At 43.3% G+C, this 144,179-nt stretch overlaps 1 long non-coding RNA gene across 2 annotated transcripts; it reads left to right on the top strand.

The window, feature by feature from the left end:
• Window positions 1–31,785: 31,785 nt before the first annotated feature.
• Window positions 31,786–106,109, top strand: LOC138434047 (uncharacterized). Of its 2 annotated transcripts, XR_011254620.1 has the most exons (5): window positions 31,816–32,083; window positions 89,326–89,537; window positions 96,180–96,235; window positions 104,847–105,044; window positions 105,690–106,109. It is a non-coding gene; the product is annotated as an uncharacterized lncRNA (long non-coding RNA). The 2 variants fall into 2 exon arrangements; XR_011254619.1 differs by lacking the exons at window positions 89,326–89,537; window positions 96,180–96,235 and having other exon boundaries at window positions 31,786–32,083.
• The last annotated feature ends 38,070 nt before the right edge of the window (window positions 106,110–144,179 follow it).

The following is a 144,179-nucleotide window of genomic DNA, read 5'->3' as shown; positions in this document are numbered from 1 at the left end:
GGCACATAATTGTTTATTGTCGTATTCTCAGTCTTCCTCATGTATTCCCTTAAATGTCAGCCTTCAAGAATCCATTGAGAAAGCAGTATAAAGGACACCTAAACCTGAAGACTACCCCTGTGTGGTGCCTTTGTCTTGTCAGAGATTTTCTCATAAAAGCTTCAAATGTAGCCACTTTACAGATGAGGAAACTGAATTCTAGTTTTAACAATGAATTAATAGCAGACTTGGGCCTCAGAAAAATGCTCTGGCTCTGATCCCTCTGACTTCACAAAATTTGTGTTTAACAGGTGCCTAGTAGATACTAGCTGAATGACTGTGGCAATTCCAAACAGTGATTCTTAACATGTTATCACTGGACCAAAGACATTGGCATCCCCCAGGAATCAGTTTAAAGTGCAGTCTCTTGGGTCCCATCCCAAACCTAGTCGATCAGAAACTCTAGGGGTTGGGCCCAGCCATAAGTATTCTTAAAAGTCAGTAACAGAGGAATAATAAAGAAGATGTACATATATACAATAGAATGTTTCTCAGCCATAAAATGAATGAAACAAATAGGACCTAATTAAACTTAAAAGTTTTTACACAACAAAGAAAATCATAAACAAGATGAAAAGGACAACCCCCAGAATGGAAGAAATATTTACAAACAAAGCAGCTGACAAAAGATTGAGCTCCAAAATATATAAGCAGCTCATGCAGCTCAATATTTTAAAAAAATGAAAAAATGAGTAGAAGACCTAAACAGACATTTCTTTAAAGAAGATATACAGATGGCCAACAAACACATGGAAAATGCTCATATTGCTCATTATCAGAGGAATGCAAATCAAAACTAAAATGAAGTGTCAACTCATACCGGTCAGAATGGCCATAATCAAAAAAATCTACAAATAAATTCTGGAGAGGATGTGGAGAGAAGAGAACCTTCTTGCACTGTTGGTGGGACTATAAATTGATACAATTGATACAAAGAACAGTATGGAGTTTCTTGAAAAACTAAAAATAAAACTACCATATGACCCAGAAATCCCACTACTGGGTATATGCCCTGAGAAAACCATAATTCAAAAGGACACATGTGCTCCAATGTTCACTGCAGCACTATTTACAATAGTCTGGACATGGAAGCAACCTAGATGTCCATCAACAGATGAATGGATAAAGAAGATGTGGTATATGTATAAAATGGAATATTACTCAGCCATATAAAGGAATGAAATTGGGTCATTTGTAGTGGTGTGGACGAACCTAGAGTCTGTCATACAAAGTGAAGCAAGTCAAGAAGAGAAAAACAAATATTGCATATTAACGAATATATATGGAATCTAGAAAAATGGTACTGATGAACCTATTTGTAGGGCAGGAATAGAGATGCAGATGTAGAGACCCAACTCGTGGATGTGGGGGGTGGAGGAGGAAGGAGATGGTGGGATGAATTGAAAGAGTGTCAGTGACATATATACACTGCCTTGTGTAAAATAGATAGCAAGTGGAAATCTGCTGTAGAGCACAGGGAGCTCACTGCAGTGCTCTGTGGTGACCTAAAGAAGCCGAATGGGGGAATGGGGGGAAGCTCTAGAGGAAGGGAATATATGTATACATATATACATATACTTAAACTGAGTTACAAACTGGAATCAAGATTGCTGGGAGAAATATCAATGACCTCAGATATGCAGATGATACCATTCTAATGGAGAAAGCAAAGAGGAACTAAAGAGCCTCTGATGATGATGAAAGAGGAGAGTGAAAAAGCTGGCTTAAAAATCAACATTCAAAAACTAAGATCATGGCATCCAGTCCCATCACTTCATGGCAAATAGAAGGAGAAAAAGTGGAATCAGTGACAGATTTTCTATTTGGGGGCTCCAAAATCACTGCAGATGGTGACTGCAGCCATGAAATTAGACTTGCTTCTTGGAAGGAAGGCCACAACAAACCTAGACAGCATATAAAAAACAGAGACATCACTTTGCTGACAAAGGTCCATATAGTCAGAGCTATGGTTTTTCCAGTAGTTATGTACAGATGTGGGAGTTGGACCATAAAAGAAGGCTGAGTACCGAAGAATGGATGCTTTCAGATTGTGATGCTGGAGAAGACTCTTGAGAGTACCTTGGACAGCAAAGAGATCAAACCAGTTAGTCCTAAGGGAGATCAATCCTGAAAACTCATTGGAAGGACTGATGCTGAAACTGAAGCTCCAATACTTTGGCCACCTGATGTGAAGAGTTCATTGGACTCATTGGAAAAGACCCTGATGTTAGGAAAGATTGAAGGCAGAAGGAAAAGACAGCAGAGGATGAGATGGCTGGACAGCATCACCAGTTAAATGAACTTGGGTGAACTCCAGGAAACAGTGAGGGACAGACAGGCCTGGCCTGCTGCAATCCATGAGGTCACAAACAGTCAGACATGACTTAGTGCCTGAACAACAGCAACATAACTGATTCACGCTGTAGTACAGCAGAAATCAATACAACATTGTAAAGATATTATACTCCAACTAAAAAAAAGATATCACAATTAGGGGTGAGGGTTAGACAAAAGTAGTCAAAAAGTACAAACTTCCAGTTACAAAATAAAAGTGTACTAGCAACTGTCTTTCTCTTTTTGACTTAGTTCACATAGTATAATAATCTCTAGATGTATCTGTGTCACAGCAAATGGCATTATTTCATTTTTTATGACCAAGTAGTATTCCATTGTATATATGTACCATGTCTTCTTTATTCATTCATCAGTCAATGAATGTTTAGATTGTTTACATGTCTTGGTTATTGTGAATAGTGGTGCTATGAACATAGGGATGGGGTGCATGTATTTTTCTCTGGATGTATGTCCAGGAGTAAGATTGCTAGAACATATGGAAGCTACAGTTTTGGTTTTTGAAGGAACCTCCATACTGTTTTCCATAGTGGCTGTACCAATTTACATTCCCACCAACAGTGTAGGAGGGTTCCTTTTCTCTACACCCTCTTCAGCATTTGTTATTTGTAGACTGAAAAATTATTGTAATAAATGATTTATCCAGGAGTCTGTGCTTAATCACAGGGCTTCAGTGCCCATGGCCCTGCTGTAAAATCTCTGTGCAAGCTCTGCCGGTGATGGTGAGGGACAGGCTGGACACACCGAGTGGTGCCTGCCTCTTGCTGGGGAAAGAATAGCCTGAGCTGGGGGTGACACACATGTGATGTTCCTGGATGTTCTTGGTCCAGCAGGGGACATCGAGCACAGCAGGACAGCCCCAGCAAGACCTCCTGCCCTTGGCCCTGGGATGGGTGCCTTGGTTGGCCAGTTGGCTGCCTCACCTTGCCCTGTAGGAGAATCTTCCTTGTCTGTTTCTGCAGACACCTAGGGCTGTTGCAACAAAGTTACCATGAAGTGGGAGGCTTAAAAGGACGGGAATCTAGTCTTTCACAGTATGGGAGCCTGAAGTCCAAACTCAAGGTGTGGGAGGGCCTCACTCCCTCTGGAGGTGCTGGAGCAGAAGGCTTCCCTGCCTCCTCTAGCTCCTGGTGCTGTCAGTATTTCTCAGCTTCCTTGGCTGGAGGCCATATCACGCCAGTCTCTGCCTCACTCCTCCTGTTGCTTTCTCCTCTGTGTCTGTCTCCTCTTCTCTCTCTCTCTCTCTCTCTCTCTCTCTCTCTCATGTGTCTCATTAGGATGCTTGTCACTGGATTTAGGGTCTTCCAAAATAATCTAGGATGTCTCCTTATCTTAAGATCCTTACCTTAACTTCATGTGCAAAGGCCTTTTCTCCAAATAAGGTAACCCTTGAAGGAAATGGCAACCCACTCCAGTACTCGGCTGGAAAATCCCATGGACGGAGGAGCCTGGTAGGCTACAGTCCATGGGGTCACAAAGAGTCAGACATGACTGAGCGACTTCTCTTTCTGGAGCTAGGCCATGGACATATCATTTGGGGGGCCACCGTTCAGCCCATTGGTGGGGGACTAGGGGAGGACTTCCCTGTTGAGTGCTGCATTGCTCTAGCCCGCTGACTCTGACTGGTGTGTGTTACACAACCTCCAGTTTGCTCTAAGGCTTGAGCAATCAGAGCCTACTATTTGCAAGAACTGGAGTCTCCTTGGCAACATGATTCCCTTATATGACTTTGATTGAAGGCAAATCTATTACAATTATTAAGCACAGTGGCCTGGTAATCAACACAGAGAAACTTGTTGCCATGGTCCTTTAACCTGGATTCAGCCTTAGTACTTTTATCTTGATCCCCAAATTATTTCTTCTATCTTGACAGTGTTGTGCTGGATAGACCCACTTCTGGATCCTCTGGCTGGTTCTCTACAAAGGGATCAATAAAAATGGTGAGTATAGTCTGAGGAATGGTTAAAAAAGATATGGTACATATATACAGTGGAATATAACTCAGCCATAAAAGAACAAGATAAAGCCATTTGCAGCAATATAGATAGATCTGGAGATTGTCATACTGAGTGAAGTAAGTCAGACACAGAAAGACAAGTATCATGATATCACTTATCTGTAGAATCTAAAAAAAGGGTACAAATGAACTTATTTACAAAACAGGAGTCGTCATGGGTGTGGAAAACAAACTTATGGTTACCAGGTGATAAAACAGGGATATATTGAGAGACTGGGATTTATGTATACACACTACACTACTATACATAAAATAGGTAACTTATAAGCACCTACTGTATAGCACAAAGAACTCTCTCAGTACTCCATAATGGTCTATATGGGAAAAGAATCTTAAAAACAAAAGAGTGAATGTATGTATATGTATAACTGATTCACTTTGCTGTAGACCTGAAACTAACACAAAATTTTAAATCAATTATACTCCAATAAAATCTTTTGGAAAATGGTAGGATGGGAGGTGGGAAGAGACTCAAGTGAGTGCGAGAGACCCAGAAGTCAGCCTTATCCCAGTCCTCTGGCTTCTCCTGGGTCTCAACCAGACTTGTCACTAAATCTTTTCTATCCTCTGTCTTTGGTGTTTCTAACATTGATTTAGAGATGGAGAATCTGGCTTTTGCAAACTTGCCAGCAACATGATTACCTGATTCTCAGCCATCTGGGATTGTTGGCTGTGAGCACAAAGGACTTCTCAGTAAGCTATCTGATGTATTCTTTCTGCTCTTAAATGGACCATCTGGACCAAAGCTTGTGTGTGAAGGGTTGGGGAGGACAGGGGAGGTAGTACACTGAAGGCAGTGAGCAATATACCAACATTCTGGTATTTTGGAATCAGGTGCCCTAAAGTTCCATTCCTGGTAGACTAGTGATCTAAGTCCTAAGATATATTCAGCAACAGTTTAATCATTTGCTTTGCAACAACATAAGGAAAACTGCCAACTTCCTATGTGGACAAGAAAGAATCCTCACTGTCACTCACCTCATTTAGACTCGTCTCATCCCACATTTTTAGGGTTTGTCTCGTAGCACCTCACTTACAGAAACCCATTTCTATGCTAGAATCCTTGATTGTAGGGACAGAACTTTAATACTAAGTAGCTTAAGAAGGCAGTTTATTGGTGATGTCTAGAGGCAGTATTAATTTCAGGCATGGCTGGATCCAGGGACTCTTATATTCTAGTCTTAAATATTATGCTCCAGATAAAATGACTGCTTGTTGAGCATAAATATGATAAAGTCCCATTTTACTTTTTAAATTGAGATAAAATTTATATCCTGAAAACTACACAAGTCATAATTGTGTAATCCACTGTGTCGTGACTAATGCCTCTACTTGAAGACATAAAAAATTCCATCATTCCAGAAAGTTCCCTCATGTCCCTTTCTAATCAATCTTCACCTGCTGTAGGCAATCCCTCTTCCAACTTCTACTGCCATAGATCAGCTTTGCTTTTTCTTGGACTTCATGTAAATGGAAGCTTACAGTATGCATTCTCTTGTGCCTAGCTTCTTTCATTAAATAAAATGTTTTTGAGATTCTTCCTCACTGTTTCATCTATGAATATACCACACTTTAAAAAAAATTTCCCATTGATTAGCAAATCTGAGTTATTTTAAGTTTTTGTATATTTTGATTAAAATTTCAAGAAAAATATTTTACAAAGCTTTTGGTGAATACTTAGGAGGAGAATTATAGTGTCATACAAATGCAGGTATAGAAAAAAATTCCAGAGTAATCTACAAAGTGGTTTTTACTACTGTGTAGTCCCACCTACAACATGTGAAAGTTTCAGTTGTCCACATGCTCACCAACCTGTGGTGTTGTCAGTCCTTCACTTTTAGCCACTGTAATGGGTATAGAGTAGTGTCTCATGGTTTTAATTTCCACTCCCTTGAATAAATGATCTTTAATATTTTTATGTATTTATTTACATCTGAATATCTTCTTCTGTGAACTATCTGCTCAAGGCTTTTAGCTATTTTTTAGTTATCTTTTTGTATTGATTTGTAGAGCTCTAAAAATGCATTCTGGATATAAATCCTTTCTTATATATCTGTCTTGTGAGTATTTCCCCCAGTCTATGGCTTGCTTTTTCATTTTCTGAATGGTTTCTTTGGGTTAACAAATATTTAAAAATTTCAAATGAAGTCTCAATTCATTTTCTTTCCTTTTTGTTTAATAAATTTTGCATCTTTTCTAAGAAATGTTTGTATATCCCAAAGCTGAGAACATATTTTCCTAAAAATTTTAAATTTAAACTATTTTTTAAGTTTGTAATCCATCTCAATGTGTGTGTGTTGTGTGTGTGTGTGTACATGTTGTGTGAAGTAGCGATTGAGATTTTTTTTCCATATATTGATCCAGTTCCAGCACTAATTTTTGAAGAGAATTTCCATTAAGCTCATCTGGCATCTTTGTCAAAAATCAATTGACTATGATTGTGTGATTCTATACTGCCTATTCTGTTCCACTGAGCTATCTTTGCATAAATATATGCTACAATGTCTTATTTACTGTGTGTGCATGCATGCTAAGTCTCTTCAGTTGTATTCGACTCTGTGCAACCCTATGTACTGTTGCCAGTGCCAGGCTCTTTGTCAGTGGGATTCTCCAAGAAAGATACTGGGGTGGGTTGCCATTCCTTCCTCCAGCTTAATTACTGTAGCTTTATAATAAATCTTGAAATCAGATGATGTGAGTCACCCAATCTTTGTCATTTGTTTCAAGACTGTTTTGGTTCCTCCAGGTTCTTTTCATTTCCAAATAAATTTTTTTGAAAAGATGTCAATTTCTACCAAAAACGTTTAAATTTTTATTTAAATTGCATTGAATCTATTGATTGATTTAGTGAATTGACATTTTAACAATACAGACTCTATCAAATCATGGCATAGTATATTTTTGCTGTTTATTTAGTCTTCAGTTTTTCCCAGCGATGTTTTATAGTTTTATTGTAGAGGTTTGGGGCGTTCATTGTTATATTTATACTTCTTTTAACTTTTTTGATTTTTTTTGTAAATGGCATGTTTCTCAAACTAAATTTTCAATTTTCTTCTGCCAATATATAGAAATGCAACTGATTTTGACTTTGTACCTTGTGATTGATAAGTTTAGGTGTTCAAGTATTTTGTAGGTTGCTTAGGATTTCCTTCTAATAATCACAAAACACTGAAAATACAGTTCTGCTTCTTGTTTCCAATTTTTATGGTATTTCTCTTTCTTGTGTAATGATTGCATTAGAAAAATCATCATAAAATTATATGGATTTAGAATTATCTTTTGGGGGTGTTTTTTATTATAAGTTAAATTTTTAAAATAAATACAGGTGTGATTATCAGCAGGAGAAAGAAATGGCAGCCCACTCCAGTATTCTTGCCTGGAGAATCCCAGGGACAGAGGAGCCTGGTGGGCTGCCAGGGGTTGCACAGAGTCAGACACGACTGAAGCAGCAGCAGCGGTTATCAGCCTCCAAGATGGCCACCGGTGACCTTCACCTCCTGGTGTTCACAGCTCTGTTTACTCCCCTCCAGTATTTTACTGTGGTGGGTCTGTGTGACTAATTGCATATGGCAGATTTGATGGTATGTCCACTTAGGAAGAGATGATAAAGCACAGTAGTTTCTATCTATCATTTGCCCTGGGGAAAGCCAGGAGCGATGTTGTAAGGACACTCAAGCAGTTGTAGAGATGCCCATGTGACAAAGAATAGAGACTTCCTGCCCACAGTCAGTGAGCAGCTGAGGCCGGCCAACAGTCATATGAATAGTCAAGTTTTGAAATGCCTGCAGCCCTGACTGACAACTTGACTGAAACCTTGTGAGAGGTCCTGAATGAGAACCACCTGGACCTGAGTGAGGCTACACCTGAGCCCTTCACCCTCAGAAATTTCTGAGATACATTCTTTTTTTTTTTTTGCCTAATCTTCTAACTTTTGGGATAACTTTTATTATGCAGAAATAAATAACAAAATAGAGCTATTCAGATTTTCTTTTTTTTTTTTTACTTTTTATTTTTTTCATTTTTTTTTATTTTTTTATTTTTTTATTTTTTTATTTTTTATTTTTTATTTTTTATTTTTTAATTTTTAGTTTTTTATTTTTTAAATTTTAAAATCTTTAATTCTTACATGCATTCCCAAACATGAACCCCCCTCCCACCTCCCTCCCCAGAACATCTTTCTGGGTCATCCCCATGCACCAGCCCCAAGCATGCTGCATCCTGCGTCAGACATAGACTGGCGATTCAATTCACATGATAGTATACATGTTAGAATGTCATTCTCCCAAATCATCCCACCCTCTCCCTCTCCCTCTGAGTCCAAAAGTCCATTATACACATCTGTGTCTCTTTCCCTGTCTTGCATACAGGGTCATCATTGCCATCTTTCTAAATTCCATATATATGTGTTAGTATACTGTATTGGTGTTTTTCTTTCTGGCTTACTTCACTCTGTATAATCGGCTCCAGTTTCATCCATCTCATCAGAACTGATTCAAATGAATTCTTTTTAACGGCTGAGTAATACTCCATTGTGTATATGTACCACAGCTTTCTTATCCATTCATCTGCTGATGGACATCTAGGTTGTTTCCATGTCCTGGCTATTATAAACAGTGCTGCGATGAACATTGGGGTACATGTGTCTCTTTCAATTCTGGTTTCCTCGGTGTGTATGCCCAGAAGTGGGATTGCTGGGTCATAAGGTAGTTCTATTTGCAATTTTTTAAGGAATCTCCACACTGTTCTCCATAGTGGCTGTACTAGTTTGCATTCCCACCAACAGTGTAGGAGGGTTCCCTTTTCTCCACACCCTCTCCAGCATTTATTGCTTGCAGATTTTTGGATCACAGCCATTCTGACTGGTGTGAAGTGGTACCTCATTGTGGTTTTGATTTGCATTTCTCTAATAATGAGTGATGTTGAGCATCTTTTCATGTGTTTGTTAGCCATCCGTATGTCTTCTTTGGAGAAATGTCTATTTAGTTCTTTGGCCCATTTTTTGATTGGGTCGTTTATTTTTTTGGAGTTGAGCTGCAGAAGTTGCTTGTATATTTTTGAGATTAGTTGTTTGTCAGTTGCTTCATTTGCTATTATTTTCTCCCATTCAGATGGCTGTCTTTTCACCTTGCTTATATTTTCCTTTGTTGTGCAGAAGCTTTTAATTTTAATTAGATCCCATTTGTTTATTTTTGCTTTTATTTCCAGAATTCTGGGAGGTGGATCATAGAGGATCCTGCTGTGATTTATGTCTGAGAGTGTTTTGCCTATGTTCTCCTCTAGGAGTTTTATAGTTTCTGATCTTACATTTAGATCTTTAATCCATTTTGAGTTTATTTTTGTGTGCGGTGTTAGAAAGTGATCTAGTTTCATTCTTTTACAAGTGGTTGACCAGTTTTCCCAGCACCACTTGTTAAAGAGATTGTCTTTACTCCATTGTATATTCTTGCCTCCTTTGTCAAAGATAAGGTGTCCATATGTGTGTGGATTTATCTCTGGGCTTTCTATTTTGTTCCATTGATCTATATGTCTGTCTTTGTGCCAGTACCATACTGTCTTGATGACTGTGGCTTTGTAGTAGAGCCTGAAGTCAGGCAAGTTGATTCCTCCAGCTCCAGTCTTCTTTCTCAAGATTGCTTTGGCTATTCGAGGTTTTTTGTATTTCCATACAAAGCTTGAAATTATTTGTTCTAGTTCTGTGAAAAATGTGGCTGGTAGCTTGATAGGGATTGCATTGAATTTGTAAATTGCTTTGGGTAGTATACTCATTTTCACTATATTGATTCTTCCAATCCATGAACATGGTATATTTCTCCATCTCTTAGTGTCCTCTTTGATTTCTTTCATCAGTGTTTTATAGTTTTCTATATATAGGTCTTTAGTTTCTTTAGGTAGATATATTCCTAAGTATTTTATTCTTTTCGTTGCAATGGTGAATGGAATTGTTTCCTTAATTTCTTTTTCTACTTTCTCATTATTCGTGTATAGGAATGCAAGGGATTTCTGTGTGTTGATTTTATATCCTGCAACTTTACTATATTCATTGATGAGCTCTAGTAATTTTCTGGTGGAGTCTTTAGGGTTTTCCATGTAGAGGATCATGTCATCTGCAAACAGTGAGAGTTTTACTTCTTCTTTTCCAATTTGGATTCCTTTTATTTCTTTTTCTGCTCTGATTGCTGTGGCCAAAACTTCCAGAACTATGTTGAATAGTAGCGGTGAAAGTGGACACAAGGAACAATCCAAGAAGAAGATATAACAATTATAAATATATATGCACCCAATATAGGAGCACCGCAATATGTAAGACAAATGCTAACAAGTATGAAAGGGGAAATCAACAATAACACAATAATAGTGGGAGACTTTAATACCCCACTCACACCTATGGACAGATCAACTAAACAGAAAATTAACAAAGAAACGCAAACTTTAAATGATACATTAGATCAGTTAGACCTAATTGATATCTATAGGACATTTCACCCCAAAACAACGAATTTCACCTTTTTTTCAAGTGCTCATGGAACCTTCTCCAGGATAGATCACATCCTGGGCCATAAATCTAAACTTGATAAATTCAAAAAAATCGAAATCATTCCAAGCATCTTTTCTGACCATAATGCATTAAGATTAGATCTCAATTACAGGAGAAAAACTATTAAAAATTCTAACATATGGAGGTTGAACAACACACTTCTGAATAACCAACAAATCACAGAAGAAATCCAAAAAGAAATCAAAATATGCATAGAAACTAATGAAAATGAAAACACAACAACCCAAAACCTGTGGGACACTATAAAAGCAGTGCTAAGAGGAAAGTTCATAGCAATACAGGCATACCTCAAGAAACAAGAAAAAAGTCAAATAAATAACCTAACTCTACAACTAAAGCAACTAGAAAAGGAAGAGTTGGAGAACCCCAGAGTTAGTAGAAGGAAAGAAATCTTAAAAATTAGGGCAGAAATAAATGCAAAAGAAACAAAAGAGACCATAGCAAAAATCAACAAAGCCAAAAGCTGGTTCTTTGAAAGGATAAATAAAATTGACAAACCATTAGCCAGACTCATCAAGAAGCAAAGAGAGAAAAATCAAATCAATAAAATTAGAAATGAAAATGGAGAGATCACAACAGACAACACAGAAATACAAAGGATCATAAGAGACTACTATCAGCAGTTGTATGCCAATAAAATGGACAACGTGGAAGAAATGGACAAATTCTTAGAAAAGTACAATTTTCCAAAACTGAACCAGGAAGAAATAGAAAATCTTAACAGACCCATCACAAGCACGGAAATTGATACTGTAATCAGAAATCTTCCAGCAAACAAAAGCCCAGGTCCAGATGGCTTCACAGCTGAATTCTACCAAAAATTTCGAGAAGAGCTAACACCTATCCTACTCAAACTCTTCCAGAAAATTGCAGAGGAAGGTAAACTTCCAAACTCATTCTATGAGGCCACCATCACCCTAATACCAAAACCTGACAAAGATGTCACAAAAAAAGAAAACTACAGGCCAATATCTCTGATGAACATAGATGCAAAAATCCTCAACAAAATTCTAGCAATCAGAATACAACAACACATTAAAAAGATCATACATCATGACCAAGTGGGCTTTATCCCAGGGATGCAAGGATTCTTCAATATCCGCAAATCAATCAATGTAATTCACCACATTAACAAATTGAAAAATAAAAACCATATGATTATCTCAATAGATGCAGAGAAGGCCTTTGACAAAATTCAACATCCATTTATGATAAAAACTCTCCAGAAAGCAGGAATAGAAGGAACATATCTCAACATAATAAAAGCTATCTATGACAAACCCACAGCAAACATTATCCTCAATGGTGAAAAATTGAAAGCATTTCCCCTAAAGTCAGGAACAGATTTTCATTTTTTTCTTGTGTCAGTTTTGATTTTTTTCAAGGAATTTGCTTATTTCATCAAAGCTGTCAAATTTGGCAAAAAATTGTTCATAGTATTTTGTTGGTTTCTTTTAATGTCTGTAGGATCTGTACTGGTATTCCTTCTTTCATTTTTTGACATTTAAAAAGTTGCATCTTCTTTTTTTCCAATAGAGTTATAGACTTTTAATCTTTTAAAGACTATCTCTTGGTTTCATTATAATTTTTCTGTTTTGTCTATTTTCAATTTTATTGATTTCTGTTTATAACCTCCTTTATCTATTCACTCTGTTTTTACTTTGCTTCTTTTTTTTGAGTTTAAGGTGGAAACTTAGAACACTGAAATAATACTTTTCTTCTTTTCTAATATAAGCAATTACAACTATAAATTTGTTTCTAAGCATCGCTTTAGCTATCTGTGTTCCACAAATACTATTTGATATGTTGTGTTTTTATCATTATTTAATTAAATTTCACTCATGATTTTTTTTAACACATGAACTACTTAGTAATATATTGTTTATTTTCGAAATCTTTGGAATTTGTAGATTTTTTGCTATTAATTTCTGAATTAATCATGTTATGGATGCAAGACACATTCTGTAAGATTTTAATATTTTGACATTTATCAAGATATGTTTACATTTTTAGTCTCTGAGATGTGGTCCATTTTGAAGAACATTCCTTGTGTCCTGAAAAGTAATGTGTAATCTTTAGTCTTCAAATGCAGTTAGGTCAAGTTGATTGAGAGAGTTGTTTAAAATTTTTGTATCCTTATAATTTTATTTTATTTTTAAGTCAACTGTGCTGTGCTTAGTCACTCAGTTGTATCTGACTCTTCGAGACCTCATAGACTGTAGTCCATCAGGCTCCTCTGTCCGTGGGGATTCTCCAGGCAGGAATATTGGAGTGGATTGCCATGCCCTCATCCAGAAGATATTCCCAAGACAAGGATAGAACCCAGGTCTCTAGCATTGCAAGTGAATTCTTTACTATCTGAGCCACCATGGAAGCCCTAAAGTCAGTTACTGAAAAGCGATATTACGGCCTCAACTATGAGTGTAAATTTATTTATTTCTATACTAATTCTGTCAGATTTTAGCTTATACATATTGAAGCTCCATTATTAGGAAATTATAACATTAACAATTTTCTTGTCTCCCTAATGAACTGCCTAATTAACTTCTTAATGAACTCACAGAAAGTCACTATTTATCTTTGGCAATGATTCCTGTCTTGAGGTCTATTTTGTATGATATTAGTATAGCCTTACCAGTTTCCTTACACTTATTGTTTGCTCAGTCTATTTTTCCATCATATTACTTTAACTTGCTTCCTTGCGGTATACTATAGTGGTTGTGTTTCAGCCTTCTCTTTTTCTATTTGTTTTTCATTTCTTTCTTCCTTACCTCTTATTCCCCTTTTAACTTTTTGAAGATTAATTGTATGTAACATGGATTTTATCTTCCCTGGTAGCTTTTTAAGATTCTCTCCTAATTCTTAATTTTTGATGGTTTGCCTCTCATGTATCTAGGTAAAATTTCCTTTGTCTTCATCCTTCTCAGGATTCACTAAACTTCTTGGACATCCAGATTGATGTTCAAATTCTTCTTTCCTGTCCCATCTTTCTCTCTCCTTTTGAGACTAAATATATATATGTTAAGCTGCTTGATATTTTCCCATAGGTCATCAAGGATGTGTTTATTACTACTTTTCGATGTTTTCTCCGTTATTAAAGTTGGACTTTTATTGATCTGTTTTCAAGTTCACTTCTCCCTTCATTGACAGTTTCCAATCAGCTGTTAAATCCATCCAATAATCTTTGCATTTTTAGAGATTATACGTTTTGTTTCAAGGTTTCCGTTTGTTTCCTTTTTACAGTCTTCACTTCTCTGCTGAGGTTCCCAATTTGTTCACTCATATGTCAATATTTTCCTCTGTGTTCTTAAGTATACTACTATTAGTTGTTTTAAACTCTGCTAAGTCCATCATCTGGGTCATTTTAGGATCTGTTTCTATTGGCTTATTTTTCGTTGATTATGGCTTACTTTTCCCTAATTCCTCACATGTTTAGTAATTTCTATTGAAAACTAGACACTGGGATGCTATAGGTATCTGAATTATATTTTATTCTATAGTCAAAGAGTATAAAGTAATTTTGATTATTGCTGTCCATGATATTTTTCTAGAGGGACCTAGGAATAGGAAATAAGGAATAGGAATAATATGATCAGGTAAAGTTTTTATGAATTGATACTTAACCAAAGACCTGGAGGATGAGAAGTAAATATGCAAGAATAAAAAATATAATCTTTATGAAGGGATTATATAAGAGATTGATAGCCAGGATTTTTTTTCAGTTTCAGTAGCTGTTCTCTGAAATGTTATTCAGTTGCATCAAACTATTTTACAGAGTGAAAAACTTATTTAATTATTTATGGTACATCCTTCAACTAATTTGTTCCTTGAAATTCATTAAGAAGCAATGTCACTCAACTTTACAAATTTTATAACTTTATTTGAAATGTTATCAAAGCTTGAATGTGTGATTATAAACTACTTCAAAGAACTTTGAGGTGAACATCCTTATGACCTTACTCTTCAGCAGTGTTTTTCAAACTGTGGTTCATAAATAGTGGGCACTAAAGTCGATGTGGTGGACTGTGACTAAAAAGGTGATATAGTTCAGTTCAGTTCAGTCACTCAGTCGTGTCCGACTCTTTGCAACCCCATGAATCGCATAGAAAATAAGAGAAGCCGGTGGCTCAGAGGTAAAGATTGCGCCTGCAGTGCAGGAGATGCAAGAGATGCTGGCTAGATCCCTGGGTGGAAGATCCCCTGGAGAAGGAAATGGCAACCCACCCCAGTATTCTTGCTTGGAAAATCCCACAGATGGAGGAGCCTGGCAGGCTACAGTCCATAGGGTCACAAAGAGTCAGTCAGACACAACTGAATGACTAAACACAGAAACACACAGAATAGAAAATACTAGATACATTTCATGTGATAAGATGAATATTGTTTTGTGATACTTTGTTTTGTAGTGTGTGTATGCCTGTGTGTTTTGAACTATGATCTAAAATGTATTTCTTAGATTGATTACTAAAGTTCTGAAAAATAATGCACCATGTTATAGAACTATGCAGCTTTCTATGTCATGGGATAATCAGGAACAAACCAAGATAACAGGGTACTAAAATCTATTCATTCATATTGTAATCTAGAGGTGATCTCAGAAGGGAGGGAGGGGTGTGGAGAGGATGGGCATTTAGTAAGCTATTTATTCATTCTCTTATCCCTCCATCTACTTATTCATTTGATAAGCTCTTATTGAGTTCTATCACTGATCAATCATAGTGCTAACATTAAAGGATATAAGAAAGAAAGAAAAAGATCGAAGAAAGAAATGATAGTTTCTCTAAGGACTTTCATAGTTTAGATGGCAGAGAGCAAAGTAGACAGATATTATGATTATAGTGTGATTAATCCTATGGAACAGACATTGTAGAAATGCCTATGTGTTCCTGGATGGGAGTCTTGAAGGACTTCCAGGCAGAGTTGATGCCTATGGTAACTACTAAAGTTTAAATAGGTATGTCTTAGTCAATTCAGGCTACTATAACAAGATATGGTAGACTGGTGGTTTAAGCAACAGAAATTTATTTCTCATGGTTCTGGAGGCTTGGAAGTCTGAGATCAGGGTACCAGCAGATCCTATGTCTGGTTGTGACCCTCTTCTCTGTTTGTTGTATGCTCGTATGATAAGGATCAGTCAGTTCAGTTCAGTTCAGTCGCTCGGTCGTGTCCGACTCTTTACAACCCCGTGAATCGCAGCACACCAGGCCTCCCTGTCCATCACAACTCCCAGAGTTCTCTCAAACTCACGTGCATCGAGTCAGTGATGCCATCCAGCCATCTCATCCTCTGTTGTCCCCTTCTCCTCCTGCTCCCAATCCCTCCCAGCATCAGAGTCTTTTCCAATGAGTCAACTCTTCGCGTGAGGTGTCCAAAGTATTGGAGTTTCAGCTTTAGCATCATTCCTTCCAAAGAACACCCAGGGCTGATCTACTTTAGAATGGACTGGTTGGATCTCCTTGCAGTCCAAGGGACTCTCAAGAGTCTTCTCCAACACCACAGTTCAAAAGCATCAATTCTTCAGTGCTCAGCCTTCTTCACAGTCCAACTCTCACATCCATACATGACTACTGGGAAAACCATAGCCTTGACTAGACAGACATTTGTTGGCAAAGTAATGTCTCTGCTTTTGAATATGCTATCTAGTTTGGTCATAACTTTCCTTCCAAGGAGTAAGTGTCTTTTAATTTCATGGCTGCAGTCACCATCTGCAGTGATTTTGGAGCCCCTCAAAATTAAGTCTGATACTGTTTCCACTGTTTCCCCATCTATTTCCCATGAAGTGATGGGACCAGATGCCGTGATCTTCATTTTCTGAATGTCGAGCTTTAAGCCAACTTTTTCACTCTCCTCTTTCGCTTTCATCAAGAGTCTCTTTAGTTCCTCTTCACTTTCTGCCATAAGGGTGGTGTCACCTGCATATCTGAGGTTATTGATATTTCTCCTGGCAATCTTGATTCCAGCTTGTGCTTCTTCCAGGCCAGTGTTTCTCATGATGTGCTCTGCATATAAGTTAAATAAGCAGGGTGACAATATACAGCCTTGACGTACTCCTTTTCCTATTTGGATGGTGAGCTCTAATCTCTTTCTATTCTTTTTTTTTTTTTCTTCTGCACTATGCAGCATGTGGGATCTTAGTTCCTGGAGCAGAGATCTAATTCCAGCCCCCTGCAGTGAAAGCAGGGAGTCTTAACCACTGGACTGCCAGGGAACATTCCATCATGGGGGCTCTACCTTCATGACCTCATCTAAACCTAATTACATATCAAATGTCCCACTTCCTAAGGGAATTGGTTTTTGACATATGAATTTTGAGAGGACACAAACATGCAGTTCATACCAAGAAATTTTCAGGCAAAGAAGATGGGGAAGTATGTTCTACAAAGATGGAGTGATACCTGCATAGCACAGAAGCAAGAGGGAGAAAAGAGTTTAGGGGGCCAGGCACAAATGTGAGTGGAGAATGTGGGACATCTGAGACTAAAAAAAGTGATGGAGAAACTTGACCTTTATAGTAGATTGTGATTTTAAAAAATCAGAGTAGAAATAATAGAAACAATTGGTGGTGGCCAGCCTAGAAGCATGGAAGTTGGTGCAGAGGATACCGGAGGGGACTCTAGTCCTAGGCTGGAAAGAAGGATGTATTTGAGGGAATCTGAGCAAGTGTAATTTAAGAATCACATGACTGATAGGATGAGTACAAGGGTGCATGAGAACAAGATGCCTAAGAGGACTTCTCGACCACTATGTGTGGTCTCAGGGGATGTTAGTGCCATTCTCTGAGAACACATATAGGAGAAGTAAGAAGTTTAGGAGGAAATGTCATCTGTTGAACTGGGTGCTGGCACCCAACCAGTTGAAGAAGCCCAGAGGACAGATGGACTCCCAGGCATGAATGGATTTCAGAGGCATGAATTTTGGAATTCACATCAAACAGTTAGAGTTTGGAGTATCAACATGGCTAGCCCTGTCCAGACTTCAGGAGTCAGTCAGCTGGAGAAAATGGGGAAGCCCATAAATCATCATAGATAAAAGAACAATTTTTCAGGCCCTTATTTACAGTGGTTTTCGTGTGCTACATTTCTAGGGAAATATATGTTCTTGTCACCCAACTGCAAGAGAAGTAAATGAGCTTGAATCACACGAGTAAGTTTAAATGCCAGCCTGAAATTTAGTAAGCTACTTTGCACCTTCCTCATCCCCGTCTTCTTCCTCATTAAAAGGGTGCCATTTTCCCTGTGTTTTGGGGTATAGATTAAAACAAGGCTGGTTGTGAATTAAGAAAAAAGAATGACACAGTCAAAGAAAAGAGACATTCTTATTATGAGAGTGGATATTCGGTGATCCTTGCTAAATATCACATCCTGTTGGAAACCTGGAGAAAAGCCAGGTGATGGAGAATTTGGGTCTCCACTTATCCTCAGTTAGCCCCTGACCTGGAGAAGGCAATGGCAACTCACTCCAGTACTCTTGCCTGGAAAATCCCATGGACAGAGGAGCCTGGTAGGCTGCGGTCCATGGGGTCGCTAAGGTCTGACACAACTGAGTGACTTCACTTTCACTGTTCACTTTCATGCATTGGAGAAGAAAATGGCAACCCACTCCAGTGTTCTTGCCTGGAGAATCCAGGGAAGGGGGAGCCTGTTGGGCTGCCATCTATGGGGTCGCACAGAGTCGGACACGACTGAAGCGACTTAGCAGCAGCAGCAGCCTCTGACCTAGAAATTGCTAGGATTTTAGGGGCTACAATTACATGAGACTCTTGTATGTTAGCTACTTTGGGGCAGGGTTTTGTCTTTCTTATTTACCACTGTATTCCCAAGCCTGAGTGCCATGCCTGTGGCATAATAAGTGAATGAGCTGGACACCATTCTATAGTGATTAGCAATCTGGTTTGAGTCTTGACCTTAGATTCCTTCTCTAAAAACAGAGCTGCTGTGAGGATTAAATGAGATAGAATGCAATGTGCTTGGTAATGGGCTTGGCATAGGGTAACCATACAATAATTCAAGATGTTGCTGTCATTATTGTTGTTGTTTTTATTGTTATTGTCTGTTCTTTGTAGGTCTCCACAATAAGCTGGTTGATCAATCAGGTGAAACGCTCTACATTTCAGCTTCTTCCTTTGTGAAATGGCAATTGTTATTGTTGGCTTGCCTATCTCTGGGTTGGTTATTGATTATAAAATGATAGATGAATGGACAGAGATTGGATCTTACTGTCTTACTCTTGAGAGAATGGTGATTCAGAGGGATCAAGGAACTTAGAGTGAGTGGCACAGCCAAATGAGATATGAATGAGAAAATATTCTGGAAGGTAAAATTCATAAGCGAAATATACTAGTAACTAATAAAATATTAACATGGTGTCGTGGAGTCCAAAGGGTTTAGACTCATGCTGGCTTCATTGACAATTCCAACTTCTCCTGTGCTGGGTACATGAGCGTAGGCTTCTCATGGATGTTTCCTGGACCGCACATGAAAACAAGAGTGTGAGGCTGAGTCACTGGCGGCTGTGAAGATAAAAGAGAGGAGGGTGTGTGGAAAGGCCAAGTGAAACCCCTCACACAGCAGGTGTTCGTCTGTACTGTTGCTGGTTTATGATACAACTAACAAGGGAGCAGACTGGGCTATGAATATGGGTCTACTGGCAGCAATTTTAAGTCTCTCTTTCATTGAGAAAAATTGTGTGTCACATGGAGAAACCTGGGGTGCCTTTAGCACAGGGGGATCAATGTCAGAATTGTGGGCCAAGGATGCAGGGATGCTGTCGTCCCCTAAAACCACCTCACCTCCAGCAGAGGGGCTTTGGCAAAAGCCACTGTGCAGGAAGGACCCTTAAGAACATCTGTATTAAGTATCCGCACCCTCCACATCTGACCCATCTCAAAGCTGCTGTGCAGTCAGTTTTTTAATGCCTAAGGGCACCCAGATGTCAGCCAAATACCAGACTGGACTCTGAGTCATTCCACTTGGATTCGTATCCCAGCTCTGCAGCTTCATAGCTGCACCTCAGTTTCCTCATCTGTAATGTGGGTTCAGCAATAGAACATATCTCATGGGTTAATGTTTCAAAACATGTGACCTGGGAATCAATATGCAAATGTTTGGTATTTATGGGGGCTTCCCAGGTGACTCAGTGGTAAAGAATCTGCGTACCAGTGCAGGAGACACAGGAGATGTGGGTTCGATCCCTGGGTTGCAAAGATCCCCTGAAGGAGGAAATGACAACCCACTCCAGTATCCTTGCCTAAAAAATCCCATGGACAGAGGAGCCTGGTGAGTTACAGTCTGTGGGGTCGCAAATAGTTGAACATGACTGAGCTGCTAAGCTTGCACAGTATTTATGACTGTTGCTGTCAAAAGGTGGTTAGAAGAACAGCATTCCTAGTGTAAAGAGACTTTCAGCCGCATCATTCTGTGATAGGGCCTGCCACTTCTCCATCCACCTGGATGTTTGTTAATAGTGGCATCAGAAGGGCACAAAGGTTCTCAGTGCCCAAGGCAACTGGCTGATAAGTGATAAACCAGGACTCTCCCTGAGGTCTGCTCTTTTGGAAATTCAGTCTACTTGTGACATCTTAATATTCTGTGTAACCCACAGTCAGGAGGATGACTGTCACCCCCAAAGTTTGTCTCTGCAGACAGAGCCCAGAGGAAGTGGTGCCCTGTCTGATCCTCACCCTGAAGGTTTTGCGCCTCCGTTTAGTGAGAACCTCAGGTGGCTGCATTCATGGAGGCTGGCCCCCAGTTGCCAATCTTTTTGGTTTGTCGATGTCAGTGAGTTGCCAACTCTCCAGTGAAGAATACCATCATCTCCAATGCCCTCACACTGGCAACATCAGCAAGAGGTGGGCTGGAGGGTTGGGATGGATGGTTGTGAATAACCCCCTGGGCTGGAGTGGGTCTGAATCCAGCTGGGGCCCAGAGCATCTGAGTTCAGTAAACCTTTGCTGCATGGGGACAGGCCGGTGGTGTGGCCTTCCCAGCAGCACATCTGGCCATGACCCAGCTCACCTTGAGATGGGCCTGGCAGGCGGAGGAAAACACGTGCTATGTGCTGGGCATCTCATGCTTCCCTCCTGGAGGGAAACTCAGAAATCTCTTTCTTGTCCTCCCTACTTCACAGGCTCTGTAGGGGTCCTAGTGTCTCTGCTGACATCTGAGTGACAGCTCAGGTACCATTCCTTACCCTCACCTCCAGAGTGGGCAGTTTGGGGGGTGAAGTTTGCTCTTTGAGTTTCTCTCCATATTCCAAGTAAGGTCCTGCAAGGTCTGTGGGGCTCCTGTTCCCACTGCGGTGAGGAGCTTTCGAGAGCTCACCATCCATACCTTCACGATGAACCAGAGGCCCCAGATCAAAGAAGAACTGCCTATGAGAACACCCCAGAACCAGCATCAATCTGCAAATAGGGCCCCTCCGCAGGATAGGAGCTGCTGAGCTCCAGGCAGCAATTCAGAGACCTCAGAGTCAGGAAGCAGTTAATTTGCAATGTGATAAGGAATAAAAGAACTATTAATAATGTGCTTTGCCAACTTGATTCTGGCCCCATTAAACTTTTCCTTACCTTATTTCACACTCCATTTCCAAAGCACCCTCTTTTTCTCTCTCCCCACCTTTAATGGTTCTAGCAAAACTAGGCCCAAATGAAGTCTGGCAGCATAAATTTAAGACAGTGTCTGGCTGACGTGAACAGAAGCTCTCATGTTCAGGAGAATTCTTGGGGTGGCTGGAGACATAAATCTAGCTTCCAGACTGTCCAGTGGATTCTGCAGGCAGGCAGGGGGAGCTGAGAGTGCCTTGCTGTGACAGTCATGAGCAATGGCACCTCAGCAGTTCCCAGGCTACTCAAGTGTGAAACAGCTCATCCCAAGGGCAGGTCATGCATTTCTTCCCTTGTTTTTTCATTCACATCATCCACTGGCCCTGGACCTACTGTATGTTTCATATTCCTTATAGGTGGGTGTCCCCTCCCTTCATCCTTCATTGCAGATGAAGACGCTGAATGAAGCTCGTTGGGTATCAGTGACTCACTTGAGCTCACCTAACCTGACGGAGCAGTAAAGGAATAAGAAGAAATCCGTTCTATTCCTCCCCAAGACCATCTTTAATTGTTTTTGGTGAAATTTCCCTCCTTTGCAACATCATGAACTCAATGAATTGTCTTTAGTTGGTAAGACACATGCTCGCTCTACCCTGGAATTCACTTCCTGGTCTGTCCCCAGGCACTTCCTGGTTGTGTGTATAGAGCTGTTCTTCACCTGTCCCACCTGTGATTTTTGTCCACCATGGTGTTGAATCAAATCTGGGTCCCCCTGGCTTCATTGTGAAGTCATATAGCTAGGACCTGAGGCTCTAGAGTCCCTGTTTGGGGCTCAGAGTGACATGAGGCAGGTATGGGGCCCAATCAATTTGGTTTCAAACCTGCCGAGCTAAGCTGGGCCTGGGGTGGGTAGATTCAGGCATGGGGCAAAGATGGGGAAAATAATAGGAGAGCAAAAAGAGGCCTGTGTGGGAAGGAGTGAGTGGAGTGGAAAGAAAGCTCAGATTCTCTATGTACAACTCCAGGGCTTCCTGCGGCCCTTCCTGGTCAAAGGTAACTGCTTGGTCATTCCTGGGTCTGACCTCTACTTGGACTAAATTCGGACACTCTAAACTCTGAGGCCTCAGTTTGATGCTGGGATTTTTTTTTTGTTATCAATGCTCTTCCTTTTGTCTTATTTGCTCATTCTCCTCTCACCTTTCAATATCCTGTTAGGTTTCCTTTCCCTTGACATTACCCTTCAAAGTGGTGTGGCTGTTTGAGGCGAATCTTGGTGCTTCTAATGCTAGTGATGATATTACTATTGATTTTTGTGTCACTGTTGGTAGTGGTGATGGAGGGGATAGCAGTGTTATTTTTGGTGCAGGTGTTGGTGGTATTCTTGTGGGTGGGGTGTGTGTTGGTTTGGTGTTGGTGGTAGAGGTAACAGTGGTAATGGTGTTGCTAGTGGTGATTGTGGTAGTGTTAATGGTGTTGGTGGTAATGGTGATGGTGATATTACTGTTGGTGGCTATGGTGGTGGTATGGTTATAATGCTGCTGGTGGTGGTGGTATTGTTGGCAATAGTGACAAGGTGGGTAGTGGTGATGGTTATGATGATGGTGGTCATTGTAGTGATGAGTGCTGAGCCTCTGAAAGCATAGGGGCTGTGGAATCAGATAGACATGTGGGCCAATACTGACTGCTGTGAATTATTTAGTGTCTCTGAACCTCTGTTTCTGCATCTATAAAGTGAGGATAATAATGAGATGGGCTGAGACTTGAGACCCTGCTTCAGTGCTTACATCAGGGCACACCTCTCCACCAGCAACAAAATACAACAAAACTAAATGGGACTAAAAATAACTGTGCTGTGAGGCAAATTCTCAACAAAAGATACAAAGACACCAAAAAAACACAACTGCCACTTTCAAAGAGCCTGGAGCAAAAACAGGGTGTCAGGAACAAAAACAGAGTGTTAAGAGCAAAAACAGGGTACTGTGCATGCCCCTTGCATACAACACCACATGGACCTAAGCCACCCCTCCAGCCTGACACTTGGACACATCTCAAACTCACCCAACATTGGGGATAAGTGAGGGAACCTGTTTATTCTTGCTACAATCTGCTGCAGCAGGGGCCCCAGTAAAGCCTTGCCTGAATTTCTTGTCTGGCCTCTCAGTTCAGTTCAGTTGCTCAGTAGTGTCTGATTGTTTGTTGACCCCATGGACTGCAGCATGGCAGGCCTCCCTGTCCATTGCCAACTCCTGGAGGATGGACTTTAGGATGGGCTGGTTGAATCTCCTTCCAGTCCAAGGGACTCCCAAGAGTCTTCTCCAACACCACAGTTCAAAAGCATCAATTCTTTGGAGCTCAGCTTTGTTTATAGTCCAACTCTTACACCCATACTTGACTACTGGAAAAACCATAGCTTTGACTAGATGGACCTTTGTCAGCAAAGTAATGTCTCTGCTTTTTAATATGCTGTCTAGGTTGCTCATAACTTTTCTTCCCAGGAGCAAGTGTCTTTTAATTTCGTGGTTGCAGTCTGCAGTCACCATCTGCAGTGATTTTGGAGCCCCCCAAAATAAAGTCTCTCACTGTTTCCACTGTTTCCCCATATATTTGTCATGAAGTGATGGGACCAGATGCCATGATCTTAGTTTTCTGAATGTTGAGTTTTAAGCCAACTTTTTCACCCTCTTCTTTCACTTTCATCAGGAGGCTGTTTAGTTCTTCTTTGCTTTCTGCCATAAGGGTGGCGTCATCTGCATATCTGAGGTTATTGATATTCTCCTGGCAATCATGATTCCAGCTAGTGCTTCATTCAGCCCAACGTTTCTCATGATGTACTCTGCATATAAGTTAAATAAACAGTGACAATATACAGCCTTGACATACTATTTTCCCTGTTTGGAACCAGTTTGTTGTTCCATGTCCAGTTCTAACTGTTGCTTCCTGACCTGTATACAGATTTCTCAAGAGGCAGGTCAGGTGGTCTGGTATTCCCATCTCTTTCAGAATTTTCCAGTTTGTTATGGTCCACACAGTCAAAGCCTTTGGCATAGTCAATAAAGCAGAAAGTAGATATTTTTCTGGAACTCTCTTTCTTTTTCAATGATCCAGTGGATGTTGGCAATTTGATCTCTGGTTCCTCTACCTTTTCTAAATGCAGCTTGAACATCTGAAAGTTCATGTACTGTTGAAGCCTGGCTTGGAGGATTTTGAGCATTACTTTACTAGTGTGTGAGATGAGTGCAATTATGCAGTAGTTTGAGCATTCTTTGTCATTGCCTTTCTTTGGGGTTGAAATGAAAATTGATCTTTTCCAGTCCTGTGGCCAGTGCTGAGTTTTCCAAGTTTGTTGGCATATTGAGTGCAGCACTTTCACAGCATCATCTTTTAGGATTTGAAATAGCTCCACTGGAATTCCATCACCTCCACTAGCTTTGTTTGTAGTGATGCTTCCTAAGGCCTCCTTGACTTCACATTCCAGAATGTCTGGCTCTAGGTCTGGCCTCTAGTCATTTTCTAATGTTTGGGAAAGGTCAAGAACCCTGGTCAGCATCAATAATATGTGATGTCATGAGAATTAAGGATAGTGTGTATGTTCCACCCACTCCCCCAAAAGTCTGAGGACTCCTTGTCCTTCTCCCTGGGTATGAGGGCCTGGGCAATGTCAGTATCCTTCAGGCAAGAGATGACCTCAAGATTAATAAGAAGCCATTGAGCCTCTTTGGCCAGGGGTTTGGCAATCATGTTCTAGTGTGACCTTGACTACTCTCATTCCCACAAAAGACCATCTTAAGATGTGAATCAGTTCAGTTCAGTTTGGTCGCTCAGTCGTGTCCGAGTCTTTACAACTCTGTTTGAGAGCAAGGTCCAGTTTTTCTACCACTCATATTACCCTACAGTGAATGGTGCAATGTCATGTCTAGCCCAGAAGTCAACCATGTTGCTCCACAACCTTGAGATCAAATAGACTTGTCTCATTCTCTCAACCCCATGACTTGGGGTGACTCTCCAGGACTTTTGGATTTCCCTGCATCTTACTCTGTCTTGGGCCCCTGGTCTTTATAGTCCATCTCTGCATGATAATGTCAGGTAAGGAAACTGCCCCTCCAAGTGCCACAGAGGATCCACTCCCACAATATGTTTGGGAACAAAGTAGACCTCATGGCTGGTAGCCCTCAGTGAATTACCTAAACATCCTTACTGGTCATTTCTGTTCCTCAATACAACACCCTCTTGGCTGCCTCCATCCATCTCTCACCATAGGGCCTTCTCCCACTGACACATTGCCCTGCAGAATCTGGCATCTCCTGCTTGTTCCCTTTCCTCCATCATGCGGACTACCAGTTCCGTTCCTCCATCTTCAACTGATCAAGGCCCATCTGTATGGAACACAGCTAGTTTTATCAGTGACAGAAGACCCTTCCCTTATTGATTATACCTAGATGGCTAGGAGTTAAACTGAAGCCTCTCTCTTAGAGGACAAGGATTCTGTCCATCCCTGCCCTTTCCTCTCAGGTTCTGCCAACACCCCAGGACTCACTGAGCTGGCTACTTCCTAGGACTTCCTCCAACCAGGACTCTTTCCATCCTGAAGACTTTTGTCTTTAAGGAGAGTAAGAAGCTGGCTCAGGTGTGACGTGGAGTCAAGGCTATTAGTCCCCGAATCCCCTGCATCAGACCCTTCTTGGTTGCTCAGTCCCACTGCTGTGGTTATCCCCCAGCCCATTCAGTAAACACACATGACAGGGCCCTGCACTACTCCTCTGGAAGCCTTGTGTGCCAGAGGAAGGCACCTCCGGCCAACACAGAAGTATTTACATCTAGCCCATTATTGACTCTCTGCTTAATCAGGCCTTTAGGGTGGCCGTTTCTGAAGCCAACAGAGCTGCATCTCTCAATGACTTTACTTCCCTAGAAACCTCAGACACCTCTCTGTGCATTTCCCAACCCTAGCTGGTCCTCTCTTTAGAAGAGGTGGTAATGATGGTGATAGTGATGATGAAAGAGAAAGTGAAAGTTGCTCAGTCGAGTTCAACTCTTTGTGACCCCATGGACTGTACAGTCCATGGACTTCTCCAGGCCAGAATACTGGAGTGGGTAGCTGTTCCCTTCTCTGGGGCATCTTCCAAACCCAGGGATCAAACCCAGGCCTCCCCAATTGCAGGCAGATTCTTTACCAGCTGAGCTACCAGGGAAGCCCCAATGATGATGACCACTATTTAATCATCACCTGCTCATCCTAGCATTTTATTTAATCCTCACAGCAACTTTGCTGCCCTGGTAGTGGCACTTTACAAGTAGGAAACTGAAGCCCAGAGAGGTGCAGGGTGTTGCCTTAGTCTTGGAGTTGAAAACTGGTAGAGTCAGGCATCCAAACCAGGTCCTTTTGAGTCTGGAACCCTGCTGGCTCTTCACTTTCACAGACCACAGCAGACTGAGCCTCTCCAAGTTCATGGGTCAGGGGATCAGGATTGCTTAAAGCAATCTGTGGTTTACTAACCCTAATCCCTTTAAGATTTCCTGGATTCAAAACAAAATTAAAATGATATATGGAATATTTTGCTCCTTTCTAAAGTATATAAACCCAGAGTGGAAGTGTTGGGGGATTTTTTCTGCAGGTTTGAGGGAAGGGACCAACATTTACTCAGAGTCCACGTTTTGACATATGCTTTTTGGGTATTGCAACATGTCATCCTTGCATTGGGCCTAAAGTCTAGTTTTTTGTCCCTGTCTTACAAATGAGCCAACTGAGCTTCAGGAAGCAGTATCTTTCATGTCGGTGCTGTGACTCCAGAGTCTGTGTGTTCATCATTGCCTTGCTGTGCTGCACCTTCTAAAGTGGATGTAAGAACTCCTGCACTGAGGACTGAGAGGATGGGTACTCCCACTGATGCCTGTGCCGGATTTCCCGGAATGGGGGCACAGCGATGGCACCATTGCTGCTGTTTGGAAGGAGGACACCTGCTCAGAGATTCAAGGCATCGGCTGTAGTCCACTCTGGGGGGCTCAGTCTTTGAACCCTGTGTCCTTTCCTCTGTCTGTTTTCCTTTCTTTGGGGCTTTTCTTTGTCTCTCAGTCTCATGGCAAACAGACAAATGACAAAGACGCTGACTCTCCTCTGTGGCTTCTCATATCAGGTCTCAGGAACATGCTTCAGTAGCCAAGTGGTCTCTCACACTTTCCCTATACCTGCTCCTGATTCCTCCTCCTCTTGTCCAGCCACCTGGTTACACAGTAGAGCCAGGCGGGAAACAAGATAGGCGATGTGCATATAGTCCCACTTCCCAAGAAGGGGAGGGGGAGTCACCATCTCTCCATCAGCTGCTTAGGGAACACTCCATGTTCCAATGACCTACTGTTGCAACAGAAACTACCCAAGACTAGGGGCTTAAAGCAGCACTTGTTTTACTCTGCTCATGATCTGAGGGTCAGCAGTTTGGTTCTGCTCCATGAGGCCATGACTGGTGGGATTCAGCTGGCAGCTGAAGGTCCCAGGAAGGTTTTACTTACATGGCTGGTGCCTGGCAGAGTGTGGGGTATGAGGTGTAGTGTAGGGGACTGTCTGGGCTTAGCTAGGCCCCTTCTCTTCTCTGTGGAGTTACAGGGCCTCTCCAAGTGGTGCCCCTATCCAGGTAGCAGGATTTCTTACATGCAGACTCAGGGCTCCAGTGAGTGTCCCAAGAGATGAGATATTGAGGTTGCCAGTCTCAAATCCTAGGCCTGGAAACTGACACAGCATCACTTTGACACATTTAACTGATGAAGGCATTCACAGAACCCATCAATTCCAGGGGGACAAACAAAGTCACACCTCATGAAAGAAGAAACATAGAATTTGTGGGCATTTTAATCCACCACAACACTGAAAAATATATCAGGTGCTCACATGCCTCTCAGGGTCTTGCTTTTCATATGTTCCCTTATCCTGACACCAGCCAAGCGTCTCCTTGTACTTGTGAGATGGGAGTGTCCTTATTGATAGTATGAGGAATAAGATAGTCAAAACTGCTTTCGCATGCAGATTCACAACTCAGAAATCTGTTTGCCCTTAATGGGGTGTGCAGAGGTAGCATGGACGAATAATTTAAATTTCTCACTATGGTTGTTTAGGACGTTGTACTTGATATTTCAAATTCAACTCAAAAAAAAAAAAGTGACTGGAAATATTGAGGACTAAAAATCCATTGATTTTTTTCTTTTGAGAATGACTTCCATCCTTCCTTTCTGTCTTCCTTTATTGTTTTCTATTGAAGTATAGTTGGCATAATATTATGTTAGATTCAGGAGTCCATTCTCTTCTTTTTATAAAAAATTATTTTATTGCAGTATATTGATTTGCAGTATTTTGTTAATTTCTTCTGCATTCAGTCACTTCTTAATAATCTCCTTTGAATCCACCATTTCTGTAAGTATTCAAATCTTCAAAGATTTCTATTACTTTATTGCCATTCTCTCTGTTTGCCACTTTCATAGGCAAAAGCTATATCATCATTTCATTTCATTCCAAACCATTCCGTCCAAATTAGCCCATTCCATCTCTGCTTTTCCAGCCAGCCAAGTTCAACAAACCCCATTCCAGTTATTCCACACCATCCACCTCTAGAGGTTCCATTGGACCTAGGTTTCTCTGTTTGTGGGGTGGTGATGTGACTTGGAGACTTCTTATTGTACCACATCAGCTGGCATATGCTGTCTTGTTGTTTTCTTTCCTGCTGGTGGATTTGTGTTATCAGCCTGAACCATCTTTACAATGTTCCTTATCACACTTTATCTTATGATTTCAGCATCCATTCATAGCCATTACCTAGATTCACTATTTCATTAGGAGTTGCAAAATGGTGCTCTTAAAATTCCCTCAAACCTGTTGCACTTACTAGCAGGCATTCTTTAATAAAGAGCGATTTATGAATATTTGTTACTTTATGAAATATTCATTACTCTAAACTTCAGTTTACACAGGAAGGATAGAAAAATGCTTGGTTCTTGGCTTTTACCATTTTTTAGAAAAATGACTTCATTTCCTTGCAACCTCCTACAGGGATCAATGAGGTTTTTTGTTTGTTTTTGTAAAATGATGAACTCAGATTTTAAAAAAATCTTAATCGACAACCAAAATTCACTAATTATTGGAAAGAGGATACAAGAAAACAGTAGGCACAGGGCCAGTACTACAACATTGGTCTCTTGCATTGATTTGCATCATCAAATGCAGTTTCAAAAAAACAAGTCCCTTTTTCTGAACTGGGTCATGTTTCAGAGTGACAGATAAGATATAATGATGTGTGAAGTACAAGTCAGTGCAAAGAAAGCCACTTATATTTTGTACTTGGTATTTATATTTCATGATTCACTTAGGTTAAGAGCTTACATGACTATATCTTATTCTTTGGCCTGCTCTATCCCATGAATCCATAATCCCATATTTATTTATAATAAGCAACATAGATAGCTCAAATATATACTGCTAAAAAATTCTTTTATTGTGACTTTCTTATTGTTCTACTGAGAAATCCTATCAAAGCGCATATGGGGATGGTTAGACAAAGTCAAAGGAGAGTAGCAAGTTTGGGAGTTGCTGTTGACACCATTCTTTTTATATCACAAGGAGTTAGGTCAGATTTTTTGGATTCAAATTCAATCTCCACTGCCTGTGAGCTGTGTGACTTTGCATAAGTTGTAGAACTCCGAAAAGCCTTCATGACTCATCTGAGGAGTGGGATAAAATCTAGTTCATGGAGTTCATGATAATCAAATAAGACAGTCTTGTAAGATCACTCATCACAGTGACTTCTATAGATGCATAAAAAACACGGGTACCAGCCTTGAGGGTAAACGCTTGGTAATACACAGCCATACTGGTTCAGCAACATACTAAATAAATTTATAGGTACAACAGAAGGTTAGTTCTGTCTGTTTCGTTTTCACAGATGTATTCCATCCCCTGGGATAGTGACCAAGTACAGAGCAGAGATTCGATAAGCATTTCTTGCATGTATGAGTCAATGAATGAATACATATAACTTTGTAACAGAAAGTAGGGTATGGCTGCTTGCCACTCAAAAGTCAATAAAGCAGGAAGTCTGGTAGAAGGAAAGTTTGCTTTATTTTGGATGAGAGCAACCAGTAGGGTAGGTGGACCCCTGTCAAAAGGCCAACTCTCCACAATCAGTGGGCATGAGCTTTTATAGGCTGAGGAAAGGGGCTACATGTAGGAACAGCACAGTCATCCCTGACAGTCATCTTAAAATTAGACATAGGCGGTCTCATCAGTGTCATCTTGATTATTTTAAGTACAGTTAGTCTTCAGTTCCATGATCATTATTTTTTCATTTCCTTGAGGCCATTTCTCAGAATTGTGGCAGCTTACGTCCTGGTTACAGTCTGGTCATCATGTAGTTAACTTCTTCCACTTGATAAAGTTTTCAGCATCTATAAGACTGTTAATAGGACATAGCTGAGAGTATTATCTCTAGGCCTTCAGCAGGAACTAAATGTCCTTGACTATGCTTAATGACTACATTATTATTCTGTGGTTTCCTTTGACTGTTTTCCTTTGTTTCTGCATTTTCTCCTTCTTTGGTTAAACTTATTTTTTGGCTAAAGTTTTTCCAGAGATGAAAGGCAGGCAGAAGACATGAAGAGCAAGGACCATAGGCTCCTGCTCCATTTCAACTTGGGTACAATGTGAAGTGAAATGAAAGTCGCTCAGTTGTGTCCAACTGTCCGTGACCCCATGTATACAGTCTATGGAATTCTCCAGGCCAGAACACTGGAGTGGGTGGCCTTTCCCTTCTTCAGGGGATCTCTCCCAATGCAGGGATTGAACCCAGGTCTCCCACATTGCAGGTGGATTCTTTACCAGCTGAGCCACAAGAGAAGCTCTTGGGTACAATGGCTTCATCCAATTGTCTGTATTCCTTTCCAGAATACCTATCACCTTGAAATTAAATGACTACTTGATTTTTACACAGGTTTTTACATTTTGCCATGTATGGATGCATTCAGACTTTTTTTTCTTTCTTCACTATGGTAAATACACATAACATAAAGTTCCCCATTTTAAAGTGTACACTTCAGTGATATTTAGCACATTCATAATGTTGTGAAACCATCATCACTATTCAGTTTCAGAGCCTCCTTACTGTCATCAGTGGAAACCCCCTGCTCATTAAACCATGACTCCTTACTTCCCCTGCCTCCTGTCAGCCCCCAAGCAACCACAGCTCTGCTTTCTGTCTGTGTGATTTGCTTACTGTGGGCCTTTTCCATTACAGAATCAGACCAGCCAGTCCTAAAGGAAATCAACCCTGAATACTCATTGGAAGGACTGTTGTCGAAGCTGAAGCTCCAATACTTTGGCCACTTGATGCGAAGAGCCAACTCACTGGAAAAGACCCTGATGCTGGGCAAGATTGAAGGCAGGAGGAGAAGCGGGCAGGAGAGAATGAGATGGTTGGATGGCATCACCGATTCAATGGACATGAACTTGGACAGACTCCTGGAGATCATAAGGACAGGAAGGCCTGATGTGTTCCAGTCCATGGGGTCACAGAGTCAGACACGACTTGGCAACTGAACAACAACAGTATGTGAACTTTCATGTTTGACTTCTTATTAGTAAGTAATTTGAGAATAGTTTTAGATTTACAAAAAAGTTGAAGAGACATACAGAGAATTCTCATATACCCTGCATTCTGTGATGGATGTTTTGTAACATGTATTTCATGTATTCAATTCATTCCAGAGTTTATTCCTCTTTGAGGCTTGGATTGCCCCCATCTTTGGCTAGTAGGAACCCTCATAAGTTGACTTCTTGTCTTTTTCTGATGACATGTTTATGAACTTAAATGTAATGTCTTTTATGATAACATCTAGAAGCCAACTGTGAATTGGAAACTGTGGTTTGGGTGGGGAAGGAGAGTTGACTGGAGGGATAAACTTTAGATAAGTTAAAAAAAAAAAAAAGGATGCTAATTCAATTTCTAGGGAAAATAGCATTTTATGCTCCAGAGTTTTGAACTCTGACAGGTTGGCTCCCACTGGGCCTGAGATTTCATCCTTATTAACAAACCTAGGCTGGCTTCCCTCCTCCCCTGTTCTGTGCCCATATGAGGAGCCAGACCCTGTTGGATTTTCTCTGCCCATGATAAGTGTTGCCTTTTCTCAGAGCTCATCAGCCTCAGGCCCTTGGGCTTATAAGAAAGAACTGCAGGGCGCCAGGTTTCTCTGCTTCATTGGGAAGAACTGCTGCAGTTTCCCACGTGCAGCATTGGGGAAAGCAGATCCAAACTAATCTGTCTGGTGAGCATTGCCCAGCCCTGTCTGTGGAGTGAAGACGAGCCAGAGGAGGAGGATGCCAACACAGGAGGATGATGCCAACAGAGGAGGATGATGCCAACAGAAGAGGATGATGCCAACAGAGGAGGTGCCTGTGCAGGAATGTGCTTTGTGTTGCAATTTTGCAGTTACTTCCTCCTTTTATCCCCACTATAAGAACTTTTAAGTGTCTTTGAATAGCGAAAGATAGGCAGTGTAGGGTAAGAGGTGAGGATGGCCCAGTCTTTGTCTGCAAGGAGTTTGCAAGGAAAGGGTTAAGCAGCACTGCCAAGCCATCTAATAGTGGTTGATGGAGGACAAGATCCATATTGTGGGTTGGGCTATATGGGAGGAGGTCAGAGAGGGAGGCTGCATCACTATTGTAATCAGTATCCCCAGGAGCAAGACTCTGCTAGGCTGTGGTGTGCATCCACACATTGATGCCTGGGGAAGCATTTCTAGGTCCCTGGTGTGCATATACGACCGTTGATCTCTACCCAGAACAATCAGCAATGATGTTAGCAGAGACATCATGGATTAAAGAGAGCACCTGTATATTCATGGGGACAGTGAGTAAGCAGGAAGGTGCAATGGTCAGCATGGGCTTTGGGGCCCAATCATGACCCTAGACAGCCCTCCAAGTAGTCCCAGTCAAAGGGAAACTCCTCTTCTCTCTCCGATTGTTTTGAGAATGCAGTGAGAACATGAATGAGCCTGGCTCCAGGCAGGTGCTCCATAATGCTGGTGGCTATCAGTAGAAGTTTGTTGAATACACCTAAGAGTAATGATGTGGCACAGCCGGTTCCCTTCAAGTGAAGCATCTTGGGTGAGATATCCATGGTCACTGTGACAAGAGAGATGCACAGTGCATCTAAACATGCAGCTCAAGACCACGAAAGACGCAGGGGAAGAGGAGAAGGTCTGCACACAGTGCTAGGTCCCTAGACTCTGCTGCAGGCTCTGCTCTCCAGCTTTGGGGTTCCAGTGGTATGGGGGCTATGTGCCCACGGATTTCTGGGAACTGTGGACCTTGTGCCCCCACCTGGTGATGGTGAAGCCAAAACGAAGAGAAATCTTTGGTTGGCCTTCCCTGGAAGGCAGAAGCTCACCCAGCACCTAATGCTGATCCACCAATGACCTGATAGACCCACATATGGAGGCCTGTGCAAGAAGCTCTCCCATCATTCCAGTGAAGCAGGAAACAGCCATGTGAAGGTGATTCATGTAAGATGATATATAACTAGGGTTTCTTAGAAGAGGGAGTCCTGAGCTGTGTAGGATTTGTATGGAGTCAGCAGAGAGGAAAGACATTCTAGGTATATGACATGAAAATGCACTGGACTTGGATCAGGAGACCTGGCTTGTATCTTGGCTGCACAACTTACTAGCTGTGTGACCTTGCTTGAGTCACTTAACCTCACTGAGCCTTGGTTTCTTCATCTGTACTATGGACATGATAATTCATTCTGATAATGGTTGTCTTCAGGATTAAATGAGATTGGCTTTAAAGAGCATCCTGGTCAGTGCCTGGGACCTAGAAAGCACCCAGGAAATGGCAACTCTGTGGGAAACAAAGCACAGGGAGAAAGCAGGGTGCCACTCAGGGACCTTGGGCAGGACCTACTAGTGGGCTTCTGAAACTACATTTAAAAGTTTGTGTATCAGTTCTCCTTTTCTGGAGTGAAGATATCATAGATTTTTTAAAAAGTAATAATTAAAAACATGTTTATTTTTGGCTGTGCTAAGTCTTTGTTGCTGTGCGAGGGCTTTCTCTAGTTGTGGTGAGCGGGGGTTACTCTCTAGTTGCAGTGCTCAGACTTCTTACTGCTGTAACTTCTCTTGCTGCAGAGCATGCGATCCAGGGCGTGCAGGCTTCAGTAGGTGTGGTATGCAGGCTCTAGAGCAGTGGTCCCCAACCTTTTTGGCACCAGGGACTGTGCCAAAAGACTATGGGTGGTGGGGGGAGGATGGTTCAGGCAGTGCAACTGATGGGGAGCAGTAGATGACACTTCCACTCACCTCCTGCTGACCCGGTTCATAACAGGCACAGACAGGTACCATGGGTGGCACACAGGCTCAGTGGTTGCAACTCATGGGATCTAGAGCGTGGGTTCAATAGTTGTGGCACATGGACTTAGTTGCCTCACAGCATGTCAAGTCTCCCGAATCAGGGATCAACCCAGGTCCCCTGCATTGGCAGGCAGATTCTTAACCAGTGGACTGTCTGGGAAATGATGATTTCATAGATTTATCAGATTCTCAAGAGTCTGTAACCAGAAAAGATATAGAACCATCAATGTAGAGCTTTAGACTTTCCAAGGTATAACTTCCCATTAACTCATTTGAACACACATGAGTCCCATGTGATAAGTTGAGCAGTTATTACTATTATTTATGTTTGATGGTTGAAATAATGGTCTTAGGGTCCCAGGACCATGGCAGTCACTGAACTCTTGTGGGTAGCGTCTTCACCATCTTTCCCTTTTCCCCTTCTCAAGAGTTTCAGATTCCCATTGGAGTTTCATGTGCTTTCATAAAAGCAGGCTATTTCCCAAGACTGAGTGAGTTCAGGGCCCAGGAATGTTGAACAGCACATTCAACCTCAGTGGCTGCTGATTGGTCTAAGCATGAACATGAGACCCAGTGGTCCAACTAGAGTGAATCCTCCAATTGTAACCATAAATTCTTGGACATGTATTTTATCTTTCTTTGGACTATATGTAGGTACGACAGTCAGTTCAGTCACTCAGTCATGTCCTGCTCTTTGCAACGCCATGGACTGCAGAACACCAGGCTTCCCTGTGCATCACCAGCTCCCGGAGTTTACTCAGACTCATACCCATCGAGTTGGTGATGCCATCCAACCATCTCATCCTCTGTCATCCCCTTCTCCTCCTGCCCTCAGTCTTTCCCAGCATCAGGGTCTCTTACAATGAGTCAGCTCTTCACATCAGGTGGCCAAATTATTGGAGTTTCAGCTTCAGCATCAGTCCTTCCAATGAATATTCAGGACTGATTTCCTTTAGGATGGACTCGTTGGATCTCCTTGCTGTCCAAGGGACTCTCAAGAGTCTTCTCCAACACCACAGTTCAAAAGCATCACTTCTTTGGTGCTTAGCTTTCTTTATAGCCCAACTCTCACATCCATATGTGATTATTGGAAAAACCATATCTTTGACTAGATGGACCTTTGTTGGCAAATAATGTCTCTGCTTTTTAATATGCTTTCAAGGTTGGTCATAACTTTTCTTCCAAGGAGCAAGCATCTTTTAATTTCATGGCTGCAGTCACCATCTGCAGTGATTTTGGAGCCCAAAAAAATAAAGTCTGACACTGTTTCCACTGTTTCCCCATCTATTTCCCATGAAGTGATGGGACCAGATGCCATGATTTTAGTTTTCTGAATGTTGAATTTTAAGCCAACTTTTTCACTCTCCTCTTTCACTTTCATCAAGAAGCTCTTTAGTTCTTTGCTTTCTGCCATAAGGGTGGTGTTATCTGTATATCTGAGGTTATTGATATTTCTCCTGGAAATCTTGATTCCAGCTTGTGCTTCATCCACCCCAGCTTGTGCTTTCTCATGATGTGCTCTGCATATAAGTTAAATAAGCAGGGTGACAATATACAGCCTTGATGTACTCCTTTCCCAATTTGGAACCAGTCTGTTCCATGTCCAGTTCTAACTGTTGCTTCCTGACCTGAATACAGATTTCTCAGGAGGCAGGTAAGGTGGTCTGGTATTCCCATATTTTGAAGAATTTTCCACAGTTAGTTTTTATCTACACAGTTAAAGGCTTATTCAATAAAGCAGAAGTAGATGTTTTTCTGGAAGTCTCTTGCTTCTTCGAAGATCCAACAGCCATTGGCAATTTGATCTCTGGTTCCTCTGCCTTTTCTAAATCCAATTTGAACATCTGGAAGTTCTTGGTTCACATACTATTGAAGCCTGGCTTGGAAAATTCTGAGCATTATGTTGCTAGCATGTGAGATAAGTGCAACTGTGTGGTAGTTTGAGCATTCTTTGGCATTGCTTTTCTTTGGGATTGGAATGAAAACTGACCTTTTCCAGTCCTGTGGCCACTGCTGAGTTTTCCAAATTTGCTGACATATTGAGTGCAACACTCTCACAGCATCATCTTTTAGGATTTGAAATAGCTCAACTGGAATTCCATCACCTCCACTAGCTTTGTTTGTAGTGATGCTTCCTAAGGCCCACTTGACTTTGCACTCCAGGATGTCTGGCTCTAGGTGAGTGATGATACCATCTTGCTTGTCTGGGTCATGAAGCTCTATTTTGTATAGTTCTGTGTATTCCATATGTAGGTAAAGGGGTTGCTATAGTCACTTTATTCCCATGAGCAAAGGGCTCTTGGGAGGCAAGTTGGCCCAGAGGAAGTAGAGAATCACAGAGAACAGTTTGTCTGAATTAACTCTGGGCTTCTTCATATATCATGAATTATACATTTTCTATTATTTGCAACCCAAACCTTCCAGTCAATATAGGTGCCTCAACCAAGGTCATTCAAGGCATTGTTGACAAAACTAGGTCAAGAATCCCACATTTTCTGGTTCTCATTAACAACCATTTAGCTCAACCCTTCACCAGTTGGCCATGACCTTCCCCAGATTTGTTGACATCTTTACTTGCCTCAGCTCTTGAGAGAGAAGTTCCTATGAATTTTCTTCTTGATGGGAAAACAACTTCTTTCAAATTTAGGTTCTAAAATCCTACATGGCTTCTCCTACAAATTCCAAGAAAGAACTTACATAACTAAGATTTGGAGAACTCATCTACCCCTTCCAGCAACTCCTGACCTTTCCAAGTTTAGACAGAAGGGATTAGCAGAGTTACTATTCTGCCCACACTCTGCTCTCTCCTCCATTAAATGCACAACTAGTGCCCTCTGTGCGCAAGTCCCATGCTGGTTGTGGACTGCAGAAAGCATATACAGTGCTTCCACCAATGAAAGACTTCCTACAGTTGGTAAGCACATAGAATGCTTAGTGAATGCAAGTGTGAGAAGGTAGAAACTGCTCATTCAGACGGATGAGGTGTGTCCTCAGGGATCTGCCAGCACCTGGTTAGCACCTGGCCCTGCTGGCGAGCCAAAGTCCACACACAGCTGTGGAAAAGCCCTTGCATATCTGCACCATGTGCTGTAATGGACTGATGTAGCTTCAACTTGGGCAGGACTTTGGCTGGAGCGATGGAACCTTGGGCAAGTGCATGAAGTGCTCAGAACCTTAGTTTTCCATATAATAAATATATACACTCCCTTCATATTGCTCTTGTGTTTACTAAGATAATGTCAGTGAATGCATGTTTTACTAGCAGCCAGGAAATGCTTTATAGATATAAATAACATTTTCTGTGTTACCCTTATAGCACTATGCCCCCATCCAAATTCATAAAAAAAAGAATATCTTCCCCTTAAAACTGTAGACTGAACATTATTAGGAAAGAAAATCATCATTTCTTACATCACCCCTCCCCTAAATCACAAAGTTTAACCCCAGGGATATATTAGCATGCTGTGTGTCTTTAGGATCATACTGTCTGCCATTTCTGCAGTTGATATGGGGCCAGCTGAGGGGAGGAATGAGCTGACTTGCCCTAAACCTGGCTCTGTGTTTATCAGTTGCTGTGTGACCCTGGGCAATACACTTTACCACTCTGAGCCTTGGTTTCCTCTTCCATAAAATGGAGATAATTTTTACTTATTGCTATGATTTTGGCAAAGGTTTTGCTAGAGTTGGGTAGAGGTCAGCTTTTTCCAAAGCAGCAATCTCGCTGGGTCAGATGTATGTTTCTTTGTTTGTGTTGTCTGTTCTCTTAGATGTGAATGCATATTCTACCCATTGGGGCACTTTGGGATTGATTAGGAGCAAAGGAACATGAAAAAAAAGAGCTCAAACAAATAGTAGCACCAGGCCCCAGGAGAAGTCCAGCCACATTGGTGACTCTCAGGCGGCCAGCATGGCTTCGAGAGTTATGAGCCCTTCACCTGCCAGGTATTAATAAGAGCATGGCTTCCCCCAGGACTGGCTGCTTTTCCAGGGCCTGTGGGCAGCAGCAGGCTCAAGTAGGACATGGGGCCTGAAAAGAAGAGATATCCTCCCAGGCATTGCCAATAGTGTGGTGTTAGCTAAGGCCCCGGGGGAGTGATGGGCAGGGAAACAGACTGAGATGGAGGTCTCTGTGTAGGTAGTGCTCTCGAGCAGAGGAGAGTGTGGTCAGATATAGGGGAGAGCTCAGCTGAGTACAGCCCCAACAGAGGCCTGAACAGATCCATGGAGATACTCTGAGGCTGGGCTGGCCCTTCAGAAATGCCCCTAATTGAGGAAAGGGGGCCTTTGTACCCCAAGTTGTTGGACGCGATATGGACTTTCTCCAGGGAGGGAATCATCTTGGGGGAGACAGAACCTTCTGGCAATACTCCAAGAGGATCTTGGCTGTGAACCCCATTAAGTGAAGACATTGGTCAGCATTCAGGATCTGGGGGTGCTCTCACTGCCTACTGCTGTGACATGGAGCCTGAACTGAATCTGGCAGAGCTGTCGTTCAGGGTCCCTGAGTGCCTGTGTCTTCTTAACTCTCACAGGAGATGGGGCAGAGGATGGAAGGCACATGCCACTCTGATCCCCAGTGAGGTTATCCCTTTAACTTTGTAAATATCCAGTGAAAGGATAAGCCTGTCATAAAGAAAAGAAACTGCAGTGAATGTTCTGGGAAACTAGCCAAGGAGGAAACTGCTGGAAGAAAACTTGCTGGTGTCCAGGGATTGCCATATTGGGGCTTACCCCAGATGGCCAGGCATGGGGACCCACACATGAACCCTTCCCTTTACCTCTTGTTACTCATAAGATAGATAGTAACCTGTGCTTGGCAGACCCAGCCATTGAGTTTCTTCTGATGTTAGTTTCCATTGCTTAACCCCACTCTTCTTTATTTAATTTATCTAGTATTTGTTTATATCTCACTGTGGAAGGTAAGCTTTTAGTACAGAAACATTAGGCTCTGTGTCTATCTCCCCTCTCCTACCATCTCAATAAAGTTAAATTATAATTTCAAGTTAAATCAATATTCCCTTGTTTGATACTATGATTATGTAAATATTGTTCATAACTGATGTTAGTTAGGTTGCATAATTACATTTCATTTCTCGTGCAGTGTTTAACTTTTCTGAGAGCTAATTACTGACTTAAAAATGGATTAGTTTTATATGTATTTGTGACTCCCTCTTCCCATACCTGTGGGCTATCTGCAAGCCTCTCTCAATATGGTCTGGCAATTAGGTACTCTGTTAGTTTTTGGCAACTTCCCTCTTGGAGCCCTCCATCCTCAAACATCCATCTGGACAGGTTGTTACAGGCCACCTACACAGCTGTTTCTCAGAGACTCCTCTTCACTATCCTTATCTGAGCTTTACAAAGGTCTGAGAAAGTGTTTGAGATGTGAGAAAAAAAAAATTATTGGCTCCTAAAATAAAATTGCAAATTAGAAATAAACAAACATTTAATTAAATTGCATGCTATCGTGTCAACTAGTCAATTGCAACTCAACTCAGCTCATTCCTCTAAGCAGCACTCTGATCCAAGCTGCACACATGGCTGGATCCTGAGAGGTCCCTGAAGATACCCATAATGCAGTTCTCCATTTCCTTCTTGGGGATGGAGCTTCTGTAGCAAACAAAATGGTTTGCATGGCACTGATTCAAACCAATGGTTGCAGAAAAGTTTAAACTAAAGAGAAGCCCAGACTTTTGGGAATTATCTTCTTGCTATTCTCATATCTAACTCCTTGGTTCATTTTCTCACCTGCCAGTGTAACCACTCTTAGTTCTCTGGTGTGATCCACCATGCAGTTTCTAAGATGACTGACTATTTTCTAGCTCCATCCTTTATCTTTCCTCCTTGGACAAGGGATTCTATAGATGATCTCATAGGTGTCATCTTTGTTGACTGAAGTGGTCTCCAGTTCCTCCTAGGTTTAGCTCCTCCTTCAGCCCCAAGGTAGATCAAGAAGGCAATTTTTCCTGTTTTTCATTCCAATAAGGGTATATTGTCACATGGTTCTGGTCATCTTCCCTTCACTCTCCAGATTCATTTTCTACCCTTCTTTACAATGCTTTCAGTCATAGGAAGCTGGCCTGTACCAACTGCCCAATCCCGTCTCTCCTGCCCTCTGCTTCCAGTTGGATTTGGCTAATGGGGGCTCTGCAGGAGATCTGCAGGCAGGATCAGAGTGAGGGCAGAGCTGCTGCTGTCAAGCTGACCTCTCAAACAGATCTTTGGCTCTCGAAGTTTCTCCCTCCTCTTGCCAGCTAACCATGTAGCTTTTCTAATGTGAAAAAAAGACACAGGCATGAGTCTTTCTGACTATGTAGAGGCTAAACCTCAGGAAAGAGAAATGTCATATTCTTTCCGTAACTTAATTTTTATTTTATGTCTCCATTTTGCTGAGAATATACATATATGATTTAAGTCAAATTGGTCTTCCTTTACTTTCCTTGGGTTTGGACCTAATTTGGGGTGTTATAAGTTTGGTAGTTAAAAGATCTCAGTGTTATTTGCTCATAGCAGACTTTATTGAGATGCATGTAGTCCTAGCCTTCGTGGTCAGTCTACTTTGACTAGTCACTGGCTAGTGACTCAGTACTGAGTCACACCATGTTGTCTAGGTTATTTCAGGCCTCCTTTGCTACCCTAAACATAACATATTATGTTGAATTTACCTTGGGGCTGTGCCTAGGAAAGGGGACAGATTGTCTGCTCAGTTCTTGACTATCTCATCCCTAGTTGAGGGTTTTGTTATTTTTCACCCAGAAAGGAGCTTTATTTCTAAGGGACTTCAGAAATGTCAACTCTCAACCTTTCCCCCTATACTGTGAAACTCTTCACTAGTTTGAGAAGTAGAGAATGGGAAACCCTGATTCATGTCTTCCTGGATGTTCCTACTGTATATGCCCTGAGCTCTTTCTCTTCTGGGTGGGACTGTAGATTTTGGAAAGTCAAAATCCAGATATGAGCTGAATTCTTCAGGAGAAAAGTTGGAGGGATTAGGAAGACCAAGAAACATACTCAAGGGAAAAATAAATTATTCTTTAAAAGTTCCCTCCTGCTTCCACCCCACCCCTGACTGTGCCTCTTGGGTAATATGAGGGAGAACAGCTAAGAAGTGGTAAGAAATCATTGGCTGAACACTGTACACCTTAGAAGAGGAGAAATGGAGAGTGGAGGTTCTGGAAGGGCCCCTGGGGAGATGAAGGACTGGTTTTTTGGAACTCAGCTCTATCGTGGGGCTGCCAGAAACATCCACCAAGAATGAGGTCCTAGGTTGGAATTGGGTAGGACTGAGGTATACTTAGAGAGGCCAGGAATAGGGAAAGCAGAGGGCAGTGACATCTGTACCTGAAAGAATGAGAAGACAGCTTGTTATCAAGTTTGAAGACTGAGCCCAAAGCCCTGAAAAAGGGGCAACACCATCACACCAACTTTTATGGAGGTCTTGTGACATGCTGGGCCCTAACTGTTGCTCATTTAGTTTTCCCAATTGCTCAGTGCATACTGTGCAATATTATCCCCACTTCTTTGGTGAGAAAACTAAGAACAAAGAGCTTGGTTCCCTAACCAGGATCACCAAGCTGTAACATATGACTGCAGTTCTATCTGGTTCTAAACTTGGGTCTCAATTATTCCCAACTACCTGCTCTGATTAGTGCAGCAGAGAAATGGAGAGACTGAGTCAGTGACAGCTTCAAGAATGAGGTGACAGTGATAAGAATAGTGCCAATAAATGTTAATGTTAATGTTAAAGACTAAACGTCATTAGTCTTTATGCCTTCTCCAAATCCTCACTTCCCTGTACATTTTTGGAAGCAAAGACTGAGTCACTCAGTTAGGAGGGTGTCTTGCACAAGGCAAACTAAACAATTACCACTACTGCAACTGCCCTCCATTTGAGTTCAATTAAGGCATGAATTCTTCAGTACATGCTTGCTCTTAGCTATACCAGGACTTTATTCAAAAGTCACTCTAGGGTTGATCTTCAAAAGAATTCTGTTTTATGAGAAGAGCTCATATAACTCAACTTAAAAAAACACACAAATAAAAGACAAATAATCTTCAAAATAATGGGCAGAAGATCTAAATTCACATTTCTCCAAAAAAGACATACAGATGGCCAACAGGCACATGAAAACATGGTCAATCTAACTAATTATTAGAGAAATGCAAATAAAAACTATCACCTCACACCAGTCAAAATGACCACCATCAAAAAAGTCTACAAATAATAAATGCTGAAGAAAAGGGAACTCTCCTACATTGTTGGTAGGAATGTAAAGTGGTGCAGCCACTATGGAAAATAATATGGAGTTTCCTTAAAAAACTAAAAATAGAACTAATATATGATCCAGCAGTCTCACTCTTCAAGCATATATCTGGAAAAGACAGAAACTAATTTGAAAAGATACATGCACCCCAATGTTCATAGCAGTACTATTTACAATAGCTAAGATGTGGAAGCAATCTGAATATCCATTGACAAATGAATGGATAAAGAAGATGCGGTATGTATGTACAACACAATATTAACCAGCCATAAAAAAGAATGAAATAATGATATTTGCAGAAACATGATTGAACCCAAAGATTATCATACTAAGTAAAGTAAGCCAAATAAAGAAAGACATATAATATGATATCACTTATATTCGGAATCTAGAAAATATCTTAATGAACTTATTTGCAAAATAGAAATGGACTTATCGACATAGAAAACAAACTCATTTCTACCAAAAGGGAAAGAAGGTGAAGGATAAATTAGGAGTTTGGGATTAACAAATACACAGTACAAAAAGTAGACAAACAACGACCTACTGTATCATATAGGGAACTATATTCAATATCTTGTAACAGCCTGTGTGGAAAAGAATCTTGTAATAGCCTAATAAAAAAGAATCAGGTATATATATATATATATATATATATATCTATATATATATATATATATATATATATCTGAATTTCTTGACTGTATCACTGAAACTAACAGCATTGTAAATTAAGAATACTTCAATAAAAAAAGAATTCTATTGAATTAGACATTGGAAAAATGATGGAAGAGGCAGCTCCAAGCTGTTGTTCCCTTACATAAACTTTAAAACCAAGTGAAAACTTAAGGAACCAACTGTACTGGAATTCTAGGAAAAAAAAATGATTACATACAGAAACTAAGTGAATACTAAATTAAGAAAAAGGCAACTTAAAAATGTTCTTGTATTAAAAAAAAAAAACCACCTGTCAAAACACTAGCTAACCACAAGCTAAAGAAAAGAGACTTCATCGACCACACAAGACAGATAATGCAGCCTGCAAAAAAAACTGTTGAAAAGTAACTTACAGAGACTACAACAATCAGGAAAAGTTGGCAAATGCTAAGGTAAGCCCTGGGATTTCTTTGGAGGAAATGATGCTGAAGCTGAAACTCCAGTACTTTGGCCAACTCCTGTGAAGAGTTGACTCATTGGATAAGACTCTGATGCTAGGAGGGATTGGGGGCAAGAGGAGAAGGGGACAACAGAGGATGAGATGGCTTGATGGCATCACTGAATTGATGGGCGTGAGTCTGAGTGAACTCCAGGAGTTGGTGATAGACAGGAAGGCCTGGCATGCTGCAGTTCATGGGGTCGCAAAGAGTTGGACACGACTGAGCGACTGAACTGAATTGAACTGAACTGAACTGAAGGTAAAGGGAGAATTTAATTTGCAAAGTTACTGTATTATAATACTCAAATTTCTGGTGTTCAACAACAACAATCAACAAAAAAAATCAGAAGGCATACAAAGTAACAGGAACAAATAATCCATCAAAGAATAAAATAAGTAGTAAGAAACCATCCCAGAGGAAGATTAGACATTTAACTTACTAGACAAAGAATTTTGTGTGTGTCTGTCCATATTGATTTTATTTGTTTATTTATTTCCTCTTTTTATTATTATTATTTTTTCTGCTCTACAATATTGTATTGGTTTTGCCATACATTGACATGAATCCGCCATGGGTGTACATGCGTTCCCCATACTGAATCCCTCTCCCACCTCCCTCCCCATCTCATCTCTCTGTGTCATCACAGTGCACCAGACCAGAGCACCCTGTATCATGCATGGAACCTGGACTAGTGATTTGTTTCACATATGATAATTTACATGTTTCAATGCCATTCTCCCATATCATCCCACCCTTGCCCTCTCCCACAGAGTCCATAAGACTGTTCTATACATCTGTGTCTCTTTTGCTGTCTCGCATACAGGGTTATCGTTACCATCTTTCTGAATTCCATATATATGCATTAGTATACTGTATTGGTGTTTTTCTTTCTGGCTTACTTCACTCTGTATAATAGGCTCCAGTTTCATCCACCTCATTAGAAACTGATTCAAATGCATTCTTTTTAATGGCTAAGTAATATTCCATTGTCTATATATACCACAGCTTTCTCACCCATTTGTCTGGTGATGGACATCTATGTTGCTTCCATGTCCTGGCTATTATAAACAGTGCTGCAATGAACATTGGGGTACACGTGTCTCTTTCAATTCTGCTTTCCTCGGTGTGTATGCCCAGAAGTGGGATTGCTAGGTCATATGGCAGTTCTATTTCCTGTTTTTTTAGGAATCTCCATACTGTTCTCCATAGTGGCTGTACTAGCTTGCATTCCCACCAACAGTGTAAGAGGGTTCCCTTCTCACCACACCCTCTCCAGCATTTATTGCTTGTAGATTTTTGGATTGCAGCCATTCTGACTGGCATGAAATGGTACCTTATTGTGGTTTTGGTTTGCATTTCTCTGATAATCAGTGACATTGAGCATCTTTTCATGTGTTTGCTAGCCATCTGTATGTCTTCTTTGGAGAAATGTCTGTTTAGTTCTTTGGCCCACTTTTTGATTGGGTCGTTTGTTTTCCTGGAATTGAGCTGCAGGAGTTGCTTGTATATTTTTGAGATTAATTCTTTGTCTGTTGGTTCGTTTGCTATTATTTTCTCCCATTCAGAAGGCTGTCTTTTAACCTTGCTTATAGTTTCCTTTGCTGTGCAGAAGCTTTTAATTTTAATTAGGTCCCATTTATTTATTTTTGCTTTTATTTCCAATATTCTGGGAGATGGGTCATTGAGAATCCTGCTGTGGTTTATGTCAGAGAGTGTTTTGCCTGTTTTCCTCTAGGAGTTTTATAGATTCTGGTCTTACTTTTAGATCTTTAATCCATTTTGAGTTTATTTTTGTGTGTGGTGTTAGAAAGTGTTCTAGTTTCATTCTTTTACAAGTGGTTGACCAGTTTTCCCAGCACCACTTGTTAAAGAGATTGTCTTTTCTCCACTGTATATTCTTGCCTCCTTTGTCAAAGATAAGGTGTCCATTGGTCCATAGGTATCTCTGAGCTTTCTATTTTGTTCCATTGATCTATATGTCTGTCTTTGTGCCAGTACCATACTGTCTTGATGACTGTGGCTTTGTAGTATAGCCTGAAGTCAAGCAGGTTGATTCCTCCAGTTCCATTCTTCTTTATCAAGATTGCTTTGGCTATTCAAGGTTTTTTGTATTTCCATACAAATTGTGAAACTATTTGTTCTAGCTCTGTGAAAAATACCATTGGTAGCTTGATAGGGATTGCATTGAATCAATAGATTGCTTTGGTTAGTATATTCATTTTCACTATATTGATTCTTCTGATCCATGAACATGGCATATTTCTCCATCTATTAGTGTCCTCTTTGATTTCTTTCACCAGTGTTATATAGTTTTCTATATATAGGTCTTTTGTTTCTTTGGGTAGATATATTCTTAAGAGGAACCAGAGATCAAACTGCCAACATCTGCTGGATCATGGAAAAAGGAAGAGAGCTCCAGAAAAACATCTATTTTTGTTTTATTGACTATGCCAAAGCCTTTTACTGTGCAGATCACAATAAACTGTGGAAAATTCTAAAAGACATGGGAATACCAGATCACCTGACCTGCCTCTTGAGAAACATATATGCAGGTCAGGAAGCAAAAGTTTGAACTGGACATGGAACAACAGACTGGCTCCAAATAGGAAAAGGAGTACGTCAAGGCTGTATATTGTCACCCTGCTTATTTAACTTCTATGCAGAGTACATCATGAGAAGCACTGGGCTGGAAGAAGCACAAGCTGGAATCAAGACTGCCGGGAGAAATATCAATAACCTCAGATATGCAGATGGCACCACCCTTATGGCAGAAAGTGAAGAGGAACTAAAAAGCCTCTTGGTGAAAGTGAGAGTAGAGTGAAAAAGTTGGCTTAAAGCTCAACATTCAGAAAATGAAGATCATGGCATCTGCTTCCATCACTTCATGGGAAATAGATGGGGAAACAGTGGAAACAGTGTCAGACTTTATTTTGGGGGGGCTCCAAAATCACTGCAGATGGTGACTGCAGCCATGAAATTAAAAGATGCTTACTCCTTGGAAGGAAAGTTATGACCAACCTAGATAGCATATTGAAAAGCAGAGACATTACTTCCCCAACAAAGGTCCGTCTAGTCAAAGCAATGGTTTTTCTAGCGGTCATGTATGGATGTGAAAGTTGGACTGTGAAGAAAGCTGAGCGCCGAAGAACTGATGCTTTTGAACTGTCGTGTTGGAGAAGACTCTTGAGAGTTCCTTGGGTTGCAAGGAGATCCAACAAGTCCATTCTAAAGGAAATCAGTCCTGGGTGTTCACTGGAAGGACTGATGCTAAAGCTGAAACTCCAATACTTTGGCCACCTCATGTGAAGAGGTGGAAAGTCATTGGAAAAGACTCTGATGCTGGGAGGGATTGGGGGCAGGAGGAGAAGGGGATGACAGAGAGATGAAATGGCTGGATGGCATCACCAACTCAATGGACATGAGTTTGAGTGAACTCTGGGAGTTGGTGATGGACAGGGAGGCCTGGTGTGCTTCAGTTCATGGGGTCGCAAAGAGTTGGACCCGACTGAACTGAACTGATTCCTAAGTATTTTATTCTTTTCACTCCAATGGTGAATGGAATTGTTTCCTTAATTTCTCTTTCTGTTTTCTCATTGTTAGTGTATAGGAATACAAGGGATTTCTGTGTGTTGATATTATAATCTGCAACTTTACTATATTCCTTGATTAGGTCTAGTAATTTTCTGGTGGAGTCTTTAGGGTTTTCTAAGTAGAGGATCATGTCATCTGCAAACAGTGAGAGTTTTACCTCTTCTTTTCCAATCTGGATTCCTTTTATTTCTTTTTCTGCTCTGATTGCTGTGTCCAAAACTTCCAAAACTATGTTGAATAGTAGTGGTGAGAGTGGGCACCCTTGTCTTGTTCCTGACTTTAGGGGAAATGCTTTCAATTTTTCACCATTGAGGGTAATGTTTGCTGTGAGTTTGTCATATATAGCTTTTATTATGATGAGGTTTGTTCCTTCTATTCCTGCTTTCTAGAGGGTTTTTTATCATAAATGGATGTTGAATTTTGTCAAAGGCTTTCTCTGCATGTATTGAGATAATCATTTTTCAATTTGTTAATGTGGTGTATTACATTGATTGATTTGTGGATATTGAAGAATCCTTGCCTCCCTGGGGTAAAGCCCACTTGGTCATGATGTGTGATCTTTTTAATATGTTGTTGGATTCTGTTTGCTAGAATTTTGTTAAAGATTTTTGCATCTATGTTCATCAGTGATATTGGCCTGTAGTTTTCTTTTTTTCTAGCATCTATTAGACAAAGACTTTTAAACAACTGTCTTAAAATATGCTCCAGAATAAATAGAAAAATATGGACAAAGACTTTCAAAAAATCAAAAAGTGAAGTAAGAAAAATGAGAATATCAATAATGACATATAAACTAGTCAATAAAAAAAAAAAACAAATTCTGGAGGTGACAAGTACAATGACTAAAAAGAAAACAAACTAGTAGAGTTCAACAGCAGATTTCACCAGGCAAAAGAAAGTATCAGTAAATTTGAAGATGGGAAAATTGAAATCATCAGCTATGTGGAACAAGAGGAAAAATAACAAAGAAATACGAACAGAGCCTAAGGGATATATGAGACACTATCAGGGACAACAATATATCATGGAAGTCCCAGAAGGAAAAGACAAAGAGAAAGGAACACAATGAATATTTCACGAAATGATGTTTTCTTTGTCAAACATTGTCAAGAAAGTGAAATGATAAATTACAGAATGGAAGAAGGTATTTAAGAATCAGAAAAGTGTTTACTGTCTAGAATTTATAAAGAACTCCTACAACTCAACAACAAGGCAAATAACACTAGTTGTTGGTAAAAACAATTGGGAAAAATGAGTACATGATTTGGATAGACATTTCTTAAAAGAATATATATAGATGGTTAATATATATATCATGAAAAACTGCTCAACATCATTAGTCATTGCATGCATGCATGATAAATCCCTTCAGTTGTGTCCAACTCTCATCAGGTTCCCTATCCATGGGATTCTCCAGGCAAGAATATTGGAGTGGGTTGCCATGACCTCCTCCAGGGTATCTTCTTGACCCAGGAATCAAACTGGCATCTCTTAAGTCTCCTGCATTGGCAGGCAGGTTCTTTATCATTAGTGCCACCTGGGAAGTTGAATTAGTCATTGCTGCTGCTGCTGCTGCTGCTGCTGCTGCTGCTGCTGCTGCTGCTGCTGCTGCTGCTGCTGCTGAGTTACTTCAGTCGTGTCCGACTCTGTGAGACCCCATAGCCCCACCAGGCTCCCCCATCTCTGGGATTCTCCAGGCAAGAACACTGGAGTAGGTTTCCATTTCCTTCTCCAATGTATGAAAGTGAAAAGTGAAAGTGAAGTTGCTCAGTCGTGTCTGACTCTTAGCGACCCCATGGACTGCAGCCTACCAGGCTCCTCCACCCATGGGATTTTCCAGGCAAGAGTACTGGAGTGGGGTGCCATTGCCTTCTGGGAAATACAAATCAGAAACACTTTAAGTTGCCACTTCATTCCCATTAAAATGTCTATAATTTAAGAAAAAAAAACAAGTATTGATGAAGATATGGAGAAACTGAAACATTTATACACTACAGGATGGGAATGTATGTTGATTTAGCCACTGTGGAAAACAGGTTGGCAGTTCTACAGAAAGCTAAATGTAGGATTGCCCTATGGCTCAGCAGTTCTACTTTTAGGTATATACCCCAAGTAATTGAAAACAGGAACTCATTCAGATACTTGTATGCCAATGTTCGTTGCAGCATTATTTCCAATGGCCAACAAGTGGAAACAATTCAAGTGTCCAACAACAGAGGAATGGGAAAGCTAAATGGGGTGTATACAAACAATGGAATATTTTTCAGCTATAAAAGGAATTGAGTTCTAATGCATGTCAAGACACAGATGAATCTTGGAAGCATACTAAGTGAAATAAGCAAGACAAAAAAGGATGAGTATTATATAATTCCACTTATATGAAATAGCAACATGAAACAGATTAGAGTTCACGAGGGGCTGGGAGTAGGGAAGAATGGGGAGTTATTGCTTGATGATTACAGTTTCTCTCTGGGATGATGAAATATTTTTGGAAGTATATAGTAGTGATGATTGCAGAATACTGTGAATTTAATGAATGTCACTGAACTCTACACTGAAGAAATGGTTAAAATGGCAAATTTTATGTTTTATATATATATTATCATGATTTAAACAATTAAAAAATAAAAGAAAAATACATCAGGAACATTGTTTCTTCCTTTTTCCCACTACATGTTCAGTTTGTTTCAGGAGTCTAATCCTCCTTAGTCTGTCCACATAATTAGCATCCAGGACCAGACAAGGGAAAGAGCTGTCCAATCACATGGTCCCATCTCCCTTTCCCTTTGCCTATGATTGGCTTTGGAAGACAGGTTTAAGCTAATAAGTGCAGAGGATTATTTAACGACTGTTATGGGTGCAGCAGCATTGGTCAGGTAGCCTAAATGGCCCAATCAGACTGAAAAGAAGAATATTCATTCTATTGTTAAGAGGTTCATTTTCTTTCTCCTTTCTTCCTGACAAATATTGAGTGGGGTGTATTGCATTTTCTACCTAAATGCTTCATGATGGAGATATAGTGTGGGGTAGGACTAGTTCTTTGAAGAGTGAATAATCTTTTCTCTTCTATTCCTCCACACCTCACTATGAATATTCTAAAGACAATGAAGGTCATCCATGTTTGGGATCTGTAGCACGTAGTTTTCGCTGTATATTCTACTCTGCCCGAGCCAAAGGAAAAGCGTAACTGAGACTCTTGTGAGGGACATGTTTTCCAGCCACCCCCCTGCCTCCCCGGCCCCCATCCCCTGCTCCTGCTGAGATGGGGCCTGTTATTTCCCTGCTGCTGAGGAAGGCGAGATCACTTCTTTCTGGAGCCTTGGGGAGCGTCTCCAACACAGCTGAAATCCAGAGTTCCTGCAAAGTAAGTCACAGGCACTTTGGGGAAATGGCCTGCTCATTTGTTTTGATATTGAAGAATAAAATGCAGAGGGAGAAAACAGAGGGAATACTGGCTTTGTTGTTGTGACAACCTCATATGCCAAGTGCCACAGTACATGCCTCAGTTGAGCTTCCTGCTGTGTGATTGATTTTACCTGCCTAGTTCTCCCCTGGGTCCCCTCCATTGGAGACAGGCCAGCAGGGTCTGTCTGGGCATGCTTATCTGGATGTGTATTTGTTTTTTCATTTCCTCTATCTTCACTGTGGGAAAAATGGCAAGAAGGCTCACATCCTCACTGTTCTGTCCCAGTGTTTCTCATTCCATTGATGTTACTAGTGAACAATGGAGCTGCCACTCATGGCTATCTCTCTGACATCAATCAGCTTCCCTGGGGGAAAAAAAAAATGTATTATTGAATAAATAATGTGAGGATAACTGAGTAGCCATGTAGGGAAAAAGTAAAGCTAGAACAACAATCCAACTTTACCACAAAATAAATTTCACATGGGCAAGAGTTTTAAACAGAATGGAATAAAACCATGAAACAACACAAAGAAAGTATGCTAACAAACTGGAACACTGTGACAAAGTGGACACATTTTAAAACAGTTATAAAATGCTATGATTGAAAGAAATATGAAACTCTAACATTCCAACAGACTCTAAATAAAGAGAAAGGATAGTTAAATACCTCCTTTCCCCCAAAAGACCCAAGACCAGATAATTTTTGAGTTCTGCTAAGCTATCAATGACAAGACATTTCTTATCTCATACCATTATTCCAGAAAGTAGAAAAGGATATCAAGACACTCATAGTTTAACCACAATTCCAAAACTGCACAAGTACAAAGTGAGAAAATTGTAGGCTCATTTCACTTTTAGAATAAACAGAAATCTTAATTTCATTTTGGAATCAAATTCAACATACATTAACAAGTTCATTCAACATGCTCAATGAAGGTTTTTCTCAAGGGTGTAAATAAAATGAAACAAACCTCTCAATGTAATTATATCAATATAGGCAGGAAAAAATTGATAAAGTCCAGAACATCATTATTGTCTAATTTAAAAATGCATGAATGGATAATATACTCACAAAAATATATATAAATCATAAATGTGTTGATCAGATAATTTTCATAAACTGAAAAGCATCCATGCAACCAGCACCCGCAGCCCTAAATGTCATCATTGCATCTCTTTCTTTCAGCTCTGACAAGGGCAATACTTAATGTCCTTGTTTTGTTCAGTTTAGCCATTCTAATAAGTTGAAAACCATTCAACAATGAAAAACATTTTAGCAAGGTATTGTATCAGGAAAAAAACTTCCTTAATTTGGTGGAGTTTATAAACCAAAAGCCTACAACAAACACTATACTTAATGCAGAAATTTTAGATCCATTTCCTTTAGAGTCAAGAAGAAATTAAGAATGACCTCTTTTCTTGCCAGATTTTACATGGTATTGATGGTTCTGGAAAATACCATCAGATAAAAAAAGAATAAAATTTATAAAAATTGGAAAGATTGCATAAAATTCTTACAGATAATTTTCTACATAGAAAACACACCAGAATAAATAGAAAATAATTAAATCTAAGATGAGCACTCCTTGAGGTTGTTAGATATTAATACAAGGACAATTTATAAAATATCAGTAGCATTTATCTTCAATGTCAAGAAAATTCCAGTTAAACAAAGGACTGAAAGGTATGTGGATTCTACTTGGGCTGTTACTTATGGAAAGAGCATATTTCTCCTCTGGACACTCTCTGAGCCTTATGCCTACTCCTGGGTATTAATATTGTCTGCCCAGGGACTGAATAATCCAGTTTCTCACTGGACAAAAGTCACAACTTCCATCTCAGTGCATACATCAGCAGCATCCCATCAGAACCTGTGAGTTCACAGCAGGCACCTGTCAAGGTGAATGCATATTTTTCCCACAGTATTTTTGTGGTTTTTCCAAATGGCCACCTTTTAGCCAGGAACATTTTTAGTTGGGAAGCTTAGTCTGGGCAATAGGACCTAGTGTCCTTTCTGATCCTCAGTGTCCCATGAAGTAGCCCTCTGTTAGCATACAGATAACCAAAGTGGCAGGCTCATTTTTCTTTTCAATTTTATGATGCTTGTAGGTCACCTTTGATCAGCCAGGGCCTAGAACTGAATTTCAGTTGTTCCTAGGGATCTGATGCTGTTCTTTGAACATGCTGATAAATGCCAAGATTTAAAATGGGCCTTGGAAAAAGATGCACAATAAATACTTAATTCAAGCTGAGACACAGGCATCAGATGTATTTATCTGGGCAGTAAAATATTTAAATGCCATGCTGCTAAGCTGCTGGTGCACATGGATGACATACTTTTTTATGTCCACAAAGGGAAAAAAAAAAAAAAAAAGACCCCAAGGACTTCAAACTGATTGTTTACCTGAGCCTAGAAGAGTGAAAAGAGATGAACAAAACTTCTGTGGGCATGTAGAATTGCTTCTACTGATGCATTAAAGCGACACAGCTCATAACAGCTTTTTGCAGAGCTCACCTGCTTAGGGGTGATGGGAGGACTGATGAGGAAGAAATTTCTGCATGATAGGGAAGCCTCAGCAGCAGTCAAGTGTTTCAAATCATTAGTGCTGCAGCTTTGAACTGGTTCAAAATTAGCCTTAATTATTAACCTTCTTTAATATTTCAGAGTATCTATAATAAAAGAACCATGGTGCATTTAATTTATAGTTATGCAGTCAGAGTCTGTTAGACCTGAAAAGGGCTCTGATCATCTTAGGCAGCTGCTGGCTCATGAGCTTTTATCTTTCTCAGGATAACTGATAAAGGCTGCTGTTTCTCTCTGTAGCAGTGCTCTTGATGGCAGTGTTTCTCGTGGTTGAATTGTGGGAGTGAGCCATGGGGAAAGGGTGGCCTTACTGTCGTTCAGTCACAAAGTCATGTCTAACTCTTTGTGACCCCATGAAGTGCAGCATGCCAGGCTTCCCTGTCCTCCACTATCTCCCAGAGTTTGCTCAAACTCATGTCTGTTGAGTCAGTGATGCCACCCAGCTATCTCTTCCTGATTGGGTTGCTTGTGAGTTACAAAGTCTCTGTTGTGTTGAATTTGAAAAATGCCCCATTTAGGAGATCTCAAATGAAAAAAGAATTCATTCAGAATTAATCCATCATTTATTTTATTTATTGATGTTTCTCAGTACACAAGCAAGGGACAATGGACCAATGTTTGGTAACTTCATCATTAACTCCTTCCCTGAATTCCAAATGCACGGTGTATGTCCAACAGACATCTCAAAATTACTTTGGCTGAAACAGGACTCGATTTATTCTCTCCATTCATCCAGTCTACTCCTCCACGAGTATTTACCACTGCAAGAAAGGATATTTACCACTATAAGAAAGAATATCACAGTTTTTAGTGGAGACTGCATGGATGGTGGTCTATGCCATGAGCTGCTGAAATATTTGGTAATAGTACCGCCTGTGATATCTCAAAAATAGACAATTACCCAAGTAATTAAACACTCCTAGTTTAAAGGAAACAATTCATAAAGCAGAATGCTAATAGTGTGTGTTGGCTGCTGTTGGCTGAAAATAAAAGATACTGGAGTCAAAAAATCTAGGGACTGCTACAGTTGGATGAGGCAATGGATTTTCAGTTCTAAACAGTAAAAATTGAGAAATGCTTGCGCAAAAGAGGCAGTTAGAACTCAGGCTCAAAAGAGGCAGTTAGAACTAGAACTAGGACCAAAGCAAGGATTTGCTCATCACATCCACTATTTAAGACATCTGAATGGAGTTAAGATGATGATCCATAACACTTTTTAATTGGCCAAAAGAATCCATGGAAAAGCACGAAGTGTTAGATACCTGAAGTTAAGAAGGGTGGGTGGAAGGCATTTCTCAAGAAAGCTCATGTGACAATGGTGCATGGAGTTGATTAGAATTAAATTGGTTTTGCCATACATTGACATGAATCCACCACGGGTGTACATGCGTTCCCAAACATGAACCCCCCTCCCACCTCCCTCCCCACAGCATCCCTCTGGGTCATCCCTGTGCACCAGCCCCAAGCATGGATGTAGTCAGTGAGAACATCAGACAAGGAAGGTCCTCCCCAAAGGGCAGAGCCAAGGGTCCCTGGAAGCCCCTCCTCTGGAACAGAGGTAGGACCTGGTTAAGGAACTGTCTCCTTTCTGGGTAAGGGGTTCCCTTTAAGACTATCCAGCAGGATTTCAGAATCTCAGTGGGTCAGTGTGGCCATATGTCTTCCACTCTCCCTGTTTCCTAGTGGAAGCATGTTGCTTCAATTCCTGTTCCTCTACTGTGTGTCTGTGCATTGGAGGAGGAAGGAGAGATTTTATTTTGGGTTAATGGATCCTGGATCTAGAGGAGCCATGTCTGGACTCCATGTGCTGATGGCCCCATATTATCACCTGGTGTAGAGACTCTTACAGGAGCCTGGAGTTTGTGTCTGGAAGGGGCCCCTAAATTTTCATTTGCCTCATGTGGTCTAAACACAATCCTTGAATAAATGAATGAAGGGCTAAGTGAATTAATGACTGGGTTTCTTGAAGCCTGCTCCATGGACCTGGGAAAATGAAAATGAATGTGTAGGCCCAGGAGGGACTGACATCAAAGGAAGTAGAGTGTGGGGGACAAAGTATCAGAACACAGAGACAGAAAAGTTGGGTATAAGCAAGATTGTGGCTAATGGGAGCCAGTTTGTATCATCCAGAGGTGGCAGCCAAGGGATTCTCATGGACAGGGCTCACTGGCTCATAGGTCCAACATCCTTCTTTCCTTGCAGTACCAGATTCTTCTAAAGGCCCTGTCAACCACCCACCAAGGGTCAGAGGGTGGCTTCCCAGCCATGATGTGTAGCAGGAGGCAGGGTAAGATTAAGTGGTTGCAGGAGAGGGTATGACCTTTGAGGACTCTCCTAGAGCCAAGTTGTGACTTGGCCTGTGGCTTATGGACCCACTCTGCTGACTTGTGTGTGAAACCTGTCAATCCTATGAGATGACTCACTCTAGGGTTGTACATACCTGATGACTCCCATGCTGGTGATTCACACCAAGATGACACACACCAGTGACTCACACTTAGGAACAACTCACCCAGGATCTCTCAGTACAGAAGTCGTCTGAGCGTTAGTTTGTTTTTTGTTTGTTTTATTTTTTTCTTTTCTATTATAGTACCTCATTGCCTTGTAACTCAGTTGGTAAAGAATCTGCCTACAGTGCAAGAGACCCAGGTGTGAGTCCCAGGTTGGGAAGGGTCCCTGGAGAAGGAAATGGCAACCAACTCCAGTATTCTTGCCTAGAGAATCCCATGGACAGATGAGCCTGACAGGCTATAGTCCACGGGGTCACAAGAGTCAGACACAACTTAGTGACTAAACCACCACCACCACCTCGTTGCCTATCTATAGTCTATATATAATAGTTTGCATCAGCTAATCCCAAGCTCCCACTTCATCCCTCCTCCACCCCTGCCTTGGCAGCCAAGTCTGTTTTCTATGTCTGTGAGTTTGTTTCTATTTTGAAGGTAAGGTCATTTGTGTCATAGTCTAGATTCTGCACATAAGTGATGTCACATGGTATTTGTTTTTCTCTTTCTGAGTTCCTTTACTTAGAACAATAATCTCAAGTTACATCCACACTGTTGCAAATGGCATTATTCTGTTCTTTTTTATGACTGAGTAGTATTCCACTATATATATATATGTATATGTATATACACATATATACATATATATACACCCCACATCTTCTTTATCCATTCATTTGTCAATTAAACACTTAGGTTGTTTCCATGTCTTAGCTATTGTGAACAGTGTCTGAACTTTATTTTGATGTGGTGTGAAGCATTGCCTTTTCTGGGTTTTCTTGGTGATGGACATTGTGGCCGCCACTCACAGTGATGAGCAGTGGACCACAGCCTAGACAGTTCTGAATTGCCCGCTTCATTTTCATTCCTGGCATTACTGGTCCTCCAATAAGGACCTTTGTAAAAAACATTGTCTGGGCCTGAACTATCTGCTTGAATTGTAACCCAGGGAAGAAAGGAAGTGGGGGCTAATGATCCTAAGCCACAGGAACCCCCTCCAATCAGGCATGGGGTGTTCTGGAAAGCCCCAGGAGATCTTCAGTGAGAGACTCTAGGATGATTTATCATGTGAGTACTCCAGTGGCCAGGTACCTTGGGAAGTTCATGAGATGGAGAGCTCGTAGAAGGGATCAGAGAAGCCTGCTTCACACAGTCCTCTGGATTATCTCCTCTAAGTTCAAATTCTCAAGAAACCTCCACATCAGGCAAGGCCAAGCTGAGCTTTGGAGTCAGACAGGCCTGGGCTCATGGCTCTACCCTTATCTAGTTGATTGGAGGCTCTGCAAGGTCATGTGGGCCTCTCACCTAATTTTTACCACCTCCAATTATATTTCAGTTATATGGTTATGGAAAGATTGTGTGAAAAGTGCTGGATACAGAGCATATACTCAGCAACTGCCCTAGGGTAAAGGAGGAAGTGTTAAAGGCCCCATTTCAGGGATCATGGGATGCGGGCCTTGAGCAGATCTTAAAAGTTCTCATCACACACACACAAATTGTGGTGGTCATTTCACAACGTGTACAAATATTGAATCATGTTATATACTTGAAACTAATATAATGTTACATGTGGGATGTATTGGATCCTAAAACTAGAAGTTCAGGGCAAGAGGGCTCAGATATTCAGACAAGGCCAAGTGGCTCAGAGGATGTCACCAGGAGGCTCTTCGCACTTGGCAGCTTGGCCTTCCTTTGGGTATACTTTTCCCAGGCACATGACATACATGGTCTTCATAGCCCCAGCCCTGGTAGATTCTGAGCACCTGTGACTCCTCTACCCAGTGACCATGGAGCCCTGCCCAGGAGATGCTCCACATATCAGCTCTGCCGCAGTGGAGATCACTCTGATTGGCCAGCTCAGATCACATGTCTGCTGCATAGGCAGGAAAGGCAGCTGGGGATCCATTTGTGCTCAGAGGCTGGGGGAGGAAGTGTTGTCCCACAAGCTGGGCCCCACACTTTGGGACAGGAATCTTACAATCACAGTCACATCTTCAGAAAAGGGAACAAGTGACTTGGGAACATTTCCATGTGCTCGGGACCCAGTAAGATATTTAAAGGAAGACAGAGACGCTTGATGGAGTAGAGGTGTCTTTCCTATTACCTAGACACTTGAAGAGAAGAGGAACACAGAATTTAGGGGCAGGAGAGAAAGAGACCAGGTTGAGAAACAGAAAATTGAGATTTTTCTAAAACATCCAGGTGAACTCTGTAAAAATACCCCCATGCAACCCTGAGAAATGTCCTCAGAGCCCAGCAATCCCGAGACCACAATTTAAAACTTTCCGCTCTAGTTCTGTGGTTTCTAGTACTTAATGTTAAAGACTGAGTTTGAGTTTGCATTTCGCAAATTGCTTCCTGCCTCATTTTGCTTTTCCACAGTGACTCAGGGAATTGCCCTCCTTATGTAGTATCTTATGGTGGCTGGTTTCCTTCCATCTTTTTTAAATAATGCATTTCCACTTAGTTTCAGCTGTCTTCTGGGATTAATTAGTGACTGCACAAGTTACATGAGGCTTAGGTGGCCAGTACTTCTTGACAGATGGCTCCGGAAAAAAAAAAGGGAAATTATTGCAGAGATGGTAATTGTGATTTTCTGAATGCGAGAAGTTTATGAAATGCCTTCAGGGTTGAAGCTCCTACCTAAGTTCTGGGGGCCTCTGAGCCCCATGGCTGGGCAGAGGCCATTAACCCTCCTTCTGAACTCTGGTTGGAAATGGTATTTCCTATAATATGGAAGACAAGGGAAAAAAGGAAAGAAATAAAGAAATTTGATTTATACACAAGACTTCTGCTCCATAATTATGGTCTAGAATTAATTGAATACCCTGTAGCTTTTTGTACTGTATATGCTAATGATGACCAAAAATGGATTCTCTTCTGTATTTCTTTATTAATTTATCTTAAAGTGACATATTGTGAATAACAACCCTCTATACTGCTGGACTAGGCAACTTTATAATTTGCAATTCAAGCTGTTTATTCTATTCAATTTGTTTAGGTAATTTATTTTTCTAGGAAGGGAAAAAAGACCAAAATTAAAGGAACTAACAGTCCCTGTTGCCAGAAAGTGCTAGGGCTCTGGAGTGAATAAATACTCCTGAAATGAGCTGATGGTGACCTTGTGTAGGGAACTCAGTGAGCGGTCATGCTAGTTTTATTTTATGGACCATATTGAATTAATTTAATTATGGAATATCAGTGCTCTGCCTGGTAATTAGCATTGCGGAGACTTCTCCAAGCATGAGCTCAAGTGACGAGCAGGGTTGTGCGGTTGCCAGGGTGCCATCTTGCAGATGTGGACACTGACCCAAGGTGATCCATCTGAGACAGGAGGCCAAGTGGTTAGCTCCCTGGGATGACAGTTTGGGAGTTCTTACTTCGTCCTTTCAGTATTCCAGCCTCTCTCTTCCCTGAGAAATGGATTCAGGAGTCAGGCAGAAGGAGGTCAATATAGCATCTTATTTCTTGCCATATTATAATTTATTGCAATTTTATTATGTAATCTAATTGTTAGTTTTCAGCTATGGGAAAACTTAACCATTTGTGTCCAGCTGAGAAGGCATGTCAGCACTTCACCCCCAAGTCAGATGGTACCTGCCAAACCATTGTCATACTACCCACCCCAGCCCCCGTCCCCTGCTCATAGAACTCAACCTTCCCAGCCTTGCGAAAAGCAGACACAAAGACCTTCTCTGCAGGCTCTGGTCAAGTCCTTCTGTTGCCACAGTGACCATTTAAAACCTTCTCATCTTACTCCCCTCATCTCAACTGATGGTCGACCTCTTCTTTTGCCAAGTAATTGGGAGACTTCATCAGACAGGATTCCCTGCACCCCAGTGAGTTAACAAGCTGAACTGTGTCCAGCTTGGCCCCTCTCTCTCCCTCCTCCCTCCCTTTTCTCTCAGTGAGGATAGCCCACTGTTCACAGCAAATCCCCCCATATGTTCTGGGTTCTAATGCTTCCTGCTTCCTTGGGGAATTTGACTCCTTTGACTTCATCCCTTCTCTATAGTATATCCTCATACCTCTTTGTGTTGGTTCCTTCCCAACAGTGCTTATTTATTTATTTATTTTATTATTGAAACATAATTGCTTTACATTGTTGTGTTAGTTTCTGCTGTACAACAAAATTGTGTATAGACACACATATCCCCTCCTTCTTGAACCTCCCTCCCACTTCTTATCCCAATGCACCCCACTCCTCTAGATCATCACAGAGCACGGAGCTGAGCTCCTGTGCTTTACCTCAACAGCATTTAAATCCACTCAAGTCCACTAACATTAAGAAAATCCACTCTGATTCATCTTTTTCCAGCTCCTGCCCTCCTCCTGGCCTCCCTTTCACAACTGAGGGCTTTTTCTCCTCTCACTGGTTTCTGCATCCATGAAGTTGGCATCTGGCCTCATCCCTCCACTGAAACTCGGGCCAAGGGCCATTCTCAGTGATCCTTTTTCTGATGTTGTGGCCTTGGTCCCTCATAGTGGAGAGTGTAGTTTGAGAGTAGGTTAGGAGCTTGAGGTCATAACCTCTCTGTGCTCTGGTTTTCTCATCTGTTCAAAAGGAGTAATGATAGTGTACAATGGAGGTGCTCAGAATATCTCACAAGCACTGGCATCTCACAAGCACTCAGTAAGGGGTATTGATTATGATCACTGACCATTCCCTTAAGGGCTTGCCCAATGGCTCAGTGGTAAAAGAATCTGCGTGAAATACAGGAGGTGCTGGAGACTGGTGCTGGATCGATCCCTGGATCAGAAAGATCCCCTGGAGAAGGAAATGGAGAGAGGATCCTGGTGGGCTATAGTCCATAGGGTCATGAAGTGTTAGACACGACTGAGGCACTCATGCACACAACAGTCATAACCACGGGGTCACAAAGAGTCTAACATGAAGGTGTATGCACACGCATACAACTACTCCCACCTAAACTCCATGCTTATGCTTCAGACTGATCATGGGGTGTGTTTCTCTCCTGATCTTAACTCTTCAGCACCAAGCCATCTTCCTCAGCCTGCTCTCTTCCTGTGAAGGCATCCACCAGATACCGGCTCTTGGTCCTGCGTTCTCCTGTAGCACCCAGAGCTGATTAATAACCAAACCCCTTCTAGAACTTTCTTTATATTTGTAAACTCTGTCTACTGTACTTTGCCCTCACCACCAGAACCTGGGAGCCCCTGTATCCTGACTGCCTCTTTCCTCTTGATTTTGGATCCATTTTTGGAGTGACTTTTCTGTGTCCCCATGCTGCGTGGTCCCTTCAGTGGCTCCTCTGCTCCAGAGAGGACATGACCTTCTCCGGAGTCCCCAAAAGAAGGGGACTGTGACCTGCCTCCACTGCTCCTCTAGCCCAGGCCTCTAGGTCTGCCCCTCAGCTCCACTCTAGGTGTAGCTACGTTGAGCTGTCAGCAGTCATATGTATATGGAAACAGTTGGCTGGAAACAGTCTCCCAGGGGTTCCAGACGGAGCATGTGATTACCCTCCTCAGCCAGCAGCCTGTGGGCTGCACGGGAGCCAGAGGGACTGAGCTAGATCCTGGACTATCTGAAGATGTTCTTGTTGGCAGCACACAGTTATGGGCTCAGCCCAGGTCACACCCTGCTGCCAACTTCAAGGAATTCAATGTATCCAATGGAAATAGAGTGTGAACCACAAATGTAATTTAAAATCTTTTCTTAGCCACATTAACGACAACAACCACAAAAAAAGTAAAAGACCCAGGTGAAATCAATTATAATAATATATTTTAGTTAACCCAATATACCAAAAAATATTAATTCAGGGTATAATAAATAGAAAAGATATTTATGAGCTTTTTATATACATAATTTTTGCATGAAGTGTTCTACATCTAGTGTGCATTTTTAACTCACAGTACACCTCAGTTCAGGATGTCATACTTCAAGGCTCACTGACCATTTGGGCCCAGTGGTCGTGGCATGGACCGCATGGTCTGGTCAGCTCACAGGAGAGGGTGGCATAACTTTCTGCACCTCTGTTCCCTGGGCCCTGAGGAGGGAGGGTGGCAGTGTTGTCCACAAGTTTGCTGGGAGCAGTCAAGTAGGTAAGTGTCCATGGTATCTATTAAGATAATCCACAAAGTTTTTCTTTGCCATATTTTTTTGATGATAAAAATGTTCTATATTTTTATTTATTTTAAAAAAATAATTAATTTATTTTAATTAGAGGCTAATTACTTTACAATATTATAGTGGTTTTTGCCATACATTGACATGAATCAGCCATGGGGGTACATGTGTTCCCCATCCTGAACCTTCCTCCCCATCCCATCACTCAGGGTCATCCCAGTGCACCAGCCCTGAACACCCTGTCTCATGCATCAAACCTGGACTGGCGATCTATTTCACATATGATAATATACATGTTTCAGCGCTAGTCTCTCAAATCATCCCACCCTTTCCCACAGAGTCCAAAAGTCTGTTATTTGCATCTGTGTCTCTTTTGCTGTCTCGCATATGCGGTCATCCTTACCATCTTTCTAAACTCCATATATATGCGTTAATATACTGTATTGGTGTTTTTCTTTCTGACTTACTTCACTCTATATAATAGGGTCCAGTTTCATCCACTTCATTAGAACTGATTCAAATGCGTATTTAATATTCCATTGTGTGTATGTACCACAGCTTTCTTATCCATTCATCTGCTGATGGACATCTAGGTTGCTTCCATGTCCTGGCTATTATAAACAGTGCTGCAATAAACATTGGGGTACACGTGTCTCTTTCAATCCTGGTTTCCTTGGTGTGTATGCCCAGCAGTGGGATTGCTGGGTCGTATGGCAGTTCTCTTTCCAGTTTAAGGAATCCCCACACTATTCTTCATAGTGGCTGTTGTAGCCCTGTTTCCCCTTCTGTGGGCCCCTGTTACCCTTCAGAGCATCCATTTATTCAGAGAATAAGGCCTCAAACCATCAGAGAGAACAGAGAAGTGACTGCATATCTAAATATTAATTACTGCATTTTTGAGTGATTCCTCTGTGCCTGATACTTTTGAGAACTTTACTGTATTACTTCACTGTTATCTTCATTTCACTGATGTGTTCATTGAGACCCAGAGATGTTCATCAACTTGCCAAATTCACACAGAAGTTGGAGGAGTTGAGATGGGGAATTTGGCTGTTTGGCTTCTTCTCTATGCTCCCTATCGTTAAAAAAATGTTCATATAAAGTCAGTCCTCATTCTGGCCAAAGCACATGGGTTGTACCAGGGCTTGGTATTGAATGAAGGGATAAGAGATTTGTACAGCTCCTGGGTTTTGGATGTCTGAAAAGAGGTAACAGCCCCAATGATGTTAAGTCTAGACCATAAAAAATATAGAAGGTGGATAGAAGAGGCATAAAAGGCCCTTTTCCCATCACAAAGATGAAAACCAGCTGAAAATTCAAGAGAGTAGGGTGGCTACTAGTAGTGGCTAGAAACCCAGCTAAATCTGGGGTGTCCAAAGCAGAAGACATGCGTTTTCTCCGCTGCACTTTCTCCTGCACTTTCTCCCCTACCATGGATCCTTGTTACCCTGGGAGCGTCAATTGGTCCAATTTCAGACCTCCAGTGGAGAGGAGTCAGCAGGAGGCAGAAGAGCTCTGGGCAAGGGGCCTGCAGCAGCCTCACTGACTTGTTCTCAGCACCCTCCCACTCCAATAACAAGGAGCAGACCACAGATACCACCTATGAGGATAGGGATTAGGCTGGAGGATCCAAAGAACCTGGTTTGGTAAAAGACTGTGGTGAGCTGGGATCAACTCAGGAGCAGCCAGGAGGGGTGGTCCCAGGGCTGAGTGGAGAAAGATGGCCAAAGGAATGTCCCTGGCTCCTGAAAAGAGTGCAGAGAGCCCTGTGACCCCACCTACCAAGCCTAGATGCCCAAGGGACCTGTGGTACCCCAGCCTCGTTTTCTGCCATTATCATTTAATGGAGATAACTTATGGCCCTTCATCCTTGAGTAAGGTAGGGCTCAGGATCAGCTGGGCTGGGCTGGATGCACATCCCATGAGATTCGGGATCTCAAGCATAGAGGTTGCTGGTTCCCATCCTGACACCTGAGGTGGGCCAGCTGCTGTGCTGGAGTCTCACTGGCCACAGCAGAGAGGTCCCTGCTGGTGACGGGGCCTCCCTGCTCACTCCATCTCCACCCCAAGCTGAGGAGTCCAGAAGAGGGAAGGAGGGAAGGAAGAGAAGAGAGGGAGAACAAGAGAATGAGAATGAGCCTTTTTTTTTTTTTTTAATCCTCCTTAAAGGGGCAATCACCCGAATAACACTGGGGCCAGGTGAGGGCAGGGATGGAGAAAAACATTTCTGATGCTCATTCATCCTGAAATACGTGGGTCAGACAGTTGACTCCACTGATGCTGCCAGAATTCATCTCAAAGAGAGGCAGGCACAGAGAAATATTCCAGGTACATGGAGCCATCAGGAAACGCAAGCCCCATAGGCCAAGACACTGAGGGCGGGCTTGCAGGTGAATCCCTTCAGCAATGCAGCAGCCCTGGGTTGGGCCCTACCCCAGTCCTCCAGAGGCTCAGGTAGCTTCTGGCATGAGCAGGGCAAGTGCCCAGCACTGAGTGGGAGGACCCACTGAGGCTCTCCTCCCCATGCAGGGCAGGTAAAAGAACTCATCCCGGGGCAGATTTGTTTTTGGTAGTCTAGCAGGGCCTTCAAACCAGAGTTTTCTGTAAAGCCCATGTGTTTCCCACTGCCTCCCACTGTCATCTCCAAGTCCCAGAAGTAAAAAAATCAAAGTTACGTCCATACAATGCCAAGTCCTTGCAGGTGGAGAGAGCCTGTTTGTTCAGATGCAGAAGTTGGTTTCCATTCCCTCGGTTGAGCCAGGCCAGCAGAGTGCAGGGACAGGGCTGGGACATCCTTGCTCTGCTGTGTACCATGAAGGCTGCAGTGTGTGTCCTGGCCCACAGTAGTGGCTACCATGAAACAGGCTGCTTTTAAATCATCCAAGGGCATCAGGGGGCACTGGGCTGGGGAGTGGGGTCCCCTGTGGTTCACCAGAGGCGCTGAGGCAGTGCCCCAGCCCTCGCTGGGCTGCCAGCCACGGGGAGCGTGAAGTCCTAATTTCATGGCTGATAAAACTCCCTGTACACGAGACTTCACAGGCAAATGAGAGCACTGCTCTTCTCCTTTTAATATGACATTTATTTTCTCCTTTCCTTGAGAGCGGGACATGTTCTAGCCTTCCCTGATACCGGCCCCTGTGGCCATGTGTGGGGGACCAGGGCTTCAGTGATGAGAGTGGGACACCAGACGGTGACACACTGGCTCCTGGCACCCAGCCACTTGGGAGCAGAGCCAGGTCCTGCTCCCCTCCAGGGACATATGGGGCTGGTGTGACGGTCCCTGGGGTGTGTGTCAGAGGCTCCCCGTCATCCTGGAGGATTTGTCCTGCTGGGATGTGAAACAACAGGGCTTAGTGTGATGGAGAAATGGTGTCATCATTAAGGAATCTCCATACTGCTCTCCATAATGGCTATGTCAGTTTATATTCTCACCAATAATGTAGGAGGGTTGCCTTTTCTCCACATCTTCTCCTTTTGCACAGCAAAGAAAACAATAAATAAGATTAAAAGACAACCCTCAGAATGGGAGAAAATAATTGCGAATGAAAAATAACTGACAAAGGATTAATTTCCTGAATATATAAGCAGCTCATACAGCTCAATAGCAGGAAAACAAAAAGCCCAATCAAAAAATGGGCAGAAGACCTAAATAGTTATTTCTCAAAGAAGATATACAGATGGCCAATAAACATATGAAAAAATCCTCAACATCACTGATTATTAGAGAAATGCAAATCAAAACTACAATGAGGTATCACCTCACACCAGTCAGAATGGCCAGCATTAAAAAACCTATGTATCTATTTATGTGTCTCTGTATCCATGTGTGTGTGTGTTTATGTATATGTATCTATCTCTATCTATCTATTTATCTATATACCTACTTATCTGTCTTTTACTGCTTTTGCTTCCCTAGACAACTCTGACTAGTACAGTGTGGAAACTGTCTTTTTAAGGGAAAATCATTTGGGCAGGAGGTGAAGGACCGGGCTGGAGGGCATGTCCCAGGTGGCAAAGGAGGGGCCACTTCCTGACCTGGAGCATCAGGAGCCGGGAGTTGCCAAGGCAGTGCCTCACAGAACAGACCTCCACAGCCCAGTGGTCCTTGTGCCCGGCTGCATTACTTTTGCTCTAAGAGAGCCGGGGTATGAGTCTTTCCCTCCTTTCCCTGCAAAATCGGCGGGGTAGGTGCACAGAGAGGAAGTCAATACTGGGTTATTTCTCTGACATGCGGAGAACTCACTCCTTGGGCACCTGGAACAGCTGGCTCACACCTTCCGGGGATGTATTACTGGTGTTGGTGTTGTCAGAAAGGGAGCTCTGGGCACTGAGTGGGCCCCAGACTGGTGGTGGGTCAGCTCTCCTCCTACTTCCCCCAGGGTTGGCAGTGGGGAATGATGGACAGGGGGGTTTTCAGGACTGGACAGGGCTCTAGAAAGTTCAATGCTTCCTTAGGTGACGCAGATGTGGTAAAACATAGGAGAGAGCTCCAAATGGGGATGCTGGGAGTGGGGAGGGGGATGAGGAGCTGCAGAGTCAGGGTTAGGTTTGCAGTTGGGATTAGTGCTGTGGGGCCAGTGTGAGAGTCAGCCTTTGCCTGCTCAGATCACTTAGCGTTGAGCAGATGGAACTGAGCGTCAGCTTACCCGTGTTTCTAACCACTGTCTTGAGGGCACACACTCAATGAATTTTATGCTCAGAGAACACAAAATCACCCTCTGTTTCTAGAGAGCATGGAGTAATCTTAAGCTTCCACACCTCATCTACACCATTACCTCTGCCATGAGCGCCTCCTCACAATCCCCACTCCTCCCCTCTGGCTTCCTTGCTTCTTCCTCTTTACCATGCAGTCAAATCCAGTATTTCAAAGATTTCTGTCCAGGTCACATCCACACTGATACTGTCCTTGAGCCCCAGATCACCCTCAGCCAGCTGTGAAGCCTTGTAATTTTACAGTAGCTTGTATCACTCTGCATTGCAGTTGCCTCCCCAGCCCTTTTTGGACTTTTAAAATCAGACAGTGAGCATCTTTTGGACAAGGGTTGTTACTCCCTCCAGCTGAGGAAGTGTGCAGTAACACACAGGGGTGGACACATGACCTTTTCTACACCCGAGAGGCCACCTCTGAGCCAAGAGACCTAGAGTCAGAGGATTCTTACTGAAACCCAGCTTAAATACCTCCAGCTGCTGCCAGACAACACCTTGGATTTCTGCATCCAAGAGTGAGAACAAGCGGTTCTAGCCACTAGTCAAGGGCTTTGAAAATTTTTGACAACAATGCCACTGTAAGAAGCTAGTGCTACATGGCAAGCCAGGACAGGTATGCACATAAATGAAAACAAAGTTTCACCAGCTAGCACTTACTCTATACTTCTACATAGTTCTATTCTTTTTCCTTTTTTTCTCAAAGAACTGGTCACGACCCACTAACTCAACTTTGGGGCCACTGGTGGTAACCTGCACTGACTGGCAGATGGCTCCCTACCCCTGCACACTGTCTATGGATTGGCATCTATGTCTAAATCCTTCTCTCCAGAATAGCTGGGCAGTGTGTATGTGTATACATTTCTTTACATGTGCAGGAACTTGTGCGTATAGGGGGATGTGAGCGTCTCAAGTGAGTGAGTGCTGGTGAACATGCTTGCTGGGTGTTGATGAGTTGTGTGGGTTAATGCTGCTCTTAGGGTAGAACACAGTTGATGCTTTTTAGTCTGTTCTTCCAGCTCTCCATCCATCCGTCGATTAGTTGAGTTCTTGCCATGTACCTGGTGCTGTGCTGGGTGCTAGGAAAAGTGCAGTGCACAAGACAGGCATCTTTTAACACACTGTTCACAATCTAGGCCTGTTCTGTTCTCAGTTTCTAAATGTAATCAGCTATACATGGTGGCCTTCCCTGAATCTGCCTGCAATACAGGAGACCCAGGTTCGATCCCTGGTTCGGAAAGATCCTATGGAGGAGGAAATGGCTACTCAGTCTAGTATTCCTGCTTGGGAAAGCCCATGGACAGAGGATCCCAGAGGGCCACAGTTCGTGAGGTTGCAAAGAGTCAGACATGACTGTGTGACTAGCACTTTAGCTTCACTTTTCAGATACATGGTGAGAGGTTACCACCCTAGGTGGGATTTCAGCTTCTCCAACTCAGTACTTTGCAGCCACAGTGGACTCCTGGGGCCAGGAGGAAAGAGAGTGAGTGGGGGAGGATGACTGCAAGGACCTCCCACCAGCGCATCATCTACTTGGGGTGGGGGGTGGGGTGGGGTGGGGGTGCTCTGGTTGAGCCTCAGCCCAAAAGTCATGTTCCCCCAATGTGACTCACCACCTGGCCCGAGCTCACTCGTCCCTCTTCTCCACTCACTGCTGCTCCAAACGCCTCCCCAGACGTCTGGGCACCTCTGGAACTGCACACACATTCCCTGTGCTGGGAGGGAGGCCCCTGACCCTCAAGGTACACGGCCAGACACTGCTCCTCCTTCAGAACCAGCTTTTATAGATTAGCCCTGAGGAAAGCCTTGCCTCCCTCCACACCTCCCCAGAGCTCCTTATCCCCATTGCTGCAGAACAAGTTTGAGTGATGCCTGAGCTGGGCTCCTCAGCCATCACCCCCTGCCCTGCACTCCTGGAGCCAGAGGCAGGAGCAGCCACGCCCTTGTCCACATCCCCTGCCTGGTACAGTGGCGGCTCAAGCACATTTATCTAATTGGGTTAATGCCCACCAGAGCTGATGCTGGCATTATAGATGGCTCTCAGCAGGTGAGGGGCATCTGGGGATCAGGGCCTTATTCTAATCACACCTCAGTCCTCACAGACCTCGACTAGTCAGCCTGGCATAAATCTAGCCTCCAGCAAACACTGGCTGCTTGGTTTAACACAAGTTACTCAACTTGCTCGTGCCTCAGTTTTCTCACCTTAAAAATGGACACAGTGACTGCCTCCCATGTGTGGGAAGCAGCATGTTTGGGAAGCCCTCTGTGTGTGTGTGTGTGTGTGTGTGTGTGTGTGTGTGTGGTCCTGCACACTAACTCGTGGCTGTTACTGTCCTTAAGAAAAGCAGGCATCCAAGCCACTCTAGTCCCTGGCGCATCCACCCCGCCCCTCTCATGTCTCCCACATCCGTTTTCCACACTCAAGCCTTCCACACAAATCATCTGCTTGCTCTTGTATTTCTGTTTCTCCCTGGGCAGTTAGGACAAAGCAGATTTACATAAGAGGAGCCTACCAGTGGAACAGAAGCAGGAAATCAGGATGGAAACAATTACAAATTAAAACCTGTCACTTCTGCTGGGTCCATTGCCTCGTCTCCTGGTGGTTGAGGTCGGCTCCCTTCGGAGAGGTCTCTGTGCGGGAGTCAGGGTGCGTGCCCTGTGTAGTCAGCTCTCCCCTTTTTCTGTGGGAACTGCCTGGTGGCATTCATGCATTCATTCATTTGACAAGGATTTGTGGAGACCATAGCAATGTGTCTGGCAGCGTCCAGGGTCTGCAGTTGGTGCTACCAAGAAGACTGGTCTGACCTAACTTGATTAGGAATAGTGACAGTTAGACCCTTTCAATGTCGAGGTGTTATGAGGCGCTGGCTCTTAAGAAGAGGGAGGGCTGGGCAAACTGTCTGCTGAGACCAGGAGCAGAGGGATGGCTGGTACTTGTGAAAGGCTTGGAGGCAGAGTGCAGGCCTGGACAGAGAGGGCCCGGCAGAGAGCTGGGTAGAGGATTCTCAGGATGGATGCATTTGATGGCTGGAGTTGGGAGAACAATAGATTTCTCAGGAGTAGCCCTCATGGAAGGGAGAGGACAGAGTAGGACAGGACAGTGAAGTCTTCAGGCCATGGTGAGATCTTGAGTGTGCCAACCCACGGGAGCAGGATGGGGAGCACTCCAGATCACAGGATCTGTCTCTCCAGGGTCCTGCACTGGGAAAATGCCTCATTCACCTGCAGGGAGGCAGCCGAGAAAGTGGAGTTACCTTGTCCTGAAGGCTGAGCAGACCTGAAGGAATTAGTGGGGCTGCCAGTGAACCCCACTCAGGGCACTGAGTCTTTCCTTGGAAGGGGGTCTGATTGGTGCGTCTCTATGTCTGCCATAAAAAGAAGTGAGTTTTGTTGGTCAAAAAGAGGGGAAGCAACTCTGCCGTCTACACCCTAGCCCTCAGGTTCCAGAAGCTTCTGAAGACAGGTCTGCCTGGTGTAGAGGATAGGAACACAGTAGCCATGCAGCCTGGGGCTGCCCAGAGATTGGGAGGTGGGATCAGGGTCTTCACTGAAGGAGGAGACTGGAATCCATGGGCAGGGCTGGAAAAGAATTCTTGGTTGCCTCCCAGCCTCAGGGCCTGCCACAGGTTGCTGGACAATGGGTTTGGATGGGGTGCCCCGAAGTCCCTGTACAAGTGGGGATAAGGGGACAGGTTTGTGCAGACTGAAGCCCCTGGGGACCTCCCACCTTGAGACACTTTAGGCTGGTATAGGTACTACTGTGGCTTCCCAGCTGCCTCAGTAGGTAAAGACCCTGCCTGCAATGCAGGAGACTCAGGAGATGTGAGTTCAGTCCCTGGGTTGGGAAAATCCTCTGCAGGAGGGCTGGCAACCCACTCCAGTATTCTTGCCTGGAGAATCCCATGGACAGAGAAGCCTGGTGGGCTGTAGTCCATAAGGTCTCAAAGAATCGAACATGACTGAAGCAACTGAATATGCACACAGCACTGCTGTGGAGTGTCTGTTCATTTCATTTTAAAATAAAACACTGGGGAAAGTGCTTGGTTCTTATTTTAGACATGGGGGATGGTATCTCACCTGTTATTCCTTAGAACCAATTACCTGGGGAGTTGCTGTAACATATGTGCTGACCAGTTGAGATGTTCAGTCTGTGGGCAAGGAACGTGGCCTGTACTCCAGTTCTGCAAGGATCTGCCCATCATCCACTGCAACCACCCTGAAGGGAATTCAAGATGGAGAAAAACAGGACACTGGCCCTAGACAGGATGCACATCAAAGGAATAATTTCAATAAGCCCAGACTCCTGCATCTTTCTATAGGAAAGCACTAAAGTTATTAACTCAAGATGTCTGGGGTTTTGTGTGTATGTGTGTATCATTAGCTTTTGATGTTTGACCACGTGGGTTTTTTGTTTGGTTTGTTTGTTTTTAGCAAAAACTCCTGTGTATCCTGGCTCCTCCCTTACCTCTTCAGAGCAGTTCTGCAGAGCTACCGAGAGGCTGTCTCCCAGGCTATAGTTCTCAGTAAAGTCCCCAAATAAAACTTAACACCCAACTTTTAAGTCATGTGTTTTCCTTCAGTTGACAAGACCCAGGGTAGATTATGAGAAGAAAACTGGCAATGGAGGGGGCCTGCAGTTCTCCTAACAGTCCTGCTGCACTAACTCTGCCAGAGGGCATAACGTGACTCTGGGCGCAGTGTTGAAACGACTGCACTGAGGCACAGGGAAGTCAGCGAAAGTGGATGCACACGGCAGTGGGAGGAGAGAGCCCAGCTGGAGCTTGGCAGCAGTGTGACCACTGGGATGTGAATGCAGGAACAGGAATCCCGGAGCCTCATGGCTGTCGAACGAGAGGACAGACTTGGGACAACCACAGATGCAGGAAAGTGCAGGGAGAAATCTCAGAGAGGAGAGAGACTGGGAGTCAGGGACAAATTCTGTGGATAAACTGCCCAGATCTCTATGCAAGGAGTCCGGTTGAGGCTAACAGAGCCAAACGGAAATTTCATGCCCCCTACCACTGCGAAGACAGCTCTCAGCATGAGTCTGTCCATGTTGATCACCTGATCAGCAGAAGATGAGGAAACTTCATGTTGAGGAGCCCAAAAAGTTCTGGGGATGCTGAGCTTGGAAACGGGCAGGGAGGGGAGATGGTTAGTGACCATCACTCCTTCAAGGTCACTGTGTGTGATGGGAGCAGACATGCCATGGGATCTCAAGGGTGAGATGGGCTCTCTGAGTTGATGTTACAGGCAGATAGTTCCCAGTTCCAGTTAAACATTTGCTAAGAAGCAGAGGTCCAGTGACATGGTAGGGAGAGTGTTGTGGGCAGCATGGTGATGGAGGGAATGCAGACAAACATTCTGGAGAGGCTCTGAGATCAGATGGCCCTGGGTTTGGATCCCATTCAGATGTAGATATTGTTGTTGTTTAGTCACTAAGTCGTTTTGTGACCCCATGGACTGTAGCCCACCGGGTTCCTCTGTCCATGGGATTTCCCAGGCATGAATACTGGAGTGGATAGCCATTTCCATCTCCAGGGGATCTTCCTGATCCATGGATTGAACCTGTGTCTCTTGCATTGGCAGGCAGATTCTTTACCATTGAGCCACCAGGGAAGCCCGTAGATACACACACCTCATTCTTAAAAAAAAAAAAAAAAATTGACCTTCTTGGAAATTGGATTTGCTTGGGCCTGGGACACACACGACATGCTCAGTAAGAAATGAGACTGAACAGCAGCACATTTGCAGAAGCAGCACAGCTGGTTCCAAGCTTCCGCTGACTCCTGGATAGAATTGGTGAGGTCAGACCCTGGGTGCCTGCCCTGAGAGGGGACCCAGATCTCCCACCTGACAGCCAGTCTACCTGCTTCACCGGCCCCTGGAGTTGCGCATCCAAGGCACCACCTCTCCCGGTTAAATGAAGGGTGGAGGTTCCTCATGTTCTCTCTCCTGTGCACAAATTCAGAAAGGGCAAACTAACCGGAAAATTAAGGTGACTGGTGGTGCTCGCAGGACAGCAGAGATGAAATGGATCTGACTGCACAGACAGGAAAGAGAAAATGAGCTCTGGGGCCTCCTCACCCCACTTTGATCATCGAAGAGGCTGTGAGGGTCACAGACAAGGAGCCCTTCTGTAATCAAACACCATTTTAAACTGATGGAACCCTTTTAATTGAGCTGCACTGAAATCTGCCAGGCTCCCTGGAATCAAGGGAGTGAGAAGTCGATTGTGGGGACTTGGGGAGGGAGCAGGTCGTTTTATTATCACTGGAGGCTGAACAAAGCCATCCTGAGCTCTGCTCTGTGATGATCACCACAGTTAATTAACACAGCTCCTTGAACTCCTCTGTCCCAGGGAGAGGGAGAGGCCAGCATTAGGAACAGGCTTCTCCCCCAGCTCCCACCCTAGCCCCAGGACTGAAGTCTCCCAGCCCCCAGGAACCCCAGGTTGGACTCCCCTGTTTTGGATTCCCTGCCCCTGGGTCCGTCCACCCCTCCTCCTTGTCCTGGGGCCAGAGGGTGGTGTCAGCTCCAGAACAGGTGGGTGGATCCAAGAGGTGGAGCCCACCCCTGGGAACTTCTGTGCCAAGAAAGGTCACCAGCAAACGGCCCTCTCACCGGCATTTGTCCTGAGTACCTACCATGGGTTGAGCACTCAGGAGACCAAAAGGGGACATGCACTTTAGCTGAGTCCTGGTGGTCATAGGAGAGACAGATGCTGGAGGTAACCTGGCTGAGAGGGGAGCTCCCTGGTAGCAACCGCCGGGAGGAGAATGAAGGAGCTGGATGGACTCTGTTGACTAAAAAATATAGTCACAACCTGAAAGTAGGCAGTTTATTTTATCTGGTGGGAATGCTTAGGACTCTGAGCCCAGGAGACAGTAGCTTGGAGTTTTCTCAGTAGCTCTCAGAAAACTGCTCCAAGGAGGCAGGAGGGGAAGTCAGGCTTTATACAAGTCTGCAACAAAGGGAGCCAACAGTCTGAACATAAAAAGTCAGGCATGAAGTTAAGGAATTTAGCATTTGTTGCAATGGAAGATGCAAGCCTCTGGGCTCACTGAATTCATTCTTTTCATCTGCACCTCAGCTTTCTGGGGCCAAATCCTCTTTCCTTGTTCACCTTGCTTCTGGCATTCCCCCAGCTCCTCAGTGGGGTGGCAGCATCTGGCAGTGTTGGGAGCCCTCATTTACTTTTGGAGGCCAGGAATCGCTGATGGCTGTGACATTTCTTGTTGATTAATATGGCAGAAGATATTTTCACTTCACAACTCCCAGGCCTGGGGTAGGACTAGGACCCAAGGAGGAGAAGTGGCAGCCATGAGACAGCCGGGGACAGATTCCAGAAGTGGAAAAGGCAAGCACAGACATGTGGAGCAGGAGAAATACTTAGTGTGCTTCAGGTGCAAAAGGCAGGGTGAGAGTGGACCAGGTCCGTGCTTCCCACAAGGCCTTGTGGGCAGGATAAGCAGTCTGACTTTTTATTCTAAGTGAAATGTTTGAAAATAGCCACGAAACAGTCCATTAATTGGCTTGGCTCACTCTGTGCATGCATTCATTTTGCTGTCCATTCATTCGCGTGCTCGCGCACTCATTATCACACGCCTATTATGTATGCATTCTGAGGTTTGTTTATCCCATTCCCTTCCCTATTGACTTTCAGTAATCACTTTTCAAAGGGGTGCTGGCGGCTTCTAGGTCAAAATAGCGCTGTGGCAGGGAGTGAGCACTAGAGGGCGCACACAGCACGCGCATGCCGCCATTCGCGCCGTGGCTCCGCGGGCGGCGCCGGGGAGAACAACCCCAGAGCATTCGGATCTCCTCGGCAGTTATCCATCCTGGTTCTTCCACTCCTTGCTGCATAGATGGGCCAACTGAGGCCCGCGGAATGGGCGTGGCTTGTACAGGGTTACTCGGCGCAGAAAGGGCTTAGCGGGCAGGGGAGGTGGGGGCTTTTGCGCAGAGCCGGGTAGCTTCAGGGTGAGGGCTAGGGTGCCCGGAGGCCAGAAGTAAGCGTGGCCAGGCTCGTTCCTGATGCCCGGCGGCAAAGAGCCCATGGGTGGCTGTTCCAGCTGGGGTGCACCCCTCTGGAAGGAAGGGAATGGGGGAAGCCTTGGCGGCTCAGCCTGGGCCAGTCACGCAGACCGTGGAGCTGGCGGTGCGGGAGGCGGACCTGGGTCCTGAGGGTTGGAGGGCTTGCGCCGCCCGCATCCCTGCCCCTCACCTCCCACCCCGCGTGGCCCCAGGCGCACTGCCCTTCCTCTCTGGTCCACAGTGCTATCCCGGCTGAACAAACAGTGAGAACCAGAGAGGTCGGGTGATTTGCTCAAGTCTGCCCAGCGAGAAAGCAGCGGAAGGCTGAACCTTCTCAGTCCAGCAGCCAGAACTCAGCTCCCGGGCGGGTGGAGATGCGGCTGGAGTCAGATCCTGGGCTGGGCTCTGAGGAACAGTGACCTGGAACGGTGACAACCGGCCAGCGTTTCCCGCAGGCCCGCCCCTCCTGGGAATCCCTAGGTCCCTAGAGGTGGGGCCAGGAGAGTGGAGAGTGACTGCCTGCTTTGGGGAGGTCTGAGGCGGGCGCGGGTGTGTGTCGGAGGGGGCGGGGGACGGGGCGGGGGTGGAGCTGGGCTGCAGGGCTGGGGAGGCGCTGTGCCTGGTTTTTGTCCGCATACCCCTCTGTGACTTGGGTCTGGACATGCTGCCCTTTCGACTCCTGTAGGTTCTTCCGAAGTCCCGTCCCGGGAAACTGCAAGTCACCAGATTCGGAATTAAAAACATCAGGCGGCTGGTCCTTTTCCCCTGTAAACTCGGGCGCCGGGTATGGATGGAACCGGGCCATGTGGCCCTGGGGTGGGGTTCTCCTTGTGCTTCAGGGGTGCTGTTGAACCCAGATGGGCTCTGGGTCCAGTTTACCATCTACCCCTATCCCGCCCAATCTGAGCCTCATCTTTTTTTGTCAAACTCTACGCCTCCAGCCCCATGGCATCCCCGTGGTTCCCATGGGTGGCTTCTCCACCAGAATGAATTCTGCCGTGCTCCAGCGCTCACCACTCACTTGCCCACTTCTGTACCCTTGCTTACCCCTCCTGGAAACATCCCTCCCCTCCTGCCTGGGGCTGTTGATCTCCTCCCCTCCAGTGGAGATGGGGTGTGTAGTCAGAACTCCGAGGTCCTCTCCCATCCCCCACTGCCCTCCTGTTGCCCCAGTCACCATGGCCCAGTCACTGCTGTTTGTTGACACCTTGCCTTGCAACTGTGCTGGGATCTGCTCCACCTCCTCAGTGTGTCATCTTCCACCTGATGATCTGCCTCATACCCTCATACACGCTGGCCGCAGCTTTCTCGGCCTCCTTGTCTCTGCAGACCATCGCTGGGAGTGTAGGCCCACCGGCCATGCCTGCATCCCTTTGGATCCTGGATATTATTGAGACTCTCCAACCCTTCCCTCAGCTCTCTGCCCCTCAGCCACTTTGTGACCTCAGCTCCCTCCTGCTCCACACCCACCCAGGCAGCACCCCTTTCTGTCTCCCAACCCAACTTAGAGTTCTCTGTGATCCATCCTTTCAGTGTTGCTTCCCTATCCCCATGGGTGCTCTCATCTCTGCTTTCCTCCAGCAAGTCTGGAAAAGCCCCATTCCTGGGGCAAGCCTACCTCCCCTCTGCCTTCTGCCAACCTGCTCCTGCACAACTGGGCACTGTGTCATAGGCGCCAGTGAATTCATCATCCCTGACTGTAGGTGGGGTTCCCCCTCTTCTCCTTGTTGCCACCTGGAACTTGGGTATGATGTCTGGAGCTCCTGCAGCCATCTTGGACCATTTGGCTACTAGAGAAGTTAAGACCCTATGCTAAGGAGAGTGGAGCAGAAAGGTAGGGGGCCTAGTCACAATGAAGCTTTGGACAATGCACCCCATGGACTTCACTTATGGGACAGGGGACAAATCCTCTGCCTTGTTAAAGCCACTGTTGTCAGATGGTTTTACTGGCAGCTGAGAGTGTGATCTGGGGCAGTGAGGGCATCCCTGGACCTGTGGCTGTGGGAGGCATGGTCAGGAGGTGTTTGGGGGACAGCTGGTGAGGGCCGGGGTGGAGGAGTGAGGGGCAGACCTCCGTGGTCTGAGCAGGGGTGGGAACGGCCTGAGAGAGCTGAGCCCAGAGTTTGACAGCACGAGAAGCTTGTGATAGGAAGCAGGGGAGCCCCTCCTCACCCACAGGGACCCCAGCACACGCTGGGGTCAGGGCAAAGGCAGTGGCTTCTGTGCAGGCAGGTTTGGAAAGTTGCTTCACCGTGGGGCCGGGGGCAGGGCACTTTGTGCTCAGCTGTGTCAGGGTAACTGCTCAGAAGCTGGTTCTGTTTCCTCTTGTTCCTCCCCCCAGCCCTGGACCCAAAGATGAAGGAGTCTCAGTCTCCTTTCGCACCGCAGGAGATGCTGTGAGGATGGAACAAGATCATGCCTATGGAACATCCATCACCTTACCGTGTCTGGCACCTTCCCCATCCCTCATGTGACCCTCAGAGAGAGTGTCTTACAGGAAAGGTTGCATGAAGGACAGTGGTGTCTATAATGCTCATAGGCTTTGGGGACGTGCTGACCTGCCTCATGGTCCTGCCTCTTCTACTCACTCTCCCAGGGACCTTGACCAATTTCTTTTACTCTCTGATGTCGTTCCTCCATCTGTGAAAGTGAAAGTCGCTCAGTTGTGTCCAACTCTGCAATCCCATGGACTATACAGTCCATGGAATTCTCTAGGGCAGAACATTGGAGTGGGTAGCCTTTCCCTTCTCCAGGGGATCTTCCTAACCCAGGGATTGAAGCCTGGTCTCCTGCATTGCAGACAGATTCTTTACCAGCTGAACCACAAGGAAAGCCCAAGAATACTAGAGTGCGTAGCCTATCCCTTTTCCAGCAGATCTTCCCTATCCAGGAATTGAACCAGGGTTTCCTGCACTGCAGGCAGATTCTTTCCCAACTGAGCAATCAGGGAAGCCCCCATCTGTAATACAGGGCTAACAACTCAGAATATCTGTGCAGAGATTCAGTGAGCATCCTTTCCTGTGGATACCTCTCTTCTTAGTTGGCAGGGCAAGTGGAGGGGAGGGAAAGAAATAAAGGACAACAGTGGAATGGGAAAAACTAGAGATCTCTTCAAGAAAATTAGAAATACATTAGGGAACATTTCATGCAAAGACAGGTACAATAAAGAACAGAAATAGTATGGACCAAATAAGCAGAAGATATTAAGAAGAGGTGGCAAGAATACATAGAAGGACTATACAAAAAAGATCTTCAAGACCCAGATAACCACAATAGTGTGATCACTCACCTAGAGCCAGATTTCCTGGAATGCAGAGTCAGGTGGACTTTGGACTTAGGAAGCATTACTATGAACAAAGCTAGTGGAGGTGATGGAATTCCAGTGGAGCTATTTCAAATCCTAAAAGATGATGCTGTAAAAGTGTTGCACTCAATATGCCAGCAAATTTGGAAAACTCAGCAGTGGCCACAGGACTGGAAAAGTTCAGTTTTCATTCCAGTTCCAAAGAAAGGCAAGGCAAAAGAATGCTCAAACTACCGCACAATTGCACTCATCTCACACGCTAGTAAAGTAATGCTCAAAATTCTCCAAGCCAGGCTTCAGCAGTATGTGAACCATGAACTTCCCAATGTTCAATCTGGATTTAAGAAAAGGCAGAGGAATCGGAGATCACATTGCGAACATCCAATGGATCATGGAAAAAGCAAGAGAGTTCCAGAAAAACATCTACTTCTGCTTCATTGACTGTGCCAAAGCCTTTGACTGTGTAGATCAAAGCAAACTGTTGAAAATTCTTCAAGAGATGGAAATATCAGACCACCTGACCTGCCTCCTGAGAAATCTGTATTCAGGTCAGTAAGGAACTGTTAGAACTGGACATGGAACAACAGACTGGTTCCAGATAGGAAAAGGAGTACATCAAGACTGTATATTGTCACCCTGCTTATTTAACATATATGCAGAGTACATCATGAGACACGCTGGGCTGGATGAAGCACAAGCTGAAATCAAGGTTGCCGGGAGAAATATCAATAACCTCAGATATGCAGATGACACCACCCTTATGGCAGAAAGTGAAGAAGAACTAAAGAGCCTCTTGATGAAAATGAAAGAGGAGAGTGAAAAAGTCGGCTTAAAACTGAACATTCAGAAAATTAAGATCATGACATCTAGTCCCATCACTTCATGGCAAAAAGATGGAGAAACAATGGAAACAGTGTCAGACTTTATTTTGGGGGCCTCCAAAATTACTGCAGATGGTGACTGCAGCCATGAAATTAAAAGACGCTTGCTCCTTGAAAGAAAAGCTATGACACACCCAGACAGCATGTTAAAAAGCAGAGACATTACTTTGCCAATAAAGGTCCATCTAGTCAAAGCTATGGTTTTTCCAGTAGTCGTGTATGGATGTGAGAGTGTATGGAAAGCTGAGCACTGAGGAGTTGATGCTTTTGACCTGTGGTGTTGGAGAAGACTCTTGAGAGTCTCTTAGACTGCAAGGAGGTCCAACCAGTCCATCCTAAAGGAGATCAGTCCTGAATATTCATTGGAAGGACTGATGCTGAAACTGAAACCCCAATATTTTGGCCACCTGATGTGAAAAACTGACTCATTGCAAAAGACCCTGATGCTGGGAAAGATTGAAGGCGGGAGGAGAGGGGGACAACAGAGGATGAGATGGTTGGATGGCATCACCAACTCAGTGGACATGAGTTTGAGTAAGCTCCAAAAGTTGTTGGTGATGGACAGGGAAGCCTGGCGTGCTGCAGTCCATGGGGATGCAAAGTGTCAGACATTGAGCAACTGAACTGAGGCCTGACACACCGGCTGCTCAACCACCCGCCTCCCCTCTGCCAGACACCATGTAAACTCGCCAGTATCTGCTTGTAAACAGGCTGATGGCCCAAGCTTTGAAATGGCTGATGAGGAATTTTTCAAGGGAATTCTGTATAATTCATCTTTGGAATTAGGAGTCCTCAACATAGAGTAAGAACTGTTCCAAAAATAATCATGCTTTGTGGATGCCCCACACTTGTAGAGTCTATAGAATAAAGATACAAAGAATGGGGTTGAACTACCTGGTTATGTTGATGGTTAGGGTTAGGGTTATTGAAGGCCTGGGGGCATGAAGTGGATAGAGCTGGCCATCGAGAGGGTCAGTGTGAGCATGTCCCCAACCTCAAGATGCCAAAATCGTAAAGAAGAAGCTGGCTGCCCTTTATGACCTCTTCCACCTAAAACAGAAGGGCTGGGGGAGATAAGATGCCTGTAAGGCCCTGCTTCCATCAGCTGAGGCGCCAGGATGGTAATGTCCTGCTTCTTTGCTTGACCCCTGCTGGTCCTGTGAGCAGGGCATGGTCAGATGGAGGTTGTGGCTTTAGCAAGCATGGCTCCCTTTGGAAACAGATTCCCAGCTGGGCCAGGTCTGAGCCCACGTCTGAGGCTGAGTCTGTGCTTTGTCCCTGAATGCTACGTGTGCTGCTGCCCTTGGAAGAGGGTGTGGGGCCTCCAGGACCACCACCCCATGGGCATCTCCAGGACTGCTGGCCCCTGGGCAGGACACTTCCCTTCCAGGAAGGAGCCCCCACTACCCCAGAACCAATTCCACCCTTGTTTGGAAGGGAAAGCATCTTCCCTTTTGGCTCAGATGGTAAACATCCCACCTGCAATGCAGGAGACGCAGGTTTCATTCCTGGATTAGGAAGATCTCCTGGAGAAGGGAATGGCAACCCACTCCAGTATTCTTGCCTGGAGAATCCCGGACAGAGGAGCCATGGACAGAGGAGCCTGGTGGGCTACAGTCTATAGGGTCGCAAAGATTCGGACACAACTGAGCGACTATCAGTTTAGAAGGGGAATGTGCTCATTACTGGAACCCAGTTGAGAGGGGTGGGGAAAGAGTCATACAGGTGCAGCAACAGCTGTGAAGGGAAATCTTTTCACTCAATTTGCCATAGAATAGTCATCCTCTGTGCTAAGGTGATGCCAGGAGAGGTGGTGACGTTGCATGGTGACTGTGGAATGGCTGGCCCACTGTCTCCTAAATCAGGGCTGGTTGACTCAGGTGTGGTTTTGGTCTCCAGAGTCCATCATGCCCCATCTGTGTGTAAGCTGCTGAATCTCAGTTTCCGCTTCCAGGGCCTAGTTGCTGCCTGGCTGCCCAGGACTCCTTAGGGAATCCACGACAACCTCAGAGTGGAGCAGGATCTCAGATGCCTAGGGCAGTTCCGGGTACTCAGTGCCTGGACTCTTTCCTAAGGCGGTTGCATCAGGGAGTGGGAGGATCCACACCAGCCAGGACAGTGAGACATTGCAGGTTCTGCAGCTGCGGAAGCATGCAGGCAGTGGCACGGGAAGAGTTTTCCAGAAACCAAAGCCCATTTCTTTGAGTACAGAGGCACGTCTCTGCCTGTGTGTTTCTGCCTGCCTGTGGCTGTCTGCCCACATTGATGTTGAATGGAAGTGGGTGGTGATATTTTGACATGGTAACAAATGTAGCTTTCATTCTTGGTAATCTTGAACACTCTCCTCCCATCTCAGCTCTTGACATTGAAGAGGGTTGGACCCACTTACCTACTGTGGAAAAAGAAGCAACAATGGACAAATGAAAAAGATACTTGGCTGCAGGCTCCTGGGGTGAAGGGGCAGCAGCCACGTCAGATAAACGTGGCACTGCAGGGATAGGAAGATCTTGGTCTTCTTCCTGAGCCTGGGCAGGTAGAGGGGGCTTAAGTGAGTGAGTGAAGTTTGCTCAGTCATATCCGACTCTTTGCAAGCCCATGGACAACACAGTCCATGGAATTCTCCAGGCCAGAACACTGGAGTGCCTTTCCCTTGTCCAAGGGATCTTCCCAACCCAGGGATCGAGCCCAGGTCTCCCGTACTACAGGCGGATTCTTTAACAGCTTGCTGCTGCTGATGCTGCTAAGTCGCTTCAATTGTGTCTGACTCTGTGCGACCCCATAGATGGCAGCCCACCAGGCTCCCCCGTCCCTGACATTCTCCAGGCAAGAATACTGGAGTGGGCTGCCATTTCTTTCTCCAATGGATGAAAGTCAAAAGTGAAAGTGAAGTCTCTCAGGTGTGTCTGACTCTGTGCGACCCCATGGACTGCAGCCCACCAGGCTCCTCCGTCCTTGGGATTTTCCAGGCAAGAGTACTGGAGTGGGTTGCCATCGCCTTCTCTGCTTTACCAGCTTGGGAGGCAGTGAATCCCTCTAAGCCCCCTCTTTCCCACCTTCCCTCAGCCTGATACATAGAGTAGACCTGGTCACAGAAGGGTCTAGGCTGAGAGGGCCTGGGAAATCCATGGGATGCTCCAGAATGGGGCAGAAGGAGCCAAGAAGGGGTACCCACTGGATGGGGGAGAAGATGTTCTGGAGAGGGGAGCCTGGAGCCTGGGTGGGAAAGCACCTTCTCATTCCGGTAGAAAAGAGACAGGCTGGGTGCTGGTCAGCTCAGCAGCTGTCAGCATCTCTGAGGGCCATAGTCTGGGACCAGACACCATCCACTCAGGCCTGGGTGGGATTTATAAATTTTCAGAGCTCAGACACTGCCCTGGTGAGCAACAGAGAAAGCACACTGGGGAGAAAAAGCCTCATATACATAAAATACATATGATTAGTCTTTTCTGGAATTGACAGGATGGAGGCTTGAGACAGAAATTATATTCAGTTATAGAAAAGGTTGGAAAATATGTACTTATTTTTATTTAAATACTTGCAATTATATATATGTATGAATGTATGCTGCTGCTGCTGCTAATTCGCTTCAGTCGTGTCCGACTCTGTGCGACCCATAGACGGCAGCCCACCAGGCTCCCCCATCCCTGGGATTCTCCAGGCAAGAACACTGGAGTGGGTTGCCATTTCCTTCTCCAATGGATGAAAGTCAAAAGTGAAAGGGAAGTCGCTCAGTCATGTCCGCCGACTCTTCGCGACCCCATGGATTGCAGCCCACCAGGCTCCTCCATCCATGGGACTTTCCAGGCAAGAGTACTGGAGTGAGGTGGTATGAATGTATGTGTATATATATATATATATATATATATATATACACATATACATATATGTATACTTTCCAGATTCTTCAGGCAAAAATACTGGAGTGGGTTGCCATGTCCTCCTCCAGAGGCTCTTTTCAAATGAAGGATTGAACCCAACTTTCTCACATCTCTTGCATTGAGAAGTGGATTCTTTGCCACTAGTGCCCACCTGGGAAGTTGTATATATAGACCAGTTATATGTAAATAAAATTATTTTCTAGTTTTGTATATGTATTCAGATTTTTTTTCATTATAGGTAATTACAAGATATTGAGCAGAGTTCCCTGTGCTATACAGTAGGTCCTTATTGGTTACTACTACTAAGTCGCTTCAGTCATGTCCAACTCTGTGCGACCCCATAGACGGCAGCCCACCAGGCTCCCCTGTCCCTGGGATTCTCAAGGCAAGAACGCTGGAGTGGGTTGCCATTTCCTTCTCCAATGTAAAATGAAAGTGAAAAGTGAAAGTGAAGTCGCTCAGTCATGTCTGACCCTCAGTGACCCCATGGACTGCAGCCCTCCAGGCTCCTCCATCTATGGGACTTTACAGGCAAGAGTACTGGAGTGGGGTGCCACTGCCTTGTTGGTTACCTATTTTATATATAGTAGGCACTAGGCACTCTGTGTCCCTAGGAGGTCAGAGTAGACTTTTCTTTACCCCTCACCCCCAGTTCTGCACCCTGGCAGCTCAGTGAGCACTGCTTAGCTTCACCAGGAGTCTAGCCTTCACCATAGGTTGTATGTTGAAGATCTTTAAATACAAGCAGTGCTTGATGTTAGGATTTTTTTTTTTTCTAGGCAAGGCTCTACTGGGGTCCCTGCTGCAGCAGGGAGGAGCAAGAAGCAGCAGGTTCCCTTGCTCACTCACTGGCTGAGTGGGGGCAAGCTGGCTCCTTCTATGGGGTTAGGATAGGGGTGTGTTCAGGGTTGGGGCTGGAGGGGTGGCTTAGGTAATTTGCCCACAGCTCTGGTGGTGTTGAGTGCAGGGGGCATGCACAGTACCCTGTTTTTGCTCCCAACATCCTGTTTTTGCTCCAGGCTCTTCAGAAGTGGCAGTTGGATTTTTTGGTCTCTTCGTTATCTTTGGTCCAAAATTTGCCTCAACTGGGCATGCATGCAATTATTTTTATTTTCTACCTTGTTTTACATACATGCACCCTTACCAAGTGTAATAATACTCTTTTATGGAAATTTTTAAAAATGCATTGCATTCTTCTTAGTTCAGTGAACACGATTTGACCCAACAGGACTGACTGTTCCCTGATGCCAGGCCCACTACTCCTTCTTCAGATGACACTTCTTGTGGCTGTCAGCTGACCAGCTCTGTTAGGATGGAGGAGGGCAGAGGTTATGGAAGCCCAGTAGTGGCCTCAGAATGATTGGCTCCTCCAAGTCTGCATTTGAGGGCGGGGCCTGTCACACCCTCAGCCTCAGTCTGTTCTCTGCTGCCCAGCATCCATCTCTTGGACTTGCTGTGCAGCTGCAGGGGTGGGTGGCCACGATGCCTGGTGCAGAATGAATGTTCAGTGGAGGGTACCTGGTTTAATTATTATTTATTGTTGCCCAAAAATAAACAAAGGCAGTCAGAGGAAACAAAGTAAGAAAATACCTTCAAGTTTAAAAGAGAGAGATTATGAAAATAATTGAGAGGATAAAATAGTGTTTAGCTATGTTTCTCTGTTTTATACAGTATTGGCCAACTCCATGCTAAGATGAAAAAGGCAATATTATTTACATTTTGTCCTGTATATCCTCTTGTACCTTTCTGTTACTTATTTTTAATATTATCACGACATACAATATTCTTATTCAGTAAGCAAAATTCCTATAGTTGTTGAGTGTTGCCTGTAGATGTAAACAGATTCATTGCTGACCTCCAGATTTTAAATAATTTTTCCATTTCCAAATTATTTATTTATTTTTCTTTATTATTATTCTTTTTGATGGAAATATAGTTGATGTACAATACTATATGTTATTTGTTGTTTAGTCATTCAGCCGTGTTGGACTCTTTGCAGTCCCGTGGATTGCAGCATGCCAGGCTTCCCTGTCCTTCACCATCTCCTGGAGCTTGCTCAAACTCATGTTCATTGAGTTGGTGATGACATCCAACCATCTTGTCCACTGTCATCCCCTTCTCCTTCTGCCTTCTATCTTTCCCAGCATCAGGGTCTTTTCCAATAAGTTGGCTCTTTGCATCAGTTTCCCAAAGTACTGGAGTTTCAGCTTCAGCATCAGTCCTTCCAATGAACATCCAGGACTGATCTCCTTTAGGATGGACTGGTTGGATGTCCTTGCAGTCCAAAGGACTCTCAAGAGTCTTCTCCAACAACACAGTTCAAAAGCACCAATTCTTTGGTGCTCAGCCTTCTTTATGGTCCACATCTATTCATGACTACTGGAAAAACCATAGCTTTGGGTATATGGACCTTTGTTGGCAAAGAAGTAATGTCTCTGCTTTTTAATATACTGCCTAGGTTTGTCATAGCTTTTCTTCCAAAGAGCAAGTGTCTTTTAATTTCATGGCTGCAGTTTCACCATCTGCAGTGATTTTGGAGCCCAGGAAAACAAAGTCTGTCATTGTTTCCATTGTTTCCCCATCTATTTGCCATGAAGTGATGGGACTGGATACTATGATCTTCATTTTTTGAATGGTGAGTTTTAAGCCAGCTTTTTCACTCTCCTCTTTCTCCTTCATCAAGAGGCTCTTTAATTCCTCTTCTCTATCTGCAGTAGGGTGATGTCATCTGCATATCTGAGGTTATTGATATTTCTCCTGGCAATCTGATTTCAGCTTGTGCTTCATCCAGCCAGACATTTCGTATGATGTACTCTACATAGAAGTTAAATAAGCAGAATGACAATATGTAGCTTTGACATACTCCTTTCCCAGTTTTGACCCAGTCCGTTGTTCCATGTGATGTACAATATTGTTTGTTATAGATGTACAGTATAATGATTCACAATTTTTAAAGGTTATAACCCATATATTTCCCATGTTGTACAATACATCCTTATAGCTTATTTTATACACAATAGTATGTACCTCTTCATCCCCTACCCCTGTATTGCCCCTCCTCCTTCCCTCTTTCCACAGGGTAGCCACTAGTTTGTTCTGAGTCTGTTTCTTTTCTGTTAATATTTTCTAGTTTGTTGAATTTTATAGATTCCACATGGAAGTTATATCATACTGTATTTATCTTTCTCTGCCTGATGTATTTCACTTGGCATAATGCCCTTAATGGTTCCCTGGTGGCAATGTGGGAGTCCTGGCTTTGATCCCTGAGTTGAGAAGATCCCCTGGAGGAGGGTATGGCAACCCACTCCAGTATTCTTGCCAGGAGAATCTCCATGGACAGAGGAGCCTGGCGGGCTAGTCTACGGGGGTCGCAAAGAGTTGGACACAACTGAGTGACTAAGTACACACAATGCCTTTAAGTCCATCCATATTGTTGCACATGGCAGGATTTCATTCTTTCTATGGCTGAGTAATATTCTATTGTGTATGTGTAATGTGTGTGTGTATAGCATCTTCTTTACCCATTCATCTGTTGATGGACACTTAGGTTGCTTCCATATCTTGGCTATTTTGAATAATACTGTTGTGAACACTGGGTCCAGATTCTTTAATTCTCTGCCTTAATTGTCCAGATTTTTTGTAAAATGTTTTGTTGAATAAAGATTTTTGGATTTAATAATCTCTGAGGTTATCATGATTGCATATATTAACCTATTTCCTAAGTGATTTAAAAAGATGTCTTGGCTTTTAACCTTATGTGATATCTTGGCTGAGTAGCCTACGCTTTTTTATTTCAGGACTTGTAGATGTTGCTCTGTTAACTTGACATTACTGTTACCATGGAGAAATTTGATACCAGATGTATATTTTTTATCTTTCTAGATTATTTATTGTCTGTCAGGATGCTTGAAAAATTCTTTCTTTTTTCCTTTTAGTTGTAATAGTTAACTAGAATATAAGATATTTCAACATTTTGTGCTTTGTTTATATTTCCTGGGTTAAAATGTGCTTTTTTAATATGTAGATTATTTTCCCCCTGAATTTCAGAGACTGTTTTGGAATAATTACATGGTCCATATTTTGGGAAGTGTTTTGATTGCTTTTGTCTTTTCCCTCATGATTATTTCTTTTGTTATCTTTCTGCTTTTCATCTGTTTTCACTATCCAGTTGCTTAACCTCCCTGAGCCGCATTATAGTCAGGATGGTGTGCTTGTTTCATAGGAAAGGTTCTAGAAATAAAAATCTTAATATAGGTAGAGCTCTTAAAACCATGCTCGGCCCCGAGCAAGTCATATGCAGATGACACTGATTATTATGTTTATGAATTTTTGTTTGATATTATTATTGTTCGTCATAATGGAGTTGTTTACTCTTGAAACCAGACAGCTGCATGTTAGCTGTGTGACCTTGGACAAGATGCTAAACCTCTCTGTGCCTAATTTTCCTTCTTTGGTAAGCAGAAGTAATAGTTGTCTTTATCTCATATGACTGTAATGAAGATGAAGAGTTGATTTTGATAAAGGGTTTAGAACAGCGTTGGCACATAGAAATAGTTTGTGTGTTGTTAAATAAATATCTTCTCAAGCTTTTCCTGCAAATGAGCAATTAAAATCAGTGGTTTTATTCATTTCTCAGGGTTTCTAATGTACTATTAATTTTGTAATGATGTTGTTTTGTTGTTAACTTACTTTTGTATGTCTACGTTCCCTTTTTAAATTTTATCCTGTTTGTGAGTCCTCTTGTTTTATGCTTTAGGCCCTTTAAAGTTGTTCTTAAAGTAGTTGCTATCAGCGGTTTAGTGATGCAGTTTCTGTCAGCCAATTCAGCTGGAAACCTGTTCTTTTTTATCATTGCCTATCTGGCAATCTTTAAAAGCTCAGTACATTATCCAACCTACAGAGTAAGCCAGGAAAGTGCCTCTGAACTTAAATAAGGGCTTTACAATGTGGCTAATATATGCTGTTTCCTTCTTCCCACCTGACTGAAGGAAGCAAAACAGTCTCCCCAAAACTGAGTTGGTTCCAACACACTCCCATGCTTGCAGAGAAATATAAATTCTCTCAACTGTCTTATAGGCTTGAGAACAGCAAGGGTCAGGTTGGCTAATTTTAATTATATTCACTTAGCATGTCTTGAAGCCCATAAATCTAAATGCCAATAAATTAATATATCATGCCGAAGGCCTTCCAGCCACAGCATTAAATCAACTATGCAGGGAGTGCTGTGTGGAACAGGGCAAACTCCCAGAAGCTTGAGTATTTCAATTTCACTGTATTAATCTGTCATTAAAGGGTCCCTCAAGTCCCAGTGTCCATGTGCGTGACCGTGAGCAATGGTAATTCGCTAAGTATGAATTCAGCCCATTGTACCCTTGGCTTTTACACAGCTGTCCACCCACCAGTACCCCTGAGGGTGGATGCCAAGTTTTCCCTATCCAGGGGCATCATGCTTTCAGAGATGAGGTGATCCTTTTGTTGTAGGAGTGATATATTACATTGAATTAAGAGTTTGATCAGGCCTGGGATTAAGGTGTGGCAGGTAAGAAGCCAAATCTTGTCTATACCGCTTACACTTTGTCCACTAAAAAAGATGTACAACTTGAGAATTGTGAGTTAAGCTTTATTTGGGGCAAAATGAGGATAGCTCTGAGAGACTGGCTGCTCCAAAGCAGCAATGGGGAAAGTCAATATATAAGGTTTTGGTGAAGGGGGAGTTTAATACCATGAAGCACTCAATTTACATAGGTTTTTTGTTAGTCATGAGGGTCTGATGTCACCATGAAGTGGTTTAGTGCTTCTCTAGATATGAGATAGATATGAGACTTCCCTGGTGGCTCAGACCATAAACGTCTGCTTGCAATGCAGGAGACCCGGGTTCGACCACTGGGTTGGGAAGATCCCCCAGAGAAGGAAATGGCAACCCACTTCAGTACTCTCACCTGGAAAATCCCATGGACAGAGGAGCCTGGTAGCTACAGTCCATGGGGTTGCAAAGAGTCAGACACAACTGAGCGACTTCACTTTCACTTTTCATTTTCAGATATGAGGAGATACAAGGATTGAGATCATAAAATCTGTTCCTAAAAACATCCAACTATCTAAAGACCTGTCCCACCAGATTCCCTGGAGCACAGAGTGCCTCACTCCACCCTGCACTCCCTCAGGGGTTGGTGAAGGGCACCAGCGATAGCAGCAATCTCAGTAGAGGCAGATGGCAAATGCCTTCCTGTTCAGTCACTGGCAATTCTCTTGGTAAGTGCCAATTTGTACTTGAAAACTTGATGATGGAATCCTACTGTGTACACCCTACTTCACAGTTTGGTGAGTCAGACAACACCCAGGCTGTGATGGGCAGCTTAGGTCAGATGGTAGTTTGGTGGCCCAGTTAAGCATTGAGTCTCCACTAAGACTCAGTAGTGGTCCAAAAGCCATTACTCGAAAGGAGAATAGTTATCCATAGGTGATGGCAGAGCCTTACTCCACAATCTTAAAGGCCTAATCTGTGATTCACATAAAGGGTCCTAACAAAGTCTCCAAACAGCATCTCTATCCACCAGTGACACTCTAGCACGATTGACTCACTGGGTTATGTGGCCCAAATATCAGAGCAGCTTGCCCAGCAGCTGGACCTGTTGCAGCGCCTTCTTTGTACAAAGCTTCACTCAAAACTAGCAGCCTTGGGGTCACTGAACTAGAGTAACATACCTTTGTTGCCTCCAAAATCCAAAGAGGTCCCTCGAGGTATGGCACCTTTTCTTTGTTAGTAGGGGCATTGGATGCAACAGTGTATCCCCTCACTTTAGAAGGGACAGCTCACCATGCCCTCAATCATTGCACCCCTACAACTGTTATTGAAGTGGACAGACCCTGAATTTTCATGGGATTTATTTATCGTTCTCTAGCATATAAGTGTTTTACCAATGTGTCTGGATTGGTTTCTACATCTTGCTCATTGGGTCCAGTCAGCAAATGTCATCAGTGTAATAGACCAGTGTGTCCTATGGAAGAGAAAGATGATCAGGGTCCCTGGGACTAAATTGTAATGTAGGGCTGGAGAGTTGTTACATCCTTACTATTGCGGGCAGGAATCCCTCAGAGGAAATAGAGTAGCCATCATGGTCAACAAAAGAGTCCGAAATGCAGTACTTGGATCCAATCTCAAAAACAACAGAATGATCTCTGTTTATCTCCAAGGCAAATCATTCAATATCACAGTTATCCAAGTCTATGCCCCAACCAGTAATGCTGAAGAAACTGAAGTTGAATGGTTTTATGAAGACCTACAAGACTTTTTAGAACTAACACCCCCAAAAGATGTCCTTTTCAATACAGGGGACTGGAATGCAAAAGTAGGAAGTCAAGAAACATCTGGAGTAACAGGCAAATTTGGCCTTGGAATGCGGAATGAAGCAGGGCAAAGACTAATAGAGTTTTGCCAAGTAAATGCACTAGTCATAGCAAACACCCTCTTCCAACAACACAAGAGAAGACTCTGCACATGGACATCACCAGATGGTCAACACCAAAATCAGATTGATTATCTTTTTTTGAAGCCAAAGAAAGAGAAGCTCTGTAGAGTCAACAAAAACAAGAGCAGGAGCTGACTGTGGCTCAGATCATGAACTCCTTATTACCAAATTCAGGCTCAAATTGAAGAAAGTAGGGAAAACTGCTAGACCATTCAGGTATGACCTCAATCAAATCCCTTATGATTACACAGTGGAAGTGAGAAATAGATTTAAGAGCCTAGATCTGATAGATAGAGTGCCTGATGATCTACGGAATAAGGTTCGTGACATTGTACAGGAGACAGGGATCAAGACCATCCCCATGGAAAAGAAATGAAAAAAAGCAAAATGGCTGTCTGGGGTGGCCTTACAAATAGCTGTGGAAAGAAGAGAGGCGAAAAGCAAAGGAGAAAAGGAAAGATATAAGCACCTGAATGCAGAGTTCCAAAGAATAGCAAGAAGAGATAAGAAAGCCTTCTTCAGCAATCAATGCAAAGAAATAGAGGAAAAGAACAGAATGGGAAAGACTAGAGATCTCTTCAAGAAAATTAGAGATACCAAGGGAACATTTCATACAAAGATGGGCTCAATAAAGGACAGAAATGGTCTGGACCTAACAGAAGCAGAAAATATTAAGAAGAGGTGGCAAGAATACATGGAAGAACTGTACAAAAAAGATCTTCACCACCCAGATAATCATGATGATGTGATCACTAATCAAGAGCCAGACATCTTGGAAAGTGAAGTCAAGTGGGCCTTAGAAAGCATCACTATGAACAAAGCTAGTGGAGGTGATGGAATTCCAGTTGAGCTATTTCAAATCCTGAAAGATGATGATGTGAAAGTGCTGCACTCAATATGCCAGCAAATTTGGAAAACTCAGCAGTGGCCACAGGACTGGAAAAGGTCAGTTTTCATTCTAATTCCAAAGAAAGGCAATGCCAAAGAATGCTCAAACTACTGCACAATTGCACTTATCTCACATGCTAGTAAAGTAATGCTCAAAATTCTCCAAGCCAGACTTCAACAATATGTGAACTGTGAACTCCCTGATGTTCAAGCTGGTTTTAGAAAAGGCAGAGGAACCAGAGATCACATTGCCAACATCTGCTGGATCATGGAAAAAGCAAGAGAGTTCCAGAAAAACATCTATTTCTGCTTTATTGACTATGCAAAAGCCTTTGACTGTGTGGATCACAATAAACTGTGGAAAATTCTGAAAGAGATGGGAATACCAGACCACCTGACCTGCCTCTTGAGAAATCTGTATGCAGGTCAGGAAGCAACAGTTAGAACTGGACATGGAGCAACAGACTGGTTCCAAATAGGAAAAGGAGTACGTCAAGGCTGTATATTGTCACCCTGCTTATTTAACTTATATGCAGAGTACATCATGAGAAACGCTGGACTGGAAGAAACACAAGCTGGAAACAAGATTGCTGGGAGAAATATCAATAACCTCAGATATGCAGATGACACCACCCTTATGGCAGAAAGTGAAGAGGAGCTAAAAAGCCTCTTGATGACAGTGAAAGAGGAGAGTGAAAAAGTTGGCTTAAAGCTCAACATTCAGAAAATGAAGATCATGGAATCCGGTCCCATCACTTCATGGGAAATAGATGGGGAAACAGTGTCAGACTCTATTTTGGGGGCTCCAAAATCACTGCAGATGGTGACTGCAGCCATGAAATTAAAGAACATTTACTCCTTGGAAGAAAAGTTATGAGCAACCTAGATAGTATATTCAAAAGCATAGACATTACTTTGCCGACTTAAGGTCTGTCTAGTCAAGGCTATGGTTTTTCCAGTGGTCATGTATGGATGTGAGAGTTGGACTGTGAAGAAGGCTGAGCGCTGAAGAACTGATGCGTTTGAACTGTGGTGTTGGAGAAGACTCTTGAGAGTCCCTTGGACTGCAAGGAGATCCAACCAGTCCATTCTAAAGGAGATCAGCCCTGGGTGTTCTTTGGAAGGAATGATGCTAAAGCTGAAACTCCAGTACTTTGGCCACCTCATGTGAAGAGTTGGCTCATTGGAAAAGACTCTGATGCTGGGAGGGATTGGTGGCAGGAGGAGAATGGGACAACCAAGGATGAGATGGCTGGATGGCATCACTGACTCGATGGGCTTGAGTCTGAGTGAACTCCGGGAGATGGTGATGGACAGGGAGGCCTGGTGTGCTGTGATTCATGGGGTCGCAAAGAGTCGGACACGACTGAGTGACTGAACTGAACTGAACTGAACTGAGGTGGGACAGTGAAGGTGTATTTCTGGCGTTGCCAGCTGAAAGCAAACTACGTCTGGTGGTCTTCATTATCAGGGATGTAGAAAAAAGCACTTTGCAAAGAAATGGTTGCATACCAGGAACCAGGAGATGAGCTAATTTGCTCAAGCAACAAAACCACATCTGGTTCAACAGATGAAGTTAGAGTCACCCACCTGGCTAAGCTTGTGATAATCCACTGTCATTCTCTAAGGTCCATCTTCCCTCTGCCTAGGCCTCATGGGAGAGCTGGATGGGAATTTGGTGGGAATCATCACCCTCAGTGTACTTCAAGTCCTTGGCTGTGGCACTAATCTCTGCAATCCCTTGAGGCCTATCAAGGCATGTGGCATTGCTTTTGGTGTACTGTTTTCCTGGATAGAGGCAGTTTTAGTGGCTTCCATTTGGTCTTCCCAATAATTAAAGACCTTACAAGGAGATCCAACCAGTCCATCCTAAAGGAAATCAGTCCTGAATATTCATTGCAAGGACTGATGTTGAAGCTGAAACTCCAATACTTTGACCATCTGATGCGAAGAGCTGACTCTTTGGAAAAGACCCTGATGCTGTGAAAGATTGAAGGCAGGAGGGGAAGGGGATGACAGAGGATGAGATGGCTGGATGGCATCACCGACTCAATAGACATGAGTTTGAGTGGACTCCGGAAGTTGATGATGGACGGAGAGGCCTGATGTGCTGCAATTCATGGGGTCACAAAGAGTCAGACACGACTGAGCGACTGAACTGAACTACTCCATGGATCAGGGAATCAATTTGGAAATCCTGTCAGATCCTGGGTATGTCTGCTCCAATTATGCATTCTGGAATTGGGAAAGTAACCAGAGGACAAGGTTGTAGGCCCACCAGGCTCCTTGTAAGGTGAACCTGAGCAGTTCAGGGCTTGGCACTTAGCCAAGATCCAGTATTTGCTTGACCTCCATAAGTGGCTCTGCTGGTGACCCAGAGCAACGTTTTGGGTCTTCTAGAATGAGTGTTAGGTTAGAACCAGTGTCCAATAAACTCCCAAAGTCTGATTATTTCACTTTCTCCAGTTCACAGTCACCCTGGTAAGTGGCCATGGGTTCCTTTAGGGCAGGCTGAGAGAGAGAACAGTATTAATTTTTGGCAGGAGAGAGGAATCCTTCCTCAAGAGCACTCAGATTCTCCTTCATTTGAGGGGTTCTGAGTCTGTTACCTGACATATCTGGGAATTGGTTGATTGGTGGGGGACTTTCTGCTTGGGTCATTCAAGGCAGACTTTGTTTAGTAGACCTAGAGTTATTTTTTTATTTTTATTTTTATGGACACATATTCTATTCTTTAAGATTAAATGCTGTGATAGACCTCTGAAGGGCAATACCTGCAGAGACAATAATTCTGCCAGTGACAGGCGGCCGTTTAGCTGTTGTCCCTCTTTGAACCCGTTCACTTTTTGAAAAAAAATTTTATTGGCATATAGTTGATTTCCTGAGTCTTATGCTCACACAGATCAGGTCAGAATTTAGCAGGCTTCTCATCTGCTTCTTTTTTAGGGACACCATGATCATAGATCTCTGTGAGTTAGACCTTTCTGATCACTGCTTTGCATCGGCTTTCCATGGTGGTCACTAGCTGGGTATCAGAGGCTGTCCATGATCTAGCCTCCAACCTGCCTCTCAGTTTCCTTCTCTTCTTGCTCTGAGCTCTGGGCTCCACCCACACTGCAAAGCATGTGCCCTTCTTTCTCCCCCATTCATCTCAAGGTACTGCCCTCTCTGTCCACCACTCTGTGATTCCACTGTGACCCTCAGACCTCTCGTACATTCCTCTGACCCTATACCTGACCCCAATGTTTGGTGCTTGCCTGTCTTCTTGCCTCTTCCCCAGTAGGCTGGGAAGTTCCCAAGGATTCATCGTTGCATCTCCATACAGTCCCCAGCTTGGCACTCAGCCAGCTGTTGGCAAATGCTTCTTCAACAGAAGTCCTGATTTAAATTCTGGTGCCCAGGTGTCACCTGATCCCTCTCTGACTGACCTGTCCAGGTGAGAGGTGCAGACATTTCAGCACATCCTCATGTGTTTAACTGAAACATAAAAGGCATATTCCCAAATTTCACTGAAGACTCTTTCTGTTCTGCATATGCAGTTGGTGGTGCTGGGGACTTAGCATACTCTGCACGATTTCTTCTTGTTGTTGTTGCTTTTGACAGCCTTTCCTGTCTGTCAACATGATTCCCTATAAATTGTTCTAATTTTTAAGGCATTTCACACTATATGAGGCTGGCAGGAGCATGGGGAGGGGAGTGGAGGTGGGAAGGCCAAGCTCTGAGGCTTGTAAGACTGCTTGTGTTCAAATAGAATACTGGGGAGTGGCTGCCCCCTGGGCTAGGGCCTGAGATTAGCACTGGGCAGGAGCTGTAGTTAGAGGCAAGAAGTTGGCATTCCTGGGCTTTACCACTGCTCCCAGCTCCCAGTTCTGCATCCCTGGAAATTCCTGCATCAAGCAGTGAATTATTCAACAGGACAAGGCAGGCAAACAAAGAGGAGAAAGTATTCACCTTAGCCCCAGCATGCAAGCATGCAGGTGAGCAGAGACTCCACAGTGGCAAGAAGCAGACACTTAGTGCAGAAACAAAAATATTTACAATGCAAATGATTATTAACCAGCCATATCCACCAGAAGCAAAAAAAATCAATGCACATTTTCCCTACTACTTTTGTTAGCCTACTGGTTTATTTATCTGTCTATCCTCATTGGGGTCCACTCTTGCAGCCTATGTATTTGTTTGTTTGCTCTTTGAGATTCTGTGATTTGCTGTTATTTTTAAGGTTACATGTTGCATGTCATTTCACAAAAACTCATGGGACTTTATTTATGTATTTGCCCAGAAATTAAACTTTATAATATTCATTTATCTTACGAAGAAGTTGTTTCAATATTTAAAAGTTATGTCAAAGTTGGAGGAATCCATTATCATAGGCCTTTGCGGGGTTGGGGGGTGGAATTTTATATTCTTATTTCAGAGTTTAGAAAAAAAACAACAGGGAATTTGTTTTTTCCTGTGATCGTTTCTGTAAGGAGATATATTAAAATATTGAGAGTGGGGTCTGTTTTCAGACTATGCCTCTTCTCTCTGTTCCCAGTGAATTGGAAGTTCTTGATGTCTCATCACAGAAAGAATTCAATGAGAGACAAAGTGGTGAGTAAGATATGGATTTATTTAGAGAGAAACACACTCCGTAGAGTGTGGGCCATCTCAGAAAGTGAGAGGTCCCAAAATACGATGTGGTTAGTTTTATGCGCTGGGTAATTTCACAGGCCAGTAATTGAGAGGATTATTTCAATTATTTAAGGGAAGGGGTGGAGATTTCCAGGAATTGGGCCACTACCCACTTTTTGGCCTTTTGTGTTTAGCCTTGGAACTATGGTGCTTGTGGGTATTACAGTGAGCATATGATGAGGCTCAAGGTCCACTGGAAGTCAAGTCTTCCACCATCTTGGACCTATTTGGTTCTAACCAGCTTTTGTCATGTCCTATGGCTATGTGTCATTCTTTTAAAGGTTGCGCCCTGCCACTTTCCCTTCTGTTTCGTTTCCACCCTTGTCTTGCCCTTGTCCAAGTCTTCTAGGAGACTGGGAGCTTTGCTGAGTGATGCCCTTGTGGAATGAAAAAAATACATAATCTAAAACTTGAGAATTATGTGTTATTCAGCAAACATTCTGAGAACATAAACCCAGCCACTCAGATTGCTCTGTGAGATTGCTCTGAAGAGGTAAGGGAGGAGCTATGATCTATACGTGTTTTTACAACAAAGTCCAGGTAGTTGGAACATAAAAAGATTACTGTTAATTAATCATGCATTTAGCACTTCTCTAAGTGTGGGAAGATGCAAGAACTTGGGCTCACTGAAATCATTCCCTTGATGTGTACCTCAGCTCGCTGGGGCCAGCATCCTGGGTTTTCTCATCCTGAGTACATCAAGGTACATTGCTGGGGGTGGGTGTAGTGTCTGATGGCTGCAATATCCTTTGTTTACTGATATGTCAAGCAGCATTCTTAGTCCACATCCCAAAGAAGAGTCATTAAATTATCTCTTAAGGAAAGGGCAGAGGACAATACACCTCTTTGGATATCTTAAGTTTCTCTGTTGAATTCCCATCACTTAAAATAAACATCTCACTCTTCCCTTTAACATTGTACTGTCCATCATACAACTGGCTCTCCTTCCAAGGCTCTGTAGCAAACATATCCTTTGGGGCTGGTGCACTGGGATGACCCAGAGGGATGGTATGGGGAGGGAGGTGGGAGGGGGGTTCAGGATGGGGAACACGTGTACACCCGTGGCAGATTCATGTTGATGTATGGCAAAACCAATACAATATTGTAATTAGCCTCCAATTAAAATAAATAAATTTAAATTTAAAAAAAGAAACCAAAAAAAAAAAACAAGAAATAGTCTTTTCTCAGACACCTTAATTTCATTTTACAGCCTTTATCTCCGTTAATCTCATTCTCTTCTGTATTTATATTCTTTTATTTACATCCTTTATCTCTCTAGACTGCAAGCTATCTGACTGCAAGAACTGTGACTGGTCTTCACAAGACTAGTATAATTATTGCTAATGATAATAAACAGATGGCTTATCTATGTTTAATGGTTGAGTGAGCAAATGAATGAATGGGATCTCAGATCTTAATATCCTATAAAAAATGCTATATGTTATATATTTATTTTTAGCCTAACAGTTAGCTCAGAGACAAGGAACAGGCACTGGCCTATTTATTAATTTGCAAGGAATAAGCAACATTTTCTATTATGAAAAGAGCCTTTTATCTGACCACCATTTGTTGAATGTGTAAAGAAAGCATTATATTGAGATATGGGAAATGAGTGCTTTGGCTTTGCCCAAGGCTTGTTATAGGACATTTTGGAACCTGAGTATCAGGGAAAGAGTGTGAAGTCAGACAGATGTCTCAGTCATTCAGGTTTTACACAGGAGTAAAAGACCGGCTAAGCATGAACCAGGCACTGTACGCACTAAATGACATTTGCAAGGTGTTGAGGGTGTTCTGGAGAATTTGAGGTTCTTGATGTCTCATTGCATAAAGAATTTAGTGAGAAAATAAATAAATTAAAAAAAAAAAAAGAATTTAGTGAGAGACAAATGATAGGAAGATAGGTAAGATTTAGAAAGAAACATGCTCTACAGAATGTGGGCCATCTCTGAAGGTGAGAGAGACCCAAAACATGGTAGGGTTAGTTTTTATGGACTGGGTAATCTCATAGGCTGATGAGTGGCAGGAATATTCCAATTATTTTGAGGAAGGGGTGGAGATTTCCAGGAATCAGGCCACCGCCTGCTTTTTGGCCTTTTATGATTGGCCTCAGAACTGTCTTGAAGGGCTTTCCTGCTGGCTCAGATGGTAAAGAATCTGCTTGCAATGCAGGAGACCCAGGTTCGATCCCTGGGTTGGGAAGATTCCCCTGGAGAAGGGAATGGCTACCCACTCCAGTATTCTTGCCTGGAGAATTCCAAGTAGGCTACAGTCTATGGGGTCGCAAAGAGTTGAACATGACTAAGTGACTAACACTTTCACTTCGCCTTCAGAACTGTCATGATGGGTGTGTATTGCACACAATAATGTATTGCAATGAGAGTGTGATGAGGTTCAAGGTTCACTGGGAGTCAAAGCTTCCACTGTCATGGACCTGGTTGATTCTAACCAGATTTTGTCATGTTTCATGGCTATGTCAGTCTTCTAGAGGTTGTGCCTTGCCCTCTTTCCTCCTGTTTCAGGAGGGGTGGCTATGGAGAATGCTACAGAAATATAAAATTTACTCATAATTAGAATAGATTTAGCAAAGACTTCATGAATAAAAAACAAACTGGTCAAGGGAAGCTTGGCTTAGGAAGGGAGGCAGATGTGGTAACAGGAAGTTCTAAGTGGTTGAATGAGTACAAGGCCATATACTGTGTCCTGGGTTCTGGAGTCCTGAGCCAGCCTGTGGGAGTTTGAGCTGACTTTCCAGAAATGGCAGCATCTGAGAGCTGAAAGGGAAATAAGAGTTTGCTGGAAAGATTAGCATTTGCTGGAGAAAGACATCCTTGGAATAGAGAACAGTACAGGATAAGTCCGAAAGTGTGTGTGCCCACATATGTGTGTGTGTATGTGCACTCATGGGGAGGCCAAGGTGGTAGGGAGAACGAAGATGGTTCACTTGAGGACTTAGGGGTAGTTTTGTTGGATAGTATTTACTCTCAAAGAATACTGCACTCCTTATTCATCTCCCGCTGGTTCTGCAAGGGCTTGCCTGGGGCTCATAAAGGTGGATCACACGTGGTACTTTCACTTCCCAGCACACAGCTGTCATGTGGCTGTCATGTGCAAAGACTTCCTCTTGGTGCCAGGAACACAAAAGTGGGCAAAACACATGAAAACCCCTATTGCAATGGGGTTTTCATACAAAAACCAGACAAGAAACAAGTTAGAAAAATCTTGTATTGAGAGTCTGAGAGTGACCAGTGCTAAGAAGAAAAGCAAAGCAGGACAAAAGATAGAAGATGTGAAGGATGGGCTGGGACTGCTACTTTCAACCAGGAGACCAAGGAAGCCCCCCTTGAGTGACATTGGAGTCGAGAGCTGAAAGAGGTGATGCTGAAGGTACTTGTCCGTGATGTTGGATGTGCGAATGAAATTCTACCCCCATAAGACCAGCACTGCAGATTCTCTCACCAAACAACCAGCTTTTCTCTGTGTGACAAAGTTCATTAAAACAGAGGCCGATGTAGGGATTCACCTGGCTAGATTACCAAGCTCCCTACCATTGTCTGAAGGCTGCTGCTTCTCTTGTCCTCAGGGTGGTGGCCGTTATAGGAGGATGTATGCCTTCAAATCTCCACAATGTTCCACATGCAGTGAGGAAAGCACTTCCTGACCTACAGGACTCGATCCCCTCAGGGTCCACATGTGGTTCTCTTATCTGGCTGAGTTGCTTGGCCTAGAACAGTCCTGTCCAATCAGACAACCTGTGATGAGAGTGTGTCATGGAGGGGTGGTGGAGGTCGGGTGTAGGGAAGGTTCTATATCTGTGTTCAGTTCAGTCATTCAGTCATGTCCAACTCTTTGTGACCCCATGAATCACAGCATGCCAGGCCTCCCTGTCCATCACCAACTCCTGGAGTTCACTCAGACTCATGTCCATCGAATTGGTGATGCCATTCAGCCATCTCATCCTCTGTCGTCCCCTTCTCCTCCTGCCGCCAATCCCTCCCAGCATCAGGGTCTTTTCCAATGAGTAAACTCTTCCCATGAGGTGGCCAAAGTACTGGAGTTTCAGCTTTAGCATCAGTCCTTCCAATGAACACCCAGGGCTGGTCTCCTTTAGGATGGACTGGTTGGATCTCCTTGCAGTTCAAGGGACTCTCAAGAGTCTTCTCCAATACCACAGTTCAAAACTATCAATTTTTCAGTGCTCAGCTTTCTTCACAGTCCAACTCTCACATCCATACATGACCACTGGAAAAATCATAGCCTTGACTAGATGGACAGTGTTGCAAATACAGCTGGTATGACTGAGAATCTACATGTTAAATCAAATTTAAAGTTTAAAAAATTAAAATAGAAATAGCCACATAAGACTAATGGCTACTGTATTGGACCATGTATGTCTGGAGTAACCCTTGGGAGACCTGGAGGGCGGACCTCAAGTGTGCTGGTCTGGGGTGAGATTGGGAGCTCCTAGTTTTACCCTGGTTAAGGACTTCCCTCTAGGTGAGATATTCTTCTTAGTGTGTAGCTACTGGATAACATGCACATCCCTCTAGGACAAAAACTAATTTCTGGAGAGTTTGCAGTCTACACACCTAAGGTGAAAGCTCCACACCCACACTGGAGTTGGCAATGAGTATTCATTTTCTTATTCTCTTTTTTTCTTCACATTGTGCCCACTCAGTCTCTTAATGTCTTCTTAATGACCTGTCCCTTGGCCAGAGCAAGGCCAACAGGAGCTTTGAGGCATATCTTTGACTGTCTTTGGTGATAGGATGATGGGCTGGTTAAAATAACAGTGTAGCCTGTGTTGAAAAGGAGCAAAGAAGAAAGACAGGGCCAGGAAAAACCAAGCCAGAAACAGGTCCCTAAATGCAAGCCATGGTGATGAACATACTCTGCAGTTTTACCATAAGCTTGACTGCTGGTAGTCTAAGTAGACAACTTAGACTATGAGAGTAGAGTCTGGGCAGCTGCACAGCATGAGTGCAAGAGGAGCATACTGTGGTTAGAAGCATGGCTTTTAAATAGAACCTGTGTCACTCCAGCATCAAATGAGCACACTTGGACTCAGACTATGGTTTCTAAATGCCATTCTCCTCTAGAGGAAACTGCATTCCTTGGAGAAAGAGAACCCAAGGGCTAGGATAGGGAAAATACAAGATGAGCCTGGAACATTCTTGTGCTAGATTAGGACCATTTGAGCATCAAAATGAATGGTAATAGTGATAGATTATTGGATATGAAAAAATAATAATCCCTGAGTTCCTACTGGTAATATGTGATTAGATGGGGGGAAAAAAGAAAAGCAGCTACAGTAGAAGCTCAACTCACAGGTGTGAAAGGAGTGATAGAAATGACAGGGCATCTTGACCACAGCTGATGATTCAGGTAAGAAGCAAGAATGGATGCTAAAGGGATGGGTGAAAGTTTGGTGGTACCCAGCCACTTACATACTTTGAAAGCATCTCCCCACAAGTTACTTATCAATTACAATGGGAAAAAAAGCTGAGTGGAGAAAGCTGGCAGGTATTGCCTTAACCAAATCATCAAAGTAACAGCACAAAAAAAGGGGCAATTGAGCATCATGTGCTTCCTGAAATCATGCGTTGAGAAAATATCATGTCCAAGGATTCCTAACTAAAACGCATGCTCTGAATTTTATTATGAGAAAACATTAGAAAGACCCAAATAAGGGAAATTCTGAGCCAAAAAATTCCACGCTACACTATTTAAAAATGTCAGTATAATAAAAGACAAGGAAAGGCCAAGAAATCATTTCATATTAAAAGAAATTAAAGAGATATGAAAATTCTGCACCAAAAAAAAAAAAGTAGCCAAGAAGAATATTGTTGGGAACTTTGTGAAATTTTAATAAGATCTGTAGAATAGAGGATACCATTTTGTATTGATGTTAAACTTTCTGATTTAGATAATCATATTTTGGGTGTGTAAGTGAATGTTATTATTCTTAGGATTTTCATGTGTGCTGAAAAGGGATAAATGGACATGTCAGCAATATACTCCCAAATATTCAATAGTTGAGAGAGAGAGAGAGAATGATAAAGCAAAAACAAACTAAGGTGTTAGTAGTTGGTATATACAGGTTCTTTTAAATATTCTTTCATTTTTTTTCTGTGGATTTGAAATTACTAAAAAATTCCAGCCTTTGGTGTCAGATTGCCTGGTCTGAATCCAAGCACTGCTTGCTACTGACTAGCTGTGTGTCTGTGGGCAAGTTACTTCACCTCTCTGGACCTTGCCTTCTCCATCTCTAACATGAGAATAATAATACTGCCTTCTTCAGGGTTGTGATGAGATTGAAGAGCTAGTATATGTAAAGTGCTTGAATGGCTGGCGCCTGGCAAACTGTGGACTAATGGTGGTTGCTGTTGTTTGTTTCTAAGAGAGAAAATCATGGCAACTAGGAAGGTGAGACAGGGATTTCTCCTGAGACTCTCAGAATGGGGAATGCTCTGGGGGGAGGGGCACTTAATGTCCCTCTACCCAGGCTCTGTCATCATCCTATGCCACTCACTCCTTGGCAGCACAGACAAGGGCCCTGACTGCCTTTGAGTCTGCCACTGTCTAGCAGGTGACTTTTGACTTGTTAACTGATTCCTCTGAGCTTCAATGTCACCACAGACAGAGGGGTTATAATCCCCATCTCTAGGTTTTCACTGTAGCAAATAATTATCAGGCAATATTTAGGGAAAGGGCTTCCCAGGTGGCTCTAGTGGTAAAGAACCTGCCTGCTAATGCAGGAGATGTAAGAGACACGGACTCCATCTCTGGGTTGGGAAGATGCCCTGGAGGAGGGCATGGCAACCCACTCCAGTATTCTTGCCTGGAGAATCCCATGGACAGACGAGCCAGGCTGGCTACAGTCAATAGGGTTGCAAAGAATCAGACATGACTGAAGTGACTTAGCATGCATGCACGCATTTATGGAAAATGCTGAACGTGCCAGGCATTTGGGGTGGATTATCATCTAATCCTCAAAACAAATCTTTGAGGTAGGTACTATCATTATCTCAATTTTAGACTAAGACCATTAAGGTTTAGAGAAGTTAATTAAATTGCCTGAGGCTGCCTTTCCTCACACTACCCTCATTGTTCCTGGCTTCTCTGGCATCCTTGTTCCTGCTGTTGTTTCTCAGAGTTGACTCAGGCTGAGGCAGGGCCAGGGCCAGAGCCAGGGGAGGAGCATTCCAGAATCTCCAAGGAGTTTGCTCCTTTACTTGAAGACTTTGAGGATATTCCTTAAGGGTGAGGAGATTTACACCCAGGGTCTAGCAATTGAGCCAGCCAAGTGATGTTCAGGGGATCAGCCTGCATTTTTGCTTCCCAAGAGCTGTTCTGTGTACCAGATATTTATAAACAATGCCAGCTATGGTGATCCCCTATCCTGCTGGGGGCCAGCTGCTCCTCCAAGTCTTCATTCAGGAGACTGGGGTTCAGACACCAGATGTGGTCTGCCTAAGGCCATTCGTTAGTACAGGGACCCCAGAGACTGGCTGGGTTTGGAAGGTGTGTGGGGAGAATGGTACTTGCCAGTTTTCCTCAATATCTGGAGACCACAGGAGACCCAAGAGATGGGAGGCATTCAGCTTGCAGTAAGAAAGATGCTTCCCACAGTTGGAACTTTCCTTAAGCAGTGACTTCCCCCTCCAGCAAGATTGCTGGCCAGAGTCTGGCTGGTCAGTGTGAGGGGTGCACAATGAGCGACACTAACTGAAGGCTGGACTTTCAGAGCCCCTGGATCTGAAAGGTAGAAGGCCAGACACTCAGTTCTTTGTATTTTAGTGAGAATTTGCTTCTCAGACTGGCAGTCCTGCCAGTTTTTCCTCCGAAATATCTCTGGAGTCTGTCCACTCCTCTTCACTTCCACAATCACATGCTCCAAGTGCCAGACTCCTGTGACCATGGCTTTCTAATTGATCTCCCAGCTTTCTATTTGGCCCTTTAGCCATCTTTCTCCAGTCTGCAGACAGGATGATTGTTTCAAAATGTGAAACTGTCAGTGGCCCCCCCCCCCCAACTCCCCCCGCCCCATCTTTGCATGGCTGTTTATCACTCTTAGAAACCTTGCATTGCCCTCCTCTCATGTTCCTTCCCGCTCCCCCCCCCCCAATCTTTGCAAGGCTTTTTATCGCTCTTAGAAGCCTCATATTGCCCCCCTCTCATGTTCCTCCCCCCCCCCACCCCGCCCCATCTTTGCAAGGCTTTTTATCGCTCTTAGAAGCCTCACATTGCCCCCCTCTCGTGTTCCTCACTCCTCCGTGCTGGCCTGTGGAGCAGATGTTTCTGGTGCAGTCTCACCCCAGGGCCTTTGCATGTGCTAGTCCTGCTCCTGATAACTCTCCACCACCTGCTTCCCTTCCACTTCCCCCAGGGAATGCCTTCCCAACCTTCAACTCTTAGCTCGGGCATTGCTTTCCATGGACGTTTTTTGAAGCACTCCTCCTCATTCCATCCTTAATAGCATTTATGTCTTATTATAATCACATACTATTTACATGCTTGTTTTTTCCTCCAGCAACTGGTCTCTGTCATCTGTGAGCTCCATGAGACCAGGCACCGGTCTGCTTTGCTCACCACCTATCTCCAACACCTGGCAAAAGGATAGCTGCAACAGGCGTACCTGCTGCATTCATTAACTGGCAAAGCCTCGAGGCAATGAGGCCCAGGAGAGAGGATTTTGAGAGATGAACGGCTAACCTGCCCCTGCTGACAGGTAGGCTTCCAGGGGGCATTGGAGTTGGCTTCTGGCTGCCAGTGATGGCAGAAGGGCCCTGGCATGGGAAAGTCCTTCACCTGAGTACTGTTCCCTTGGGAGCAACTCACCTGTGACCTGTTGAGGGTGCAGTTACAAGTGAGGGGAGTGGGCTCAGACCTAGGACCCATGCAGGCACACTCCAGATTCTGCTCAGCTCAGGTCATTAAGGGTTCCCCTGACCCTTAACCACCTGAACAACCATTTATTCTTATCCTAGTAGTCTTCAGTACTTGTGTTATCATGCATTCATTCATTTCTTTGGGTATTTATGGTTTCATTCCTTCTTGAATATCAGTTATATGGTCAAGAGGGATGAATTATATTCATCAAGACAACTGCTTTACAAGTAATAGAAAGAACCAGACCTTTTGGTTCTTCCCCTACCCCCATTCCATGTCCTCTGCCTGCCTTTTTTTTCTGTAGAAAAACTTTAGTCAAAGAACACATTTAATCAGAGAAATGAGAAAATGCAGAAGCAAAGGAAAACAAGTAAATAGGACAAAATAATAATAATTTAGTCATTAAGCAAATTCAAGGACCTTTAGTTCCTCCTTAAGGGCTGCGGAATATATTCTAAGCTATGTCCTTTGAGCTGTTTTATAGATACTGAAACACCCACCACGTGGAAGAAATTAACTATGTGATGACCAGACTGTAGCCGTGACTTAACCTGCCACAGTTCTAAGAAATGGCCTCAAAGAAATGGGAACAAGACTGTAGCCATGACATAAGCTGCCACAATTCCGAGAACTGGCCCCAAAGAAATGGGAAAGAAATCTGGAACTGAAGATGAACTGTACTTAGAACAATCAAGATGATACTGATAGACACATGACCAGTTTCAAGATGACTGTCAGCTGACTATGCAGTTTCTGTATATAGCCTCCTTTCTCTGTCTATAAATGCTCTTGCCCCCTGATTATTGGGAGGAGGGAGAGTCAGCCTTGGGATGGGAGTCTGTCCTCCCCTCCCCACCCACTCCTCAATAGCCAGCCTACAAAATAAAGAAAACTTTCCTTTCTACCAACCTTGCCTCTTTATTGGCTTTAGAGTAGCAAGCAGCCAGATTCCACTTTAGGTAACAGTAATGCTAATTTGGATGAGTATTCTTATCTCCTTGTAAGAATAAAATGATAAGATGGTTTGATTTCAGCCATAATGATAAACTAGAAATCTTGCTACACTCTCTCCCTTTTCCTTGAGAATTGACAACCCCTACATCTAATTGATGGAAATGTGATCTTGTGAGTTACCTGTGCTAAGACCTGGGCTTCTGCTAACTCAGCTCTTCTAATTCAGCTAAATATTTAATGTGTGCCCAGTTCTTTTTCTTTCTTCCACCTCCAGTTGGTTTATCCTGCATCACAATCTAATTCCAACTTTCCTTTGTTAAATGGGCTTTCTTACAGAGCAGAATGCTTTGGCAGATTAAGTAATACACAGCAGTACTTCTCACCACTGTCAGACCCAATCCCCTCCTCATAGAAAATATTTTGTAACCCTTCCTTTGGGGCTCCCAGGTGGCACTATTGGTAAAGAACCCTCCAGCCAATGCAAAAGACGTAAAAGACCTGGGAGACATAAAAGACATGGGTTTGATCTCTGGACTGGGGAGATCCCCTGGAGGAGGGCATGGCAACACATTTCAGAATTCTTGCCTGGAGAATCCCATGGGGAGAGGAGCCTGTCAGGCTCAAGCTCATCAGAGTAGCAAAGAGTTGGACATGACTTAGGTGCCTTAACATGCACGAACAAAACCCTTCCTTTACTGCACTGAAATGGAATTCAAAGATAGGATAGGGGATTCTCTTTGCTGGAAAGGGACTAAATCCTTTGTTGTGGGGTTGTATGTTTCTACCAATTCTCTTCTGGTTCTAGCAATCTCATCTCATCTCAATCTCCATCTTCTCTGTAAAGATTCTTCTACACACAGAAGAATCAATGCTAAATGGAAAATCAAACATTTAATTATTAGTTGGACAGCCCCTTACCCCACTATTTGCCTCTGTTTCCCCAAATGCACAATGCTTTAGTTGGCGGGGCTGGAGCACAAGGACTGGGAAAGTCCCAGCTATGACAAGAGAAAGTATGTGCCCTTTAAAAAGGCTATTTGCCCTAAACCTGTCACATAGGAATCTCAAGCCCACCTGGGTTTGGAAGACAAGGTTGAATAATCCCCTGAATGAATGAAGGTCCCTTCACAGCCTGAGGAACTCTATTGGGATCTAAGTGGGTGTGCACCCCAGAATGTATACTGGCAGCAGCAAAGTCCTGAGTTGGTGAGCATTTGAGGAGGCTTGGGGAAGTCTTAGGTCTCAGGATGTGCCTCTATGTTCTGCTTCCGGGATAGGTTATAATGGCCAGGCTTTGACTTTTATATGTGAGGGATCAGCTCTGGTTTCTGGGATACTGATACTGAAAACTTGGCCTCTGTGCACGAGTGGGGAATCAAATGTAAGAGACAGAGTTTTGGGTGAAGTAGAAAAGAGTAGCTTAATTTCTTTGCCAGGCAAAGGGGGACAGGGTAGACTCCTGCCCTTGAAAACTGTGTCTCCCAGTCTGGGAGGATTTGACGAGAAGTTTTATAGCAATAGTTCAAGGTTGGCATTGCTGATAAGATCAGGCTGTGTGCAGGGCCTACACTCCTTTAATCTGGCTTCAAGTAATCTCTTGATCAGCTTCTCTGGTTCCTTTAATATGGCCTCAAGTGGTCTTCTCTAGAATGAGGAATGATAACTCCATTTGTTGGGGGCTTCGGTTCTATAAAAGCTCAAAGATACTGTTATGTGTATCCCTTGAGGGGGGAACCGGAACCCTGCCCCAAGACTGCACTATTTTTTTTAATATAATTTTATTTATTATTTATTTTTGACTGTGCCTGGTCTCTATTGCTGCATAGGCTTTCTCTATTTGTGGAAAGCAGGGGCTACTCTCCAGTTGTGGTGTGTGGGATTCTCATTGTGGTGGCTTTTCTTGTTGTGGAGCACAGGCCCTACCACACACTGGCTTCAGTAGTTAAGGTTCATGGACACCATAGTTGTGGCTTCTGGGCTCAAGAGCGCACGCTCAATAGTTTTGGCCCCTGGAATGTGGGGCCACATTGCTCCAGGACGTGTGGGATCATCTCAGATCAGGGATGGAACCTGTGTCTCCTGCACTGGCAGACATATTCCTTACCACTGAGCCCCCAGGGAAGCCGTAAGGTTGTATTATTGTTTCTTGGCTGCTCCTCCCTTATCTCTACATCTCCTCCCTTCCCTGATTAGCAGCTGTTTGAACCTGCCCTTTCAGACTCAAGGAAGTTCATGGAGGCTGGAGTCTGTTCCTTAACAAATAAGAAACAGAGAATACGGAAAAGTTTCTGTGCTCAGGAGCCCCTCAGGGTCCTGCGTGGTTTCAATATGAAAAAAAGAGATCTCAAGGTGAAAGAGACTGCCACATAAGTTTGGGCCACCTCATTATCTGGGCATGTAGAGCCTATTTATTTCATGGAAAGCCATGTAGTTGAACCCAGCTTGGAAAAGCAACATTAACTGCATAAATTCCATATACTTACCTTTTAAAATGTGAGTTTATTATTTGCAGTCAATTCTCATTGCTATCTTCATAAAATTCTGAATTAAAGAACACATTCAGGTATTGCTACAGACTAACAATCTGGGTTGCTTGGACCCTAACCTGGCTCCTTGAATTAAACTCCAGGACCCCAGTAAGTGTTTTCACAAAACTTGAATTGGTCTGGATGCCTGTGCCTTAAATGTTATCTTTCTTGTCATCATGAGTCACCATTTTACTCATACAGGAAGCCCTAAATAAAATTCTCATAGACTTTAAGGACTATCTTTAAGGGAAGATATCCCCAGATCTCCAGTTGGGAAGGGAATCCCTGCCTGATTTAGGCACAGGGGCAAGCTTCTTTGATCTAGTTAGTTCAAGTGCAGTAAGGCAGGAGAATCATAAAAATGGCATCGCTATTGGAAAGGAAAAAGTAAAACCACCTTATTTGAGGGGACATATCATCTATCCAAAAAATCCTAAAGAATCTTCAAATGAACACTAGAATAAGTGAGTTTAGCAAGTTTGCAGTCTATGAAATCAGTGTACAAAATCAACTGCATTTCTATATATTAACAATAAACAAGCAGAAATTAGAATAAAATATCTTTGAACAACAAAAAATTAAATACTTTGGGATAAATTTAACCAAAAGAATGCAAGACACATACCTTGAAAACAAAATAGGAAACATTGCTAAGAGAAATTAAAGATATAAATAAATGTAGACATAATTGTTGAGCATCAGTCAGAAGATTGAATGTTAGTTCTCCTCAAATAGATCTATAAATTCATGACATACATATCAAAACTCATTCATTCATTAGGTTTATTTTGTAGAGATACACCACTGTTTGGAGTTCATAGGGGTTAACTTTCTAAAATAGTGAGTGTCAGAGCTATGGTTTATAACAGCAGATAAGAGGAATCAGAGGATTTTAGAACCAGAAAGGACTTTTTTAAAGGTACTAATTTAACTTCACAGAGTAGCAATGAAAAAACCGAGATCAGGAGAGAGGAAGCAGCTTCCCAGGAACTCACTGTGAGTTAAATTGCTGACCTATCAGAGCAGAAACTGAACCGGTTGCTGAGTAACTAGCCTTTCCGTTCTTGTCTTTTCAAAAAAGATTTATTCCTAAAAACGGCTGCTTCTCATTACTTTATTTTTGCTGGGTGAGGAATTGAGACCATACAAGAAAATGATATTCTCCTTTCCCTCTCCAAACTCAAAGCGTGAATGAATATGGTAGATGAGTTGTCACTCACCTGAGATGGGCAGCATTAAACTACAATATGGAGCTGTACTAAAATACTTGATTTTGAAAGAGGAAATCACGTCTTGAGTCTGGGAAAAACACCTAGGCATAGAGAAAATGTAAAATCAGTCAACTTGAGAAAAACTATGGCAGCATCTAATTAACTGGCACTAACATGTGGAGTGGTAAATCACACATCTTTTCAAGTTGCTGGAGGACCTTCCAGCAGGAGATCCATTTGGCCTTTCACAGTGAAAGAGAGGGCTTCCCTTGCGACTCAGCTGGTAAACAATCTGCCTGCAATATGGGAGACCTGGGCTCGATCCCTGGGTTGGGAATATCCCCTGGAGAATGGAAAGTCTACCCACTCCAGTATGCTGGCCTGGAGAATTCCATGGACTGTGTAGTCCACGAGGTTGGAAAGAGTCAGACACGACTGAGCAACTTTCATTTTCAGTGAGAGAGATGGTCAGGCCACCTGAGAGTTTCTCACCAGCCCCCAAGGATGTGGGTCATGGAAGCTTGGAAGAGGGAGCTTTTTTGAAAATTAAACTTTTAATTTTAAGATAATTGTAGATTTACATGTAGCTTTAGAAATAATATAGAGATATCCATGGACGTTTTACCCAGTTTGCTGTAAGGTAGCCCCCTTGGAAAACTACAGTACAGTATTCTAAGCAAGGCATTGGCACTGATACAATCTAAAGGTCTTAATTAGATTTCCCCAGTTCTACTTGTACCTATGTGAGCACATGAGTGTATATGAGTGTGAGTGTGTATACACGCACATTTAGATAACAATGTTATCTCACGTGTGGGTTCATATAGCCATCACCACAGTTTAGGTATAGAACAAATTCCATCAGCCTCAGGAACTCCTGGGTTACCCTTTTAAAAAATAGTTTATCGAGGTGGAATTCATATAAAATAAAATGAATCGATTGGGAGTTTGGGGTCAGTAGATGCAAAGCAGTATACATAGAATGGATAAACAGCTAGGTCCTACTACATAGCACAGGGAACTATATTCAATATCCTGGGATAAACCATAATGGAGAAAATATGAAAAAGGGTGTATGCATATGTATGACTGAATCACTTTGCTATATAGCAGAAATTAACACAACATTGTATATCAACTATACTTTAATTAAAAATGAGAAAAAGTAAATTAACCATTTTAAAGTGAATAATTCAGTAGCATTTAATGCATTTACAATGTTTTGTAACTACCACTTCTATAAAAACAATTTCATCACTCTGAAGTAAAATTTCTTGCGCATTAATCAGTTTGTCCTTATACATTTTTCTTAGACTTTGACAAGAATCAATATGTCTTCTATTACTATGGATTTATTTATTCTAGATATTTATATAAATGGAATCACACAATATGTGACATTTTGTGTCTCCTTTCCCTTACCATATGTTTTCAACATTCATTACACTGTAGCATTTATCAATATTTCATTCATTTTTATGACAGTAATATTCCATTGTATCTATAGACCATGATTCATTTACCCAGTCATCTCGTGATGGACATTTGTGCAGTTTCCATTTTTTGGCTATGTGGATACTGATGCTATGAACATGCATAAATATGTAACAGTATCTGTTTACAATTCTCTTGGGACTGGGGGTGGTGGTATATACTTGGGAATGAAACTGTGGATGATATGTTAATTTAATGTTTAAAAATTTTAGGAAAAGTCAAATCATTTTCCACAGTGCCTGAACCATTTTACATTCCCACCAGCAATACATGAAGGGCCTAATTTTTCCACATCTTTAGCAATACTTTGCTGACAAGTGCTCAGTCGTTTCCAACTCTTTGAAACCCCATGGACTGTAGCCCACCAGGCTCTTGCCGTGGGATTTTCCAGGCAAGAATACTGAAGTGGGTTGCCATTTCCTTCTCCATGGGATTTTCCCAACCCAGGGATAGGTCTGTGGTCTCTCGTGTCTGCTGCACTGGTAGGTGGATTCTTTATCACTAACACCACGTGGCAACACTTTGGGAGACTGTTTTTCATCTTATTTACCTGTTACAGGTGAATTAGTCTGCTGGATCTTCAACATGTGAATTTTGAGAGGGAACACAATTCAATGCATAACCTGGGTCTATTTGGATTTTCTATTTCTTCTTGAGTCACTTTGATAGTCTGTATATTTCTAGGAATTTGTCTACTCATCTAAGTTATCTAATTTGCTGTTGTATAATTATTCATGGTATTCTCTTACATGCCTTTTAATTTTCATAAGGTTGGAAATAAATTCCCCACTTGCATTTCTGATTTTAGTTATCTGTGTCTTTGTCTCTTCTTTCCCTTTCCAGTCTACTTACATGATTTGTCAATTTTAATAATCTTTTCAAAGAACTCACTTTTGGTTTCATGGATTCTTCTGTTTTTCTATCCTCTATTTCATTGATCTCCAGAGTAGATAGTCAACAATATTCCCAAAGGTGATGTTTACCTGGGTGAGTTCGGAATGAAACAGGAAAGAAAGAGACAGTTCTCCACACACAAGGAGATCCCAGGCTGATAGGGAAGACATGGCACAAATCTGGAAAACCATGGGGAGATTAGGATCCTGATTTCAGGACAAGGCCCCATGGTCCCTGTGCATGCTTTCATGCAGAGCTGTGGTCTGTTGAACTTCACAGCTAGCAATATATCATTGTAGGACAAAGCACAATCTATATATCCAGGCTCCTGTGACAAACATTTAGTTGTTCTAGTTTGGAGATACTACAGACAATACTGAAATGACCACATTTGAATACATCCTTTGTGCATGTATATACATATTTCTCTTAGGAATATGCCAATAACCGGACTTTGAGTAGATACTACCAGTCTTTCAAAGCAAGGTATGTATATATTTATATACTGGTGAAGGGGCTTCCTGGTGGCTCAACGGTAAAGAATCCACCTGCAGTGCAGGAGGCGCAGGAGCTGTGGGGTTCGATCCCTGGGTTGGGAAGATCCCCTGGAGGAGGGTGTGGCAAACCCATTCCAGTATTCTTGCCTGGAGACTCACACGGACAGAGGAGCCTGGAAGGCTGTAGTCCATAGGGTCACAGAAGAGTCAGACATGACTGCAGTGACTTAGCAGAGCATATATATTGATGAATCGATCCAGTTTCCTCAGTGCTTTAACCAGAACTGTGGCAAAGTCCTCAGTTCTCAAGTGATCTTGATGAAGCTGTTTGCTGCTGCTGCTGCTGCTGCTAAGTCGCTTCAGTCATATCCAACTCTGTGTGACCCCATAGATGGCAGCCCACTAGGCTCCCCTGTCCCTGGGATTCTCCAGGCAAGAACACTGGAGTGTGTTGCCATCTCCTTCTCCAACGCATGAAAGCGAAAAGTGAAAGTGAAGTCCCTCAGTTGTGTCCTACTCCTAGCGATCCCGCGGACTGCAGCCCACCAGGCTCCTCCGCCCATGGGATTTTTCAGGCAAGAGGACTGGAGTGGGGTGCCGTCGCCTTCTCCGGATGAAGCTGTTTACCACCCCCCAAATCAGCATAGTTGGCATGTGAAGGCCACACAAAATATTGGAAGGCTCATGAAAGGGCCTTGGGGCCAGAAATGTCTGTTGTTGAATCCTGCCTCTGTCACTGACTAGCTGTGAGGCCCTGAGCAAGTCACACAACTGTCCTGAGTTTGTTCCCTCATGATGAGGTTGAGTTTAGTGAGGCCCGATATCATTCCCTGGAGAAGGGAACGGCAAACCACTTCATTATTCTTGCCTTGAGAACCCCATGAACAGTATGAAAAGGCAAAAAGATAGGACACTGAAAGATGAATTACCCAGGTCGGTAGGTGCCCAGTATGCTCCTGGAGATCAGTGAAAAAATAACTCCAGAAAGAATGAAGGGACAGAGCCAAAGCAAAAACAACATCCAGTTGTGGATGTGACTGGTGATAGAAGCAAGGTCTGATGGTGTACAGAGCAATATTATGTAGGAACCTGGAATGTTAGATCCATGATTCAAAGCAAACTGGAAGTGGTCAAACACAAGATGGCAAGAGTAAACACTGACATTTTAGGAATCAGCAAACTAAGGTGGACTGGAATGGGTGAATTTAACTCAGATGACCACTGTATCTACTACTGCGGGCAGGAATCCCTTCAAAAAATTGGAGTAGCCATCACAGTCAACAAAAGAGTCCAAACTGCAGTACTTGGATGCAATCTCACAAACAACAGAATGATCTCTGTTCATTTCCAAGGCAAACCATTTCATATCATGGTAAGCCAAGTCTATGCCCAACCAGTAATGCTGAAGAAGCTGAAGGTGAAGGGTTCTATGAAGAACTACAAGACCTTTTAGAACCAACACCCAAAAAAGATACTGTTTTCATTATAGGAGACTGGAATACAAAAGTAGGAAGTCAAGAAACACCTGGAGTAACAGGCAAATTTGGCCTTGGAATACAGAATGAAGCAGGGCAAAGGCTAACAAAGTTTTGCCAAGAGAAAATACTGATCATAGTAAACACCCTCTTCCAACAACACAAGAGAAGACTCTACACATGGACATCACCAGATAGTCAACACCAAAATCAGATTGATTATATTCTTTGCATTCAAAGATGGAGAAGCTCTATACAGTCAGCAAAAACAGGACCAGGTGCTGACTGTGGCTCAGATCATGGACTCCTTTTTACCAAATTCAGATTTAAATTGAAGAAAGTGGGGAAAACCACTAGACCATTCAGGTATGACCTAAATCAAATCCTTTACGATTATACAGTGGAAGTGAAATAGATGCAAGGGATTAGACATGATAGACAGAGTGCCTAAAGAACTATGGATGGAGGTTCATGACATTATACAGGAGGCAGGGATCAAGACCATTCCCAAGAAAAAGAAATAAAAAGGCTAAATGATTGTCTGAGGAGGGCTTACCAAAAGCTGTGAAAGAAGAGAAGTGAAAAGCAAAGGAGAAAAGGAAAGATACACCCATCTGAATGTAGAGTTCCAAAGAATAGCAAGGAAAGATGAGAAAGCCTCAGTGATCAATGCAAAGAAATAGAGGAAAACAATAGAATGGGAAAGACTAGAGATGTGTTCAAGAAAAGTAGAGATACCAAGGGATCATTTCATGCAAAGATGGGCTCAATCAAGGACAGAAATGGTATGGATCTAACAGAAGCAGAAGATATTAAAAAGAGGTGGCAAGAATACACAGAAGAACTGTACAAAAAAGATCTTCATGACCCAGATAATCACAATGATGTGATCACTCACCTAGAGCCAGACATCCTGGAATGTGAAGTCAGGTGGGCCTTAGGAAGCATCATTATGAACAAAGCTAGTGGAGGTGATGAAATTCCAGTTGAGCTATTTCAAATCCTGGAAGATGATGCTGTGAAAGTGCAGTACTCAATATGCCAGCAAATTTGTAAAACTCAGCAGTGGCCACAGGACTGGAAAAAGTCAGTTTTTAATTCCAGTTCCAAAGAAAGGCAATGCCAAAGAATGCTCAAACTACCACATAATTGCACTCATCTCACAGGCTAGTAAAGTAATGCTCAAAATTCTCTAAGCCAGGCTTCAGCAATACATGAACTGTGAACTTCCAGATGTTCAAGCTGTCTTCAGAAAAGGCAGAGAAACCAGAGATCAAATTTCTAACATCTGCTGGATCATTGAAAAAGCAAGAGAGTTCCAGAAAAACATATATTTCTTTTTTTGTTGACTATGCCAAAGCCTTTGACTGTGTGGATCACAACAAACTGTGGAAAATTCCGAAAGAGATGGACATACCAGAACACCTTGCCTGCCTCTTGAGAAATCTGTATGTAGGTCAGGAAGCAACAGTTAGAACTGGACATGGAACAACAGACTGGTTCCAAATAGGAAAAGGAGTACGTCAAGGCTGTATATTGTCACCATGCTTATTTAATTTATATGCTGGACTGGATGAAGCACGAGCTGAAATCAAGATTGCCGGGAGAAACATCAAGAACCTCAAATATGCAGATGACACCACCCTTATGGCAGAAGGTGAAGAACTAATGAGCCTCTTGATAAAAGTGAAAGAGGAGAGTGAAAAACTTGGCTTAAAGCTCCACATTCAGAACACTAAGATCATGGTATCTAGTCCCATCACTTCATGGGAAATAGATGGGGAAACAGTGGAAACAGTGTCAGAGTTTATTTTGGGGGGGCTCCCAAGTCACTGCAGATGGTGACTGCAGCCATGAAATCAAAAGACACTTACTCCTTGGAAGGAAATTTATAACCAACCTAAACAGCATATTAAAAAGCAAAGACATTACTTTGCCAGCAAAGGTCTGTTTAGTCAAGGCTATTGTTTTTCCAGTCATATATGGATGTGAGAGTTGGACTTAAAGAAAGCTGAGAGCCGAAGAATTGATGCTTTAGAACTGTGGTGTTGGAGAAGACTCTTGAGAGTCCCTTGGACTGCAAGGAGATCCAACCAGTCCATTCTAAAGGAGATCAGTCCTGGGTGTTCATTTGAAGGACTGATGTTGAAGCGGAAACTCCAATACTTTGACCACCTGATGTGAAAAGCTGACTGATTTGAAAAGACCCTGATGCTGGAAAAGATTGAGGGCAGGAGGAGAAGGAGCTGACAGAGGATGAGATGGTCGGATGGCATCACCGACTCAATGGACATGAGTTTGGGTAAACTCCAGGAGTTTGTGATGGACAGGGGGGCCTGCCATGCTGCAGTCCGTGGGGTCGCAAGGTGTCGGACATGACTGAGTGGCTGAACTGAACTGAGCTGATATCATTCAGCTGTTGAAAGGAGTTAAATGAAGCTGTGTGTATAGTGGGCCTGGAGGCGCACCTAATATATGGTGAGTGGGCAGTAAATGGCTGCTGTTAGTCATATTTTAAATGGTTTTTGCAGGTGGTGACTTAGGAAGTGAGAAGGGCTTGAGTTAAAATTGCAGGTGTGCAAGTGGTAAAAGCTGCTCTCATAATAGCTGTGTCCAAAACCCAGGCAATTAAGCTTGTAAAGGCTCTGAAGTTCACCTTCATAGCCCAGTCCTTACTATTTTACTCCAAGTCCTAAGAAGTTCCTCTTTCTTTCATCCCCAGTTCACAATCAATTAGTAGAAGGCATGATGACGGTGATGGTGGTGGTCATTATGTGAAGGAGTCTGCCATCCACAGATATTCAGACAACAGTAGGCAACTTTAGCTGAAGGTTGGAAAAAGAAAAAGAGCAAAAAAGAAAAAAAAGTAAAGAAAGCCCCCATGCCCAAGGCCATGGTCATGACTCTGCTCCTTTGCGTGCACTCAGCACATCCACGTTGCCTGGAGTGGGAAATCTCCAAAAGCTGCTGCAGCCCCTTGGCCTCAGAGCGTCCCTAGTTTGGCGCTTACCTGCTTCAGTAGTTCTCCTAGTGTTTTTCCTCATCAGAGTCCATCTCAAATCCCACCTGCATTGCCACACAATCTTGTGTTTACCAGGCTCTTAATTCATATTCTTTTTGCACAACACTTTGGGGTTTGTTCTTTAGTTCTACTCACCATAAGCAAGAATCTCCTTGTGTAACCCTACCTCCAGGTTTCTCTGGTTCCCCAGGTAAGGCCAGCCATGGGACAGCCTGTCAGTCATCCCTTTAGAGGATCAAGAGTGCTCTTCACCACCCCCTAAAACGTCTAGGAAGAACACAGCACTGGAAAAATGATCCCCAGTCACAGTGATGTGTGCAGTTGTGTATAGGATGCCAGAAGGCAGGGTGATATGGGTATATTTCCATTCACACAGGTAAAAAAGAGAAGAAATTTTGAATCATCAAGAAATCATTTTTTATTATTTAGCTCCTCCTAGGCATGGAGAATCCCAGGGACAGGGGAGCCTCATGGGCTGTCGTCTGGGGTCGCACAGAGTCGGACACGGCTAAAGCGACTTAGCAGCAGCAGCAGGCCATATTTGACTTTACAGAAGCTATTATGAGCTTCATTTGGAATATTAGAACCGTGGGCTTCTTAATGAGACTGTAGAGCTTGGTCCTCATGGCTGGATTCCAGAGCTGGCCTTTAGTCCAGGGAACCACACCACTGAGCAGAGCCATCCTCTGACCTGGATCAGACTCTGAGTGTGTGTGCACGTGTGTGTGTGTGTGTGTGTGTGTGAGTAGCTGGTGCTGCAGGGTCCTAGGAAACCAAAGGAACAAGACTTGGATATCTCAGGAGATAAAACAGATCACAGGTGAACACAGGACAGGGATAGGTTGACAAGAATTCCTTTTATGAGCAGAAACTCCAGGGCACAATCTGGGAGGAGACAAGCTGTAAAATACAGAAGTCCAAGGCTCCATCATTAGCCAAATTCAATACGTGCTGACCAGAGGTAAAGTGCATTTTCAGAGAGGTGAATAAAGTCATCAGGGGAATGGAGTTTTGCTCTGTTGCACAGCACAGGACACGGTGCTAGGGTAAAGAGCACTGGCTGGATGAAACGAGAATTACAAAGGTGGGTGAGCCTTCCCAGGGGCCCAGCTTTCACTCATAGGAAGCCTCCAGGCCTTTACTGCCCCATCCTCCTTGGGTACAGATACTCTGCTTCTCCACTGTGACAGGTGTTTGCATTCATACCTGAGCCCAGAATGACTCTGCTGTTGACATACCCACCGCTCAGAGCCAAAACCCTCATACGAAGGGGAGTTCCATCTGGTATTGAGGTCCCAGACTTTGTATTTATTGAGAAGGTCAGTGAAAAATGGGTGTATCAAAAGGATTTCCAAGTTTTAATTTTGCCAAATTAGGCCTTAAAAAAAGTTGACTATTTCACATTCTTTTCTGATTTAGTTTATTATAGAGTACTAAGTAGAGTTCCCTGTGCTATACAGCAGGTCCTTATTTGAAAAAATTAGATATATTTATATGTGTAAATGGGGAAGGAAATGGCAACCCACTCTAGTACTCTTGCCTGGCAAATCCCATGGACAGAGGAGCCTGGTAGGCTGCAGTCTATGGGGTTGCGAAGAGTCAGACATGACTGAGTGACCTCACTTTAAGTTTTCACTTTCATGCATTGGAGAAGGAAATGGTAGCCCACTCCAGTGTTCTTGCCTGGAGAATCCCAGGCATGGGGGAGCCTGGTGGGCTGCCATCTATGGGGTCACACAGTGTCAAACATGACTGAAGCGACTTAGCAGCAGCAGCAGCACATGCATAAGTGAATAACCATGGTGTGCACTTGAAATTAACACAACACTGTAAATCAACTATGAAAGTGTAAGTGTTAGTTAATCAGTCACATCTGACTCTTCAATCCCATGGACTGTAGCCCACCATAGAATTCTTCTGTCCATAGAATTCTCTAGGCAAGAATACAGGAATGGGTAGCCATTCCCTTATGCAGGGGATCTTCCAAACCCAGGGATCAAACCCAGGTCTCTGCATTTCAGGCAATTCTTATATACCCCAATATAAAATAAAACCTTAAAAATATCGACTATTACTAACTGTAGCTAATATTTCCACAAGGGCATTTTGGCACTGAGAGAAAGACAATATTTCAGAATGAAGGACAATCCTTTATGTGTCCCTTCCATCCTGCCCTCACTGGTGTGGAAATGAACCTTGGTTCATGTGCTTCTGCTCCTCTCCCCCCTCATTCCACACCTGGCCCCCCATCACACCTACTCACACTGAGCATGGGACAGAGCTGCGCTCCTCTCCCAAAGTGGCACAAGGTTGGGATGGGAAGGTGGCAGTGTGAAGAACAGGTGTCTTGTCTTTCCCTCAGGGGTGGTGTTGGTGGAAGGGTGCTGGTGGAAGAATGCTGGACTGGGTCCTCCTGAAGCCAGCCCTTACCAAGCCCACTCCTCTGCTCACTTCAGCCCCTGCCCATCCTTCTGATTCCTCCCTTGGAATGAAGTGAGTTTGGCCTTTGCAGGGGCCTCTCATGACTCACACCTCTTGCAACCCTTCCCCAAGGTGACCTTGTTTCACCCTGTAAACCTCCCGTCCTGTTCCCGGGGCCCTTCCAACCAGCTCTGTGCCTCCTGCCTGCCAAGGCAGCTCCTTCACGTGAGGTGAGGTTCCACACTGCTGGCTGAGACGCACGTTGGTGATGGCTCCCCTGGTGGCCATTCAGCTCAGACGGGGCGGCCCAGCAGCAGCTGGCCAGTGGTAGGCAGCTGACTGCGTGGAGGACCATCGTTTCCCTGCCCATCCCCATTGCCCCCACCATGCACTTTTATTGAACTCTTAAGATGACATTATGAAAGACAGCTAATTAGAGGAGAGACAACCTTGAACAGGGGAAAAATAGAGACCAGCCAGTGAGGCTGAGTTAACTTGATTTTGATTATTTATTCAGTGGTAGGAAAAAAAAAAGTGTGCAATTAAGCTTTTACTGGGCATTAGTGGCTTACTGTTGAGAACATCTGCTTCAGGTGGAGAGCTTGCTGCAGGCTTTGGGATATATTAATGCCATCTGCAGAAAAGGCCTGGGGAGCTTTGGAAAACGGGTACTAGGCCTTCAGAACTAACAGTCTGAGTCCACTCTATTTCCATGAATGGGAAAATAAGGCCCAGAAGGGGGCTGGGGTCCAATGCCTCTGTCCCTGGGAACCCGAACTTGTCACTGTAGCTTTTGTGCACAGCAGCTGTAGAGTGTATGACATCCAATCACATTGCTTGTCTGCTAGTCTGTGACAGCCTGTGTTCTGGACCCCCCCAGCACTGGGCCTGCCATGTCGTTAGACCCCCACTTAGTAGTCATATGTATTTAGATTGAAAAAGACCATCTTGAGAGGACTGATTGGCTTTTGTATCTCCATTTCCTGACTGGCTGCTTTTGGAGGCAGGGACTGCGTTGTATTCACCCCAATGTTCCCAGCCTGGCACATGGCTGGTATCCAACATGCTATTCTCTTTATACATCCATAGCTCTTGTGGGGAAAGAAAATTGAATCCCACCACCTATGGAGCAGTCAACCCGCAGGTGTGAACTGTGCACTTGAAGGCTGGAGGACCCAGAGACTCCCTGGGCATCAGAGAGCAGACAGTTGCAGCTTTTCTGGCAAAGCATGTGGCAGAAGTGGGGTTCAGTCCCCAACACATACTATGGTGAAGTGGAACTCTGATGTTTTTTCTTTTTTTTAAAAAAAATTTATTTTTACTTTATTTTACTTTACTGTATTGGTTTTGCCATACATTGACGTGAATCCACCACGGGTGTACATGCGATCCCAAACATGAACCCCCCTCCCACCTCCCTCCCCACAACATCCCTCTGGGTCATCCCCGTGCACCAGCCCCAAGCATGCCGTATCCTGCATTGGACATAGACTGGCGATTCTATTCTTACATGATAGTATACATGTTTCAATGCCATTCTCCCAAATCATCCCACCCTCTCCCTCTCCCTCTGAGTCCAAAAGTCCGCTATACACATCTGTGTCTTTTTTGCTGTCTTGCATACAGGGTCATCACTGCCATCTTTCTAAATTCCATATATATGTGTTAGTATACTGTATTGGTGTTTTTCTTAGCTGATCTACAATATTATATTAATTTCAGGTATACAACAGAGTGATTCAATGTTTTAACAGATTATGCTCATTTGAAGTTATTATAAAATATTGGCTATGTTCCCTGTGCTGTACTTTATCTCTTTGTATCTTATTTACTTTATACGTAGTAGTTTGTACCTCTTAATCCTCTTCTCCTGTCGTGGTTTGCCCTCCATACCTCTTCCCACTGGTAACCTTTAGGTTGTTCTCTGTTTCTGTCTTGTTACGTTTGTTCATTTGTTTTAGTTTTTATTTCCACATACAAGTGAAAACATTCAGTATTTGTCCTTCCCTGTATGACTTCCTTCACTAAGCATGGTACACTCCAGGTCCATCCGTGTTGCTACAGATGGCATTATTTCATGTGTGTGTGTGTGTGGAATAGCTGTAGAGGATATCACATGCAATTGCATTGCTTGACTGCAAGTCTGTGACAGGCTGTGTCCTGGGCCTCACCAGCATTGGGCCTGCCATGTAGTAGACCCCACTCAAAACCATGTTTATGTTGACATTCCACTGTATACATATACTACATCTTCTTTATCCATTCATCTGTTGATGCACCTTCAGTTCAGTTTAGTTGCTCAGTCGTGTCCGACTCTTTGCCACCCCATGGACTGTAGCACGCCAGGCCTCCCTGTCCATCACCAACTCCCAGAGTTTACCCAAACTCATGTCCATTGAGTCAGTGATGCACCTTAGATTGCGTGAATATCATGGCTATTTAAATAACACTGCTATAAACACTGGGGTATATGTATCTTTTCAAATTAGTGTTTTTGTTTCTTCAGATATATATATCCAGAGACAGAATTGTGGAATCATATAGAGGTTCTATTTTTAGCTTTTTGAGGAACCTTCATACTGTTTTCCATAGTGGCTGTACCAATTTGTATTTCCACCAACAGTGTACTAGGGTTCCCTTTTCTCCACATCCTCACCACATTTGTCATTTGTTGTCTTTCTGCTTAGGGTCATCCTGACAGGTGTGAGGTGATGTTTCATTTTGGGTTTGATTTGCATTTCCTCATGATTAGTGATGTTGAGCTTGTGTTCTGTATTCGTGTGCTTGTTTGCTATCTGTGTATCTTCTTTGGAAAAATGTCTGTTCATCCTTCTGCCCATGTGTTGATTGGGTTGTTTTGTTTTTGATATTGAATTGTATAAACCCTTTATATATTTTGGATACTAACCCTTTATCAGACATCATTTGCAAATATATTCTCCCATTCAGTAGATATTTTCATTTTGTCAGTGGTTTTCTTCATTGTGCAAAATCTTTTAATTTTACCTAAGTCCCATTTGTTTATTTTTTCTTTTGTTTTCTTTATCTGAGGATATAGATCCAAAAACATATTGTTAAGATTTATGTCAAAGAGGATATTGCTTATGTTTTCTTCTAGAATTTTATGGTTTCTGGTCTTACATTTAGGTCTTTAATTCTTTTGGAGATTATTTTTGTAGGTGGTATGAGATAATGTTCGAATTTCATTCTGTTATGCATAGTTGCCCAGTTTTCCCAGCACCACTTAATGTAGAAATTGTCTTTTTCTCATTGCATATTTCACCTCCTTTGTTATAGGCTAATTGACCATATGTGCTGTGAGTTTATTTCTGGGATCTCTACTCTTTCCCATTGAACTATGTGTCTGCTTTTGTTTCAGTTACTATACTGTTGTGATTAATGTAGCTTTATAGTACAGTCTGAAATCAGGGAAGGTGATTTCTCCACCTCTGTTCCTCTTTTTCAAAATTGATTTGGTTATACCAGCTCTTTTGTGCTTTGATACAAATTTTAGGATTATTGTTTTTTTCTAGTTATTGTGAAAACTGTCATGGATACTTTGATAACATTAAATCTATAGATTGCTTTGGATAGCAAGTCAGTTTTAACAATATTAATTATTCTGATCCAAGATCATGGAATATCTTTCTATTTCTTGGTATCATCTTCAGTTTCCTTCCTTGATGTCTTATAGTTTTCAGAGTATAGGTCATTCACCTTGTTGGTAAAGCTTATTCCTAGGTATTTTAATCTTTCCAATGCAATTGTAAATGGAGTTGTTTTCTTCCCTTCTCCTCCTGAGGTTCATTACCAGTATATAGAAAAACAACAGTTTCTTTGTATTTAATCTGGTATCCTTCAATTTAATTTCATTTAGTAGTTCTAATAGCTCTTGGGGGGAGATGTTCAGTTCAGTTCAGTCACTCAGTCATGTCCAACTCTTGGTGACTCCATGGACTGCAGCACTGCAGGCCTCCCTGTCCATCACTAACTCTCAGAGTTTACTCATACTCATGTCCGTTGAGTCAATGACACCATCAAACCTTTTAATCCTCTGTTATCCCCTCCTCCCACCTTCAATCTTTCCCAGCATCAGGGTCTTTTCAAATGAGTCAGTTCTTCACATCAGGTGGCCAAAGTATTGGAGTTTCAGCTTCAGCATCAGTATTTCCAACGAATATTCAGGATTCAGTCAATTTCCTTTAGGATGGACTAGTTGGATCTCCTTGCAGTCCAAGGGACTCTCAAGAGTCTTCTCCAACACCACAGTTCAAAAGCATCAATTCTTCGGTGCTCAGCATTCTTTATAGTCCAACTCTCACATCCATACATGGCTACAGGAAAAACCATAGCCTTGACTAGACAGAATTTTGTTGGCAAAGTAATGTCTCTGCTTTTTAATGTGTTGTCTAGGTTAGTCATACATGTCCTCTAGGAGTAAGCGTATTTTAATTTCATGGCCTGCAGTGAATATCTGCAGTGATTTTGGAGCCAAAAAAAAAAAAGTCTGTCACTGTTTCTACTATTTCCCCATCTATTTGCCATGAAGTGATGGGACCAGATGCCATGATCTTCATTTTCTGAATGTTGAGTTTTAAGCCAACTTTTTCACTCTCCTCTTTCACTTTCATCAAGAGGCTCTTTAGTTCCTCTTCACAAGGAACTGCCATGAGGATGGTATCATCTGCATATCTGAGGTTATTGATACTTCTCCCAGCAATCTGGATTCCAGCTTGAGCTTCATCCAGCCCAGCATTTCTCATTATGTACTCTGCATACAAGTTAAATAAGCAGGATGACAATATACAGCCTTGACATACTCCTTTTCCGATTTGGAACCAGTATGATGTTCCATGTCCAGTTTTAACTGTTGCTTCCTGACCTGCATAGAGATTTCTCAGGAGGCAGGTCAGGTGGTTTGGTATTCCGATCTCTGTCAGAATTTTCCACAGTTTGTTGTGATCCATACAGTCAAAGGCTTCGGCATAGTCAATAAAACAGAAGTAGATGTTTTTCTGGAATTCTCTTGCTTTTTTGATGATCCAGCAGATGTTGATAATTTGATCTCTGGCTCCTCTGCCTTTTCTAAATCCAGCTTGAACATCTGGAAATTGACAGTTCATGTACTGCTAAAGCCTGGCTTGCAGAATTTTGAGCATTACTTTACTAGTGTGGAGAAGAGTGCTATTGTGGAATAGTTTGAGCATTCTTTGGCATTGCCTTTCTTTGGAATTGGAGTAAACTGACCTTTTCCAGTCCTGTGGCCACTGCTGAGTTTTCCAAATTTGCTGGCGTATTGAGTGCAGCACTTTCACAGCATCATCTTTTAGGATTTGAAATAGCTCAACTGGCATTCCATCACCTCCACTAGCTTTGTTCATAGTGATGCTCCCTAAGGCCCACTTGACTTCACATTCCAGGATGTTTGGCTCTAGGTGAGTGATCATACCATCGTGATTATCTGGGTCATGAAGATCTTTTTTGTACAGTTCTTCTGTGTATTCTTGCCACCTCTTTTTAATATCTTCTGCTTCTGTTAGATCCATACCATTTCTGTCCTTGATTGAGCCCATCTTTGCATGAAATGATCCCTTGGTATCTCTACTTTTCTTGAACACATCTCTAGTCTTTCCCATTCTATTGTTTTCCTCTATTTCTTTGCATTGATCACTGAGGCTTTCTCATCTTTCCTTGCTATTCTTTGGAACTCTACATTCAGATGGGTGTATCTTTCCTTTTCTCCTTTGCTTTTCACTTCTCTTCTTTCACAGCTTTTGGTAAGCCCTCCTCAGACAATCATTTAGCCTTTTTATTTCTTTTTCTTGGGAATGGTCTTGATCCCTGCCTCCTGTATAATGTCATGAACCTCCATCCATAGTTCTTTAGGCACTCTGTCTATCATGTCTAATCCCTTGCATCTATTTCACTTCCACTGTATAATCGTAAAGGATTTGATTTAGGTCATACCTGAATGGTCTAGTGGTTTTCCCCACTTTCTTCAATTTAAATCTGAATTTGGTAAAAAGGAGTCCATGATCTGAGCCACAGTCAGCACCTGGTCCTGTTTTTGCTGACTGTATAGAGCTTCTCCATCTTTGAATGCAAAGAATATAATCAATCTGATTTTGGTATTGACCATCTGGTGATGTCCATATGTAGAGTCTTCTCTTGTATTGTTGGAAGAGGGTGTTTACTCTGACCAGTGCGTTCTCTTGGTAAAACTCTATTAGCCTTTGCCCTGCTTCATTCTGTATTCCAAGGCCAAATTTGCCTGTTACCCCAGATGTTTCTTGACTTCCTACTTTTTCATTCCAGTCCCCTATAAGAAAAAGGACATCTTTTTGGGGTGTTAGTCCTAGAAAGTCTTGTAGGTCTTCATAGGACTGTTCAGTTTCAGCTTCTTCAGCATTACTGTGATATTGAATGGTTTGCCTTGGAAACAAACAGAGATCATTCTGTCATTTTTGAGATTGCATCCAAGTACTGCATTTCGGACTTTTTTGTTGTCTATGAGGGGTACTGCATGTCTTCTAAGGGATTCTTGCCCATAGTAGTAGGTATAATGGTCATCTGAGTTAAATTCACCCATTCCAATCCATTCTAGTTCATGATTCCTAAAATGTTGATGTTACTCTTGCCATCTCCTGTTGGACCACTTCCAATTTGCCTTCATTCATGGGCATAACATTCCAGGTTCCTATGCAATATTGCTCTTTATAGCATTGGACTTTACTTCTGTCACCAGTCACATCCACAACTTGGTGTTGATTTTGCTTTGGCTCTGTCTTCTCATTCTTTCTGGAGTTATTTCTCCACTGATCTCCAGTAGCATATTGGGCACCTACTGACCTGGGTAGTTCATCTTTCAGTGTCCTATCTTTTTGCCTTTTCGTATGTCATGCAGTTCTCAAGGCAAGAACACTGAAGTGGTTTGCCATTCCCTTCTCCAGTGGACCATGTTTTGTCAGAATTCTCTACCATGACCCACCCATCCATTTTGGGTGGCCCTACATGGCATGGCTCACCTCATAGTTTCATGGAGTTAGACAAGGTTATGGTCCATGAGATCAGAGACGTTAGCGTTTTATATATATTATCACAACATTAGCAAATAGTATCAATTTTACTTCTTCCCTTTCAATTTGGATGTATTTCATTTCTTTATCTTGCCTGATTGTTGTATCTTGAACTACTGTTATTATATTAAATAGAAACAGCAAGAGTGGGGATTGTTGTCTTGTTTCTAACTTTAAATAAAAAGTTTTCAACTTTTCACCATTGAATATGATGTTAGCTGTAGGTTTGTCATTTATAGCCTTTTTTATGTTGAGATATGTTCCCTCTATGTTAATGTTGTTGAAAGTTTTTTTTTCAATCATGAATGGATGACAAGCTTTTTCAAATGGTTTTTCTGCATCTATTGAGATTATCATTTGATTTTTATCATTTATTTTGTTAATGCGGTGTGTCACATTGATTGATTTATGAACATTGAACCATCCTTACATCCCTAGAATAAATCCCATTTGATCATGGTGTATGATCCTTTTTGCATACTGATGAATTTGGTTTGCTAATATTGGTTGAGGAATTTTGAATCTACATTTGCCAGAGATATTGGCCTACAATTTTCTTTTGGGGTATTTTTGTAGTGTCTTTGATTTTGGTGTCAAAGTAGTGGTGGCCTTGTAATGAATTTAGGAGTAGTCTATCCTCTTTAGTTTTTTGGAATAGTTTGGGAAGAATACATAATGGTTTGCTGATATATTTGCTAGAATTCCCCTGTGGAGCTGAGTAGGCCTTGACTTTTATTTGCTTAGGTTTTTTCATTTGTTTATTACTGATTCAATTTCAATACTAGTATTTGGTCTGTTCAAATAGCCCATTTCATCTTGATTCAGTATTAAAAGATTGTATATTTTTGGAATTTAGCCATTTCTTCTAGGTTGTTCAATTTGTTGGCACATAACTATTTGTAGTATTCCTTTATAACTATTTTTATGACATTGGTTGCAATTTTTCACATTTTATGTCTTATCATTTCCTATTTGGGTCCTCTCTTTTTTCTTAATGAACCTGGCTAAAGTCTTGTCAATTTTATCTTAAAAAAAAAAAACAAAACAGGTTTTGATTGTATTGATCTTTTCTGTTTCTGTTGTCTCTGTTTCCATTCTAATCTTGATTATTTCATTCCTTCCATTTCCCTGGCCCTTTGTTCTTCCTTCTCTAATTCCTTTAGACAATAGGTTAGGTTATGTATTTAAGATTTTTCTTGCTTCTTTTATGTAGGCCTGTATCAGTATCAGTTTTCCACTTAGACTTGCTTTTGCTTCATCCCACAGATTTTAGCTTGTTATGTTTTCATTTTTATTCATCTCAAAGAATTTTCTGATTTTATTTTTGATTGCTTTATTGACCCTCATTGTTTGTTTTTTGTTTGTTTTTACTAAAATTTGTTTAGTTCCCAAGTGTTTGTGTTTTTCCTGTTTTTCTTCCTATAATCTACTTCTAGTTTCATACTGTTGTGGTCAGAAAAGATGTTTGATATATTTTCTATCCTCTTACATTTTTTAAAGTTTTTAGTTTTTTTCTTTTGTCTATCTTGTAATTTATCCTGAAGCGTATTCCATGTAAACTTGGATGGAGCGTCCTATTAGTTCAGTTCAGTTCAGTCACTCAGTCGTGTCCAACTCTTTGTGACCTCATGAATCGCAGCACACCAGGCCTCCCTGTCCATCACCAATTCCTGGTGTTCACTCAGACTCACGTCCATCGAGTCAGTGATGCCATCCAGCCATCTCATCCTCTGTCGTCCCATTCTCCTCCTGCCCCCAATCCCTCCCAGCTTCAGAGTCTTTACCAATGAGTCAACTCTTCGCATGAGGTGGCCAAAGTACTGGAGTTTCAGCTTTAGCATCATTCCTTCCAAAGAAATCCCAGGGTTGATCTCCTTCAGAGTGGACTGGTTGGATTTCCTTGCAGTCCAAGGGACTCTCAAGAGTCTTCTCCAACACCACAGTTCAAAAGCATCAATTCTTCAGCGCTCAGCCTTCTTCACGGTCCAAGTCTCACATCCATACATGACCACAGGAAAAACCATAGCCTTGACTGCTGCTGCTGCTGCTAAATCACTTCAGTCATGTCTGACTCTGTGCAACCCCATAAATGGCAGCCCACCAGGCTCTGCCATCCCTGTGATTCTCCAGGCAAGAACACAGGAGTGGGTTGCCATTTCCTTCTCCAATGCATGAAAGTGAAAAGTCAAAGTGAAGTCACTGAGTCGTGTCCAACTTTCAATGACCCCATGGACCGCAGCCTACCAGGCTCCTCCATCCATGGAATTTTCCAGGCAAGAGTACTGGAGTGGGGTGTCATTGCCTAGACGGACTTTAGTCGGCAAAGTAATGTCTCTGCTTTTGAATATGCTCTCTAGGTTGATCATAACTTTTCTTCCAAGGAGTAAACATCTTTTAATTTCATGGCTGCAGTCACTATCTGCAGTGATTTTGGAGCCCCCAAAAACAAAGTCTGACACTGTTTCCACTGTTTCCCCATCTATTTCCCATGAAGTGAACGAATACGTCAAGGCTGTATATTGTCACCCTGCTTATTTAACTTATATGCAGAGTACATCATGAGAAACGCTGGACTGGAAGAAACACAAGCTGGAATCAAGATTGCTGGGAGCAATATCAATAACCTCACATATGCAGATGATACCACCCTTATGGCAGAAAGTGAAGAGGAACTAAAAAGCCTCTTGATGAAAGTGAAAGAGGAGAGTGAAAAAGTTGGCTTAAAGCTCAACATTCAGAAAACGAAGATCATGGCATCTGGTCCCATCACTTCATGGGAAATAGATGGGAGTGTCCTATAGATAACTATTAAGTCCAGCTGCACTATGTCATTTAAAGACAGTGTTAATTGCTTTTCTGTCTGGATAATCTGTCCATTGATGTAAGTGGGGTATTAATGGTCCCTACTATTATTGAATTACTGTCAATTTCTCCCTTTATATCTTTTAATATTTATGTTGTAAACTTGTGTGCTTCTATATTATGGACATATATGTTTATGAATGTTATGAACTCTTCTTGTATTGATCCCTTTATCATTATATAACCATTCTTTTTTTAAAGTCCATTTCATATGATAGAAGTATTGCTAACCCAGCTTTCCTGTAATTTCCACTTGCATGAAAAATTCTTTTCCATTTTCTCCCTTTTCAGTCTGTGTTTGTCTTTATCTCTGAAGTGAATCTCTTGTAGGCAGCATATAGATTGGTGGTTTTATTTGTAATTCAATGAGCCATTCTATGTCATTTAGTCCATTGACATTTAAAGTGATTTTTGATAAATATCTGGTTGTTGCCATTTTGTTGCTTATTGTTAATTGTTTTCTGGTTGTTTTTGTAGTTCTCTCTCCTTTTATTCTTCTTTTTGTCTCTTCCCTGTGGCTTGGTGATTTTCTTTAGTGTTATGATTATATTCCTTTCTCTCTAGTTTTTGTGTATCTATTAAAGTTTTTTTTTTTATTTGTGGTTATCATGGAGTTTTATATGTTGATCTATATCTACTTGATTTAAACCAATATTCATTTAAGTTTAAACACATTCTAAAAGATCTATATTTTTTATTCCCCTCCCCCCACATTTTGTGTTTTTATGTCATATTTTACAACTTCATATCTATCCCTTAACAGGTTATTGTTGTTTTAGTTGATTTTTACAACATTTTGTGTTTTAGCCTTCATATTAGCTTACTTAAGTGGTTGAGCCACAGGTTTTTTAAAAATGTATTTGCCTTTACCTGTGACATTTTCCCTTTCTTATAACTTTTTATTTCTTGCTGGAGATTTTTAATTTTCACATAAAGAAGACTCTTGAACATTTCTTGTAAGAAAAATTTAGTGTTGATAAACTTTTTAAATTTTTGCATGTCTGAGAAGTTCATCTTTCCTTCTGAATAATAACTTTGCTGGACAGAGTATTCTTGGTTGTAGGTGTTTCCTTTTTAGGACTTGGAGAAAGCAATGGCAAACCACTCCAGTACTCTTGCCTGGAAAATCCCATGCACGGAGGAGCCTGGTAGGCTGCAGTCCATGAGGTCACTAAGAGTCAGACATGACTGAGAGACTTCACTTTCACTTTTCACTTTCATGCATTGGAGAAGGAAATGGCAACCCACTCCAGTGTTCTTGCCTGGAGAATCCCAGGGACGGGGGAGCCTGGTGGGCTGCCATCTATGGGGTCGCACAGAGTCAGACACGACTGAAGCAACTTAGCAGCAGCAGCAGCAGCTATTATACCACTCCCTTCTGGTTTGCAAAGTTTCTTCAGGAAATCAGATGATAGGTTTGTGGGCTTATATATGGCTGTTTTTCTCTTACTGCCTTTAAAATTCTCTTTAACTTTTGCCATTTGAATTATGATGTCTTGGTTTGGATCTCTTGGATTCATCTTGTTTGGGGATCCTTTGTTTTCTGTACCTGGAAATCTTTTGTTTTTTTTTCTTCAGGCTTAAGAATTTTTCAGCCATAGTTTCATCAAATACATTTTTTTATCCCTTTTCTCACTCTTCACCTTCTGAAACCCTTCTAACGTAAATGTTAGTACATTTGATGTTGTCCCAGTGGTTCCTTAAACTATCATCATTATTATTATTTTTAGCTGCATCACATGGCATGCAGGATCTTAGTTCCCGATCAGGGACTGAACCCATGACCCATGCAGTGGAAGCACAACATCCTAACCAGTGAACCACGAGCAAATTCCTAAACTATCTTATTTTAAATTTTATTGTTATTGTTGTTCTTCTGAATGGGCAATTTCCATTATTCTATTCTTATTCTATAAGAGCATCACTTATGTGTTCTATATCACCTAATCTGCTGTTAACTTTCTAGTGTATTTTTTATTTTAGTTATTGTATTCATCATTTCTGTTTTTTATTATGCTCTTGTGCTTTATTAAAATTCTTACTGTGTTCATCTATTCTTTTCCCTAGTTCAGTTGGCATTCTTATTATTACTTTGAACTCTTTATCAGGTTAATTTTTTATCTCTATTAGGTTTTTTAAAGTTTCTTTCCTTGTAATTGAAACATAGTCTTCTGTCTTCTCATTTTGACTTTTCTTGTCTCTTTGAAATTAGGTGGAACAGTGATCTACCCTATGTCCTTGATCAGGAGCATCACTATGCAGTCTGCATGTCTGGAGTGAGCACAGGCTGCATCTTTTCTTGGGGTTTGCTGGTAGCTACTACCTTGATGGGCGGTGCACTATAACCAAATCTAGGTATGAGCTGGGCTTCTCCTATGATCAGTGGCCATGATTGCCTGTCAGGGGTGAAGTCAGGGTCCAAGGCTTTGGAGCAGGAGCCTTGAGGGAGCTGCTTTTCTCCTGGCTGTGACAGCAGTCTCTGCCTTGGTTTTGGCTATGGCCAGGGCCTGAGGGCTTGGGGCTGCACTTCTATGTTGGTTTCACTTTTTTATTTGGTGTGTATACCTTCACTTTTTTACTTTAGAGGCTGGGCCAGGCCTGGATGCATTGGTTTCACTGCTGCCAGTGATGTCAGTCTCCACCCCAGAGCTAGTTTCACTCCTTCCAGATGTGGGCATGGCCATGTGCCCCAGTGAGGGCTACCTCTGACCTAGTCAGAGGCAAGGCTGAGATCCAAGCTGACTCTGTTCCCTCTCATTGACAATGGTGGCCTTGCCCTAGTGGAGAGCGGCTCTGCATCAAGATGGGCTGAAGGAGGAGCCAGGTATGGGCTGGAGGATGCACCAGGGTGATCATGGCAAGTCTGTCAGAGGCTTGGGCAGTTTTCTATCTGCTGCTTCCATGCTGTGGCCAGGAGTGAGCAAGTCTACGTGTGTGCTCTTCAAGAGTTGTGTCTGGGTTTCTTACAGGTTCTTTTCAAATTGGCTAAAGGGCTAATCTTCCCAGTGTTAAACTCTGGGTTAGGGTACCTAATATGGGGTGTAAACCCCTCACTCCCAAGGGAGCATTTCAGCACCAATAGTATCCCCTCCTCTTCTGGGTTTCTCACCAGAGGTGTGCTGCTACCTACCAGATTCCACATGGACCTTTATACATAGGCTTGGTTGTGAAAGAGATGTCCTGCTAGTTTTCAGGTAGATTTCAGTGAGAGTTGTTTTACATGTAGTTTTATTTTTAATGTGTTTGTGAGGAGAGAAGAACTCATCTCTCATCCTTGACTACCTTGATTTCTCTGGAGTGCTCATGTTTTAAGCCCTCAGCCCAGCAGACCACTGCCACTGTGATGCCCATCTGAAAATTCGATACAGTAAGTCCCCTATGAGCAAACAAGTTGTGTTCTGAGAGAGCGTTCCTAAGTAAAATTTGTTCATAAGTCCAACAAAGTTAACCTAGGTAACCAATAACACAATAAACAATATAGTACTATACTGTAATTGGACCATAATACTTTTCACAAAATTAATACATAAGAAACAAAAACATAAAATAATAAAATATTTTTAATCTTACAGTACAGTACTTTGAAAAGTATAGTGCAACAGCTCACATTGAATGAACAAGCAAGAAGAATTACTGACTGGAGGAGGGAGAAGAGGTGGGAGATGGTAGAGCTGAAGGATCATCAGAAATAGGAGATGGAAGGCAAGCACAATTCCATTCATGCTTGATGTTGATGAAATGAACTTTCGCATCTTTGAAAGTTCTCAACTTAAAGGTTCATATGTAGGGAACTTACTGTAGTGTCCTTTTCCAGGTGCAGTGGCCTCTGATGCCTAAGCAGGTCTTATATGCTTTATGATAATATCCCTGGTAACCCTCTCTGCTACCTTCCCTCTTGCAGAGAAGTGATCTACCTGCAGGCAATGAGGGAGAGTCAGAGCTGAATCCCAGAAACCACCCACCCAAGCCAGATCTCAGATCAGCTGATGTCCACTCAGCCCTCGTGTTCTAGTCCAGCCACTGGGAAAACCCACTGAGGTTGAATGGGGGTGCCACCTGTCCTAGCATCGCTCAACCCTGCCATTTTTTGTTGCCCTCCTACCCCTCAACTCTGAGCCTGCATATTTGACCCCCATGCACCTAGGAAAACTCCCAAGGAATCTATCCTTGAGCCTGGGGGTTTTTTTTGAAAAAACTATTTATTTATTTATTTGCTGGTGATAGGTCATATAAGAAGAGTTGCCAAGAATACACAGAAGAGCTGTACAAGAAGATCTTCACAACCCAGATAATCACAATGGTATGATCACTCACCTAGAGCCAGACATCCTGGGACATGAAGTCAAGTGGGCCTTAGGAAGCATCACTATGAATAAAACTAATGGAGGTGACGGAATTCCAGTTGAGCTATTTCAAATCCTGGAAGATGATGCTGTGAAAGTGCTGCACTCAATATGCCAGCAAATTTGGAAAACTCAGCAGTGGCCACAGGACTGGAAAAGGTCAGTTTTCATTCCAATCCCAAAGAAAGGCAATGCCAAAGACTGCTCAAACTACCACACAATTGCACTCATCTCACAGCCTAGTAAAGTAATGCTCAAAATTCTCTAAGCCAGGCTTCAGTAATATGTGAACCATGAATTTCCAGATGTTTAAGCTGGCTTTAGAAAAGTCAAGGGAACCAGAGATCAAACTGCCAACATCTGCTGGATCATTGAGAAAGCAAGAGAGTTCCAGGAAAAATCTATTTGTGCTTTATTGACTATGCCAAAGCCTTTGACTGTGTGGATCACAATAAACTGTGGAAAATTCTGAAAGAGATGGGAATACCAGACCACCTGACCTGCCTCTTGAGAAATCTGTATGCAGGTCAGGAAGCAACAGTTAGAACTAGACATGGAACAACAGAGTAGTTCCAAATAGGAAAAGGAGTATGTCAAGGCTGTATATTGTCACCCTGCTTATTTAACTTATATGCAGAGTACATCATGAGAAACACTGGGCTGGAGGAAACATAAGCTGGAATCAAGATTACCAGGGGAAATATCCACAACCTCAGATATGCAGATGACAGCACCCTTGTGGCAGAAAGTGAAGAGGAGCTAAAGAGCCTCTTGATGAAAGTGAAAGAGGAGAGTGAAAAAGTTGGCTTAAAGCTCAACATTCAGAAAACTAAGATCATGGCATCCGGCCCCATCACTTCATGGCAAATAGATGGGGAAACAGTGGAAACAATGGCTGACTTTATTTTTCTGGGCTCCATAATCACTGCAGGTGGTGATTGCAGCCATGAAATTAAAAGACGCTTACTCCTTGGAAGGAAATTTATGAGCAACCTAGACAGCATATTCAAAAGCAGAGACATTACTTTGCCAACAAAAGTCTGTTTAGTCAAGGCTATGGTTTTCCCAGTGGTCATGTATGGATGTTAGAGTTGGACTCTAAAGAAAGCTAAGCGCCAAAGAACTGATGCTTTTAAACTGTGGCGTTGGAGAAGACTCTTGAGAGTCCCTTGGACTGCAAGGAAGTCCAACCAGTCCATCCTAAAGGAGATCAATCCTGGGTGTTCACTGGAAGGACTGATGTTGAAATTGAAACTCCAATACTTTGGCCACCTCATGCAAAAAGCTGACTCATTTGAAAAGACCCTGATGCTGGGAAAGATTGAGGGCAGGAGGAGAAGGGGATGACTGAGGATGAGATGGTTGGATGGCATCACCGACTCCATCGACATGGGTTTAGGTGGACTCTGGGAGTTGGTGATGGACAGGGAGGCCTGGCATGCTGCAGTTCATGCAGTTGCAAAGACTCAGACATGACTGAGCAACTGAACTGATAGGTCTTATTTGTGGTACATGGGATCTTCAATCCTTACTAAGGCATATGAGATCCTTTTGTCAAGTTGGAGCATGTGGGATCTTTAGTTGTGACCTGCAGGATCCAGTCTGCCAACCAGTGATTGAATCCAGACCCACTGGGAGTGTGGAGTCCCAGTCACTGGACCACCAGGGAAATCCAGAGCCTGAATCTTTAGATTCCTGTGTTGTTGGATTTTCTTGTTCTTGTCATTAGCTAGCACTTGTCATCATCAGTGTGCTAGCCCATCTCTAGTGGGTTTTGAGTTGGAGTTGCCTCAAAATTATCCAGAGGTGCTGATTCAGGAGGTCTGGGGCAAAGGCAGGTGTACTTTGCCTTTGCTGCTGGTGGTGATGTGGGAGTGGGGAAGGGGATAGCATGAGAACCCCCAGGGCAGAGGGAGAGCCAAGGCCTGCTGAAGTGGGGGCTTGGCCCTGCTACTCATTGTGTGGTTTTGGGTAAGAGCCAGGAGCTCCTTAGGCTCACTCTCCACGTTTCTAAAGTGGGGATGCCCACACCTGTCTCACGCCATTTTTTCTAGAGGGACAGAGAAGGCAGCAGTGATGGAGATTCACTTTTGGTCCCCAAGCAAATGTTCCCTCTGTGTCCATGTCCTCAGATCCCTGCAGAACCTACACCCCCAAGGTGCACCATAGATGCCCCTGGTCCTCCTCACAGGGCCACACTGTCTTCAAGAAAAGAGAAGGAAAGGAGAAGTGAAGATAAGGAAGTTCTCCCAACCACTGCCTGACTTTCAAACGATAAGATAGTCTATCACCAAACCTCTCTGACAGGCTGGGCATGCAAATAACAGCAGCTACTGATCAATCTCACTTAGCAGGAGCCACTGCTGTAAATTTATGTTTTGTTGCTAATCCTCACTACCCTATGATCTTTGTCTATTTATCTCCTCCACCTTTCCAGAGCACTGTGCTGAGCCCAAGGGCATGTAGTGAAGCCAGAATTGGCAGCCAGATGGCCTCTTTTGGGGCCTGGCGGTGACCACGCCCTGCACTTCCTCCATCTGGAACTCCAGGCCCTGTTCATGACCACTGTCTTTCCTCCTCTTCCTCCTGAGATGGTCCTCTGGAAGGACTCAGAACACAGAAGAGCCCTCTCCTCCAGCCCTGCCCACTCTTCCCCGTGACCTCAGACATTCTGCTTGTTTCACATGTGTCTAAACTAGACATTTTCCCCCAGGGAGGTCAGTTTTAAATTCTGTTTGTCCAAACTGAGTCTCTTAGGATGTTAGCTTGGTGGTATCCCCAGCTTCATTTCAACTTTTCCCAGAAAGGGTCAGGCTAGGACCCTTCTTTGGACCTAGTTTCTTCTGGAATCTTTAGTGGAGGGCTCATAGGAAGAGAATGAAATATTTCACAGGAGCTTCTAGATTATACCCTCTCCTGCCCCTTGACTCTGAAAGAACAATAATGGCTACTAGATGCTGTGCTTATATTCATACATCTAAATCTGTTACTTTACAAGTGAAGAAACCCAGGTAGAGAGATGTCGGATAACTTACCCGAGGTCACACAGCTAGTAAGAGGCAGAACTGGGTCTGGTTTGAGAGACCATAGTCTTAACCAGTATCTGTCCTGACTCATGCTTGGCTACTGCTGACAAAATGCCTTGTCAGTCTTCCATTTTTCCTTGGAGGGAGGGCTTAGTAGGCAAGTTCTTCCCAGAATGGATTGCGCGACTCTCTCTCCCTTCCTGGCTCCCTCATCATCTTCCTGGCCCTTGTAGTGAAGGTGCTGTGTCCAGGTCCCCAGTTTCTCTGCAAAGTGGCTCCATTTGCAAGTGTTTCTGCCTCCTTGGGATTAGGGTGAAGAGGGTGGGGTTTTTGGAGTGGCAGTTGAAAACACTGGTGAGATTTTGAACATTGCCAGTTCCATGAAGGGTCGCCACATCAACAGTCTCTGTACTTACTCATGGAGCTCGTATCCGCTACTGCATCTCCCCTCTTTGACTCCTCTTCATCCTTTGGGATCCTATGGCTGTCACAGAAGGAAAACTCTTTATTCAAGAAATTCACTTCATAGCCTTTATAGAACAAACCTTTTCCAGCCCTAATGAAAGGGGGAAGCAAAACCAGCATCCAGGGCAAGTGTTTCTTATTAGACATGCGCTTCATGGGACCTGTTTAGAATCATGGCCTGTTTCTAATGTCTGCATTTTCAGAAGTCCCCCCTCCAGATGGCAGTGCACGCTTGGCTTCTAAAACCCGTCCACGCCAGCCATTTTCACTGAGGGTCTGGCTCATGTGTGTCTTCTCAGACTGGTGGTGCTCTGGACAGGAAAGTAAACCTTGCTTTGCAGAAGAGAGGATGAAGCAGGCAGGATAGCCAAGAATGAGACTGGATCAGGATGGGAGGAACTGGTGACAGTGGAGGACCCCTCAGAGCCTGGCTGTCTGAAATATGAGAGCAGATGTCCACCCAGAGACAGCTAGTGTGCCATGACTTGAACATATGGCCCTGGGGTCAGAAAGACTCTGCTCTTCCCTGGCTGGGCCACCTGGAGAGAGCTGCTAAACCTCTCTGAGGCATAATTTCCTCACTTCCAGTACCAGGTGTTGTCAGAATTGGATGAGATCATATTTTACAGAGCCAGACCAGATCTGGAACCAAGGCACACTCCAAGGCTCATAGGCATGATATTTACACCAGTCTCACTGGCAGAATGGAACTTTCCTTGACTCTTGTCCTTCTCATGGGAAAGAATTCAGTCGAGAGGCATAGAGCAATTTTATGTAGCAAAAGTTTTATTAAGTAGAGTGAAAGAACACTCCTGAGAACAAATGAGAATGGGCTGTCTGGAAACCAAGAGCAGTCCTTCAATAGGGTGGCTGGACTTTTTAGAGTGGTGGTCCCTCCCTGTGTCCTGTGCCATTTGACTGACAATTGAAACCCAAGGGGGAGGGGTGGAGGCTAAAACCGCAAAGCTAATTTGTTACAAATATAGCATGTTAAACCCTGGGTTACCTTGAATCACCTTTCAGGTCTTGATGCAACTGTGCCAACTGTGCTGGTGGTTTATCTTGCTTGGTTCTGATATGGCTGGAGACCTAGGGGTGGTCCGTGACCACAGAGGGAGGATATCTGGGTTTGCTCTGACCCCCCAGAAGGAAAGACAAACCATTCAGGATGGGGCAGGATCCACTCATATCTGCCTAGCTACCTATCAACCTGGAGAGAATTTAAAAGTCCCTTTAGTTGACTTTCCTGGTGCCTTTTAATCCTACTCAGATAAGATCAGCCTTTCCCTGCTGAGCTTACTGATTCCCTTTCTGGTCACTTGCAAGCAAAAGAAGACCCTCTGGCCACTTAAGTGAAAGTATTAGTCATTCAGTCATGTCCGATTCTGCAATGTGATGGATGGTAGCCTCTCAGGCTCCTCTGTCCATGGAATTCCCCAGGCAAGAACACTGGAGTAGGTAGCCATCTCGTCTCCAGGGGAGCTTCCCAACCCAGGGATTGAACCTGGGTCTCTCGCATTGCAGGCAGATTCTTTATCATTGAGCCACCAGGGAAGTCCTGTAATCAATAATTTAAAATGTCTGATTCACTCTTCTAAACAAAAACTCAGTCTCCTTCCTGTCTCCCTGCTCACTGTGCTCTCCCCATCATTAAATCCCCCCTGAACTTTCAACAGCTTAAAAAATTTGAGTAAGAAGTTCATGACTCACGTAACTGGTTTTCAGATATTTCCTGGGACCAGCTGCAGCATGGTGGTCAGTCTTGCCATCATTTGACTGCTTGTTTTTACATACCGTGGCAATTCAGACAAACTACCCACTTCACATCTATTGCACACTGTTTCTGAACACTAGCGTACGGGAAACTCCCATGGCAAATCAACAGTGGGGAACACTTGGAGTCCTCCAGGTGGCATTCTTCCCCATTCTCTTTGGGGTCAGAATTCCCAGTGGGGACCAGAGTCTGCTCAGTCCCCAACTGCTGGGGCTGAGCTATGGTAGAGTACAGAATCAGCTGTGGCTCCCTTGGTGAGATCCAAGTCCTGGGGCTGCCTGGATCTGGCTGAGCTGCTTAATTTCCAGCTTGTTTAGTTTTCATCTGTAAAATGGGGATAGTGCACCTTGGTGGGACTGTTTTGTCATTAGAGACTTAGCCTGGGGCCGGCAGGCAGTGAGCCCCCTTCATGGTTAGTGTTGTTATCATCTTGACTGAAAATAAAAAAGCACAACCTAAAAGTTGAGAGGTCCAGGGGGTTTTTTGGCAGACATTCTGAGGACTTCAAGCCTGGAATACCACATCTCAGATGCTCTGAGAGATTGCTCCAAGGAGGCAAGGGAGGAGCCAGAATCTAAGAATTTTGGCAATAAAGACTAGGTTCTTGGAAAATCAAAAGACTATTGTTAATCAAAGAAAATGAGATATCTAAGTTAAAGAATTTAGTGCTGTTATGTGTGTGGGAAGATGCAAGAGTCTGAGCTTACTGGAATCATTCATTTGATGTGTACCTCAGCTGTGCAGGGCCAGTATCCTGCGCTTTCTCATCCTGAGTCTCCTTGGGGTGCACCACTGGGGAAGGAGGTTGCTGCAATGACTGACTGCTTGAAGGCAAGCATCCTGCTTCTATCCTGAGTTCCCTCTAAGCTTACTGTAGGGTGGCTGTAGTGTGATGGCTTGATGGCTGCAACATCCTTTGTTTACTGATATGGCAGGTGACATTTTCTCATCCACAACCCCCCATCTCTGTTAACATTATTATCATCATGCCTGCTTGCATTACCTTATTTCTCTGAACAGCTCTTTCGAAACCCAGAGGGCAAGTTTCTGGTTCGTGCTGACCATAGACCCCATCTCTGGCCATTCGCTCTTGATCGTGGTGCCAGCTTGGCATAAGCCATCCTCATCCATGCACAGAGGCTCCTGGAGGCTTTTGGGGAAGTGTCATGGGTGAGGATGGGCTTTCAGGAGTTTGTTACAGGCTCTTCCATCAGGACTTTCAGTTAAATGAGTGCCTGCCTTGGCTGCATCTTTCCCTATCAGAGCCCCACCCAGTTGTGGCCCCTCCAGTTCAGTGGCATCCTTTCTGCCCTTGGTGTATGAAACAGTTAATCTGACCTAGCCCTGCTGTAGCCCCGAACCAGGAGAACATGGAGAGGGGTTCCATGGGGAACCCCTGGGGTCCATGTAAGCTGTGCTGCCTCCTCACCCAGGCTGCCTCCTGGCAGCTAGGAGCTTGACTGAAGTTGCTGCCTCTTGTCATCAAAAAAGAGAAAGTGCAACACTCAGTTTCACCAATGTGTGAAGGTCTTGACATGTTAATACCTGGTCAAAAAAGTCTCAAGTTCCTAATAGTGAAACCCCACAACCCAGTTTGGGACTTGAACCCACTGTCTTTTCATTGAGATCATATACCTGGTCTTAGGACTTGGTGAAACTCAAGTTCTTTTATGTCTTGTTGCAGAAAGAATTCAGTGAGAGACAAAGTGACAGGTAAAAAGTGTATTTGGTCAGAGAGATACATATTCCATAGACAGTACGCAGTCTGACTCAAAAGGCAAGAGCAGCCCCAGGACATGGGGTCATCTGGGAAACTGAGAGCAGCCAAGGGAAAAACACATTCCACAGAGTATGGACCACCTCAGAAGGCAAGAGGCCCTGAAATATGGGGCAGTTTGTTTTTAGGGGCTGGGTAATTTCATAAGCTAATGAAGGGGAGGATTATTCCAACTATTTCAGGGAAAGGGTGGGGATTTTCAAAAATTTCACCACTGCCCACTTTTGGCCTTTTATGGTTGACCTTGGAACTGTCCTGGCACTTGTGGGTATGTCGCTTAGATGCTAATTACAATAAGCGTATAATGAGGCTCAAGGTCTACTGGGAGTTGAATCTTTCACCATTTTGGACCTACTTTTTTCTAACCAGTTTATGCCATATCCTCAAGGGCTATGTCATTCATTCCCTTAAAGCTTGTGCCCTGCTTCCTTTCCTCCTGTTTCAAAAGGGCTAGGAAACCCATCAACTGGAACCAGATTTTGGGCCTACCCTCTCTCCTTCCCTCCCTCCCTCCTCTTTCTCTTCAAACCTATACTACATGTTAAGTCTCCAGCAACCCCTATGTTAATAACTCTGGGGGGTTAAAAGTAAATAAAAACATGTCCCTTAAGTTGTGGGCCACAGACAGTCTTCTGAATGATAGTCTTCTGAATAATAATGCAAAATATCTAGAGCAGAAGAGTAACCCTCAGACCTGCAGCAGAACAAAGGAGGGCATGAGGGTTGTGGCTTGAGTGGGCCAGAGAAGCCTTCAAGGTGGGAAGAGGCTCCTCCTGTGGGTGTCTTAGGAAAAGCAAGTGTTGGGCATGTGGGCCTGGAGAACCATGGTTCCTGGTAGAAGATCCAGGATGATGGGAAGGCAGGATGATGGGGGTACAGCCCCAGGTTCAAGCATTCTTATGGTTGGCTTGGAAACCTTCACCCTTTATGACTCATCCCCAGGCTGCCCTTGTCTGAAGGTTCCTGTGATTTTCCTCTAGGTTCCAGGGTACCATAACCTACATAGTGCACTAAATGGAACAAGAGTGGAGTTCCTGGGGCAGGTGATCACATCCTGCTGGACTCTGAGTTCTCAGCCTGCATAGAATGCAGTTCCACATGTTGTAGGGTTACTTGCAGGATCAGATCACAGTGATCTCAAATAAGGAGCTTGAGTTTGGGCTTTTTCTTGTGGAAAGTAGGGAGTTGCTGTAGATTACGTGGGAAAGGGGTATAAGCAGATAGGGTAGGGGGTCCGAAGAGAAAGAGATCTAGACGTGTGTGCATACTCAGTCACTTCAGTTGTGTCCAACTCTGCGACCCAATGGACTATAACCCACCAGGCTCCTCTGTCCATGGGATTCTCTAAGCATGAATACCAGAGTGAGTTGCCATGCCCTACTCCAGGGGATCTTCCAGACCCAGGGATTGAACCTGTGTCTCCTGCATTGCAGGCAGATGCTTTACCCACCTAAGGTAAACAGTTTCTATTTTGGCCTAAGCGTTTTGGGATCTAAGTCTGGCCACAGTGCTTGCTGTTGAACAGATCTCAGTAACTGATGATCTTAATGGAAGTGAGGGAATGCAGGAACTAAGGGAAAGCAATCAAGAAACAATACTTCTGTGATAAAACAGAGTTCTAGTTCCTCCTCAAGAGCTATACATCACAATCTGATACTGTCATTGAGGTCTGCAGGATCTAAGGCCCCTACCTGGGTGGACAATGGAATATTAATATTGACCTTTGTGACTTCAACTAGAGCTTGGACTCTGTTGACCTTGGCCCCAATTTTATGCTGAATTTTCCTCTGCTTCGAGCCCCCCTCGTGAATATGCATGTCCTCTTAACTTAATACTTTCCCAGTTTTGCCATTTGGGGAGACACTGCTTTAGGATTCCTAGGTGTTCTTACTTGCTGCAAGTAATAAGTCCTCCCTTCTTCTAATCTTTGTCTTGGCTTTGTCTTTTGGCTTGGCAACCACCAAGAGGCCAACCAAGTTTTCGGGATAACAGGGACATGGTCAGATTTTATGTTACAATGATTTTTCTTTGGGGGAACATTACACTGGAGGCTTAGGGCACTTTCTAACTCTTACTTCTTGCCCTGATCTAACACTTTGTGTCCTGAGCCTTTGTGAGGGATTGGACCTGGCCCTGGGGATGGGAACAAAGGCCAGGAGGATGGATCTAAAGGTACAAATTAAAAAAAAAAAGAAAAAGAAAAAAACATTTCTCAGGATAATTTGGGCTGAAAGCAAAGAAGCCCGACTACAAGTAGCTTTAAGAAGGATTTGTACCTTATGCCTTGACAGAAACACAGAGTGGCCCCAGAGTTTGTGCACTGGCTCCAGATGTGCCTGGAGACCCAGGCATTTTTCATCTTCCCCCTCAGCCATCCTCTTCCTGCCAATGATGCTTCCCCAGTGGTTGAGGGAAGATGACAGCCTTTCCAGGCAGCAGAAGAGAGGGCTCCTTTTCAGCCACTCCTAATTAGAAGAGAAAACCTCCTTTCCCAGGAGGCCCCAGCAGAAGTCCCAACACATGTCATTGGTCAAGTCTGGTTCCAGCACCCAGGACTCTGTGGACAGCATGGGAAGGTGGGGTGTGCCATTCTCTGCCACTGGATCCAAGAGGACTGTGCTCGTGGAGACCAAGGTGGGGAGGATGGGTGGACAACAGACCCCTAGTCACATCCCACATACCTGCAGCCCTGCAAGATTCATTTCTGTGTCTCCTATATTGGGATTCAGAATGGAGTTCTCACAACAACAGGGAGCATCCTTTATAGGAATAGGGGTACTGAGAATTCAGCATTCTCCATCATAGCCAGACTCCATGGGAATCTAGGAACTGCTGCAACACTGAGTGTCTGGTCCACTGAGACAGAGAAGGCTGCTGGTTCCATGGAAGGAAGAAAGGGTCCCTCAGATGCTTCCCAGGATCATGGGTGAATCAGGGGCTTAATCAGGCAGTGTTCTCAAGTGGCAGTGCTGAGTTATTTTGTTGCTATTCAGTGGCTAAGTCATGTCCAACTCTTTTTGACTCCATGGACTGCAGCATGCCAGGTTCCTCTGTCCATGGGATTTCCCAGGCAAGAATACTGGAGTGGATTGCCATTTTCTTCTCCAGGGGATCTTCCTGACTCAGGAATCAAACCCATGTCGCCTGCTGAATTG

The sequence above is a fragment of the Ovis canadensis genome, chromosome 2 (assembly GCF_042477335.2).
Source record: "Ovis canadensis isolate MfBH-ARS-UI-01 breed Bighorn chromosome 2, ARS-UI_OviCan_v2, whole genome shotgun sequence".
Lineage (NCBI taxonomy): Eukaryota > Metazoa > Chordata > Mammalia > Artiodactyla > Bovidae > Ovis > Ovis canadensis.
Note: the sequence above shows the minus strand (reverse complement) of the source record. Positions and strands in the feature narration are given on the sequence as shown.